At 38.2% G+C, this 144,179-nt stretch overlaps 3 protein-coding genes and 3 long non-coding RNA genes across 8 annotated transcripts; 3 read left to right on the forward strand and 3 right to left on the reverse strand.

The window, feature by feature from the left end:
* The first annotated feature begins 18,771 nt into the window (after positions 1-18,771).
* On the forward strand, positions 18,772-21,174 carry LOC147655396 (uncharacterized). Its single transcript, XR_015285077.1, has 2 exons — positions 18,772-18,920; positions 19,318-21,174. It is a non-coding gene; the product is annotated as an uncharacterized LOC147655396 (long non-coding RNA).
* On the reverse strand, positions 19,237-66,055 carry LOC147655397 (uncharacterized). Its single transcript, XR_015285067.1, has 3 exons — positions 65,951-66,055; positions 21,003-21,117; positions 19,237-20,376 (listed from the first exon to the last, which is right to left on the reverse strand). It is a non-coding gene; the product is annotated as an uncharacterized LOC147655397 (long non-coding RNA).
* On the reverse strand, positions 60,473-60,937 carry LOC147655398 (uncharacterized). Its single transcript, XR_015285073.1, has 2 exons — positions 60,809-60,937; positions 60,473-60,729 (listed from the first exon to the last, which is right to left on the reverse strand). It is a non-coding gene; the product is annotated as an uncharacterized LOC147655398 (long non-coding RNA).
* A 17,113-nt stretch (positions 66,056-83,168) lies between the features above and the next one.
* CALB1 (calbindin 1) lies at positions 83,169-101,504 on the forward strand. Its single transcript, XM_086883278.1, has 11 exons — positions 83,169-83,419; positions 83,720-83,796; positions 88,218-88,292; positions 92,918-93,001; positions 93,090-93,146; positions 96,014-96,091; positions 98,565-98,620; positions 98,717-98,756; positions 98,844-98,897; positions 99,030-99,101; positions 99,516-101,504. Exons 1-11 carry the CDS (start codon positions 83,338-83,340, stop codon positions 99,627-99,629), a joined length of 789 nt encoding a protein of 262 aa, XP_086739404.1. The 5' UTR covers positions 83,169-83,337; the 3' UTR covers positions 99,630-101,504.
* Positions 101,505-105,463: 3,959 nt separating this feature from the next.
* On the reverse strand, positions 105,464-122,296 carry DECR1 (2,4-dienoyl-CoA reductase 1). Of its 2 annotated transcripts, none has more exons than XM_023920794.2 (10): positions 122,021-122,296; positions 116,442-116,644; positions 115,462-115,519; positions 115,224-115,310; positions 112,778-112,925; positions 111,227-111,326; positions 109,896-109,968; positions 107,790-107,936; positions 107,411-107,473; positions 105,464-107,317 (listed from the first exon to the last, which is right to left on the reverse strand). In XM_023920794.2, exons 1-10 carry the CDS (start codon positions 122,033-122,035, stop codon positions 107,258-107,260), a joined length of 954 nt encoding a protein of 317 aa, XP_023776562.2. In that variant the 5' UTR covers positions 122,036-122,296; the 3' UTR covers positions 105,464-107,257. The 2 variants fall into 2 exon arrangements, with proteins under 2 accessions (XP_023776562.2, XP_086739411.1); XM_086883285.1 differs by lacking the exon at positions 122,021-122,296 and adding an exon at positions 119,745-119,947.
* NBN (nibrin) lies at positions 122,265-143,681 on the forward strand. 2 transcript variants are annotated; one of them, XM_086883231.1, is made up of 16 exons: positions 122,265-122,500; positions 124,068-124,201; positions 125,824-125,969; positions 127,230-127,389; positions 127,789-127,892; positions 131,965-132,082; positions 132,359-132,549; positions 133,583-133,683; positions 135,136-135,268; positions 135,706-135,969; positions 136,237-136,702; positions 138,675-138,746; positions 139,924-140,079; positions 140,688-140,801; positions 141,774-141,823; positions 143,488-143,681. In XM_086883231.1, exons 1-16 carry the CDS (start codon positions 122,470-122,472, stop codon positions 143,516-143,518), a joined length of 2,271 nt encoding a protein of 756 aa, XP_086739357.1. In that variant the 5' UTR covers positions 122,265-122,469; the 3' UTR covers positions 143,519-143,681. The 2 variants fall into 2 exon arrangements, with proteins under 2 accessions (XP_086739357.1, XP_023776559.2); XM_023920791.2 differs by lacking the exons at positions 122,265-122,500; positions 124,068-124,201 and adding an exon at positions 126,617-126,696 and having other exon boundaries at positions 125,895-125,969.
* The last annotated feature ends 498 nt before the right edge of the window (positions 143,682-144,179 follow it).

Raw genomic sequence — 144,179 nt, forward strand, 5'->3', positions numbered from 1 at the left:
ATATAAGTAAGTAGGTAAGTATTAAAGATGTGAATACTGGCAATAATTGTTAGTGACACAAATTGAGCTGTGGAACAGCTTTCTTGGGGAAATGTTTTTTTCCCTTCTTTATACTTTCATATTCCTGTAATACTGTTTCAGAGATTGGTGGATACATGGTCAACACATTTGGAAAAAGTGAGATATAGGCAAATAGAGAAATATCTAAAATGAAAATAATGATATGAATAATCAGTGATGTCACACTGGACTCATACCAAATAAGAGAGGTGCCACAATCAAAGGTACGACTGGAGCCTCAGCCCAACATACTGTTAAAGCTAAATTTAACAAAATGTGTGATTTTCAGAATGAAGTGTCAGTAGACCATGTTTATCTATGAAAAAAACCCAAAATAAATGAAATTCAACAAAATTCATAGGTATTTACTTTGTGTCTCATTCAAAGCATCTAAGTAGCACTTTTACTGCAAGATAATATTCTGTAATTCAGATGTGGCTATAAATATGTTCACATTTTTTTTTTCTTAATTCTTGTTAATCAAGTAGAAAAAAATTACCTTTTAAATTTATTTCTTACTGCAATAAATTCTTTTGTTCTCTTTTTAGTGGCATCTATATAAGGACATAAGTAATCCAGACAGTTGTTCCTGTTGGAGGCTGGACTTCAAATGGACAAACTAAAGTTTTCAGAGCCAGTCCAATATGCATGATGTAGTCTGCTGGAAAATACAGGTATAGTTACCATGTGGTGACTGGCACTGCTTAACATTCATTTGGATTCCAGGCTGCAATGGAGAAATGGTGCAAAATTTAGATACACAACACTCATCAACATAACGAATAGAATGTAAGCATCTTCTCTTTTTTCTGTGAATCCTGAAGGAAGAAAAAGTCCAACTCTTATTACAGAGGTAAAATCAAAGGCAATTTTCTCACAAATGGGTTGTTACTCACAAAGCATTTTCAAGAGTCATCTGAGAGATAGGAACAGAAGTTCTAATTTTGTTTCCCTATTGCAATGGGCAGGGCACTTCTGTGCTCTCTTTCCCTTGTTTATAAAATTAGGACAGAACAATAATGAGTTCTTAGGTTTTATGATTTGCTTAATGTTTGTATAGCACTTTAAAATATCAGGAGTAACATAAAAATAATAACTACCGGATATACTACAGCAAACACAAATACCTCTATTTCCAGCATGTTACCTTGTATTAGTTCTCTATTTTTATGAAATATAACATGATTTTTATGTAATAAGAAATAGATTACTAGCCAGCATACTAACTAAAAACTTGGCATGAAATACTTTAAAACAATAATTTCCATCCCAGGAGAAACAAAGGTATTTAAAAGATGCTTTTACAATAAAAAATAAACTATTAAAAAGTTGGCAGAAATTCTCTGGGCATAATTGCAGCTGTGCTTGTTTCAAAATGCCTATTAAATCTGATTCACCAGGACTGTACTACTAGCATGCCTCTGCTATGGGAAAAGTCTAGGCAATAATTTAAACTACTTTAAATTGAAATTTTAGAGCTGTTGTAATTAATTGTGAATCATTAGAAACAGCTCAATTATAAATAAAAAAAGAAGCACAACAAAACAAAACAAGATTGTTTATAACACAACAGATAATTAGAAAACTGCTGCAGAACCCAAAGATTTGCCAGAATACATGTAGTCCAAGAGAAGAAAAGAGAAAAAGGCATATCACAGACGTATTCATGCTTATTTATCAAACCTCAATTTTTCCATCATATCCTTCAGCGCTGAATTTTCCCTGGGGTTTAGTGGAGCCCATCATCACTGGTTTTTACAGCCCCCAGGTAAATCTTTGTGAGTGTTACCTGAATTTGGGCCAAAGAAAGTTTGACAAGACAGAACAGCCTGGCTGCCCTGTGATTTGGTTTGTGAGGAGGATAATGAGGATTCAGTTTGGGAGGTGGAGTGATGAGCATGTACAAACTGTAGATAGATACACCTACGTGTTAAAGCCTCTTTTTTTTTGTCACCAAGTAGTTTGTAAGTTTAAATGTGGGGTTTTCTGTGTGCCCTAGGATTGATAAGAAGGTTTAGCAAGTGCCTCATTGCCCTGATGCACTCATGAGCCTGCGCAGCTATCCTCAGAGAGGGTTCAAAGTCTGTCCCAGGCCCACAGGGAAGGCCATGTGCCAGCTGGAATGGGGCATACAGCAGAATTTTAAAAGGTCTCCTGCAAAGGAATTGCCATTATTTTTCTGTTTTCCAATGTATTACAACTGTATGCTCCTATCTTCTTGGGATTATCTTGATAACAAACAACTTTTACTGGGTTTTTTTTTGTATGATCTCCTAAAGCACATACAGACATCAAGGAAAAGTCTTCTGCTCAGATTTCCATCTGCTAAAGAAACATTAGAGAGGCCTCAGGTATCCTCCATCATGTCACTGGAAATTACAAAATCAAAAGGGGAAAATATGAAAGTATATGCTTGGAATTTTAGCAGAAAAATATTACCCTTTAAGTCTTGTATGGTCAGCATTGATAACGTGGAGAAACTACTTCAGATCAATCAAAAAGGTGTTTCAATCATACAGTCCACACACCTTGAAATCCCACAAGATCATAGAGCCTAATGAAGCTGAATCTGTATATTTAGTGGAAATCTAGTGACATATGGGCTTCTTGGCCAGTGTTACAGCTGTGTAGCCACTCAGCACAATTACATTATACTTGGATATTTTGAAAATATGGGAATCATTCTGTCAGAACAAACTAATGCCTTGCATTCTGCATTGTATTGGCAGAAGTGACTTGCAACAGAAGTTTTGCAGGGAAACACAAAGAACAGATAAGCCTTCTCTTTTCTCTGGGCTTGTAATTCTCTTCTGTTAGGTAAAAAGCAGCCCCAGCATTGGTTGGGAAAAGCCTCTGTGCTGGAACAACGGAGCTTATGGCTATTCTGTTCCTAACATGGTTTCTGCAATTTAAAAGAGAGCAATAGACCAAAGAAGAGAGTACAGTCAAACTGTGGCCAGATGAAGTGAAAAGACTCTGTCTGAATGGTAATTTAGAGACACCTTACCACTGACTGCAAATCTTTTCAGAAAGTACTTCTCATAAGGAGGAGATGCAATTAAATTAAATTCTTTTCCAACAATAGCTTACAGCTACCTATTAGAAGCTTGTGAAAAGTGTCAGTGGAGATACTGAACACATCTCTTGCCAATTTGAATGTCTCTTAAAATTAAAATTTCTGTACATTTGCACACTATTATTCTGTTTCTGTCTAGCAGCATTTTCTATTCTATTCTAGAGGAGCTGTGTTCTATTATTCAGGGCTAATTTTAATTACTGTATCTGTAATTTCAGCCACATCCTAATTTATCACATTGATTATCCATTAAGATCCTGTGAACTGTAAACTGTTATTTCCATCTCTTCCTCAGCAATCATGTCAGTTATTCACTCAGTCTTCCCACTGCAGAGTTTTCTATTCAGAGATGAAGTTGGTTGATTATTTATTTTTGCAGTAATAGTGTCCAAAACAGTTAACGTTCAATTGACTGCATATTTTCCTCACTGGAGCAGGGATGGTTTCAAGCTGCACTATGTAAGACTGAAAGTCTGTACAGTGAGAAGGAAACTCAGTCTCTATCCTCATTCTCCTGCTTGCAAAAATATGCTGGTTTTGATTGCATGGAAAGCCATGCTCAGAGTCATGTTCCTTTCACAGCCTTTTAAAGTCTGGGAAGAGGAGTCTGCGCACGGAAGTGTCAGTCCTCAGCAACCACAGTCACTCCTAAGGAAATTGTAGAAAAGCTGTCAAGTTTGGGGATTAAAACTGCTTGTTATTGATGGCTGGGAAGGAAGAGCATGCCTGGGAGAGACAGGAGCTGTTGTGGGTTTATTCTGCATTGCTACCTGCCCGAAGCTCGCTGCTCACCTCTCCTGCTCTCTGGCTCTCCCCTGCAGCTCCCAGCCTGCACACTTGGAGGAAGCAGATGATCCCAAGCAGAAGGGATATGAGGTTGTTGCAGCACCCCACAGGTTAAGCAGGCTCCCCAAAAGCAGGGCAGAAAGGGCTCTAGTGGCTTTCTTGGGAACAGACCATGCTTGATTGCTCGTTTTGCCAAAATCTTGGTTCTAGAAGTTATTTTCTCCCCTTGCACCCAGGCCCTTAAAAAATCTGACTCTTTCCCCACAGAACGTACACACATCTGTCAAGACATCATTGCACCCTCTTCACTCTTCCTTGGGAAACAGACTTGTCTTTCTTATACCTTCTGTTTTTTACCTTTCCTTTTCTGTAAAAAACAAGTTACAGCTGACAAAATTAAAGTGTTTCCTCACCCATTCCTCTAACCATGTAGTCCTTATATCCTGCTTCAATTTCTTCTAATAGCAGGGTATGTTCTTGACTTCTAAGACTCCTTTACTCCCTTTTTCTTAAGTTCAGCATTACTTTCTGACTTGATCTCCTTTCTCAGCTCTGGGATTATTTCATACAGCCCTAGCTATGGGAACATTTTTTCATTTACTCTCCACCTGGTGTCCTTCTTGCTTGTACTAATCCTCAGGAGCTTCCCACAGCTCACTGGATCCCCAGTGCCTTTAGGCTGGATAAATCAGTGTGAGTACCCAGTCTGGCTCTGGCACAGATTTTTCTTTCTTATTTTGATTGAATCATGTATTTTCAGGCCTTTCATTCATCGTTTGAAATATGAGGATAAAGTCTATTTTGATGGTATTGTTTGTTTGGTTTGTCAGGGGGTTTATTTCTTTTTTGGGGGGGGGGGGAGGTTGGTGTTTGTTTTGTATTGGTTTGGTTTTGGTTTTGATTTCCCTTGCCATCTATTTTTTATAATGGAGTCAGCCCAACAGGTTTCTGTGAAGGATCTTGCCAAGCTGAGTCCTGCTGGGTGCTGGTACTCTTCTGACACAGAAAATGAAAGTTATCTGTGTTTTTCTAATGGGACAAGTAATTGTGATTTTCTATAGTAAGTGCACTAATAAGTGAGTCAGTTTTGTCTATCTCTAATAGTCCTGCTTTTCCTTTTCCTTTTGATTTGACTTAGGAAATTTTAGCCAATATATATACAAATTCTTATCCTATACTCTTCTAGTGACAGCAAAATATAATGGCATTATATCTACTTTCTCAAGTAGAAATAATGACATTTACCTACCGAGATCTGACAAAAATCAGGCAAAGCAAATTATTGTGAAGCACAGAAAGGCCAACTAAAACATCTTGAATTTACCTGCTGTGAAAAGATTCCCCTTCTGGTATTGCTGGAACTACAGAATCAGGAATCAAGATTTCTTTGATTTTTTTAGCTGCCAATAACTCACTACCCCTTATTTATGAATGAATAACTACATCAGGCATTTACCAATGCCATTTGGGACAAGTATTGGAGGTTTGGATAGCAAAGCTTTCAAATGTTTTCAGATGCACCATCTGTGGCTATCAAAACCCTCTGCAATGCCATATGTGAGACCAACCCAGATACACTATAAAACCAAACTGGGAGAGAGGGCATAAATTGTTGTAAGCAAACATTTATCTGAAGATAAATGAAAGGCAATATGGCACTGAATGGAAAATATTATGATTAGATTTCTCTTGGAAAATGAAGGAGGAGTTATTCTTTTCTGGACTGCGTGATCACCAGTGTCTCCAGGTTTCTGCGTATCAACAGGAAGGCATTTGTTATGAAAAGTCTCAGATTTGTAATGCCAACCCCCATCATGCAATTACTTGATTATCAGATGGTTTTTGGTGTCATACCCATGAAGGTTCTCCATAAGCATGCCAAAAGCTTGAGCATGAGGGTGCCTCACTGAGAGGACTCCATGAGAGGAGTTTGACTGACTGACATGAGAGAAGTGACCTGGACCTCCTCTTTACCCTCTTGCAAGAAAACCTGAGTGGGGAAATGATGATTTTCTGTAGGTGAACAGGACTTTTTGTTGTCCAGCTGTAGGCACAGGTTTTTAGTAAATAACCAATATGATCATTCTCCTTCTAACTTGATCAGATGAAGTTTAAAGCTATTTTCATCCTGACACGATTCCCTCCCTCCTTCTCTACTAAGAAAGGACTGATGTCCCACTCTTATTTAGGAACCCACAGAGACACACACCTGGCTGGGACCTCTTGGCCCACTGGGTTATCTGGAAACTCTCTGTAGGGCTCTGCCAGGTAAAAATGTCTCTATTTGAGATTACTATATATAGTCTGCTAAACTGTGCAGAAATGTCAGATGCCAGCATGTGCACATGCTGCCTGATACAGCCTCATATGTAACTTATTGAAAAAGTCCTTTAGTTAAAATGTCAGCACATTCCTCTTATGCAGAGGAATAGGAGAGATAGATTTTTTTTTTTTTTTCTCTCAGTAAAGTTTGAAAAAAATAGATTTTGGAATAAATGGAAAGTAGTGTTGTGAGATAGTATAAATGAAAAACACATTTTAGAACATTTATAAAATGTTTGAGCCAATGGGAAGTGAGGCCTAATTTGGATTTGAAAAGGAAAAATGGAATAAAAGTTTTAAAATTAAGGGGTATTTTTTTTTTTCAGAAAATGGACTGCTTTGCAACATCCAAATAATCTGTGACATGTCTTCAGGCAGTGGGATGTCCTAACATGTCAGTTGAGAGTTACATGACAAACAATGTGTCAGTGGGTCAGAGCACTTAAAAGGATGAAATGAACTTGTTAACAGATAAATCAAAAGGGACCCTCTCGTTCAAAAATTAGTTTGATAATCACAAAGCATGTGCTCCTTAACTTAAAAGTTGGGAACTATTTAGAGCTCTTCAACAAGAATATGGTGTGGGGTAAGTAATGACTAGTAAGTAACAGATATTTTGCCCTGAAAATACTACCCTAGCATAAAATGAGGATCCATTTTTTGTTCTGGGAGGTGTGAAATATGTGAGCAGGAAGGCCAAGCAAGGGCTGCTAAGGTGATTACCCCTGTTGCCACATCCCTGAATCTACAAGGGAGTCCTGAGTTTTGTGCTTATTTGAAGAGAGAGACAGCATCTTTCTAACAGTGATAACAAGGGTAGGCTTGGGGTTAATGCTGATGTCATTGCCAGGAAAGCTGACCATGCTCCCCTGCAGCAGGAGTGGATGCCCACCAAGCCTTCCTTATCCCAGATAATACTCAAAATATTTGTGGGATGAAAAAGATTTGTTCCTTAGACCTTTCCTTTGTGGAATAGTTCTAATGTTTCTCAGAATAAAAGGGAGTGCACATAACAGGAAGCCCTGCATAAATTTTTTAGCTTCAGACACTATGAAAAATAACAATCCAATTCAATGAACTTATCTTTTTGAATTATAACTTATTCCCAGAAATTACTGATGATCTATAATTGTTTACAGGACATTTCTTTTTATAATATATTTTCTGGATTTTTGATTATAACATTAGGAAATTTTAGCCAATATATATACAAATTCTTATCCTATACTCTTCTAATGACAGTAAAATATAATGGCATTATATCTACTTTCTCAAGTAGAAATAATGACATTTACCTACAGAGATTTGACAAAAATCAGGCAAAGCAAATTATGGTGAAGCACAGAAAGGCCAACTGAAACATCTTCAATTTACCTGCTGTGAAAAGATTCTATTATTCTTGTCATCAGAATAATTTAAATGAAAGCAATGGTAGTTCTTAAAAATATGGTTCTAGAGTCCAACAAAAATATTCCTTGCCCTGATGCACTGCTTACTCACACTTGCATGGGAAGCTTAGCTAGAAATTAAAGAATGCAAGTGCTTCCTGAGTGGGATGTTGGCTAACAGTGCAAGAACCTCAGCCTTTTCAGGTCACTAACATACTCAGTTTAGGGGACTGTCATTATAAATTCCTTAATTGTCAGGTCCACCGAGTGAGTGAGGAGATGAGATTTTGCTATATTAACTCCTTTGGACAAGGACTTACATTACACCTACACCTTGCCTAAATTTGGCACAATTTAAGAAACTCTGAAAGGCTAAGGAGAAAGAAAGCTTTCTCTTTCATATCAGAACATGACTCACAAGAGTCCTGAAAGTCTCTAGGCACCTCTAAAGTCATCCAGACTCCTCTCAGTCCCTGGTGCTTAAAGTGCTCCCCACATGTTTTAGAAACTCCTTGGAAGCTTGAAGATCTATGAAATTTTCTTCTTCCGTGAAAGTCAAAGGTTATTCAGAGACACGATTATGTTTTGTCCAGTAAAAATTATTTAAACATACTCAAATTTTTCTGGTATGGTTATTAAAAAAGTTACAAGAGTAGGCCCAATATATCTTTCACCAGGCTTCCAAATGGCCAGAAGAAACAAAAGTTGTTGTTTTCTTTCCTGCTTCAGGCATTTGAATCCAAAGTGTGTACATGATCACAGTCACTGCAAAAAAAGGCACCTTCTGTAACATCCCTTGAAGCTGAACCACTGCACAGCTAAGAAAGTCAGAAAAACAAAGTGTAGCTCTATTACCTAGTGAGGAAGTATTCATCCAAGATGATACAGTCCAAAGATCTCTTCCTTCTGGATTTTCCCTGTATATATTGTACTTGATAATCACTGGATTCAATGGCAGTAGCAGTACATGAAACATTTTGCATCATTATCTGACACTGTTTTTCTGAAATCTCATTGTCTTTATCAGCAGTTTCCACCACAAGATGAGCCATATGAGATGAAATGGCATATTTTAAGAGGAGTTAATATTTTCTTCCATCATGTTATTTTGGTTCTTATCCTCTTCCGGTGTCCCAGCATCTCAAAGGGAGCCCATAGGGATATGCATGATGCTTGATAGCCCTGCTCAGGATATACAAGAAAACTTTGCAATCTGATGCAAAATTGAGGGAACTTAATTAATTTTTCATGTACAGTTAAATCTTACGCTAAATTGAGTGAATTCAAAAGAAGAATATGCAAGGTTTCTAGTTTGGGGGAAGGCAGAACAAATGGTCACTTTAATATTTAGAAATTCATAAAAAAAGGGGAAGATTTCAAAATGAAAACCACTGGTCTCTGTGACACGTGCATGAAGATTAAGAATCATACCTGGAAGCAGACAATAAAAATATAACAATAGTTCCAGTTCAAGTGTAGACATTTATGGACATCTGTCAAGCAGAATAAAGGTGGTTCTCATGAAATCCCCATCCTAGTTCCCCTTCCTAAATGAAGTTCTGAGGAGATCATTCTGTCTGTGTGGTATATTGTGAAGACATGACCCCTAATTAAGCAGCTGCAGTAATAAGACACACTGAATTACACAAGTGGTCAGATGTGGTCTTTTAATAGACACGCCATAGGAGGTAGAAGACTGAAAAGAAGGTCAGCCGTGAGCATCCCAGTCCAATTAGCAGGATGAGAACTGAAATGTTATTATTAATTCTGTTGTCATCTTAAGACTGAAAACAAATAATTGAGCAAGGCCCACTCACAGTGCTTACCTAGTCTGAGCACTGTCTCAAGACATGCCAAAAGCTTCTCAGCATTTTCTATTCAAACATGAGGATGACTCAGATACCAAAATACCACAAATAAGGACAGGGGATCTACTGGGGATCATGAGAGAGTTGGGCCAATGTCCAATATTAAGAAACCTGACTATGAAGTGTATCAATGAAAGCTAAGGGACACTTTCCTAACTGTATATGCACTTAGAAAAGATTTATAGGAACATGAAAAGTTAAAGATATATTGACATAATTAGAGAAAAAAGGTTGGGAGAAGTCAGAAAGGTTTTACAAGTAATACACTGAGACATTTTAAGCATGATAGAGGCTTACAGGTAAATAAGAAGATAAAATTGATGGCAATGTGGATGCTGATATTTAAAGACAGCAGTTTGATAAATTGTCAAGCATTAAAGGGCTTGGTCAAACCAGATATTGATAAAAGGAAGTCTAGGTGTCATCAGCAGAATAAACATTAAGAGAAAATTATCTGAATGTGTAGTGGATGATATTAAAGCAATAAACATCATAATCAGATATTGAACAGCTGGGGGCCTAAGGCTTTTATAAAATTAATATGCTATGCAAAGATAGGAGAAGAAACAGTTTTAATTACCCATCTGATATAGAATCCAATGAATACCTGAAAATATATTTAAAAACAATTGGATAAAACAATTGCGAAATAATCTGAGGGATGAAGGATGCTGTGATAAACAGCAACTGACTAGCAGGGGAAACACATTCTTTGTTTAAGACTACTATCAACAGCTTGACCCGTCCTTTTGAGAAGAGTTTGTGAGGAAAAGCCTCTATTTCAGCATTACTCCAAAATCAGATGACATAGAATAAAGAAAATTCTGTGCCACATGTAAGTAATCTGAAGTGTAAGTTGCAATATGAATGGAGCAGAGTTCAGTGGAGATTGATGAAAGCAAGTCTGTGCTCATTCATGAAGAGCAAAGGTGTTCATTCACCGTGTCAGTAGACAGCACATCACTCACTGACACAGCAGTCTGTGCAGACTAAGATCCAGATTATGCATAACAGAGAAGTGATGGTTAAGAAGATCAGCAGAGGCAGAGAATAATGAGCATAGCAGTCCTGGTGACTGGAAAACTTATTACACTGAAAGCAAGTCAAAGGTGCATGAAATGCGTTAAGAACAGACTCAGAGACCGATAAAAATGCTACTGTGCACAGGATTTAGGTGTGCTGCACAGTGTGATCACTTCTGCTTAAAGTTATATACAGTCTTCAACAAAGTTCCTAGAGGAACAAGCCTGAAGGTGTCCTTAAAAATTTACTGTCTGGTTTGGGTTCCTTCACTGTGGCTTTAGAGTGAAATATCACTACAGGGCTCCGTGCTTTGTTTTTCCTGATTTGCCACTCCATATTTTTATGAATTTATGCAAATTTAGCTGCTTTGTCCATTGACATAATTTATAGATCCAATATTTTAAGGTACCTCAGTTGAAAATTTCACATGTCTCTGGCATGTCTTTCATGATGCATGTTGTCTTGTCCTAGCTAACAATGCTGAAAGGGACCTTTGATTTTCCTTTTTCCATCTTTTTTCTTATTTTCTTGTAGGATCCCTACTGACATCACCACACACTTTTTTCTCACATCTACCAGTAAGAAATTTCAATGGCCCTGGCTTCACTCTCCTGTTTAGCCTGTACCCAAAGTTCTTTCTCCATAGATCTCAGTCTCTTATTTCAGTATATTTTTCTCTCTACCTACACAGGCAGAGGCAATCCCAGGCTACTCACAGCTGCTCCCCATGACCATCATCCTAGCCTGCTGCTTTGACCAAAACTTGCTTCTGCAGAACACTCTTGTGGCTCTGCAGATCCATTTACTGTACTTAAATTACATTTAATTTTGCATTACATCAGCAACAGACTTATAAAAAAAGGCAGAGTGTGCTCTTGTCACACTTGGTCTTCCTCTCAAGGTACCCATTAAGGTCAGATCAACTTAATTTTCTTCCTCATCTCTGCTGTAAGTCCTTCAAATTGATTATTTCAAAGAAAACAAAATTCTTGACAAGAGTGAAGATTTTTGCCTCTTTTTCTGCCAAATACTCTCACTATTCCCAAATACTATTTTATGTGTACCGTTCCTGTAAAAATTACCCATTGTGTAATTTTTGAGTTGCAGTCTCTTTTGGGGATGTGTATTTGGTAGCACTTCTCACAAGGAGTTCTCCCCACTGAACTTGTTTCTAAATTCCATGGGGAAAAACCCACCCAGTTGGAACTGAACCAGCAGGACAGCAGATAGCAGTCCCTATTTGTGGAGCAATCACACATACCACAACACAAAATAGCATGAAATTTGTCAGTCTGTCAGTCTAGGGTTTCATTCTCCCTCCTCACCATAAAAATGAAAGGTGTGCACCTCTTGCACATTGCTGGCAGCCCCTGAAGGCACACACTGTGTGGCAACCTCCAGTGAGATGCAGGACAGCAACAGTCCTAAAACATGACTTGAACATGTTCCTTTTTACTGTGTGAGAAATAACTTTGATGGCTGCTGCCAAAGTTGTACACATATCTTAATTTTTTCCTTTCAATAATTGACCACCAGGGTGCTCTCTAATTAAATTTCCCCTTCCTACAACTTTATGTAAAAGGTATACATTAACCACTTTCCCAGGAGTGTCTTCATTACACCAGGTTTACATTTGCTCTTTGTTTTCTTGCTCAGCAGAAAACAAATAGAAGTGCTTCAAAACCAGGATGGAACTCTTGACCATTTGTGTAACTAAAATTTGAAGTCCAGTTTTGAAAGGTATAATTGTAAATCTGAAGTGGTTATTCTCACTGATGCTACTGAGAATGTATTTTCCCTAGCACATAATTTTAAAAGGTTGCCCTAGTACATGTCTATTTTAAACACAGATATGCAAATAAATCATCTCTTTTCCCCCCTAATACCTGAACAACGAAAGCTGATTTTCTGACATGCAAACCTACAGCAGCTGTCTGATCTTTTAATCTGTTACATATGCTTCGTCTGGTGCTCTCCCTGCAGGAGAACACAAAACTGCTGTAGACATCGTTACACTTCTTGATCTGCAAATTCAAGACCTGTGCCCTTTTATACTACCAAAGTGCATGGGGGATCTTAGTCAAAACTGCTTAGCAACTAAGGGATTTAGAAAATATGCTGTGCACACTCCTCTGGCCACTGAGCTGTAGGATTTTGGAAGCAGCTCGCTCTTTCTCTGCTTATCATTTTAATCATTTAAAAGGGTTGTCCATCCTGTGCTGATCTCCCTCCAACTCTTACTAGACCAAAAGACTCCAGCTGATTATTGCTGCAGATTAACAGGATATCAGACAAATGTTAATTTAGATGTTACAAAGTCAGTGTCAGTATCCACTGAACATCTCTAAGGTCTGCTGAGCAGAGATGAATATGATTGAGAAAGGAAAAGGAAGAAAGTTTGAGGCATGGCTATTTTGTCTTCTCCAAATCCCAGACATACATGAAAGACTGTCCCCCAGATCTGCTCAAGGAACAGAGATGGGAAAGAAATCTTTGCATTTTATTTGTTCAGACCCTGACAACAGAAAAAACACAGTCCAAATCCTATTTTCTTTTTTCCTATTACACACAATCTAGGAGTCAAAAAATACCTCTGATACTGGTAGGTGAAAAGTTAGATTACAGGAAAGAGCAGTAACAAGTCTGGGTGGTCTTGTAGAGTCCCTCATAGCCTAGTTAGAGAAAATATTATTTGCATAAATTCAGAATCTTTATTTTAGGGAAAAAAGCCTCCAGCATTGTTCCACAGAGAGTGGGAATAAAAGATCAGCCTGTCATGCCAAACCACACAGTAGTTTGGGGGTACAGGTGCTCATCTGAGCAGTGGAAGATGACAGATACACCAGAAAACTTGAAGCCAAATGGCACAATCTAATCTTGATGATATTTTATGAGCAGTAATGTCAACTCACCCTTAGCCCTGTTCCCATGCCCACCTGTCCAGCTTTAGCTCTGCCTGATTATGGTGTTGGTGGACACCACTGAAACATGAGCTCCTCACGTGAGCCTTGAGCTCAGAAACACTTGACTTTACCAGCAGGCTGATCTCTATGGGGATGGTTTCACTTTTGTGCAATGCTAGTGACAGGACCAATACTGACATGGTGTCCACTTGTGTCAACCCTACATTGTCTAGACCACAGTGAAAACTGAAAGGGTTTAAAAAAGAGTTGCAAAATTATTTCCCATGTGGCACCCAGGCCTGAGAGAGAAATACAGTGTTTTTTCAGGAGAAATTAATTACTTGCTTTCTGCCTGAAGATATCTATCTGGGGAATAGATCTTTGATTGTAAACAGGTCTTCTGTTCAGAAGAATAAGGCACAGTGAGATTCAGTGATGAAAAGTAAAATATAAATGAAGTCTGGAAACAAAGCCTTTGTTCTTCTGCCTATGATTACAACTAACAGATGACGTGTTCTCCACCACTGAAAGGCTTAATTCAGGGTTAAGTATATTTCTAAAAGTTATGCCATAGTTCATTCAATAACTCATTATGAATTTGATGCTGAGATGTATACACTGTTATGGGATATGGATCTTTGGCAAGTATTAGGCATAGTATCAGGTTGTTTCACAGAAAAAAAATATGTCCTTGCTTTAAACCTGTTATTCAAATGTAAGATCTAGAGGGCATATGGCTGCTAGACACGTTTTTATCATAATCTACTTATGTTTGCATCGAGACTTCCTAGCCCATGACTTGTGTACAATATATAAATACCATTTGCTTTGATAACTAAATATAATCATATTTGTCTCTTGCTCTGTGGATGTTACACAGCTCAAAGCAAAATTCTGCTAGGACAGTATTTCATTGCTTCCAAAGCACTAAAGCAATGAAGGCTGCACAAGCACTCTTGTTCTGCTTGTTGATATCATGGCAGAAAGTAGTTCAGAGAACTTTATTACCAGAGACACTAATATATAAATTGTCTTGAGAACACTTCGAGTAAGTGCTTCTTTTTTGCAATATCCAAGGCATGTCCTTTTGGTTGAATTTAACATTTTAGCAGTACTTTTTGCACATCAGCAGAATATGCAAGATAGAGTAATCCTCAGCCAAAGAGGTCCAAAGAGACCAGATTTTTCTATCTGACAGCAGCCACTACAGTGGAGGTACTTTTCAACATTCAAGACATCAAAGTAGGTATGTATGAGGAAATCTGGATCCTTAGGTCACATCTTGTCTAACTCATGCCAGGCTTTGGTGTAATTTATAGATAAGCACATGTACATACATGTTTTGTAGTATATGTTATATATTCTATAGTATATACATATAATTCTATAAAGTTTATACATAATATGATTATTAATGATAATTTTTATCTCAGTATATTCCCAATATATTTTATATGTGTCCTTCCTTCAAATTTATGAAGTGTCTTTGAGACCTTCTTGTTATGAAACAGGAATGAAAGAATTTTCTACTCTTTTTAAGGTATTTGTAACACACACAAAGTTGTAACATTAAGGTGCAAGGTTTGAAATAGGAAAAAGCTCTGTGCAGTTCCACCATGATCAAATACTTTCAACAAATGTCACATCACTGCAAAAAGAGACAATCAATAAGTATATCAGCTGACATGTTTTTTATCTCTATTTATCTTGTATTTGTGCCATTTCCAAGCACACCTTTGTAACAATAAAGAATGTTTTTCTTGGAGCTGTATGCACATTCGAGTTCAGATTGCTTAGTGAAGTGCCTGATAGAAATCCTTAGTTCTTTTTGGGAACAGGGATCACAGTAGCAGAAGCAGTTCTGCGCTCCTCAGATGCTGTAACCCTGATAAACCTGTCTCAATTGCTGGGGCAGAGAGACTATTCCCTGGCCCTGATGTGCCAGAATGGCATTGGGTAGCTTAAAATGACACCAAACTCTCACTGATCAGGCTGTAAATGAAGAGGGATATATGAAGATGTAAGGCAGCTGTGCTGGCAGGAGGATGCTGCCTTGCCCATCAGTGGCAGATGTGAGGGGCAGTAAGTGCCCATGCAGTGCATTTCCTGCTCATCCTGCCTGTGGGACCACACACTGCCCTCCCTACCCTGCTTCCTCTGAATTTCCAGCCCATGGAAAGGATTGAGGAGGGTGATTTGGAGAGTTCAGTGCAGTTACTTCTACATGGTGCCAAGATGTATCTGGGGGGAAATAAGGTAGGATGAGATCTCCCTGGGTCCCCTGGGTTAAGCATAGCTCAAAATACAGGATATAAAAATTTAGGTCTCCTTTTCACTAGGACCGGGTGGTTCTAGGACTTTTTTGTCTGAAGTTGTCAATGTTTGCTCTAATCCCATTTTTGCTATTGTGCTAAGACTTTTAATACTTTAATTATCCAGCTATGATTTCCTCTTTCACAATCCCTGGGAGAGACTGACCTAAACTGAGAAGACTAACACTATGGTGAGAGAGATGAGCTTTAAGGCTTGTTAAGCTATGTCGAAGCTTCAGAGCATTTAAGTCTGTATTAATACCAAATCTCTTACCAAGTGAGCTGTCAAGCCCATTAAGAATGATTCAATTTCATTTTTCATTTATAGCACAACAGATTCTCCAATCTGAAATGCACACTGTTCCTACATACCTAGCTGCTAATAAGTGTTAACTTTTCTGCATAAGTCAAAATGTTAAAAATGACAAAATAAGCTAACAGAGCATCTGATTTAAATTCAATTATAAGGTGCTATTTGAAGTATATTCTTGAGAGATACTGATCTAAGCATAGTCTAACATATCACAAACATCTATTAATCAACAACTGTTGATAACCATACATCATCAGGTGAAACACTTACTGCCCTTCCTCTTTATTCCTTCCAAAAGAAACAGGTCTCAACAGACTACAGTCACAGCCTGCTCTGTACATTGAAGTCATTATTCTCTTTACAGTCCTGACAAATTTTCTTGGTTCAAATGATGAGTTGGAGTAGGCTTGGCACTGCCTCGTTTCTGAGACCACATATCCATATATCTCTGGAGACAGGTCCCTTGTAGCAGGACACTTGCAAATGTTTTCTTTTTCATTTTTCCTCTTCTTCATTTTATCTCTTTTCCCCCTCTACAGGAGTCTGGTTCCTTCAGTAAGCCCATAAGTGACTTGCAATGTAACCAGGAACAATGCCACCAAAATCTTTAACTGAAACAGAAGTTTTCCTTTCTTTGTGTTTCTTTTTTGCTATCTTTTGCTGTAGAATGTGTGTTACCCCTAGCAGAGGAGGCAGAGTCTCTTCAGATGCATTTCAGAAGAGCAGGCATTCACCTGGATGTGAAGTTTGCGTTGACTTAAGGTTAAAGATTTTCAGGTTGCTGCAATTCAACAGAAGCTTCAAAAGACACAACAGTAACTCAGCGTGATCTCCTTTGACTCAGATGAGGGGCTGCAAATTCTAGTTCCTTCTTTTGATTACTCCAGGGAAAGTTTTTTTAGTCTGACACCAAACAGAAAAATAATTCCAAAATCAACTTCTTTCAGAAGCCAAGATCCACAGACTGTCTGTCTCTGAATTCAAATATCCTCCTAATATTTTTCAATGATTTTTCCCTACACCTTTTATTACTTAAGTCAGCAGTTAAGTAGAAAGAGCAAGAAACAGCACACTACCTATAAATATATTCTACACTGGTCAGCATTTACTGTTCTTTGAAAAGTATAATAGAATTACAGTTAACACCTATAGTGAATCATTCAATGCACTTTCATATTGTGAAGAGTCTCCAAAACACACAAGCAGGCATTACAAATATTACTTAAACATGGTGGGATTTCCTCTTTTGGTAGGTGATGCAGGAGTTCAGGCTGGGGAACCTAGCCTGAAAAGGACCTAGGACAGAGGACCTAGTGGCCTATCATAATGTACTTTAATGCAGGGAGGAACAGCTGTGATAATCTCAGTGAGCTTCTGTATTGCAGGCCCAGATTTCTACACATTAATACCAAAGCAGTACTTCCTTCCAGCCAGCAAGGATTTGGAGGGAGAAAAGGTGGTGAGGTGCAGTAGGAGCAGCTGTGCTTCCCACAGCAGGAGCAGCAGGCACCACGATGTGTGCCTGGCATGCAAATGCCCTGCACAGACTAGCCCAAATACAGCTCACTTTATTTCAGAATATCAGCTTTTCCATTCCAAACTCCTCTGCACCCTCTGTAGTTATTCATAGCAGTACAAAGCAGGAATTCGCAAAAGTTGCCAGTCTGCTTTTTACCTGTAGAATCCTAGTCAATCCTCACGTCCACATGAGGTCAGAAATGGTTCTGGGGCACTGTATCACCAATTCCAAGGAGTGAAGTGAAGGGGTAGCTGTGGTCGCTTCTGTCTGCTGCAAGAACTGGTCAAGATTTTTAGCAGTAAGTACCTGATTCATCATTAGGCTGCTCAGTGACTGGCTGGTTTTCAGCATGTTTAATATTCTGGGAAGAGTCATCCAGAATTGTTATGACAGAGGACAGATTTGTGGTTCCTCAAGGCTAAGGTAGCAATCATGATAAACTGGCACAAACTCCTGTCCAGCACAGACCAGAGACCTTGTTGATGTGCAGAACAACAAGGGGTTGACACCTGTGTGCCTCTGCACCCAAGGAATGATGTTTACCCCTGGCTGTAGCTTCCTGGGGAGTCACAGCATCGGTGAAAGGCTTCCTATCCAAGAGTCATGCATCTGAACACGATCGTGAATCCAAGACCCACATACCTCAGTCAGCTCTTCCAGCGCTTAAATTAGTTGCCCCCTAGTTTCTGGTCTGAATTCTTCAATCCATCAAGTCTGTATTTTGTTCTGCTTTCTTATTTCAGTTTGTTTCCTGGCTCTGACATAGGCTTTTCTAAATAATCTTGGGTTACTCACTTAATTTCTTCTTACATTAATTCATTGTTGCAAGAGGGAGTTTACAGCATTTCTCTAACCTCTCTTTCATGTCAAGATCAAAGGCTCCCTAGGGCACTGATCTTTTCTGCATCTTGACACACTTTCTCAAGTGAAAGAACCATCATTTCAGCTGTGGCTTGTATAGTCGTGCTACTAGACCCTAACAAATGTTGCTTTTTGCATTAAACATGTCAGCATCTTTGCAGCTTTGTGTTATTTATGTTGCAAATTAAGAAACAGAGTAGGTAGCTGCATAAAGTCCTGATTATTGCAATAACTCTCCTCCTCCCAGCACACACTACAGCATTCACCCATCTGCCTAAAGAAGCTTCACATCGTGAAAAATTAATATTTTATTGTCTTACTCCACACCATGTCTGTGCAGGTGCTGGGATCTGGGTCTTGCAGAAAGCCATCCTTTCCAGGAGAGGCAATGGAAGGACTGCACTCTCCCAGTTAATCTCATCTGGGTGTTGGGCTCCTGCTTGCTGCTGTGATCTAAGGACCAGAAAGTCCATCATTTCACCTCACAAGGTAGCAGGATCTTATCCCAAATACTGACCTAATTTTTGAGGAAGTCAGGTACAAAAATACATTATAAGAGCATCTCTGTTGACTGCCTGTGACCTTTGCCATCACTTAATTCCTGAATGTCCCTAATATATCTCTTTTTTTATTGCTTTTCTACCTGTATGGCCAGTAACACCAACTTCAACCAAAATCCTCTCTGGCTTTGTTGATCTATCCCATGTGTTAATCAAAGCACAGTTTTATTACAGACACAGGATTAAAAAGAGTAAAAGCAAATAACTAGTAACAAACAACAGCATCATTAATTACGACACTAAAGTACTACAGAGTACTTTATTGGACTTCATGCAGGTGAGGTTGTGAGGTTGTAAGGACTGAGTGGTATTTTATGTCTTTTTAGGCCATCCTGCAGAGCTGGAAAATCAGACCAGGGGCACAAGATTTTTATCCTACAGCTGCAGGTCTGGCCACCTTAGGTTGAGTAAAGCAGAAGACATTGTCCCGGTGGCTTGCCCCTAGATGGCACTGCTTGGCAGCCTGGCTCCAGCTCCCATCCTTTTCCTCGGCTTCACTGCCAAGGTTTCGACTTGCCTCAAGGTTGGGTGGAGAATTGGACAATCAGATGAAGGAATTAAATTTCCGCCACTCTTGGCTGAAGTGGGAAATATTCCCTTGTCTGATACTTGCAAGTAAAAGAGGAAATAAGTTTTCAATCAATGTGTTATAAGGTATCTGGGCAATGTCTTTTTTTCTGCATGAAGCAGATATTTGTTCTGACAGGGCTTCCTGCTATTAAAACTAATATTCTAGAGGCATCAAGATGGGAAGGTGTATTGTTATAAACTTCCAATGTATTTGATTCTACTGCAATCGTAGGGAACAAGGATTGATGTGACACATTTTTCCAAGTCACCCACCTTTCCCTTATTAACATGGTATACCTTGCAACTTTTGTGTACTCTAAATTATTTATCAATATTTTAAAGCATTTTACACAGGATTAGAAATATCTCACGAAACGTGATAGTAAAGTGATATCTGAATATTTAGGGTGTTTAAATTTGATTTAACAAGATGGATTTCTTGTGAGATGATCACAGTTCTTCAAGCCCACATGAATAGGTGGATCAAGCTTTGAACAGTAATCCTAAGCAATTTTCCATTTTCTAATTTCTGTAATTATTTCAGGTTTATTTTTTTACTTGTGCATTTATAGTGAAAATACAGCAAAAGAGGAAAAGACCTTTTTTAGGGGCTAACATCATATATTTCCCAGCTACCAGTAATACTTGCTGTAATCCTTTCCCAACCTATCCCTAAGTTTCCTTTCTAGCCCACAGAATACTTTTGTGAGAGTACATGTAGGGACATGTAATTGCATCCTTTGCACCTTGCAGAGGATGGTCAGTCATTCCTCCTCATGGTTACAAACAGCAGCAGGTCCACCATGCTTGCACTCCTAAAAATAATTATAAAAAACACAGTGATTTTTCTCAGAAAATGCATTAGTCTGAGCTGACTGGCTGTTTTAGAGGTAATGCTGAGTCAACTTGCTCTGCCAGCAATTTACCCTTCTCTATTACCTCAGCCTGCCATAGTCCACTCTAAAATACTGAGCCCACACCATAATCCAGTTACAGGAATCGCCTTTGGGGGACTTCAAGGACTTCTACTGTCATTTTGTTTCTACCAAAAGGGCAGTAGATTACATGTAGATTGTGGGCTAGACTTCCACCTTTTTCCAGCTCTTCTCACACAAGTTTTGATCACTGAACACAGGCAAAAGGACACCCAGGCCTGAGCCCAGTCAATGAACTACTGAAGAGTCCACAGAGACCCAGGTGTCTATACCAACCAATGTAATTATTAATGAAGGAATAAAAATAGATTGTTCAAAGTGTCCTATCATCAAACTCTGAAAATCCAAATCTGCATTTAAACCATTTGAGCAGCACTCTCTGACTTCAGACAGCTCAGACATAGCATGATATGAAAGAGATTGGAAAAGGTTTGTGCTGATACTGATGAATGCAGAGATTCTGACATCTTCCAAAATGCATCTCTATTCCTTGTCTATCAACCTACTTGGTAATCTTCCACATTTGGCAATCTTTTTCAACCTTCATTATAGAAGACAAATATAGACTTGTAACACTTGGATATGGGCTGGAGTTCTTCCATAATCTTCTTTGGCAGTGAACTGCAAGTTAAAAGATTATAAGGCTTAGTAAATAAAGCAGCAGTCTTTCACCTGCCAGACAGATTTCTGTCTTAGTTTAACCTTGATTTATGTGATGACTTTGGTTTTAATATGTTTTTAAGCAGATATGAATTTGTGTAACCTGAAACTCTTATACTACATCCTGAATAAAGGGAGAAGCTTGGTTCTGGAGCCTGAAAATCCAGGCCAAGATTTCAAACTACACACACTCCTAAAGAATAGATCTACCCATGTAGGACAGGGTTCACATGGGCATTGAGGTGTACTTCAGATACACCTTCAAAGAAAGCTGTGCTATTTGTGCATATCAAAGATAAATTTTAAGTAATCAGGAAATGTTTTTAAGCAGAAACTTAAAAACTGTCAGAAATTCTTTGCCCAGTGTTCCACTGAGATACTTATTTTTTTTATTTTATTTATTTATTATTTATTATTATATATTATATTATATATATGTTATATATACATAATCCCTGTCATCCCCTGTCATACCTGAGGGAGGGCATCCCCTCCTCAGTCCCACAGGCACTGCCATCCCAGCCTTAGGATCACAAAACCTCTCAGTTACAGGGGTGTAAGCACCTGTGGATTTGTTTATGAATCATAGTGTCTTCTACTGCATCTGGATTGAATGATACAACTTTGAGGTCATGATGTTTGCCCACAGCACTCCTCATATGCTGAATTTCTCTTGAGTCTGTGACCTGGAAAAAAGGAGGCTGATGGCTGCTACCAGGTGGGTTTCTAACCTAAGGAATGAGCATCAACAACCAGCATCGTACCAGAGTGTACTCATCATTTTACTGTCTAGTTGATTTCATTCAGTATGCATTGAAAGGGCTTAAAAAGAGTGGACAATTTCTGAGGTCTGCAATTAAAGGTATAAAGATGTGCCTGTGATTGGAGTTCTCACATCTAGCAATGAGTTTAGTGTGTTACTGTAACTCTTCAGGTACTGTTCTTCGACTTGGCTGATAAATACCCCCACAGCAGTACATGAGAACAGCAACTTCACAGTCATTGTGGGGCAGGGAACTGCTTTCTGTGACAAGGACAGAGCTACAGTTCTCATGGTAAATGCCTATGGACTACCCTGCTCTTGTGAGGAACTTGTGAGCATTGCTTGGGGAAGACTCCCAGCTGTGGCAGTGGTACCCACCCTGCCTGGTGCTACTGGAGATGGACCTCACACTCAGAAATAACTGCCTCATTTTGTCTTCAGCACAACAATTGCAACCAATGCCATAGCATCCCTGAAGGAGAATTAACCTGAATATTATTTTGGTCAGCCTCTCCCATTTTACCCTCAAAATTGAATCTACTTGCTGAATGAGACAGAATGTAAAGTTGTTTAGTGCTGTTCATAATCAGTCAGCTTTATTTTTTACATGTGTGAATTTGGCAGACCTTTGAACACGTAATTTTGTAAGTTATGTACTGAATATTTTGGTGGCTTGAGGACATGATATATGAATTTCTGTCAGTGTATATTTTGCTAATTTGAATATTTTTAGAGTTTGTGCTTAATAGCACCTTTTTAGGCACAGGCCTACTGAGAGGAAAAAAAATAATTATTTTTTGAGTCCTTTCCCTGTTCCACAGGCATCTCCAGACCACCTGAAGTAATCCAAAGTGTGTCCAGAAGTGAAATACAATAGGTCAATAAGTGAGCAGTCAGGTGTGCTTTGGTGTACGGGGCAGAGGCGGTGCAGTCCCACAGCTGCTCTGTGCCAAGTTCCTCCTGCTGGCAGCCCACCCACACAGCTCACTGCCCACAGGTGCTGCAAAATCTCATCCAAGTCTGTCTGAGGCCTCCCCAAGCAGCTTGACCTCTGGTCTAAAGCCTTAAATAAAGCTGGAATACTTCTTTTTGAGAGGAAAAAGGGAACAGAGAAACAAATAGAACTCAATGACGTTTTTAAGAAATTGTGATAATGCAGTAAAAAGTAGATTCCAAAGTAAGATGCTGTTAAGAGGCATTGGTAGGATGGCACTTATGGATAACTTTGTGTCTAGTTATCCATCAGACTTGCAGAAGGTCCAGAATAAAGAATCTAACAGAACTATGCAGTAATGGCTGATATTTAACAGCTCATTTCTATCTGGCATCTGCAGAATGCTTATGGGGATAATAGCTATTTAATATAACTGATGACAGCAGTCAAAAATAACACAAAGACAGGCAGAGAATCAGAGGCAGAGAAAAGATTTCTGTAGTTTTGGGTTGTGTTTTGAAGAACAAAAAATTGCAGAAATATCTTCACGTTTTCTCTTAGGATTGGTCCTGGGCTAATGCCAAATCCAGGCTGGGGAGATGTTTCAGAAAGTGCTGGTTGTTGCAGAACAAAGGCATGCTGACAACCAGGGCAAACATCAATGGTCTGAGCGCACTTCTACTGCAGGTTAATTCGTTAATATAGCTACAGTCTTCATGCCAGTTCCCTTCTGGTCAAAACAACATAAGGGAAAGACCTGATGCTGGGTTTACCATAATGCGATTAAAGAAAGCTCCTCTCAGAGGCAGTGCAACAGAAAAAGCTCCGGTATGAGCTTTGACTTGTCTGAAATTACTACCTTGATTTGCAGCCCTCTTCTAATATTAGGAAATTTCTAGGTGTCATGAGGCTGCAATTTCTGTCAGGAGCACAGTCAGAGAGGCAGACCCCCTTCAGCTTCTCTTACAGCTTCATTTTGCTCCTCTGTGAGGAGTGCTAATTTGTGTGATCTTTCTATGAGACCCATGATGGGAGAAATGTCTTTACATCTTCTATAGCTTTCTTGGTCTCCAAAGACTCCTTCCATACCTGCACCACCTTCTCTTCCCCACATTTGCATCCCTATCTATCACAGAAAAAACTTGCTAATTTACTTACAGGACAGAGGCTGTACAAATGAACACCAGCACCAGACATATTCATTTTATCCTCCATCACAGAAACTTCCAGGACCAGCTTCACATTGGAACACCCAACAAGCTGTCACAATGGCTTTTTTAAATTTAGTTTTATTTATTTATTTATATTTAACCTTCTCAATAAATTAATTCAGAATCTTTCAGATCTTCCAGGTCATCCAGAATCATCCAGGTCTTCAAATTCAAAACTTTTGGTCCCAGAAATTAGAATTCTACAAAAATATTGTTCCTGTTTTTAAAACTGACACCTTGTGAGGTCAAGAACATTAAACAAATAAATGTATTTTCTTTTAAAAATTGTTTAAACTTTCACTGTTTAACTTTGAAATCCTTGAAATTCTTATTTAAGACTTGCAAGGTCTCTGGTAAGTCGACCTCTAACAAACAGTAAAAAATAAAGGAAGTTCATCAGTATTTCTCTGAATGGTTTTGTGGCAAATCTTTGTTGTTTATAACTCACAGCTCGAGCTGTGTGAGCTTCTGGGGACTGCTCCTTTCATGTCTCTTTTGAGTGGTCAGGGAATACTTGGGACAGGTGGAAGGGGCACGGCTCAAACCATTTATTCCTCAAGAAACTGTTGTGACTGTGCCTTCGAGTCTTGGAGTCTGTCGGGTGCCTGATACAGGCAGTACAGCGGCTGACCCCAGCCTTTGACGTGCTTGTCAGTGAGTATTTTCAGGCATTGATTCTTAAGACCTGTGGGATTAGAAGGATAGTTTTCACATTTTCCCTAAGGAAAATATAAGGGGATGGTGTTAGCAATATCCAGGGTTTCATTTGAGATTATTTTGCTTTCAAAGCGAAAGTAGAAACCTTTTTGAGAGAGGTACAGCTCAGTGCAGAATATTTTGCCTTCAATAAAATATTATCTGTCTATAAGCTCAACATAAGTGTTTTAGGTATCATGCATGTCAGATTTGAAATATCTTTCATACAACATGTTTGTATACATGTACAGAATGCCTATAAATACTCACATGCCAGATGTATCAATAAATATGCAAGAGTGCTGACCAATGCTTTAGAAAATTCCATTCATCTCTCGTGAAAGAGGGACTTTTTTTTTTCTGTGTATCTAAAAAACTTCTTAATGCTCTCATGGCAAGAGGCAGAGAATCATTAATTTGCTGGTGATAGTTTTATAAGTCTATTTGTTCATGGCAATTTATACACGTCTGCTAAACAGAGCTATAGGGAGCTAAGCAACCAAAAGTTACACCACTGTGCTACGCTGCGGTCTTTCAGACTGCCAGAGTCAAATTCTAGTTCACATCATAAAAATAGTGCCAGCAAGGATTGCATAACCTTGTAATCTGCAGCCACAATACCAACCTGTGCTGGCACCTGTGCAGTGGAGCTTTACCTGCTTCAGACATAATCCGGAAACACACACACTAGGTGGGGGATTTGCGGTGCCAGGTCACTGAGGGATCTCTTGCTTTTCCTGCCTTGGAAAGTCATCAGCCTAATGAGCAACTCCACCTGCTCTTCTCCTGCCTGGTCCCAAAGGAAGATGTGTGGCAGCGGCTGCAGCATTTGCAGCAAGTTGGTGGCTACCAAAATGCTCCCCCAGAAAAATGTAAACCCTGCAGAATCTTCTTTTTCAACTGATTTGTGTGTCCCAAGTAACTATAGATTAATAGGAATTTGGGTAAAACTTCGTGTTTCTGAGCAAAGGCAGAGGGGACAGAGTTCTCCAAAGAGTGGCTGGGGAAAGCTCCTCACCACACCTGCCAGGTGTGCCAGACTGCCCACAGCACAGCAAAGGGTACGAGGTTCGATTCCCTCCCACCATTTGTCACCTCGCAGTAGGTACCCTGGGTGGGAAGCATGACACCCTGGGAGCCAGAGAGTGATGCTCTCATTTGTCCCTTGTGCAACTGCTCTACAGAGCAGATAGTTACACATTCTGAAGAATAAGGGCCACCAAGTCAGTAAAGGGAGGTGCTGCACCTAGCAAGGGAATAAATGGCTCTCAGGCATTGCTTCAGCAGGAGGGAGGCATGAACATTGGGCAGTCACTGAAACCAGGCTAGAGCTCAGTATGGTTTTATTCCTGAATGTTTCTAGAAGACCAGCGTTATATACATATGGAGATGTTTTCTTATTGTAGTCATTTTAAAAATAAACGTGCTATTTTATGAAATAAAACAAAAGAAAATAATTTTTAATAGTTGAAAAAGAGCAGAAGATAATGTTCTTTGTGAAAGCATTTGGCATGACTGTACTGCTTACATTTGCAAAGCTGGCGTATTTATAGAAGCCTAAGACGAAATAGAAAGTTAAGTCCAGGACTTATTCCTTGATCTGAACTTTGAAACTGAGGTCAGAAAATTGCAGTGTCAATGGGGACTGTCTGAGCAGGTGATGAACAGCAGTGCTCACACAGCTCCCTTCTTCAGAGGTGAGCTGTTCTTAGCCCTCAAGATCTCAGAGGCAGCTGAGCCCTTTCATCAGCAAACTTTTAATTGAAAATGTGAAAAGCTACTCCGTCTCTGTAGGAAGCTACCAGCACTTAGGAGATCACCTGGGTAGAGCACCTGTCTCTGGGGATCAGTGTGCACTGTGTGAGGCTTTCCTTGAGTGAGAGCCACAGTTAAAGACATGGCCCCTCTTCCTGCAAACAGAAAATGCCTGCAGATGAGGAAAAAGGAATGAATGACCTGTGGCTTGGCAGGAATTAACTACTCAATCACAAGATAAAAACTGGGGCCAGTGTAATGAGGCGAATAAAAATAAATCTTGGCAATAACTTCCATGTTGCAGTCTGTGGCTGAGACTTTCAGATCCATCAAGAGTTTTAATCATCATACAGAATGTTGACATTTATGAATCTGAAAAAATTGTCCATGGCTGAGAAAAGAAGTAAACTGATTATGGTCCAGGATTGATTTTGGGCTGGGAATGTTTATGAATGTATAAAGTGGGTATTCAGAAGGCCTGAATGTTGGTTTTTTTCATTTAAAAATGAGCAAACTCAGAAGGAGTTTTAGAAATCTAACAGATTATAAGCCTTGATAAGCCTTCTACAGAAACATTTTCAAAAAAGGAAAGGAAGGTTTAGTGGCAGGTGTTTCTCAGCCTTCATATTTAATGAGGAGCAGGAATGTCAAGCAGCAAATATTAGCATAAAGGGATTAGAGCAGCAGCTATTTAAATACAATGGACTGAATATAGTCAAAATAGTGACTAACCAAATGCTGTTATGTTTCTAGGAGGAATAATCTACACAACTGTGTGCTACCACTTGTGTGCCTGAACATTTTTGTATAACTTTTCACTGGACACAGGGAATAACAGCATGTCCAGCCAGTGCTAGACCCACTGATAATCCTGCTCCCAGAAGTGTTGTGTGGATTTTTACCATTTTTCATTACAGAAACCTTGCCACAACCTTTTCTGCCACATCTAGAGATGTGTCCTCTACAATTTGATTCTCTGCACACACCTTAAATGTAAGAATAGATGATCTCAGTTCAGACAAGGAGTTCCAGGGTTCTACCTGGGTTCCAGGTACTGGCTATTTACTGGATATAAGAAGAAGACAAGCACCATTTCATTAGTTACCTTCTCTGCTCACAGACAGCAGCAGATGAGAGACCTCCTGAGCAAGACATGGCATGTATATCTTTGACACTTTTTGGACACTTTTTTTTATTTTCATTTAATCTGTTGACGAACTTATTTGTACTTTTGTATCTAAAACATTTTTTTGGCAATGAATTTGCTTGATGTGCAGTTGACAAAGCTTGACATGCTTGTTTTGAAGCTGTTGAAGACAAACTACATTTAGTGTGCTCTGGTTTAAGTTCATCTTGTTTGAAAGGCATGCCATACCTCTGATCATTCTCCTTGCTCATCTGTGACTATCTTAGAGGGCAGATAAACAAAACCCAGAATGCAGGAATGTGATCAAGTTTGTTTGTTGCAATAATGACATTTAAAAGCTAGATCTCTATGTATTGCCTGATAGTACTTAACCTTGTGTTTTCATTTTAAATTATAGGGAGTACTGAGATGACATTTTCATAAAACAACCCACAATAAATCTAAGATCCATCTTTTGACTGAGTAATAGTCAATGTCAGATATGTTTTGTTAAGTGCATTTCTTTGCAGCTGTCAACATTTGTTCAGTTCAATATAATCTGCAGCTCTCTCTGAACAGTTTTATTTTAAACCACTCAAAATAATTTTATAAAGTCAGAAAACTTACATATACTTATGTCTTGAGATCAATTTATGTAATTTCTTTTCTGGCTCAAGTGTGAAAGAATACTCATCAATAGAAGTCCCAAGAAAGTATTTTTGAAACCCATCATTTCTTCCTATCCTTTGCTTATCTTTTGTGTAGCTATTATTTTTGCAGAGGGCCTTCCCTTTTACCCCATACAAACCTACTTTCTCAAACCTTTTTGGAGAGGTATATAATCAAAAGCCTTTCTGAAATCCATGCTTGGTAAATAAACCACCTTAATATTGGTAAGCAATAGTTTAATGAGTTCTCCAGGTACTGAAGCAGGCTTGAGACTCATTGCATCTTCCTTCAAAAACAATGTTAATTCTGCCCTATTAAATCATATGAATGAATGTATACTGTTCATATTGTTATTTTTTACAGTTTGTATAATATTCCCAGTTCAAAAGTACAACCTCCTAGCCCATAATTTCTAAGATTCCCCAGGAGTTCTTATTAAAAACTAGCCTTGTATGTGCTATCTTCCTTACCTTTTGTACTGAGGCCAATTTAAGTGACATGTTATCTACCACAACTGAAAGCATGAACATTTCAAATCTGAATTATCTAAGACCCACTGGGAAAATTCTATCAGCTCTGGCAGTTCTCTATCGATTTTTTTAAAATTGTCCTGAAACATCTTTTGCTGACTGCTCTGACTGAGATTGTTCCCCTACACTTTCTCCTGTAGAGAAAGGATGTGAGAGTAAGACCAGACTCAGGCTTTGACAAACTGACTGCTGATGGAAATATTGCACTTAGTTTTTCTGCTGCTTCTTTATCTTCTTTGAGCAATCTTTTTACAAGTCAGCTATCTTTCAGTACCCACAAGTTTTCTAAAAGACATGCCATTTCTGATATGGCTGGAAAAGTTTTGTTACTAACATTCATATAGCAAATTGAACAATTGGCTGCTTGTTGAATATCTTCTGTCCTGTCTTGAAGTGTTTTTACATTCAGCATGCCAGATTCTTCTAGTTGGGAGATTTTTTCCACATTCCTTACACCCAGAAATGTATTTTTTCTGCTATATGACCACAGTCTCTCATGACTTTTAAAACTTTGTTTGGATAAAATTATATATGTGAGCTTCTAATCTAATGCTTTTATGTAATCTCCCTCACACCTATAGAATTGTTTTATTCTCTAGCCAGGATTTTTTCATTTCCTTTGATGAAACTATATCATCTTCATGCAGTTCCCAATTTTGAAGCTAAGTGATACTGGACTGTGGGGCTAGGAGCTTTTTTCCGGTCTTTAGGGAGCTTTCCTCTGTTCTACATGGCTTCTGGGTATAAGTATATTGAAGTCAGCATTACAAGATAGTTGTTTAATAATGCTCCAGACTAGGACGTGTGAGATGGTCCCATGAGGACTACATCAAATCATGCTTCTCTTTTTATGAGTTTTCTAGCTGGCCACTCCAAGAAACAGGAACTTTAAAACACCTACTATGTGCAAAAATGTGGCTTCAGTATAATGTTCCATGAGGAACAACGGTGCAAAAGGAAGTGGGGAAGAATGAGACCTGTGTTCATTAGCATGTTTTCTGCATTTTTTGGATTCTCTATTAACTCCCTGAGCAGTTACAATCCGGATGGTCTCTGCCCTGGGTGATTATAGGGCATTTTCACACTGTCGTCTGAAGTTGCAGTTGCTGGGGATCCTTTCCAATTACCATGAATATCTTGATAAAGAATGTTGTGCATTGATCAAAGTCACTCATTTCCTTCCATGATTTCCTTAATGTATAACATCCCACCCTTGCTCGAGCAATCCATTTTTAAATTCCTGTTCCCTCATGTAATTTATATACTGTTACTTCAATTTTTCTAGATTATCTTTCTTCTACTGGGTTTCTGCAGTGCCCATGTAAGAATAGCCATATATACTTGATATCTCTTTGAGTCGGTATATGGACCTGCCTTGTACCTAGACTTGTTTATGCACTTTAACAAGCTTGGGTCTGCTCAGTTCTGGATAGAGCTGGGATACACCAGCAGCAGGTCTTTAATTGTTTCTCCCTGAAGATAGCTCAGTGTCAGTGATATTCCCCACTGCATATGCAGAAATGCCTGCTCAAGTATACAGATAATAGCTTTCCTTTTAATGAAAAGAAAAAGCACACCCTAGTGTACTCAGCATGCACCCAGTTCCAAATGCTTACTGTCCTGTGAGACAAATGATAGTCTACTCCCTCAGCCTCTAATCTGTGTCATTCTTTACATCTGCACCACTGTGTCTTTTAAAACTGTGTTTCAAGAAAATCAAATTTAGTCAAAACATTCAGGGGAGAAGGTGGAAGTACTGTGTCCCAACAAAAACAAGCAACCAAACACAAAACACAGCAAAGGAAGCAGGAAGTGGGCTTTTGAATTCAAGGGAGAATGTTTTCTCAGTGGGTTAGATACAGAATTATTGTCATAAGAGATATTAATATTGTTTTGATAGGTGTGAGATGGAAGGACTAACAAAGATGGGAAAAGAAAGTGAGAGCTAATATACAGTTGTAGCTATTTGAGGTGTAGAAATATCATCCCAGCATGCTGAAGGATAGGGAACTGCAGAAGGTCTGAGAAGATACTAAAAGAACAAAGGACATCAAAAGCTTTCTTTTTAGAAAGGAAAAGGTAGATAACAAGGAAGCCACTTAAATATTTGCTTCTGTCTTCTATATTTTTATTAGCTTAATCCACTAGAGAGCATGGCATGAGAAACACAACTTTCACATTAGAAGATACTCAACTATCTCATGAAAACAGGAGTTACCAAAGCACATAGGAAAGATTGTTTCACAGAAATCATATGAAAGTTAGTGTTTGGTGGAGGGAAGAGCTTCCAGTAGGAGGTATAAAAGAGAAGGATCATGGAAAGACATGGAAGGTGCAGTCTCTGCTCTCTTAAAGATGGGAAGGAGATATGAGAAGAGTTGTATGCAGATGTAAAATTAAAGGATGGACTTTAAAGCGTGACAAGTCAGATTTGAACCTGATGTGGAATGAGAAGACTTTAGCAGAGATATCCCAGAAGGAAAATAGTTTAGTCTGAGTGGATCCAAGGTGGTGTTTTGTTGTGTTTGGAAGGAAGCTGTGCTCAGCTGCTTGCCAGAAAACAGAGCTGTGTTCATGATGATGCACAGCCATTTTGGGGAGTGTCTGCGACCACAGGCACGGGCATACTGAAGATTTGGAGGAAAAGAAGCACCTGTGTTTTCTGATGGAATACTGTATACATCTATAAATCCCTTTACACATATTTACATATTGCTACCTGCTTCTGTGTTGCAGCTCTGGTAGAAGCCTGGACCTCCAGGTCACCAGCAAAAGGCTTGGTGGTGATGGAGAGGGAGATCTTCTCACAGTCACCTTGTAGCATGCACAGCAAAGTGCCTCAAATGGAGGCTTCCACACCATTTCATTCATTACCACAGTTTTCCAGGGATCTCCTGATCAGCTGTTGGGCTGGCACAAACTCGGTGACATGCTGGGAGCCAGCAGTGCCTCCCCCCTCACTGAAGAGGTTGAGCAAGTGGGGGTGTCAGACCCTGCCTCTGCTACAAACAGCCAAGAAAGGAACAAGCTTACATCCTGATGAGTGAAGCTGAGAAATCAGTCAGGGGAAAAAAACAAAGTTAATGCACTAGTTTATCCTAGGATAAGGATTCAAAACCAAGAAAACAGTCCAAAACTGCACTCTGCAATGGATGCTGTCTATTATTTAGGAGATATATAAATCTCTGTTATGTGTCTCACAGAGGAAGACAGGGCATTTTTCCCCTCATTGGTAATTATATTCCAGCCTGTCATTTTGTTTAATCTACATAATACTAGTTCTGTGAATTTTATACAGGTAACAAAATCCTAAAGATATGCAAGTGTCTTACTGTATATTACTGGCACTCTGCTTTTGAGTGGATGAAACAAAGGCAATGCTTGGAAGTGTCTTAAGTAATGCATTATTATTTTAGGTATATGTTTATCTAAAGATAAGTTAGTTTTCAAGGCAGAAAATATTTGTTTTGTAAACATCTGCTTAAGAATGCCAACACAGTTTCTACAGGCTTGATAAAAATGATGAAACCTATAGGTGTAACTCAGATACACTTTCTAATATGCCAAAACTGTAGATCTTCTACAGATTTTATGCCAGAACTTAAGAAATATTTCATATCACAACATTCACTGGAGGGCACTGACCACTCCAGAATCCCACCACTATGACAGGGTGCATCTTCCAGGAGAACCTGTGTGCCAGCATACAGAAGGGAGACTGACCCTGGCAGAAAGGGACAAATGAAGGAAGAGCTCTGCATCTAGACAAAGGAAGACCGGAAAAGCAAAACACCAAATAATAGCAACCAAGAAATCCACCACTAACCAATCTACTGAAAATCAGCTAATCATAATCAGCAGACTAGCTTCTGGATTATGAAAGCCAAAGTTAGAGGAACAATTGACTTGTCTCATATTCCAGCAAAAATATTTTCTGACCTATTGGCACTGAGAAAAGAAAACACAATAAAAACACTGTTGTTTTACTCATTTCCACTGAGAGCTGTCTGGTTAGGAGTGACAAATAGGCAGTAGAGTTTGTCTAACATGGTTCTTAGGAATTAGAAGTAGGAAGGTGCCTGTTAATGCCATCATTTTATTTTTTAATATAAAGATGGAGACTGGAAGGAAGAATGTTCTTGTCAAAAAAACCCAGCTCACATAATGCTTGCCATAGTTATAGTTGTTGTCTGCTCTTGAGGCAGAGGGAGCCTGTTACATCCCTTTACACAGTTTCTGCTGCTGTGCAACCATTTCTAGAAGAAAAGCTGATATTGTAATATTTTATCTAGCAAAGGAAGTACAAGTTTAACATAACAAAAGTCTAGTTGTAATTTTCCACTGTACCCATACCTAGTACTCACTGGATTAGAATGTGCTTGTTCTCTTTCACTGAATACAGCTCAGAATATTTCATTTCAGTTTCTCCCGTCTGAAACTTATCTAGAGGGAAGGATTTATTTCTGGACCAATATTTTGTTTAGTCCCTTTTTACAAGCACATAATGCATGCAAATAAGAAAGGAAAAACTTTGAATGTTACTTCAAATAGTCTGGGTATAAAAAGTAAATATCACCAACATTCTGTTTTGACTTTAGAATTCAGAATGAAATATTATTTTGTTAAAAAAGACTTCTGTCTGCAAACCAGGCTCATGTGAGGTATGTCCTCAGTGAACCATAGTGACATACATCATCAATGACAGCAGAGGAGATAGGTAAGGGAAAGCTTTTGTCCAGCCAGCACTATATAAAATATTTTTCAGTAAAGAACATAATCACTGTCAGGTGAGGAGAAGAGCCATAACTTCTGTGTGAGCAAGGACTGCAGGGAAGTCTCTGGGAAGAGGGATCAGTGCCTTCCTCTACTGCAGCTACTAAAGGGCACCCTTTGACAAATTATTTACCTTCTCATATCTCTGGCTTCCTCCACTTAAAAATAAAGATAACAATGTTTCCATACTTCACAGAAATGTTTTGAAGTTTAGAAGAGTAAAGAGCTGAGATATCCTGGTCCCTTTACAGTAGGCCATGTGACTGCATAAGACAGATGCTACAGCAAACAATATTTTTGGCCCTGTGAGTTACAATCATTGTGCTAACAATAAAACAACTGACCTCCTCAGCAGCAGGAGAGACAGCACTATCATTTCCCTGGTGTAACAGCAATATAAATCTCTCAAATCAGACTGTGTTCAGGCTGGGTTTGAGACTGAAGCACTACATAGCAGCATCTAAGGTGAAACACAGGGGATTCTCTCTCGAGCATCAAGAAGCACTTCTTTACAGTCAGGGTGACTGAGCACTGGCACAGGTTGTTCAGAGAGCCTGTGGAGTCTCCATCCTTGCAGTTATTCAGTTATATGATATAGTTGCCTGGACATGCTCCTGCAAAAAAAATCTTTGGGTGGCCTTGCTTGAGCAGGAGTGCTGGGCCAGATTATTCCTGTCATCCCTGCCAATCTCATCCCTTTTGGAATTCTGTGAGATTCTGTAGCAGATGTCAGATCCAGAAAAGATAGCAGAGATTTTCAGCACTCTTCAGTTAATGCACATAACTGATGGAAAAACTGTGTGTAGTTTTTCTTCAGGCAAAAATCATTTTGGGAGGTGTGGTGTGGTATTGGCAGGAGAATCCTAGTTCTGATAGCAGAAGTGGGATTTTAAAAGATTGTTCTACATTTACTGAGAGACATGTGAACTTAACTGGGATATACAGATCTAGGAGGTTTTATGACTCTTCTGCAATCACTGTGCTCTAAAAGCAGGTGAACATTTCATACCCTTAGGAACTGTACTACTGGTCTCATTATCATTGCAAAGCTAATCATCATTCCCACCTATCTGAAGAGAAATCTTTTCTAGGAAAAAATATAACATTTTCTGTAATCTAAATTATTTAAAATACTGAGAAAAGGCTTTGCTCAGATTTTTTTTCTTTGAAAACTTTCTGTTATCTTTGCAAGAATGCATTTTCTCTTAAGTGTAAATAATTGAAGAGTTATGAAAAGAAAAAGAGAGCTCTTTCTGCTCCTTCATACATGTTGCACTTCAACACAAATGTGGCTGCTTTGAAGGTAAAGAATAAAATTTTGCAAAGCCTAAATTTAATATTTGCTTAGGGATGGTTAATAATATGACATTGACACTTAGCAATCAGTTAGACATTGGTATAGGACAATTAAAATATTGGTACTCTTGAGCAAATCCCACAGAAAAAAATAAATGAAAAATGACAACAATAAAACATCCATCTGACTAATTATTCAAGATATAAATTAATTTTAAAAAAAAATTGAAGAACCAAAAAATAAGTCTATGATTTACCAGCAGAAAGGTTATTCCCTCATTGTGTGAGAAGTCAGAAATGTTACAGCCTTTTCTGGGAAGTCACTCATCAGCTTGTCCTAGATTTTGGGGTAATTTTACAATATTTGGTTGAGGAAATAAAATTTTAAAAGGATAGTGCCCATGTGGAGGGGAATTCTGTTTATTTTTTTGTTTTAGTCTAAGATATGCCTATGAGGACACTTTTTTTGTTTTGTTTTGTTGGGTTTTTTTTTCAAAAAACCTATTTGGTGTGCAGCATGCATATTATGTTACTACAGTGTGACAGTCCAGAGCTGAGGCTGCCAGAGCCCCTGACTGATAAAACCCACTGTACCTTAGTTCCCTCCTTGGCTTTCTTTCAGAGAGAGTTAGGTATGAGGGCAGCTCAGGCATGGTGCACCCTGTAGATGTGCTCCACTCCACAATTTATGTCCATCTCACTTTAGAGAACACAAGATATCTAATGGAAGGAATAGCATGGTGCAAATCCCAGCTATTTATTTTAAAGACCTTTGAAATATCTGCATTGAACAGATTGTTTGGAACCCTTATGTCATGAAAAATGCTCAGGTGACCATAGGCAGTTTGGGAAGCCCTGGCAGGACACACAGTGCACTGTGACTCTCTCACATCTGCCGCTGGATGATGATGAACAAACGTGTCCTGTGCACTACATCGCAGGAAAGAGGAATGGGGACCTGCCCACATGCAGGTAATATTTCCAAATATGCCTCATGAAGGTGTGCTGAGCAGCTTAAAACAGAGGATTTTTTTTTTACTTCCAGCTGTGTAGGAAGAGATTTCTCCAGATTGTGGGGAAGGTGTTTTGTGTCCTGCATTATGAGAAAAGCTGTGGCGCCCTGTCCTGGCAGGGATAACCTCACCATGAGAACCCTTTGAGGAGAGGTCCAGTCTGAGAGACCAGGTTCACCAAAATTTTCTTGGTTTAGTGGCTTAGGGTACTGAGCTCTACTGTACTTAGTGTACTTGAGCTCTTAAATTGATTATGTACTACTGTCCTGCTCGGCAGAGAACAGATTGCTCAGTACAATCTTCTGATATTCGTTATGCTTACTAACATACATCGCAACCTCACATCAAAATTAGGGAGTCTATTTTTATTGTTAAAAGACACTTGAAAATAATCAGTGCTGGCTCAGATGCAAGGACTTCCTGGACTGTAAATGGACAGCAATACCCTACTTTGACTTTGTATTTTTTCATCTTAGCATTCGTAGAGAACAGGTTGCTCTTACATTTGGTGACAGTCCAGGGGCCAGGCTTTCTATAAATAAAACACACCCAATTCATAACCATGCAACTAATATGTACTTGCTATCTAGGGGATTGAATTTATGCACCTCTCTCTTTGCAACACTTATTGTTCTGTTGTAGGTTGCAAGGTAAATCCTCTGTGCATAGGGGAGAAAAAAGCTTTTTCACTACCTGCAAATCAGTAGAACAAAAGATTAAATTAATGCAGAGAAAAACTCTTTCTTGATCGCATAGGGCTAAAACACAACTTCAAGGCTCAGTCTGAAGAGAGGATAATGCAGAACAATACGTCCCAGAGGAAGCACTGTGAGACCTTCTGCTTCTTGGAAATGCTTGGAAACATTTCAATGCCTCTGAGCCTCTCTATATGAGAAGAGTATACCTGCATATAAAGGCTAGACAGCCCATGTGTTTGCACCCAGCGTTTTTGTTTGGTGACCTGGAAAACATGATTAAAGAGAGCCTGTGTCCCCTCAGGCAATACTGACATACTGGGGAATATCACCCATAGGGCATTATGGGACAGAACAGAAGTGGTGAGTATCTTTCTTTAACCCAAATTTCCTTGGTCAAAGGCTTGCTTTTGCAAGACCCCTCAGAAGCAGATAGAAAGTAGCCTCTCCCATTGCATCCTCCTCCTTTCCATCTTCTCTTCTCCTGCTCTGCATCCCCCTACAAGGATCAGGAAGACTTCAGCTTACAGGGACGGATTCTCATGTATTCACTGACTTCTTAAAGAGGAGTGATAACACAAGTGGCCCATCACACAGCAAAATCAGAATAATGGAGGTGACAGAAATTAGGAAATTACCCCCATTTCACTAGGACTCTTTTGGGACCCTTTGTCACCTTTGTTTCTTTCATATCACATCCACACACAGAGCTTTCCAGAGAGAGCAAAATGGACAGTAAATAAAAAATTCTTTCTTCCTCCCTTTCTTTTAATTTTGTACTCTGCTCCAGTGACTCAGAACTAAAGCAAAAATCCAGATTTTTAGTTTTGATTTTAGCATAGAAAAATTATAGCTATTCTTGACCAATACAGTTTTTTGCAGGAAGTTAGAGAAGAAGAATTTGAGATACTTCAACATCCACTGCTCCATGTAAGGAGTTACTGCAAGTCAATTAAAATAATCAGTTAAAAATAGCTTTCCCTTGATAAAGGAGATATTTCTCTCATTAGGACACATTGCTACGTTCTATAACCTTACAGGGAAACAGCATTATCAGCTAAACTGCCCCGGTTTACTTTCTTTTGTCTAATTCTGTAACACCCACGTGTCTTACAGGGGAACCAGTTATGGTAGGTGTGGTGGAGAGTTTTACCATTATTTGTCCTGGGACCAGATGTAGATGAAAATAAAGAAAATGTATCCAAACTCAGGGGAAATGAAAAAATTATCTGTTTGGGAAAAAAAAGCCTTATGCAGTTTTAGGACAATAATCAAACTGGTTTAATTTTGCAGAAGGAGAAAGAGAGACCATGCAAAGCAGCAGATTTGGAGAGAATTACTTGTATAAACCAATATAATTACATGGAAACTTGGACAGCTATGGCCCTCGAGAGTGCTCCTTGAGCTGTATCCCGAGAGAGGTGGCCTGAAGGCTTCTCAGAACAGGAGCCCTGCATTGAGAACATCTCCAGTGTGCAGAGATGAAACAGGGATATAGGCACACAGGCCCACAAGAGCCCTTGCATCATCAGATGCACTTACCTGTTCCTGCAGACTGCCAGGTGGTACCACTCTGTCCACCAGTTTTTAAAATCCATCTTACTGATCAGCTAATCAGGCTGCTGGATCCTGCTACTGGGTGTGGGATTTCTGACCAGGAGTGCTGCAGAGAGCAATGGCCAGATGTGGTACCTGCTGCTCTGCAGAGGATTTCCCCTGTGCCCTTGTACAACTGCTGAGGGCTCTCTCCCACTGGGCTGTGGACAGAGATGATGCCCCTGACCACAGAGTTATAGTTTGGGCTCAGCTATCAGGTTACCTGAAGCTGTAATGTATTTTCTGCAACAGTAAAATCTGCTAATGAACTGATTCCAGTAAAAATGCAGATAGTTTAGAGTGGGAGGTTTTCTCTGTGTTCAGATATTTCTTTCTAAAACTGAAATCAAATATTTCCTTCATAATGTTTCAGTTTAGCAGATAATGTAGAAGCTCTCTTCATAGTAGCTTTGCTGCTGCTTCTGCAGCAGAGAAAGACTTTTGAAAGGTGCAAACTGCAGGAGGACATGCAGCACTCATAGGCTTACTGATAGAGCTTTGAGTCCTGGGGTGGCTTTATGTCTTTTTCTTACAATCTCAGAGCAAGCAAGTACATTGAAATGAGCACACAAGAGAAGCCCAGAGCTCAGGGAAGCTGCTTTTGATGCTGTACTGCAATCACCTGTACCTGCTCCATCTGCAGGGCCTCAGTGGGCAATGCCTCTCTCCACCCAGCTCCTTGGCAAAATTTTTAGCCAGAGGGCTTCTCAGCCAAGCCCATCCTCCCTCTTACTGGTGCACGGCACACAGAGTGATCACTGCTGGTGGCAGAGAGTGTAGCAAATGCAGAACCTAGATTTAAGTTTGCCATTTACAGAGCATCTCAACCCTGTGCCAAATAAATCCCAAGACCATTCTGGTAACACTTAAGACCGAGTTTATTATTCCTCAGGCTACCCATGCAGAGCTTGCATGTGGACAGATGCTCCAAGATGGGCATGCAGGAGTTCTCACGTTCTCTTCTTCACTCTAAGGTCTTCCCTTGTCCAGACTCTGCAGACTATGGGATCAACTCCTGAACTACGCTCACCGGGGTTATCTTTCGGAAAGGCTGTGGGGAAGCATGATCATTACCAATGATGGGACTGGGCTAGGAGCAGACTGTGGAAACATGGAAACTGTGGAACCCTAAAGTCTGGCAGAACACTGCCATATTCTCAGGAATTCCTGTCAAAGTATCTGCACACATTCCCATGGCTGGCAGAGAGTTTTTAGATGTGTCATACAAACAAGATGCCTCTTTCACCCTCACAGGATTTCTGTCTTGGTCTGAGTGCATGGAGGTTTTGCTGCAGAGCACAAGAAAAAGCAGTTATGTTTCTGCCCATCAAACAACCAAGAGCAAGAGACTGCCTTTCCTCTTGTTACAGAATATTGCCATGGTTTCCTGGAAGAAAACAAATATATATTTCATCTTCTGAAAAATACAATGATTTTACATTTCCCTAGTTCCTCCTTATACAGTTCTTGTCAGACACAGAAGCACACTTATTTATTTCCCGTCTGTGTTTACAAAGTCTTGCAAATAGTCATATAAGATTTTTGACACCTAGAATTATGATTCCAGGGCCAGGATGTTTTTCCCTGCTCCAGAAACACACAGCACCTGTAAAACTGCCTTCATTACCCTGCTCTTGGGGATTTCTCTTATGCGAATCCACGGTTTATAAATGGCTCTGGATAGTTAAGCATACTGATCCCCAAAGAACCAGTGTTTTGCAGCCTCACTCAGAAGCTGTGCCATATCACTAATTATGTTTCTCATAGATTCCAGTGCTGAATATTGCATCAGCTTTGTGTCAGAATTTAGATTTTGGAGAATATCTGCAATTAACAGAATTCTCTTTCCAGCAGCAGAAGATGGCTGTGTGTCAGTTCACACAGTAGCTCACCAAGAAGCTTGTAACAAATTATTTCCAGGGCAATCCTTTTGGGTCAGCAGTTTACAAATTTTCAGACACAATTAAAATGTTTTATTTCCCTACAGGCATGTGGATAATAAACAAAAGAATCCTTGTGCTCAATATATCTCTCTTTCAGAAATTCTTCATTTTACTTGGTATCTGGTGTGAGATACCTTCTTTAAATTTCAGTATAGGCTTTTGCTTTTGAAATGTTTAAAAGAACCATTTAGTTCATGCATTCATTAAGTTAGATGAAATCTAGTCTCTGAAAGGTGGGGATTATGCCTGACAGAAAATCCTTGAGTAAATAAATTCTTGCAAAGAATACAAGTTCAAATGCTGTTTCTGTAAATAAGGGAGCAAGATCCAGTTTTTTGAGGTTATTTGAATTGTGAATTCAAGGAAATTAAGACCCCTGATGTTAAAAGCCATTTAAATAGAGGCTTTTTGAAGAAATAGCTAAAATGTCCATTGCCTGTTTCCCGCAATGTTCTGGTAACAGCAGAGTCACTAAAATGCCTTTAAATTTTAAAGCGTAAGGTATTAAAATGAATAAAACACTACCGAATCCCAGGTGTCCAGCTAAGATTTCCTGCAGTAGAAAAACACCCAAACAGAGTTGATTTTTTTTCATATCTTTGATGTGAGAGAAGGCATAATGAGCTCAAGAGTATTAGTTTCTAAGGAGACACATGTAGAAATTATCTCCATTTTGCTTAATAAACTGTTAAAAAAAAATGGTTTTGGTGTTTGTCTTGGTGAAGATGAGATTTCAAATATTTTTCTTCATCTGCTCTCTGGGATGTTCTTATTTGAGCAAAATGAAACTCATGCCTATAAATTAATGAGACTCTTCATTTCAGGATCTTAGTTTGTAAAGTGTGTATTGGGTCTAGTCAACATCTGTTAAATTAAAATGGCTATCCAATTACAATTAAAATTTTTCTATCATTTTTTCATTTTGGTCCATGTTATAGTCTCATGATGACAAGTAGATAAAGTGACTCAGATAAATTCATGCTATCTACATATAAAATGTCATTTTCTGGAGGTTGTTAAAATTTTGGGTTTGAGGAGTTTATTTGCAACGTTTTCACAGTGAACCTTACCCTTTTTAAAAAAATCTTTGTGAGTTTTGAAGTAATTTTACCATGTAGAATCAAAATCTTTGTAAATCTAAAGAAAGAAAGAAATCAAATGGCATTTAAGCAACTTGAATAGTTATTTCTCCAAAGCTGACAGGTGAAGGAGATACTTCCCACTTGCACTTGCTTTCAAGTGGGGAAAACTGGAGCCACTTCCACAGTGAAGACAACTGTGGAATCTTCCTGCACAGCAGATTCCCACTCTTTCCTGCAGGATCTGCAGGGCAGCAAGGCCAGTGGGGGTGATGGGTTTCCCTGTGGGACACAGGGTTGCCCATCATTCCCATTCCCAATGACTAGGAATGGCACATTGTCACTAGACCTGCCCTTAGCCACAGTGAGGGGTTTAAGAAGAAGAGGTTGGGTGTTTCAGCACCACACTGAGATGACAGTGTTGGCACACTCTGCATCCTTCTAAAAATTTCTGCAGCATTTTTAAGTACCTTGAGTTCAAGCAACTGAGGCAGCAATAGTAAAAGCTAGCTTTACCTTGGTTGTAGTGACTGCATATAGAGTTGAAAAGGTTAGTGTCCCTAGTCTGTTCCACTACTAATGTCTGTTTAGTCATCAGAATATGCTGATTTTTTTGTTAACATATTAAATATTCATTTCTGTGGGAAAATGGGTTTGTTTAGGATATATGCACACCTGCATACCTGTCCATAGATGCATGGTAACTATATGCTTCCTACTGAGCTAGGCCCTGAGGAGGTGCAGAGGAACTTGTATTCTGGTTCCAGCAGTAACTTCTGCATGGATCTGCCCAGAGAAGTTTGCCCTGAATCCCTGGGGATGTCAGCCTGTAGAAGATCTGTGACACTGCAAAGAGATTTCACAGACACCAAACCATATCTGGCACTGCAGCTGGTAACTTGCTGTTAGGGCCTGATGCTTTACTCAGCATTCACCCCTTTCCAAAGGTGGAGGGAATATTAAAAGCAAAGATCTTTAACACATCAGCCAAAGTTTCAAATAGCAGGTATCACTAGTGCTTGTTCAATTTCTTCTGAAATTTGTCATTCCAAGTCTAACGCCGCTGTAATTCTCATTTATTTAGTAAACAAATAAACAATCAAACAAATAAAACCAAATAATAAAAATAAACAAATAAACAAATAAGCAATAAACCTTTAGACACATGTACTAACAAGTGAGATCTTTTCTTTTAATGGCTACATTTTTCCAAGTCAGTGGAAGAAAATTTCCTGTGTTCTAGTCTCTCTGGCTCATTAACTTTGAAAATCTGATAATGGTTTTAATGTAAAAGAATAATGTTAGGTTTTAAATGGAGACAAAATAAAACATGCACAGGAATAAATTAACATGTTACATCCCCCAAATGATTACTTGCACTGACCTGAAATTTGCATAGACAGGTGCCTTACAAACAAGTGTACAAACTCGTGGTTCAGTTCAGAATATTGAATTGGAAATTCTGTCCCTATAGATAGACCCTATGTTAGGTGTCATCTGACCTTGTTCTTTCTCACAGTGTCTCCACATCTAGACCAGTGCACAGTAGCTGCAGCAGGTACAACAGGGCAGAGTAAGAATTAGCAAAGCACAGAAGCACATCTGTTTCTTAGAGCATCAAATGCAAAAGAAAACAGTATTAAGGCTTTTATTAAATCAGAACAGTCACAGCTGTTATTTCCATTCCAATTTCTAGTGACTGTTAGTCAAGAAATCTCATGTTCTAACATGTTTTGATCTTCATTTTCAGTGTAAATATGTGTCACAAGAACAATCTCTTGGTTGAAAGGTGGTAGTCCTTAAATGTTATGGAAGCTAAGAACTGCCAAACTTTTTATCTTCAGAGTTAGATAACTAACTTCAGCCCCAAGGAGAGTGGATTAAGGAGAGCTATGAAAGATTACAGGAAGTTTCTCAGAAAAGTAGAACAAAACTACTCTGGGCATATAAGAAGCTTGACAGTTTGAATTGCAGGAGTCAATGAGCACAAAGTGAATCACAAGAGGTTCCTTCTGAGTATCAGAAAATACTTTTTCACTGTTAGGGTGACTGAGCACTGGCACAGGTTTCCCAGAGACACTGTGGAGACTTCAAGCTTGAAAATATTCTAAGGTTGTATGTACATGGTCCTGGGCAAGTGGCTCTAGGTGGCCCTGCCTGAGCTGGGGGGTTGAACCAGGTGACCTCCAGGGGTCCCTTCCAACCTCAACCATTCAGCAGTTCTGAGAGATCAGAACAACTAGAAATGAACTAATGTAATGATTACTAGGTAACACTACCTAATAGGTATGCATTTGCAATGCACATGAGGAATTGTTCCTGCTGACCTTCAAGTGTAACCTCAGCCAGAGTATAACTATAGGTCAGCAGCACAGCCTCAGAATTGCAAAGTTATGTTATGTGGATAAAGGGGAATTTAAGAGAAACTTAATCAACTGGAAACAGATAGGTTGAATCCTCGGGAAAACCTCTGGGAAGTCACTTGACAATTTAAGGATTTTATCCAAAACACAATTCTTACTAAGGATTGCAGAAGCAAATTTATTTCCACTGTTTAAACTAGGTAAAACCATCAGCTCTGCATGGAGTGCATGGCTGCCCAAATACCCTCTGTTCAATTATAACCTGTCATAATGAGCAAGAAAAAGAAACTATGAATGAATATTTGTATTTGAGAGAAGAGCAATTCTCTGAAAGTCTGAGCAAGGCTCAACCAGATCAGGTAATCTGTTCATCTACTCGCCATCCTTGGCAAGGTCTAAGTGTATTTCACAGGGCAACATGTTCCTGCAGGATATATGGGCAGCAACAGAACATTTTCCATTCCTAGGGAAAGGAAAAAAGGCTACTGTATTTATATGTTTTCTTCAGGATAATGCTGAGAACTTCAGAAAACTTGTTTCCATAAATATTTCACAAGAATAAAAGAAGGAAGTTGGAGGGGTGTTTTTTCATTGGCTTTTTTTCCCGAGTGGAAGTATATGAAATACTTCATCAGACTGAAGGCACTGTTTGGCAGTGGAAGGAGGAATTATTCTGTAAATCTGGTTTCAAAAAGAGTTCATGTGTTGAAGAGATTTGTGTAGTGGAGTCTAGCTGTGGAGCTGGACCTCCAGAGGCACCAGGGAACCAGCTAAAATCACATGCTGGGTTTGTAAGAGCTCAAGGAACAGAGAGGAAGACAGCAGCTGTTGAGTTTTCCAGCTGGAGTCTTAAGGAGGTAGGTAGGGTACACATCTGTGCTTCTGAATGCTTATCATCATCAAATGCTTTGTCCTGAAAGATTTCCAGCTGCTCCAAAATGTACCAGGGAATGAGCGATCTCTGAGACATCCAAGTCCACAGGTCTGCACTGGGCATCTTTGTGCCTCTCCTTCATTAAAGGTAGCCAGCAGATCTAGCTTTGGAGACTGGATGCACCCCTTCCTCCTGGTGCAATTGGATCTTTAGCCTATATCTGAGGCACCCATCACTGCAATGTGATATGTAAATCTTTATATGGTGAAACAGGGCTCCTTTTAGGAGTACCCAGGCTCATTCTCTGCATTAATAGGGGTGGGAATTCCAGGTTCATCCTCAGATAAAACTGCTCTGAAGTAGGACTCTGATGTGATGACAAAGCATACGGTAATTGTGGATAGGCAACATGATGCCGTGACATGTGATGCCTCTATCCTCTATCTGCAAGAACAGGAAATCCATCACTTGCAGAAGTATCAGATTTTTCATTAGTTAGAAGTGCAAGGTCTGAAACATGCTGCTAGTTCTGTGTCCATACAGACCAGCTTTTGGAAGTGAGAAATGCACATCCCTGGTATGGGCTAAATCAGGTTTGCTGCTGGTCTAGCAGCTAAGCAGTGCCTCTCTCTGCTCCTTTCAGAAATGCATCACCCACTTTTGGGGAATCTGAATTTAAAAGAAACAAGCCTGTGTCCTGTCCATCATGCAACTGCCCAACACAGGCTGAGTTTGAAGGAATAGCACTTCTGGAGATAACACCTGTGGATGATTCAGAGGTCAGTATGTGCCAGTCACCATTCCCAATTAATAGTGTACCCCTTTCATCTTGGTTGATGCAGATGCTCCTGGAGCAACAGACAATCAAATTCCTCTGGCTCTCCAAACCACAGTGAATATCACAGCACCTCAGGAAAGCCCCACTGGCAACAAAAGTTGTTATATAGAATTTGTAAAAACACTGACTAAAAAACATGCCTTGATTTATTTTACTGATCAAGTGGTGATGTCTTCCACTCATAAAAAATGATCAAATATAAACCCAAGATAATTAGATGTGGCTACTGACACTCTGCATGTGTTTTTGAGCAATTAACCTAGGGTGACTAAAGGAACTTGATTTCTTTACAAAAAGAGGAACAACAAAATAATGGGGTTTTATTTTATTTAGTACATGAAAAATATAATTACCAAACTAAGCTTTAAAATTGTTGAAGACTCTCCATAAAGGCAAACAAAAGAACAAAGAACAAACAAACTTCTGATTGAGAATGTAAATTTTCTTAAGCATTTGGGTAAATAGAAAAAGGGAAGAGGTCCTTTCAGCCAGGTTGTTGAAAGGAGCTAACTCATACAAACGGAGATTGCCTCCTCCTACTGGATTATTTTTCTGCTAAAAGAAGCATACAGGGAAGGATAGGATGACAAAAACCTGCTTTATCACTTTACAAGCCACCCCTCCCCCCCCAACCAAAAAAACACCACTTGCCATGCTCTGGAAAGCAGGAGGGTGAGTGGTGAGGAAAGGACAAAGGGAACTTCTGAAAGCCTCATTTTCCCAGTCAGCATAAAGCAGACCTTCCTACAGGCTTCTCTTCTCAGTTTACCATGGCAAAGGAAAGAATTATTCAGCAGCTTCTGAATGTCCTGTCGAAGTAGGCAAGTGTAGTGACCAAAGGTGGAGGGAATTGAGATATTTGAGACAATTCTGTATGAACCTCTATTTTATTAGCACATGATATCCCAAATTAGATATATCCTAGAGGTAGCCAGGCACTAAATTAGAAAGAGGATCAATTTTGTACAATACACCTTGCTCAAGTTGCATGCCAGTAGGCAATCAGTAGCTCCCTGGAAAGATGCCTTCTTTCTTAGAGAATAGAGAATTGGTATGAGATACACCTTTTAAAAAATTGCTTCAGGTTTTCAGAAAATGGTGGCTTTATCAAGCAGAATTCTGAAGAATCAAAAATGTATTTCACATGGGATATAGCTCAAAAGTTGAACTCTGACACAGGGTGTTGGGGAGATCAAAATGTCAGTGCATTCAGCAACAGAACAGATAGCTGGAAAATTTCTATACTGTAATATAGATGCAGCTTTCTAATCCAGAGATCTCTAAAAAACTTTTCTTTTTTTTTTTTTTCACAATTGAGAAATTATGATAGTGAAAAAGAGTAAATTAAGGAGCAATATCCAGGAAGATATACAAAAAGAAGCATCAGCCAATCATGTCTGTTTTTTACACATAGTCTTCAAGATTTGCATTACTGGGTGGTGCTGGAGACACAGCTCTCTGCACAGTTTTTTCATTCATTCTTCACTTTGTATATTTTTATTGTGACAAATATTATAATGAGATACTGGTGTGAGTATAAAATACCACTTATCTTGATTGTTTCATAAGTGCTCAGCCACCAGTGGCTCAGCTCACTTCCAACCAAAGGTAAGAGCAAGGAGGAGCAAGTCATAGACATCACTATTTATGACAGCCAGATGTGAGGACGACATTTACACTATTAAAGGCCTCTATTTACAAAGTAAACAACTTTGTCCTTCGTTTGAGCAGTCTCTTGGGAGTTACATGGCTGCATAAAGTTTAGAATAGGTGGGGGGACATTTCAAGTACTTGCTCTCAGAGTCACAAGATTTTCTAACAAAATTCCAGGATTAAGCTTATCAAAGTTCCACAGCTACTAGCTTTTGATATGACTTGACTCAAGAACTGAGAAGATTCACTGAATCATTCAAGGCCTTCATTCCCAAAAAAAAAAACCCAAAAAAAAAAAACCAAAGAAGGTGAAATTGCATACAGGCCAGTCAGCAGGTTTGGTGTTTGTGTTTGTACTTTCTTAATTGAAGCTAACAGCTCTGCCTGCAAGAAGTCAGCTGACAGAGATCCAGTTCTGCACAATTTACAGTTTGTGGACGTACAGATTAGAGCTGACTGCAAAGTATGCACAAGCATTATTTTTTGTGAAACCATTTGCCTGACAGCTGCCTTCTTGAGAGGAACAAGATACAAGCTCGTTCCGGTTTACAATTGATGGAGGAAACAAGAAATCCTTTCTGGTGTTTGGGTGGGAGCCAGGCATGAATGAATGAAAATGTAGATCTACATTTTTCTTAACACTGACAAAGGATGTATGCCTCTTTCTCTACTTTAGTGAAGGGAACAGCCTGTCGTCAGCTCTTTGAAAATCAAAACAGATTTTTGAAGGAAGCTTACCATTTATTGACTCAAGAAGTGCACTAAAATCCTATCAGCTGTACAAGACTTGGGGAATCTTGCCTCAAAAATCTTCTGAAAATTTTAGAAAATGGGAAACATATGAACCATTCCCCTAATGAATGATTGTTCAAATAAGAGTGAAATAAAAGTTAGTGAGCAAATAAACAAAGCCATTCCCACCATTCCAGAACTCCCATTTTGCTAATTATGAATGTTTCAAATTCTGTACTAAATTTAGGAGCTCTGTATGAAATCTTGGCTCTATTGAAATTAATGGGAGTTTCTGTCATTTTGAGGAGGTTCTAAATTTAGCTAAATGAATTTTCTCCTCAGTAGTTCAGTGCCTTCTCATGGTTTTGCTGACACTAGCCAAATCTACATGTCCTTGCACTAAACACTAACAGCCAGTGGTGTTTTTTCCACATTAAATGCTTGTTTCAGGCACTATTTAATTATTGTTCCCCACACTCTACTTTGTTTTCATATATCTGAGAGAGGCCCTTACAGTTTTGCAGCTCTGAATATGTTCCTAAAAAACTGACTGAATATATTCAGAGTTGATTTCATAAAGTTCTCAGCCATAAAAGAGTTTAGAGCATCACAAGGCAGAGTGGTCAGTATAAAACTGTGTAGTTTTGACTGTCCTATGGTGAGATAATCTGTCTACTGGTAGTCTGAATATTCTTTCAAAATCTCCTAATCAATTTTTATGTATCTTAGACCCCTCTATTCTTGTGAAATGGGAAATCTTCAGAGATGGAAGAAGTTTGGTAATTGGCTTATATTGCATTTCCTTCTGAAATAGTCTTGATGAAAATTGTAAGTTATGTCACAAGCTGATATGTGTAAAAAAATCCTTCCCTGATACTTAGAATTTCCACTGGTGAAGTTAGGGCTAAATTGGGTAACAGAAAGCAAAGACTTGGGGATGTCCCCAAGTAACCTGCACAAAAATAGATGAGAGACAGTGGTAATGGCCAAACTGTAATATTTATTATGCAGAGGTAAAGAACCAGACACGGTGGGGACAACCTCAAGTGAATTGTGTTCATCCTTATAATATATTATTTTTCTAACAGGAAAAAGCAATACAAAGTGTCAACACATTAACACCAGGACAGCTAGCATTAATGAAGCACATGTCCAGGACAACCAGAGAGAAAAGAAAAATGGAAGAGGGATTTCCTGTGTTTGTTTTTTTTTAACTGCAGAGAATCATGAAGTTTCTCAGCATCCTACAAAGAATAATTGTGCAGGATATCTCAAGTAATTTTTAAATGAGATAGTAAAAGAGTTTAAGTCCTTTAGGAGGTAAATTAATTAGAGCCACAAATGCATCTGTAATGCTGCTGGGATTAAATCTGGTACCTTTTTAATTTGGCTTCAGATCTAGGATTTCCATTCTTTCCTGCCTGTCACTGAAACAGCTGTGTGTCTTTCCAATAGTATTCTTTCTCTCCAAAGCACTGCAGATTAAAAAGGAAATATCAACTTCTTTCCTTTACAGAGGGCAGATTTAGTGTGAGACATTCACAAACTCAGTATTTAGTGATATTTCTGAAATCGTATGTTAATGACTGCCCCAGGAAAACATGGAAAACCAGTTGAAATTTTACAAATCTTGTCTTCCTGGGCAGCCAGAAGACACCAATGGACTCCAGCATCCTGAGAGGTCCCATATTCCCATGCATTCAGGCAGGCTTCAAGGCAGCTCCAAGTGTGGGTGTGTAGCAGGCAGGTCACTGCTCTGGGTACCGTGGACAGAGCCATTTGCTTCAGTGGGACTTGTACGGGAAGAAGCTTTTGAATTCATCTCCTGTGGGAATGACCTGCAGGCTGCTCCTGATGCCTTGTGAGAAGACAGACACAGTCTCCAGACTTTAGGCTCTGTTTCCATACAAGAAATGCTTATGGATAATAAAAGAGGAACCCACTGTGAGTATTTAAACAACTAGGTTCAGGAAATCCTTGAGTCTCAAATGTCAGAAAGCTGAAGAGATCTAGGAGGACATGATACCCCTGTCCCTTCTTTTCTTCTGTATACTTTTCCCAGTGGTGGCTATCATCAAAGAATGATGATGGGCCACATAGATCTGCAGTGTGTCTCAAATTCTGGTGTTGTCTGCAGATTTCTTGTCCAAATGTGGATGAGGCATGCACAAGATGTGGACAAGACTCCAATGGTGGAGGAGCACAGAGCCTGGTGGTGATCAGACCTGGGTTTTGGTAGCATTATCCTAACTGGCATTTGGAGAGGAGTCAGTAATATTATAATCTGTATGTCTTTTACAGATGGGTAGCAAAGGTGAGGATGGTGCCTAGAGTAGCTACATATGAGAAGTTTTGTAAATACAAAATGCAGAGGTGGAGTTAAGAAATTAGAGTTGATCTAAGATTGATATCTATTGATCCAAGCTCATTGCTGTCCAGGGCTGCCGTCTCTGGATCTCCTGCACATTTCATTAAGAGATCAGTTGTCAAAACACACTGATCTAACCTGGGTGTCCCACCATCCTCTCTTGAAAGACTTCATAAGGGTCACAGTCTTTCAGGTTGGAGAATTAAATTAATTGTTCCTCCTCCATAACTTGAAGCTGTCTAAATGAGTAAGTTGAATAAAGCCCTCCCAGTTTCCTAGCTAGCATATTTACCCAAAAATATTTTATCTGTCTTTGTAGTCAAATTTCATCCTTCTCCTTCCCTACTCTCCTATCATACAAAGAGAAAATCTTGAGATCCTACCTTATCCTAAACATCTTTATCACATATGCATCATAGCAGAGCAAATGTAAGGGCTGTAGTGAAGGCTAAAGGCACTTAAGTACTACAAGTCTCTTGAGAAGAGAAGCTGTTAAGGACCCAAGGAGACATTGATGTTTCTATACATTGAGTCTCTTGAAAATTCAGTTTATTGACTTATCAACTGATGTAGTACGCAGTAGGGATTTTCCAGCTACGAGTTTTATTTAGAACTGGAAGATTCCAGCAAAGACAATTTTGGTTTAATTCTTAATTCATACAGATGTAACTTTGAAAATCTGTTGAGATGCTCAATTGAGATCTGTGTTCACTAACAGCTTCATTTCACAGTGGAGCTTGATGATAGTAACACCAAACCTCATCCAGATAAGAATCTTTAAAGATATGAGGTGTGGGTTTACATTCAAACCTTAGGTCTTGGCCTATCACTCATTAAAAAATACTGGTTATGATTCAAAAACTTGCTGTGGTGAATTTGTTAGACTAGATAATACAGAGTTAGCTGAACTTTTTAGATGAACAATTTACTCAAATATACAGCATATTTTTGGCTTAAATTCCTAAAGATTTTTTTTTAAATCATATATATTTTTTAAAAAACTAAATTTAGGAAATACATTTAAAGCCTGTTTGTCAATGAACCCTCTCAACAAGCAGATCCAGTATATCATTCTGAAGCCAACTTAAAACTCAACAATTAATTCAAAATTAACAAATTTTTAACTTTATTTCAATATGTCAGAAAATATGAAATGAACACTGAATACATAATTTAAATTTTTCTACTGTTTTGCCATGAAAACAAATGGGAATATTGTGTATCAAAAATAAAATTTGACTCTTTGTTGTAAACATTAAAAGTCCTTCTGAAATCATTGCTCTTTATAAAATTGAAATCAACTTTCCAAGCCTAGTCTAGGAAAGCTATAAAAACTCCTGTTGGGAAACAGCTTCACCAGAGCAGATATAATCTTAGCTGCTGGAGTGCACCATAAAATGCCCAAGATCCTGCACACACAGGAGCAGCCAAGAAGGCAGGTACTCACCTTCCCACAGCAGTGTCACACAGCCACAAACACCCTGAAAAAGACTTTTAAACTTGTGTTTGGCCTTTCCTGTATATTTTATCCTGTATTTTATTATGTATATATATATATTATATAAATATATATATATACATATATTTATGTGGACTTAGGGACTGCTATGAACATCACTGAAAGTTGTAAGAGCCTCTGGCCCAAAATGTGCTGAGAAATATTTATACTCTTGCAAGTCTGGGGTATAACCAGACCCACATTCTTTCTCACTGAAGCTTTAAGTGGACCTGGGAAACAGGATTTCAGCATAGTACTGAGGTGTGGTTGTTTATAGTCTGTCAGCACTACAGAACCCCAAACCAAACTTGGGTTTGGGGTTCAAAACACTCATCCATGACATGAAGTGCAGTTAAAGACTTGTATCAAGTGGGGATTAAAAAGCTTCAGCTGGAGCTTATGCAAAGAAAATAATTTTTCTGAATTCCTATTGAATTTCTTTAACAGGATCAAAGTTGAAGATGCACTGGATTTCCATAAATTGCACAGACTTTGTCAAAGTATTGTGAATGCTCAATATACTCCCTGATCAGCCTCAAGTTGTGCAGGTTGAAATAAAGCAAAAAACAGAGAGAAAAAACACTGAACAGAAAAATCAGTATTACTATTGTGTCTGTTTATTGTTTGGAGAAAGGATTTGAAACGTTAATCTTATTCCTTTTAGCTGTGAATGACTCACTTTTTTGTCAAAGAACAGCAGTTTTGAGCCATTTTAAACAGCTGATGTCATCTTTATCTTGATAAATCAGGAAGCATGAAAAGAGATAAAAATCAAGCTCTTCAGAGAGTGACATTAGGCAAAGAATGACACCCATACCCCCTAATCTGTCATACTCCACAATCATACACAAACGTGGGAAATAACATTGTTTGTGTATAGAGGGATGGATTTTAGGATGGATTTTAGGATGCTTTAAGGGAAATGTTTTCATTCCTGACTTCCATTAATGTTCTGTATATTGAGATTGCAAAGACAAAGCAACAGACTTGGACCCTGTGGAAATGAGATTAACAGTGAATTGGATTAATAACTTCCCAAGAAAAGAGACCTTTTCTCTGTGCAATTTAGCATGGTCCAACATTCAGTGTTGTATCACTTAGATGCAGTTTCCTGTCCTTGCAGAGTTATTCAGAACCCACAGCTGACCACCATTGTGGAGATGGCCAAAAGGCTAAAGTTATTAACTTAAATTTATACTGAAGGACAAGTTGACCTTCAGCAAATACCCTCTTCACTGAGGTGGATGCAGGGCACTACTTGTCCTCTGGCAAGAGGCACATGAAGCCAAACACAGCAGCAGCAAGGACCTGAAAAATAGTGTCTCAATTGCTGGCAAGAGGCAGACTCCCATTTCAGGGTGAGGTAGACTATGTGACATCCAGCTTGGTGCCAGTCTGGGCTGTGAGACACAGCACAGTTTCTTTATTTTGACCATCCTGATCACTGTCATGATTGCCTAGGAAGTCCCATGACTGCATAGGGAGCCCTGTTGCTGCATGGCCATGGTAAGCTCTCCAATTCATGCTCAACATTTATATTACATAGCTGTAGAGGGCAGCCTGAATCCAGCTCCCATTTCTCTTCATTGCTTAGAGAAACCAGGTCTGGCAGTGTGGGCTATCAGGTGTGCTGCCCTTGAATATAAAACACAGCATGAACACCTAAATCTTCAGTACATCAGAGCAAAGACCCTAATTTGCCTCGTCTGGAAAGTCCTGGGCTAACCATGAATCCAATAAATAAGCAGATCACTGTTGCTAAGAGTCTGGTCTCTAGCTCTTTCTGACCTAGGACTTTCTATTGAAGCTGGCAATAAAGTAAATAATTATAATGTCAGACATTTTTGTGCTGAGACCGTCTCTGTCAGGAAGGAAATAAGGAGCATTTAACACTGCTCTGTGGACAACTTCTAGAAGATAGAAGGGTGTTATTGCAGCTGATCTGCATCAGACTTGATTTACTTACTTTAAAAAAAGGCATTCAATGTCCTAATTACAAGACTCAGACTGCATGGCAACCAGGTCCATTTAACACAAGCATGTTTTTTCGGAGCCTTGCAAAAGTGCAAGGGAGGGTAAAAGGTTTTAAGGTCAAGGTAAAAGTAGAGGTTACAAAGAAATACAAAAGGGACATTGGATACAATAAAAATATACAATATCAAACCAGATTAATTTTAATTTCTCTTTAATTTAATAACCCTTATTTATTGATTAAAACTGAAAAGGACGTTGAAGAAAAATTAGAGGAAAAGAAAGGACTTTTCTTCCTAAATGAGAAATAGAGACAATACTGATTATCTCCTGTTCTCTTAACTTCCAGAAATAACTTCTTAATTATTGGACTTACCATAGTGTATATCTGCTCTTGTTTAAAAGAAGGTTTCATCCTGGGCATATCAACATAATGTCAGGGTCAACAAAGAGAGGAGCCAATTTGATTTGCAAACTCTCCTCCTGCTAAGCTAGGACTTAAAGCAAATGGGCTTTGTCCTCCTGGCGCAAGAGCAGAGCCTTTGTCTCCTATAAGCTTCAGCTTGCCTTAAATCTTACCAGTTCAACTGTGCAGCAGTTTTGTGAGATCCCATATGGACCTGGGAAACTATACATGTAATCTCAGCATTCAGGCTGGAAGGCTTGAAGTAATCCAAATGTGAATGGCAGAGGAAGTCCTTTCCTTTAATCATCACCCAAATGTTTTCACCATACTCTAAACAAATTTCTTCATCCTTTTTGCCAAATAAGTAGGTTAGAAAGTAAGACCCACAGATTTACTATCCAAAAAGGTTTCTTGAAGAAGTTTGCATTATCTTAGTAAAGAGTAAGAGCTCAAGATAATTGCCTCCTCTGTATTCCTGCTGTGGGGATAAAAATACTAGAAATTGCACATGGTGCTTGGAGATCAGAATCAAAGATTTTCATAATAAAAAAAATTAAAAAAAAAAAGAAGAAGAACCAGACTAATTTGCCAGGAAAAAAAACAATATGGCTTTGGCCACTGACTAAAATGTCACCTTCTGCTGAACTACCTTGCATATGTAATGCTTCTCCCCTACTCTTTTCATATCTCATGACTCTGATGATGGTGCTAACCTAAACTTTGGATATCATGCTATGCCTGCAATCTCTGTAACTACTCTTTTAATACTGCAGCTGTTTTTTACCCCTGAAAAGAGACATCGGGGCGGGGAGGGAAAATGCAAACACATCAGTTTCCTGTACATAAACCTTGAAAACTTTTTTAGCAGTGCAGCATGAAACTTTGTGTTAGAAGGTGAGATGGAAATCAGCCTTAGCTGTGAAGATTAAAAGCAATCAGGGAGTTATCTCTTCCAACAGCTGTTGGACTCCCAAAATCTTGCATCAAGAAGGGGCATAAACAGCTTGGTACTCAGCTTCCCTATCTCATTGTGCTGATTTACTTTCAGGATGTAACAATTATTTTACGCTGGGTGAATGTGTGCAGATTGTGGAAGTATTTCACTCACAAATCCCTTAATAAGACATTGCATTCCCCAGCGTATTGCCTTACCCTGCATCCCATCCTGATTGCACATGCTTCAGCTTGAAAAAAAAAGCTGAAGCCAAAGAAGGGATCTTAACTTGTATTTTTCTCATTGATACTGTATTTAAAACAGTTGTCCCTTTTAGTATGAAACTCCTGCTGAAAAGAAACTAATGAGTGGGTAAGGAACAAAGATCCATTTACTGGCTGCATGCATTAATTCATGTTCTCTGTTCTAGACACATTTCATTTTTTGATTCATTTCCTATTCTATTATTCCAAACTGATCTCAGTTACCTTATGATTTACTACTTAATAAGAATTTAGGGAGTCATATAATTTACAGTCTGTGTAAGATTCTACATAAGAATTTAAACATTCTAAGAAAGGGTCTAGCTGTGTCGTTTAATGCCTTTCACGTGTTGTGCTGCCCAGGATCAAGGTCTGCCTGTGCTAACCCCAGTGTGGAAAACTCCCGAGGCGGAGGGTAGCCTCCCATGCACTCCTGGGCCCCTGTGGGTCGTGCAGGTGACACAGGTGACAAGCTAATCACAAGTCATAGTTTGCTTGCTGTTTCAGCAAAGCCAGATGTCCCTGCACTTTCAACCCCCTTTTGGCCTCCCACTCATCCTCTCTGGTATCAGCTTCTGTCTTTTTCCTGAAGGAATTCTTCCAGCTTTCTTTTATGTCTGGGATCACAGTTCCCATTTCTCATCTGCATGTATTCCCTGGACAGCTGAGTTTTAACACCCAAAATGTGCTCCACATAACTGTTCCCAGTGACAAACTCAGCACTTCAACCACTCTTCCCAAAACAAACCCACTACTTCTTCAGAAGCAGAAACACAATTTATTACACCAGGAGAAGAGCACATCTTATTAAAGTTTTGCCACTCATCTTCTAATAGAGACTCAAAGATGTATTCCTCTATGGCCAGCTATGTTTACACCAGAGTTATGACATTTCCTTATCACCAGACAGCCTGTGACCATGGTGTTAAATAGCCTCCAAGACAAGCTGTGTATGGATAACAGTCCCCAGCTTGGGACCTCTGGTCCTCAGATTTCATGGAAATTGTGTGGAAGAGTGGCAGGTAGCCTGGGCTGCAATGGGGACAGTTTTAACAGTCTAGCATAGTACATAATAAGATTTTAATGTCCAGTGACATTTCCTGACACCATTTGACAGCACAGACACTGCAGGGAGCTCTGTTAGCTGCTGGCCAGTGGAGGAATCACTCTTTAGAAGTCAATCGAGAGCATATGTGGTTTCAGTGTGTCTGTGTCCCAGTGGTAAAACTGGGAATTGTTCTTTTCATGGTGAAATTCTTCCTGGTTTCTTTCCTGTTTCCTATCTCTTTCCTTCAAGAGACCTTGTTTGGAGAGACGATCTGGATTTAAATGCCTAGATTTTGAAATCATTCAACCATAAACATCCATTAGAACAAGAGGAATAATTGTCTTGTCCCCTCATCTCTGCTGCCGAGGAATCCTTCTCCATGGTCTAACAAGGTACTAATGAATGTATGAATGAAGAAAAAAGATGGTACTTGCAAGGAAGCCAGCTGCACATTTACTCAGTGAAGGTGTGTGTTTCCCTGCTAATGTTCCCATAGAATTGGGTCATGTCAGATTTACACAAAGGATGTGAAAATGTGTATTTGAGATCACGAGTTCTCTGCCTTGGAAGAAGTTTGATAAAAGGCCCCATGCACTGCTCCCTCCCACCACATATTTGTGGGGGTCTCATGCATGTAAAAATCTGTTTCTATTAACCTGTCACATATTACAGTTCCTCACACCATCCCACAGCCAGGCAGCAGAAAGTTCTTCAGAGCTGAAGATGCAAGACACTTCGCCCTCTAATACACTTTTTATAATTTCAAGGAAATTTAATACTCATAGGGAAGTGGTAGAGATGACCAGCATCTTGCACATAACCTCAGAATATTAACATCAGGGTCAGCTCCTACATAGACAGACCAACCAGTTCCCATCAAACCTGATGGAGCAAGACCCATCTCTAAGCTAAGAGGTTTGGTTACAGCTCTGGGCTCCAGCTGAGACTGTCAGATTTGGGGCCAGCTATGATCATGGAATTTGTAATGTCACTCTCCATCCACATGGAAAGGAACATCTCACAGAAGTTAAACCCAAGCATTATCTTGTGGCAGTTTTAAGTACTGCTAACAAGAACTGGGTGTGAACATGTTAAGGGACAAAGGGTTAGTTACATACATACCTATATGTTTGAAGGGGAAGAAAAACTTTGGTTGCTTCTGCTTATCTGATCTCCACCTGCCTTCCTAGAATTTTTCACATGGTGGTGTTGAAGCAGGAATTTGCTGTCAGTCCTCATTAGAAGGCTGCACCAGATAGTACATGGAAGGCATATGGTTTTCTGTAGGAGTACACTTTCTCCTGCTCCCTCTCTGCAAGCAGACTGCTAATGAACTTACTGCTTATTCAGTTACAGGGCTCCTCATGAAAAGCTGGGAGGTGTTTATGGCCCCAAAGGCTCATAAATGAGAATGGTAAAATTATTCCTGCTGAATTCGCAGCAGGGCCCTGAGAGTACAGCTAGCTCTAATATTACTGTTCAGACACCTCATGCTTCCAAGTTAAAGAGCAAACTACCTAACTGCAGCAATACACATGTCCAAGATAAAGCATAATATCCCTTAAAAAGGAGTTTCCAGTAACTTGTGTCCTCAACAAGAAGTAATTTATACGCACCCATAATTCTATTGTATTGTTTTTTTCTTAAGCAGATCACTGCTGTTTCAATAGCTCTTGTTCTGCTTGATGATGACATCTCTACTATCCCAATTCTACTTTTTGGGAGGGATGTGGAGACATCTTGTGCTCTTTAAATGACCAAATTTTCTGAAATGGGTTGCCTAATGAATCAAGATTCAGACATGAATTTCTGAATGTCACTTCCCTGACTGAGGGTTTTGCAGATCGACAGAGATTACTGTAATTTTGCTGTAAAATTTAAGAGCCCAATTTCCATGTTGAGCAGTGTTACAGACTTAGACTGTTCATGTTTTCTTAAAGGAAGACAAATACAGTAGTAGAGCACAAAATAAAACTACTCACACTGTACACTTGTAGAGACTGATGACCATTAATTAAAAATCACGCAGCACTGATTAATGTTTCACACCATCACAGCTGCTGCAATGTGAAAAATATCATATTTTTCAAACCTTTCTGGAACTGAACAAGATCAATAACATTATGAGGCAGCAAAATGTATTTAAAGCTCTGAAGTGCCTTACACTTACTTGTAACACCTCAAGGTTGTTACTAAACAGGATCCAATAGACTGCCCAGAAGCCTTGGAATCATAGATTCATAGAATACCATGGCCTGGACAGGGCTGGTTTTGACTGTTTCTAGGGTTTGGGCATCTACCACCTGTCTGGGCAATCTCTTTCAGTGGCTCACTACCCTCATTGTACAAGAAAAATAAATTCTTTTTCTTGTTTAAATAGACCCTCTTTTAGATTAAATCCATTGCCCTTTGTCCTATGTGAACAGGTTCTACAAAAATGCTTGTCCCCATTTTTCTTATAAGTGCCCTTTAAATATTTATCAGCCACAATAAAGTTTACCTAGAGCCTTCCCTTCTCCAGGCTGAACAGTCCTGACTCTTACAGGAAAGGTGCTTCATCCCTCTGATCATCCTCATGGGCCTCCTCTGGTCCCACTCCATCAGGTCTATGTCTTTTCTGTGCTCAGGACTCCCAAGCTGGACACAGTAACCCAAGTGGGCACAAGGGCAGAGTAGAGAATCATCTCCCTTAACCTACAGCCCATCCTTATTTTGATGCAGCCCAGGACACAACTGGTTTTCTGGGCTGTGAGTGCACATTGGTGACTCATTCCAAGCTTTTCCTCCACCAGTATCCCCAAGCCATTCTCCACAGGTCTTCTTGCAATCCCTTCATCCTCCAACCTGTATTATACCAAAGGCTGCCTTGACTCAGGTGCACCACCTTGCTATTGGCCTTGTTAGACCTCATGAGTTTCCCATAAGCTCTCTTCTCAAACTTGTCCATGATGGTACTCTGTCTTTCAGGTGTGTTGACCACAGCACTCAGCTTGGTGTCATCTGCATGCCTGCTGAGGGTGCACATGAACCCACTGTCTGTGTCATCGATGAAGGTATGAAACCATACTGTTCCAAATAAAAACCACTGAGGGATGTCCCTTGTCACCAGGGTCCATCTGGACATTGAGTCATTGACCACTACCAGCAGGTGACTATCTAACCAGTTCCTAATCCAACTGTCCAATTTACAACTCCATCTCTCTTCAATTTAAAAGAGAAGGGTGTTGTGGGGACAAATGCCTTTCAAAAGTCCAGATAGATGACATCTGTAGTTCTTCCCTTGTCCACTGATGTAATCTGTCCATCATTGAAGGCCACTAGGCTGCTCAGGCAAGATTTCTCCTTGGTGAAGCCATGCTTTGGCCAGCATTTTGTTCATAATCAGTTCTTTGTTATTAGGAACATCCTATTGTTATGAGGAAAGTAAAAAAAATTCTGTCCATCTTTTATTTGTTTTCAAACTGTAGTCCTTTAACTTCTTTCTCATGGAAGAGGTGACTGTACAGCATTTTACTTCTCTTTAGTCTACTATTTAACCAGAAGTTTGCTAGTAGCATAGAGTGAGTTTGTTGGGGAAGAAGTGAACAGACCTGGATTTTCATTAAATTCTTTCTGTTACGTATATGTATATAGATACAGTAGTTTGCAACTGGCATTGTGATCCTCCACCTTGACATTGCATTCATGTTGACAAGCTCATGCTGACACTAAGTTCAGTGGTTGGAGAGAATATATATGTGCATGACTACTTCCATTGAAGTAGAGGGACTTATGAGCAGTTTTCCCATCCTTGGAAGTGTTCAGGGCCAGATTGGGTGGGGCATTGAGCAGCCTAGTCTAGTGGAAGATGTCCCTGACCATAGCAGGGAGGTCAGAACTAGATGATCTTTAAGTCCCTTCCACACAAGATTTTTATAGTTCAATGTATATATCTGATCACATGGCACCTGGAATAGAGCTCAGGATCTTCATTTTCAGAATTCAGCAAACTGATGGAAGAGGTCTTCACTCAGAATAAGGAGGTTACAAGAATGAAAAAGGAGAAAGCAAGCATGAAAAGACACATTTATACAAAAACAAAGGAGGAAATTTGAAAAAAGGGATTTTGCATTTCTTTAAGGCTTTATAAGTGTTAGAAACTCTGGGCCCAGTTTTGCCAAACAACTAGGGCAAACCCTCCAAATCCCGCATTCATACAAGTCATACAACAGCAACTCAAGGCCTTCCCTCAGCATGGCTTTTTCTTGTATTAAAGTGTCCCATTCATCAACAATATGCCTCAAAATTAATGCTTTCAGACATTTCTTTTAAATAGCTTTAGGATGTGTAAAAGATTTGGGTTTTTTTCTGATGTCACAGGGGATGTTTGGATATGGTACATTAACTTCTGCTTCTAGTCCTCTGTTGCCTCTCTGCCAGGATTAAAATACAAGTTGCATGCTGCTGGTGCTTGACTGCTCTTGTTGATCATTCAGTTTCTTTCCTTCTTTACTTCAAGTTATTTGTGAAGGATGAACCAAACCCAGCTGTTACTGAGTACTTGCAACTAAAAGAGAACATTTGTGAGAGAGTGACTGACACAATGGATGACATACAGGATGTGGTATGTCCTGAAACCTTCTTACCTGTATTTTGGATGTCATCCTTTGAGGTGATCCTCTAAATCCAGCAAAGAACAATGCAAAAATAAGACAGAGCTGAAAAAGATCTCCAGGACGCTGAACCTTTCCCTTTTTTATTTCAGTCACGGTGCCATATGAACTCTTTACTGCCCCACTGTGACCTGCACCTGCTTTATTGCACCATAGTCAGCTGTCAGGCACCATCTCAGAGTCACCATTTCTCCCTTGCAATATAGTAAATTCCAAGTTTAAAGTTCACAGGGACAGGAAGATATTTTCCCAGCAAACTAAACAATTACAAAGGCATTGCGTTGCTTTTGCTACTCAAAGAGTCCACCAGGCTAACAAAGAAACCTAGTGCATTAATTTCTCCTCCATATAAAAGTAGATAACTGCAGGAAGAAATTAGTGTATTAATGAGGCCAGTAACAGCTCAATACCCAGAGCAGAAAAAATCCAAGAGAGACAGTAGCACTGTTGAAGAGGAGGATTGAATTTCCACCTGAATTAGATGGCGAATTCGGTGAGTGTCTGCTTGTTGGAGAACTGCACAGGACCTCTGTGCTGGATCTGCTGGGATCACTTGGGATAATCTTGGACAGTGAGGATCTAAATGAACTTTTCCACCTGACTTCTGCTAAGTGCTCTACAGCAGATGTGCCGTCAAAACACATGTGGGCTCCAAACAGTGCCACTAGACAATGAAAAATTTACTCTCCATTCAAATTTGTTTGAGGATCTGCTCAGCTAGATGTGTCAAAAGTCTTCTGAGGTTTTTGACAATTAACATTATGCATAGAAAAACACCTGGAAATAGTTGCAAACAAAGTGGGGTCTTCCACAGAGTTCCCAGTGAAACAGAGTCTGCTTAGGGCTGGGGACATCAGGGGCTGCCCACACAGTGGCCGGGCAGGACCAGGCAGCCCTCAGCCATCCCAGTGCCCCAGCCAGGGAGCAGGGCAGCTGGGGCAGCTCCAGACAGCAGGCACCTCCCTGGGCAGGGACACAGGCTAATATGTCCTCCAGCAACATTTAGGAGGTCACCACAAGAACAGAGGAGTTTGTGGGCTCTGCCTTCACCTTTCCTTTTCCTCCATTCCTTTCTAAATGGCAGAGCCAATCCCTGGCTGCTGCTCCTCAGGCTGGCAAACCCACTCTGTTGAAACACTGTGGAAAACCCTTTGAATGAGAGAAGGTGGGATGGAAAGCATCACCCAGTGGATTCTATCAAGTCCTGCTTTCTCAGCCTCTTCATGCAGCTGAATCACTACGGAGCAGCAGCTCACAGCTGGATTGAAAAAGCTCCCTGAGGACCTGAGATAGGCAAAGAGACCTTCACAGAGCTGTTCTTTGCAAAGCTAAGCTGAGGAGAGGGTGGGGTTGATATCTAAAGTGGAATGATAAGAGATACTCATTGGTGAAGAGGAAGGATGCTAAATGGCTTATTTACAACATCATTTCCTCTTGACTTGCAGATGCTATCAATATTTGTGCATGTGTGATATGTTTCTCTATTTCCCTACAATTATGTCCATTTTCTGCACCCTAATAAACAGATTTCCTACAATTAGAGAGAGCTAGCAGGAGGATGATCTACCAGCGCAAGGCACCGCTCTGTGATTTGGGACTGAACCTTGCTCAGTCACTTGTCAAGAGCAGTCCTAGACATACTGAACCTTTCTTTTCTGCTATTATTTTATCTTTCTATGCTATTAGTATTTTTCTTTTCTGCTATTAGTTACCTGGCAGAGAGTTCACAACTGCCCTGACAAAGTTTGGTTCTGGATGCCCCTGTGAACTCTGGTAATCGAATATTCAAAGGAGCATCAACCACACCTAATTAATTCTACTTTGAAAATGCCCCAATCTTTTTCCTCTGTTCTTAGACCAGCAGTAGTAAAACTAAGATTTGTTACAGAGATAATAGGAAATTTAGCAAGCGCCTTACTGAATCCTTTCAGGAAAGACAAAGTGGCAGAGCATGATTGAATGGCCCAATTAACCCCAGCATAATATCTTCAATTGGCAATATAAAAAGCAAATGCTAGAAGTTCCTCATCTGATATCATTCAATCCTCTGCCATGATTACTTATATTTTAGAAATGACCAGAGCTGAGATGCAGTTTAGCTACCAATTTATGGAGCTTTTCTTTCTGTCAAAATAACAGTGGCAGAAAAAAATGCGATTTGAAACTAGCCCTGGGTCTAGGAGAAATTCAACTTTTGGATATAAATAGCAGCAACACCTGCATAACCTAAATGCTCATTTTACTTTAAACTAGTTTAATTTAAGCAATAGAAGTTACACTTACTTTTAATGGGCAGCAGCTGTTCATTAAATTTATAATGACATTTGGGTACCCTGGTGATAGACATTCAGAAATATCATATACATAGAGACACAAATTCATTAGTAGCACTACCAAGATGGCTTGGAAGTGAAATTAACTTGTAAAGAGACACTTGTTTCACCTCCATCTGCAGTTTGAAAACCTAGACTGTTATCTAAGGCATATAAATGCATCATAGAGTGGTGTTAGCCAAAGCCCATCCTATAAAATATCGGAAGAATTTTCACTGTGAAGATAAAATCATGCTTAGGATTTTTCTAAAAAATTATCATGGTACTACTACCACTGAAATATACATTGGTTTCATATATACAGAGATAGACAAATCTAGTATAGAGATTCATATATTACCACCAAGGCAGCGATGAGTGCATTAGAGTTTACGCATGTGATGGTATTTGCCTGTCAGGGAACTGCTCATTTCCAGCAGACTCTGGCTCTGTACTTCTGGTGCCAGGTGGATTATTTTTAACAGCTGCAGTAGACAAAAGGGTTAACCCACACATTATGAACTAACACAGAAAGTAATTACAGAACTCTAGCAATCAAACAGCTTTAGTCTTTTAAAATCCATATCCAATCTCTGAGCTTTGGTCTATTCATGTCAAATGCATTTCTCCTCTTTGAAAGCAGTAGTGCTAGGATCTACCTGTACCATCTCACCTGTACATATAAGGTACAGGCTTTACTGCCCAGAGAACTCAGCAGGGGATCACTACTAAAAATGTTATTCCTACTCGCATTAACAAGGCAGCCAAGGTCAAATAAAGCTGCCTGTATGGACTCCATGGCATGTCAAATAGTCTGCAGTGAGACCTTTGCAACTTTTTTTACTTCAGTAGGACTGACAAATGTTATCCTTTGCATTTCATTAAGCAAGTCTGTTGATTATACATGGGAATGGACTAGAACATGACTGGATTGGAAGAGAACTTGTAAAGGGACACACAAAACCAAACAGCAGCTTTGTTAATTTGGTTTGTCAAGAACTAATGATACAACCCCCATCTGTATCATTTAATTGTGTGGATCAGTAGGAGCAGATTTATTGAGAGAAAGATTCTGAGAACCCAGCATGTACACAGTACTTCTCACAGGGTTTTGTTTTGCACTTTTCTTCAGAGCAGCTCTAGTCCAGTCCCACAGACTAAAGACCTGTTTGTGGTTGCAATGCATTAGCTACACTACTAGAGAGCATTTCCCCCTTTAGTTTCACGCAAAAGGAATCCAATTCATGTTTCAATAACTGTTTCATGACAGGAACCAAAGCATGGTAAGCATGAGCAGAGACGTTTGTTTCAAAATGCTCTTCTGATCAAAAATAGTGTATTAAAGTAACTAAAAAGCATATAAAGCAGTTTTGGTTTCTTATGTATAGAAGAGACAGCTCACACTGGAGCTGCTCTAAGGACTGCATTTGAATAGCTCTGATAATTTAGAAGCATTATACCCTCACATAGTTCTCTCTGTGCATCATTCATCTTTTTTTTTCTGTTAAGTCCTCTTGTGGCAGGAAACTCATTAGAAAATTCTTTGCTGAAAGTAACACTTATATAAGTTGAAGAAAAGCACATTATCAGAAGAATGTTTTGATTAATTTGCTGTTCATTAACAATACACCTCTGTCGCTGTAGAGTAAGTTCTCTTTTGAAGACAGCTATAACAATTTTACAGAGCTGCATTTTTTTAATTTTTTTTTTTTTATTTTTTTTTTTTTTGAGAATCTAGTGTTCTGGGAACATTTAATCACTTCTAAAAAATGTTTGGTATTTGTTTACTTCAGGTCCCCATTTAAACTCTGTAGCACACAGTTGCAGGATGACTGGCAATCTGAGGTCCCAGAGGGCTTCTTCCAAGAAAGCTACAATTGCAGAGCCATAAAAAGTCCTCCTGGTGTTGAAAGGTGCCGGGTTTGTGTGTCTTGTCAGCCATGAATCAGAGGTAGAGAGCATATATCAGCTTTAAACAGAAACTTACAGTAATTTCTTTTTCCAGCAGGTCAACTTGGATGCTTACTATGATGTACCTTAATCTGGGTCACTCTTGCTTTACTTCCAATGTCACTGAAAATCCAAAACTTCGACCATATTTCCTTAAATGACATACACATTTTCATGACCTTTGTCAAAATACCTAGCTTGTGTGACTGCTAAACTGGAGATACCTTTATTTTTATCATATAAACAATTAGTGTTTATTGTGAGGAAAAAATAAAAATTGAGTAGCTTTGCATTTTTCCCCTGGGGAAAAAGAGTTTAAATGAGGGCTTTATTTCTGTACTGCATCTGTGCACTTCTCCATTTTAAGGGGTATTGTGGTGATGAAAACATCACCGGTGTTTTGACAACATTTACTAGCTACAGGTGCTATATCACTCCCAGTAAAAATAGCTGCCCTAGTAACAACACTGTGCCAAGCTGGTACTAGGCAGTTATATTTGGCCAAGATAACCTGCTACTAGATAGGGTGATTTTCACTGCAGCGCTACCAGTGTGGCAATAGAAAGGCCTCTTTCATTCACTTATTGTTTCTAGAGGTAAAACAAAGCAGTCCTCACACACTGTGTATATCTCTAGTATTTTAAAGAGCTTTATGATACTTAGGAGGAGAACATTTCTATAAATACAAGTAGGCATACTCCCATTTTCTCCACAGTTTGTCACCAGCCTAGTCAGTAGGTTTGCCCAGAATATTATTTTTCTAGCACTTGGTTTCAGCTAAGCCTGGTCTGCTCAAAAACCTGCTCACAAGTTTCACTCAGCAGCTGAGCAAGGATTGACTGGAGTGACTTACCAGTTAATAATTGATTGAAAGAAAATGGCTCTTCCTCCCAGATATCTTCTCGCTTTTCCAGCCTCATCAGATGAGTGGGAGTTGCTGTCACTGCTTCCATTCCTGTTTTTGCTGGAGCAAAGAGGGCAGAGAGTACTGACCAACAAAATACATTAGAAACACAGCATGGTATTAACAGCTCTTGATCATTAAGGAGAACAAAGGGCCATATTTCAGGCTAACAGCACAACATCTGCCAAAAATCTGCACAGAGCAGTTGTAAACACAAATGGGTACTTTGTGAGCACACTTCAACCAAATAACTTGAGTGAGCAGGTAGTTTTCCAAATACCTTCCTAGCTTTAATCCCAAGGCAGAATGCTGTGCACAAATCAAGCAGCTCAATAGCATTACCCTATGGAAATGTGTCCCCAGAGTACAATGTTCCCTCTTCTTTCTCTAGTACCCTCAAAATGACTCCTGCTAAAACCAGAACTTGTTGCAGAGGTAAAAAGGGCTTAGGGAGTTTTGTCCTTACATTTTCACCAAATAAGATGGAAGAACTTCAAAAGCATGATGCACAGAGAAAGTCAATAGGAACATCTTGGAACTCTGTGGAACATTCCTTTCTGCCCTGCTGTTAAATCAAGTTAAATATTTGTTTCATTTCTTTCTCTATAGACAGAAAAGATTTGAATGCCTTCAGTTTTGAACTATTGTTATGAATACTAACAAAGGGTTAGAAACACAAGGGATCTTAGACAGCTGTCCTCTAGCCCCCCAGTGCACAGCCTTAGGAGGGAGCATGCCTGGATAACACGGGCTGGAAATAGAGCAGCATTTCTAAAGATACAGGCAAAACTGGTAACCTGGGGGAAAGCCACCTAAGTCAGCAAAGAAGAAAAGCCCTAAAGAGGTGTCTTGAAATCATCACTTTATGCAAATGTTAGCTAAAAATCTCATCTCATGCAGGTAAGCACTGAAGTCCTCAGGGAGTCAGAGGTGGCCTTTCAGGAATCGGCGTCACACTAAGAAATCTTCTCCTGACTTAGGAGCTGCACTGGGTCCTAGTTAATGCTGAACACACAATGCTTGTGAATCTTGCTGAAGTTTGTTTCTAAACCCATCATGACACAGCCCTTTCATTCAAACCTTTGATGGGGATCTGCTTCCCCAGTTGGTGTCTGCAGCTGAGATGCTGAGATCTTCATTTAGCTTCTGCTTTTGTCTTAACTGGGTTGAATTCCCAGCATGAGAGGGCCCTGTCTACACATCTATCCCCATGCTTCTTTGTGGCCTGTAAAAAAGGCATCTCCTCCCTGCCACAGAAGCCATTCCTTTTTGCATGGAAGAGGGGAACAATCATTTTCTCTATCTAGTGGTTGAGGAAATTTATATGAGAAATAAGACACCTAACAGTTACTATGGAGCTTATATCAGGTAATTTTCAATAAAAAATTACCACAGATAATCTGTGGTAATAGTTTTGTGGTTTTTTTTAACTATTCAGGAACTAAAACGAATTGCATAAAATATTACACCTTTAGTATTTACCTCAAAAGAAGCCATTTTGCCTCAACAGGGCCATGCTAATGCAGCACTTCACACTGGCTGCCACAGCTTACCCAACTTCTCTGGTCCCAGCTGGAGCCACAGGAAAGGTTCAGGTTTCTCTGCATGACACTGAATTGTGTCATTGAACTGTTATTTCTGCATAAAGGGGCCTGGCTGAGAAAAAGTTTTGTTTCCCACCCGATCCATCTTGCTAACTCTATTAAAGTCCTGCCAGCTGACATCCCCTGTCCTTGCAATGAAAAACAGGTAAGCTTCAGCAGAAGTGGGACCTAAATTCAGAGTATTTTTCTTCTGAGTAAATATTATAGGAATAGTCATAAGCCTTTTTGACTCCACAGCCTGCAGTCAGACAGGCAAGTTCATTACCTTAAATACATATAATAATTTCCAGAAGAATGCAGTGCAGCTTTCCAGATGTCTCAAAAATGATTAGGGACTGTAAAGTTCTGGAAACAAACCTTGTTCTTTCAAATAAGGTTTCTTATGGCCTTCCATATTTACAGAGCTAGATTAGCATGTCATGGAAAAACAAGAGGGACTTTAACAAAAAAGCATTGTCAGCCCTTCCAGTTTTCCCACTACATTTCTTTAATCCATTCAGAAGAGACTGACCTTTTTCTTTTGTATTGGTCTTCTATTCTTACCATATTGCACAACTGAAAATCTGACATCCTTAGCTTCTCAGGTATTCATTTTCACCATACTCGTCTAAGAAAGAAAATTCATGAATGGGAAATTGAAGCACCAGAGACCCAAAGAGCTCCCAGAGCCATTCAGGGAGTCGGTTCAGGGAGCACTGAGTCCAGACCTCCTGAGTCTAACAGCAGGACCTCAGCTATTCAATCATCCTTCCTTTCAATTGCACCATTTACCTGTCCAGAGATCACTTTCACATGATAAACCTTTTTAATTAAAAAAATACTTATATTTTCCGTGTATGTTCATAACAAGAGAACCAGAATCTTTTTACTGAATTATGTTCATTCTCTATCAGTTATTTATGAATACCAGACCTGTTTCTCCTTATTCAAGAAAACAGGTATGTATTAGTTTAAATTAATGCAAATAAGGACCATTGATTCCTCTGACCCCTTTAATTCATTAGCCAGGCTGATTAGTTTTTTAGATAAAGTTGAAGGGAAAAAATATACCCAAGGTGAATTTTGAAACAACTGTGTCAAACTGAAACTGATCCTTGAGTGATCCTTATCTGCAAACTACAGGATATTTGTTCCACTGAACGTCAGAAGGATAAAATCTGTCTAAAGTCTCATGTTAGCAATGGACAGCCCCTTAAAAGCCCTGCATCTGAGAACAGGCTTTACTTTATTGACCATGAAAGTAAAGAGTGTGTTTTATCATGCTCCTACTTAGGAAGCAAAATACTCTGAGATGGTAAATTTTTAAGTTTTCCATACTGTTAAGTATACAATTTTTAACGGGACAGTACTTTTTGAAAGACAGCCCTCAGCACAGACCTTGTAGCACCCAGCCATTGCACCAGTAAATGTTCTGGCTGTGCATTCTGACCTTTGCCTCCAGACTTGGGAGCTGGGAGCTGGACAAAGGCAGGGACGAAGATCCTTATAACCCAAGTGGAAATTTCCAAAGTGTTCAGTCTGGTAGGGCCGCCCAGGCCCGCAGGGCATCACTCACAGCCCCTATATTCACATTATAATGTGATAATGGGGCATTTTAAAGCATTTCTCCTCAGAATAGGTATGTCTCCTTTTACAGTGTAAAGGACACTTAAGAATGGGGCAGCCACTGAACTGAGCTTTTCATATAAGCCTGGAAAGGTTGTCAGGGATTGTTATAGCTCAAGGCAAGCCAGGTAGTGACTTCAGAAAAAGGGAAACTTCCACACCGAAGTCTTTAACCATGAACTTGAGCAAAGTGTTCGGTAGGGTCTGGGAGCTGGGATTACACCCTGCTACTCTGCTCTTAAGGATTTGAACTCATGGTGCCTTACACTTTTCAGGGGAGGAAAGCTCTCCCTTTTAGGTTATCACATATTCTTGTGGGTAAGGAAAAAAAATCCCACTTGCAATTTTTCCTGTTGGAGTCACACATTTTATATAGGATGATTAAATATTAATTGGCCAGAGGATAAGCATTACTCTCTAGATGTTCCTTTGGGCAAAGGGATGTCCCTGTTTCTATCCTGCCTCCTGTTAATGCCTGCACAGAGACAGAAAAGCAGGTGTCTCTCCTCCTGTAGCTCAGGAGAGTGCCTAGCAGCTGGGAAGGTACTCCTCTTTGGGCAAAGGAACAAGCAGCTACACAATTCAGTGTCAAACAGCTGCAAGGGCAGGATGGGAGAGAACCCCAGCCTGAGGTACCCCACCATGTGCTGACTCACTGGCAGAAAGGAGAGGGCAAAACTGCTCTTTACAGTTTTGGAGATGAAGGAAGAGAAAGGGGAGAGGTACAAATCCTGGAGCAAGGTAGATACCTCACCAGGATCCACAAGAATTGGAGTACAATGGAATCCAGAGCAACTGTAGTTCTGGGAATGATTCTCCTCTCCTGAGCTCAACATGAAAGAGGGATTTGAGGGAAACAGAAATAAAGGTAACATCTAGGACTGCACTAGCAGGTGTCACGAGCCTGGGACAAGCAGCACTAGGGCTTAAGATCTAGCATTCAATAGAAGATTTGACAACCTCTGAAGAGAGACTTGAGGCAGAAAACCCATGTGCCACAGCTTAATGGTTGCCTTATGGTCATCCACTCTACACATTAGTAAAAGCATGGCTTGCATTCCTTGGTTATTTTGCTCTGAATCAGCCATGAAAATGGGAAAATATTCCTTGAAAAATGTACCTGTGCTCTTTATATACTTATTTTCAAATGTGAGTCAGAATCAAGTGCCTTCTGGATTTTTAGGTCATGCAGAAGAAATAAAAGACATGAAATGAAAGATTCCTGTGGTTAAAGAGAATTTGTCCCATCTATGACATACCCAGCCATCTCCACACAAGCCCTGGTAACAGGGTTATGAGCAAGCAGAGCCAGCATGGAAAGAGTTCTGTGTCCTTCATCAGATGCAGGTCACCAGCAAAGAGTTCAATCATACAATACAAATTAAATTCAAACCTGTATTAAACAAATTGGAACTTTTATATCTACCATGTAAATAATGAACTCTATGTCATGTATCTTAGAAGACTGATTAATCCTTTCTTGAATTTTATATGACCCAAGTGAACTAGATGTGAAATAGTGTCTTGGATGGTTTTAAGAGATACCTTTAGAAACACTGGGACAAAACTGCACACCACTATTTTCCATACAAATTAATTTCAAATTCACTCAAATTCCTCTGGAGAAAACAGGATTCTTTTCTTCTGGGTCAGGCTCTTGGTCTGCAGGCAACATTTCTACTAATACCTTGTAAAACAAAGTATTAGTAAGCTTTGCCCACACAAAAATGAAGAAAAGTGGGATGCACCAATTTTGGAGGCGTATTTACCACAGGTGTAAAATTCTTTGATACTGACCTACAGGTCTTGAAGCTGTAAATGTCAAGAAAATACAATTAACATAGAAGCAATTCCCACTTATCTCTTTTTTCTAAATTCCCTTTTTTTATTAGATTATTTTCTCTATTCTTCAGGAGTTGGCTTTCCCTCACAGAACCAACTTTTTTTTTTAAGCACAAATATAAATTTAAGGGGGAAATATAATATAAATAATAATAATAAATAATAATAATAAATAATATAAATTTTAGGGGAAATATAAATTGCCCCTAACTTGTTCCCAAGTCAAGGGACCTCACTAATCCAGTGGCAAATGTGAAGTACCATGCAGTAAAAAAAAAAATCAGGTTTCAATGCATTAACACAAAGATATAGCTATAGAGACCTGTGGTGCTGCTCATCACTTTAATAAGGAGGCACTTAAGTGGCTTTTATGCCCTCTGACCTGGGTGTTCACACTCTTCCTAGTCTCCCTACATATCCTGCCCTGGTACTTAGAGATGCTGAAAGATTTCTCTAATTACTGAGACTAATTTACTCACCTACCAAGCCACCTTGGTCCACAGAGGTGCCACAGGAGTTATCAAACCAATTTTTTCAGTGACAAGGGTCTCCCCAAGCTGGGGATCATCTGGAGGCCAGTTAATCTGATGTTAGGGCTGCTTTGTGTGGATGATATGAAGCCGAGCTGGGAGAGTGTTTGGACAAGAGTATTTGGGACTCCTTCCAGTGGTGTGAGATTTCTTGGGCATGGTGACCTGGTACTGGTAGCAAGGTGCCTTACTGAGCCAAGACTGCAGAAGCTGGTAAAAGAAGAGTATTTCCTGCTAAAGCTTAAAGGACCTCTCTCCTTACCTTCTCCAAAATAAAACCCTGAGGTAAAAAAAAAAAATTAAAAATGAGCAACTAATTTTCTTGTTTTCTAACAACACAGAAATTGACACATTTGAAAGTTTTTGTTGTCTTTTTTTGTTGTCTTTTTTTCCTCCACAAACTAACAAAATAAAAAAGACTCCAGAATATTCTGAATTATACACAAATGTGTAAATGTTTGCTTAGAAAAGAATTCAAGTCCAAAGGGAGATAGAAAAAAAACCAACCAAAGAAAAAAAACCCAGAAAAGCTGATAGTGGAGACTGAAGCCAAAGTACATCTCCCAGACCAGCACTCCCTGACTGCTAACAGTATTTGCATGAGCAGTGATTTAAGTAATATTTTTATAAATGCCATATACTTAAAGGTATTAGAAAGACTTCAACATCATGAAGGAGAGCTACTAAAACAATTGCACCATATTCCATTTAATGGTTGCAGATACTTTTATTTTCCAGTACCAAATACTTGCCAGTATTGCACTCTACAGCTGCTTTGCCTCTGCCTTAAAGAATGTGACTGTACAAAAACTATATATGCTACTAAGAGAAGGAATGAGAAATTTTACCTGGTAAGGACAACACCTTCTAACAAAAATAGAAACCTATATTTAGGTTCTGTTACTTCATGCCTGGTTAATCTGGAGAGCATGTCCGGGAGAGCAACTGGTGTTAACCAGTCTGAGAGTGTGATGCCTGCAGCAATACAAACTTGTTAATCTTAAGTTTAAAATAGATCTTCACAAGCAATTCAAGTTAACTATATCTGATCCAACTAGTTTTATCTTAGACTAGTCACTTCATTTCATCTCCTTTATTTTGGTGCTGGGAAAATTTGATATAATGTTTTGACCATTATGTAGCCTGCACTGAATTGTAGATACAGGAAATTTGTGGACTTTCCAAACTTATAGCTTGAACTCAGTGGAGTTAAATGAAACATCAGATGCCTAAATATGAAGACCATTCAAGCACAGTTATACATGTTTCAGTGGCCCTTGCAGTTGTAATCATAAATCAGCTATGGTCCTGATTAAAAAAAAAAAAAAACCAACAATATTCCACTTAGGAAGTTTAGGAAGAAATTCAGCTTCTTCCATCTTGAGCTACAGTACATACCACGAAAGATCCTAAAACTTCACCACCTTCAGGAACAAGCCTTCAGGAAATTATGGTGAATATCTGCTACTTCCAGTGCTTTAATAGGATCTGTGTGCATTTGAATTTCGGAAAGTCATACACTGTTCACAGGTGCCTAGATATAGACCTTGGAGCCAGATTTAAATCTCTAAACTGTATTGTCTTTGTCAGGCAATCTGACTAAACAATATGTATTATTCTCTTGCCAAATTTTCCCCTTTTTAGGAGACAGAAAGATCCACTTGAAAAGCCAAGCTGTGAAGTGTTACATTTTTACTGGTTTTCTAGCATTTTTTAACAGCTATGGTTCAAAGAACAGCAAATCACACTGGGCATTCACCTAGCTCAGTGCAAGGGTACTGCGTGAACTCAGGCTGCTCCATGGGGGCCACCTCTGGAGGGATTTCTTGGGCTATGTCTTCAACACGCAAGTTCCAGGTACTTTCTGGTTGCCAACAGTTTAGAAGCACTGTATTGTTGTTTCCTGGTGCTCCACTGTGTTTTAATGATATGGAGAGAGAGGAGATCATGAATTGCAATTACCGGTGTTCTCCCCATGAAGAAGTGACCATGAAGAAAGCTTCCGCCGACTTTGTTGCCTAAAGAATCCAGCCTGCCCACTATGCCTCCTGTGAAATCAAAGCCTCCTCCCACTTTCTTGAATTGTATCTGCTTTGTACATTAGTTTTAAGAACAAACGACCTTGAAGCTGTATGTGTAGCAAAAGGGAGGAATATGAGCCCTGTGTAAGAAACTGGAGAAGTATTATGGCTTTTGTATCAACATGCAAAGCATCAACAACCCAGACATATACACGTGCATTGTGAACTAAAAAAAATCCTGCCCTGTCATCCAGGGAAGATGCAGCTTGAAGTACTTAAAAATACATCTTCACCTAACTAGAAACATTAATTATAAAGATTAAAGATTAATCCCACTCTAGGAACTTGTCTTGTCAATGGAAAATGCATGGTGAAAAAGATTGTTCCAAGTCTTTAGAAACAGTACTGGAAAGGCTCACTGAAGTTTGCAAACTTTTCTCAAGGATAAAGGCTCTATGTGTTTCAGAATCTGAAGAGCAGCCATGTGGAACACTCCTAATTCCTCTACTTATTTGCACACTAAAGAATATCACAGAGAAGAGGAAAAGCATTACCCCAAAAGGCATATAAGATATTCATTAAATAAATGGAACAATAAAATTTGCCAAATAAGAATGGCAAATCAGAATTAGCCTGCTCTGAAGTATGTGAGGTACCCACAGTTCAAGATTTTTGGTCAGTCAAGCATATGCTCCAGTACATAAACACAGGACTTGAATGGAGCTCACCACCAGAACAAATATTTACTTTCTGGTGTATCTGCCCTTTAGTCATTGGAATGTGGAATGACTTCAAAAGAAGCCACTGGAGCTGTCTGAATCAGAACAGTTCATCTTCTTATGTATAGCTGGATAGAGTCACTGCCCATAGAGGTGGAGGGAACAGAATAATCCTGTTTTGGGTCCTCCTTCAGGTCTAACTCATGCTCTGTCAGGCTACAGCAATACTGGTGTTAAAACTCACAAGTTCCACTATTTCTCAGTTGGTATATTCACTTTCTTGTGGCTTTCTGGGATATTTTCCTCTGTCCATTCTGGCCACAAATTCATATATTGTTTTAGGCTGTTTCACACTAATTTTGAGAGTAGAGATTTTATCTATAACTTTTGCCTTTTCCATGCTTTTCCATGGTACAGAGGCAAGTATTTCCTTACCTTCCTCCAGGCTGAAGAAAGAGTAGGGACATGGTGAGAAGCAGAGGGATAGATATTTCAAAATAGTCATTCTGAAACTGAGTGACTGATACAGCCACTGAGACATTGCTGAAAAGCTGTTGCAAAAAAGTTGTGGTTATTTTTCTCATTCCCAGGAAGTCTGGGATAGGTTCACTGAGGACAAATTGGGAGCCAGCCCCAGCTGAATATGTCGGATTCCCATGCTTCTTGTGAAAAGCCCTACTACAGATAATGGTGGAACACAAAGAAAACCTGTGTAAAAATCCTGCTGGTGGGACTGTGGAAGACAAGAGGCTTTCTGGAAGTGTCTCTATGCTTCTCACACAAACTGATGTGAGACTAGAAACCTGGGCCTGAGGTCAGTCTTGTGTTGAAATTGGTGAGACCAAGACAAAACCACCCGGGCAAGTAAATTTGCACACTGAAAGTACACAGACCAATTGAAGTATGAATGACATTTTTCCTCTATGATTGAGTACAAAACTTTGTACTCATTGTTTTGCTTAGTTCAGAGCTATTTAAATACAGGATGAACTTTTCCTTATTTATAGCACTTCTACCTGGTCAAACTGGCAACCCTGCTGGTGGCCACAGCTAGTCCTTAGTTGAGAAGAGAAAGCAAGCTCCTCAATATATTTTCCATAGAAGGTACTAAATACATTCACTGATGAGAAATAATGCAGCATGTTGGTCTGCACAGCCCTTACACTTCTGCTGGCTCCCACAGCAGCAGTGCTGCACCAGGCACGGTGGGAATGACTGTGCAATCCAGGTCGATCTCAATCAAAAAGTAACAAAGAACTTAGTCAGTTTGGAAAGAGGACTGTGAGGCTAAAGTTGTAAACTGATAACAGGTTGGACACACTGCACTGTTGTGTTGTCAAAGCCTAATGTTCAGCTTCTGTTTGCTTTAACTTGCTAACATTTTCCATTTTCTGGCTGTTGTAAATGTCATTTCTTTCCACAATCATGAGGCGAGGCCCTGCTCTTTGCTCAAAGAAGGGTCTAGCTTTTATATCAAACCTTCTAATCAAAATTTTACTGCAAACCTTGGACAATTTTGATAAGTGATTATGTTATGAATTGTTGGAAGGAAAGCTTCTAATCTTGAGCATGAGTGCAGGCATGTAGAATGGATCGAATTTGGAAATAAAACAAAATAAATGGTTTTTAATGTATCATTTACAAGGTTCCAAGAAGCCGCTGTGCTTATCAGATGCTGCAATCATTTCCAGGAGATACTTAGAAGAAGATGTCAGAAGTAATATGCCTAAGAGAATTAAGAAAGAGATTCCTTACTAAATTTCTCTTTTCTAATTTTGAACTCATCTAAAAAGTAAATTATTTAAGTTTCTAAAGAACTTTTTTTAATAGATCAGGGGGATGGAAAACAGTGTTCTAAAGTCTGCTTTTTTTTAAGTGAAATATTCTATATTTTTGATAAAATCACACACATATTTTAAACTGTGGAAAAGAAAGAAGATAAAATGGTGGAAATATGAAATGTAGGAAAACATTTAAAATGGAAGAATGCAAAAATCTATTTAAAAAGAGCTCATATAATTTGGGAGATAAACAGCATATAAAAGAGTTATTCTCCCTTTGATATATAGGATTACCAGGCACTGATCTTCAGTGAGAGCTCTGCATAAGAATGGGCTTTACAGCTGAATTATATTTATGGTATTTGTGTGTAAAAAGTAAATAGAATTTTATAGATAGAGAATAGAACATGCTTGCTTCTGTAGACATCTAGTTGCAGTAATCACACATATTACACATAATTATCACACATATTTTTGTCCACACCAAGAACTTACAATTCTGTGCAGCAGCATTCAGTGACTGAAATTTTTATTACAATGGAACTTACGTCATTTTTGCTGAGCTAGTTTTGCGTTCAGCACTGTTGGAAGATGAACCTGTTCACCTTATAATATTGTTTGCTTTATTTATTGTTTTTTCCATATTACCCTTTGAGACTCTCACCATGTAATTTTATGGCTTTGAAGTTGTGTGGGTTGACCTATAACTGTAATAAAAGAATTTGGAATGAGATAACACAAGTTTTTCCATTACTTACAAAAGGTTGAAGCTACTTATTAAACAACTTTGTATTCCGTAACTTTGCTAAAATGAGTACTTTTTCAAGCAACTGTTATGTTGTGGTAGACCCTTGCAGCACACAGATTGTATGGGATAGGCCTGTGCTGTGAATGCAAACAAGAAAAGTCTATGGTTTATGTTTTTAAATCAACCTTTATGAAAAACACTGCATTTCCTAGTTACAAATTAACACTGTGTGATCATCCTACATAACTACTCTGGGACACAGGTTGTGTTTCTCATGATTCACGCTCTTCTTAAAGAGCATTGAGTTCAGTTCAGATGATGCAAAGAAAACAGAGGAAAATTTGTCTCTCATTCTGTCCCCAGGGGATTGACCCACCAAACCATTCAACATCCCATCACATCTAATGTACCCCTCAGTTCCATGCCTTCAGTCACACAATCAGCTTTTGCCCCAAGTAGAATAGTGCCCTGTGGATGTGCCTGGACTGCAGGGCAGGTGTGGCCCAGGGTGCTCCCCACAGCCCTGCTACCCCCTCACAGGACGACAGGACCCGTGGGTGTAATATTTTTCCTTTCAGCTGTCAGCTCAAGTTTCTTTGCAAAAAAAAGAAGTCAGTGCTCAGGAAGTGAAGATTCTGGGAATAGGGACCACTGACACACACCCAGCTCTCCTCCCACTGCAGAGCTAATGCTTGGCCAAAGCATGCATACTGCCCTGTAAACTAGACAGTCTGAGTTCTTCAGGATGTAAAGTGAAAGTGTCCTAAATACTCAAAAGGAGCTCTAATATCCTCCAAAGAGGCAAGTAAACTTTCTAAATTAGGATCCTAAATTTCCAGCTGTCTTCCAGTAAAATGTCTCACAAGGCAAATCTCTGAAATCTTTAGTAACTACCACCATTATTAGTAGCACTAACATCCCAGATAAGTACTTGCTAGACAATTAAACTCTGCTGGATTTGCTTGGAATTGCATGTAAATATACATTATCCAAACAGTGGAACAGGAAGAAAAATTCAAACAAAAACAAAATAAAAATCCAGTCTGTCATGTAGCAACATAAGCCACTAAAAATCCCACCCAAACTCACTGAAAATCAAGGATGAACACTGATGTTAGTAAACACTGGATCAGGCTCTCACTGGGTCCAGTGATCTGCAGCCCATACCCAGTCAGTCTGTGCCATGGAGAAAACTCAAGGCTACAGCTGAAGGTCTCCTTGTGGCTGGAGTAGCTCTGGCTGTAGCAGTAACTGCACAACACCTCACAGGCCACCAGGGTAAAGGTACTATGGGATTGTGGCAGGTGGGCAAGAGAAGCTGCTTTTCCTGGCATGAGTTTGGTCACCCCCAAGCTGCTTTCTGCTGGTATGAGCTAGGTCATCCCTAAGGCTCTTTTAAATCTCAGAGTTAGCCAGGTACTCAGCAGCAAAATACAAGACAATACAAAGTTAGGCATTATCTTGGGAAAGCTGAGGCTAAATGCAAGAATGCTGCATGATTTTGCTTGTTTTCTGCCTGGCTATAGTTGGCCTAGAGTGCTGAACAGATCATCAAACAGCTCCATCAAACTGGCCCCATCCTCATCAGGTGCTATTTCTGTTGGTACTGATACACTTGACAACCCAATACAACCTTTCATGCATGAACATGTACTCCTTCACACACAAAAAATCCTGTTTCCCCATGTCTGGAGCCCCAGGTTATCATGCTCCCCGTTCTTGGGAATGGCTGGGTTGAGGTCAGGTCAGTGTCACTTGTGAGGTCTGTGCTAGGCACCCATTTAGTTTTTGAAGGAAGGGAGCTGCAAAGTAAAGAATGAAATGTTCTGATGTCTCTGAGGATCTTACAGGGTGGGAAGACATAGAAAAGCATGGTTGCATAGACTGTTGGCCTTCTAATGCTAACAAAACTGTTGTTGAGCATTGCCTTGTCATTATGCTTCTTCTTGGAAAGCTATGGATGAGACTGTAAAGATACAAAGTAGATTAGAAAGGGATGAATTAGGCCCTAGCTTCACCTGTCAGAAGGTTAAGGCTTGGATTATGCTGCAATCTGAATTCAAAAGTGACTCATCAATTTGCGGTTTCTATTAAAATATATTTTAAGTCCTTAAAATTTTGGACAATTCTGTCTTGTACATGAAAAATATATTTCTGTCTCTATATAATACTGTCTGCAAAAATCATCAAAGTCTTGTGTACTCCACAATTTACATAATATATTTCCTGTGCCAATAGTGGTTTACCATAATGACAGTATAATCCAAGGGCAGCTTAACACAGAGAGTGCATTTCAATGCTGCATTTTCTTTTTCAATTTTAAAGAATACAAATACTGATTGAAATGCAGATAAAGTAAAAGTAAGCAATAAACTATTCTGTAGTATTAGCTAAATATTCTGAAAAGACATATTCCCCCACACACAGGCAGCCATACTTTGTGGTAGTTGCAAATATTTCAAAGTGCATACTAGAGCTCAACACTACTTCTAAAAATTCTGCCACAGCCCAAACCAGGTACTGACACTGTTCCACCTTCTCTGCCTGGTTAATGCATCAGGCGTAAGCTTGGGGATCTTATTTGAGTACCTGGATCAAAGATTTAAAAGCAAACAGTCTCCCAAGGTTTGGGTTTCAAGGATCACTTTATAAAGCACTATCCTTACCTATCATCTGATTTGTACATCTGTCACCATTAAGACTGACAATAGCAGGATATATTATACTATAAATACCACACTGTACTATACTATGCTGTGCTATGCTCTGTATAGGTACAGGTGTTTTCCCTTTTTCAGAATTAACAGAATCTTCATATTTTTTATCTTATAAAAAGACTTACAGTTATATTTTTCAAATATGTATTTTAATGTAAGAGTGTAGAAGACCAAGAGAGACCTTTTCATTAACCTTAATGAAACCTGACTCTGATATAACTTTTGATGATGGACTGAGAATAGCTAAGTAAACAACTTCTGTGGTCCTTGTGGACCTTTTGTATCATTCATATTGGACATGTTCATTTTAAAGTTCTTACATTTGCATCTCTTTTGATCTCTGCTCAACAAAATCAAGTTTGTGATCCTTCACATGATGTTTAAATTTTTGTGTTTTCTGACTGAGAATTATTTGCCCCGTTATTTATTTGGGGGATATTCTAAGTTAAAATTGGCTTGTTGGATTTCCACACATCTCGAGAAACCCTTTCAAGCACCATCATCAGGTACTTTCCTGAGAGGGAAGAGAGAAGTGTGGTAGTCAGAATTAAGAAGTCTCAGAAAAGCCACATACAAAAAAAAAAATATTAATGAAAAGCATTTGAACAACAAATGTTTTCAAGGAAAATCATCACCACGCAGATACTGGGTTATATTCCCAACTGGCTTCAGAGTAGCTTTTCTGATTTCTGCCAGATATGGATCTGGCTCATGGAGCTCTTGTAAAAATGAACGACAAGGCTTGGGCTTCCCAGTAAAGTAATTCACTAATCAATGTGTATATCTGCTTATCACCATACATATAATTTCTGAAAATGAGAAGAATTTTTTCCTTGCATAAAGCCCTCTAGAATCACTGGGAAAATTTGCATGGACTTCATGGGGTTATGGATCACATTCTGTATACATCTACATTTTTAAATCTTTTCCAGTTCTTCTACTTTCAATGGAAATTAATAGCTTCTTGAATTGAAATGGCCAGTGTCCGATTTAGTTTTGCATAATCAGAGTCCAGTGGGATTAAATATGAATGCTGGCTTGGTTATTCATTAATCATAAAAATATGGTGTGCAGTTAGTTATGTAAGTGATTATTTTTGCACAGAAATGTCTGCTACTTTTATGCCTGTGCAGAAGGATCATGTCAAGTGCAGCAGAGAACTCAGAAACCCATTCACCTTGATATACTGTTTTATAAAGAACACACAAAGATGCATAAATGCTCTGAAGCCAATACTGATTTTGTAGATGTTAGCATAAAGAGAGGTCAACGTGTCCAAGCATCTGCATTCAATTGAAACAGCGAAAGTTCATGTGAGACTTCTTTTAAATCCTCCTGGCCACAGACGACCTATGTAAATTATTTTATTCTGAGAACTTTTGAAAATGTAAACATTGCAGCTCCTGTTCATTTTAAAGTCTGAACAACTTTAAAAATGAACAAGGTTGAGCTGGCCCCAAACAATGCTAAATTCTTTGCTCCCATTCAGCTACAGTCTTTTGGGTCAGGGAAAAGGGACAAGAACAAGATGTGATGTGCCATTGGAAAATGGTAAGCAGCAAGGAGCAAATCAACATCAGATGCAAGTCAGAGGTCTGTTGAAACAGGTTCAGTACTTGGTTTCTTTTCCTGCAGGCTTGCTGGAAGCTGAAATTCTGCACTGGACAGGGTAATTCAATATGCTTGGCGTATAAGAAGTTGCCTCACTGGCACAGACATCTTCTATCTAAAAATGAAGGAAATGCTAGTTCCACCTTTGTCTCCTTCCAGTGTCCTTGCGTCACTGGCACCCCATTGTCTTTTCCAGGTACAAAGAATAATCCTAGGCTTAATTCACTGCCTCTTCCATTTGTTGAGGCCAGAGCTCTGCCATGTCCTTTCTCCTTGTTAAAATAAGCCTCATGAATTCTCTCTTTTCTGGTCATTCTTGCTACTTTATGGAAATGTGCTAGGTTCAGATTTTTATTTTCAAGAAAAGATGTAGGTAGATTACAAAAGTTTCATTATATGACTCCCACTGAAGTCTTCTTGTTTGAGAAAGCCATGCCTGAAAAGTGGTTCCTAGATGGGAAATCAGCCCAGTCATGATATTTTATTTCTTTTTTACACGGTAAAACACAGAGCCTGATTGTAAGGAAATATTAAAATTTCTTCTGCCCTTTTGCAAGTATAATGTGTATCTGTGACAGGAAAACTAGTCTAAACATTTTTTATTAATACAAATATTGTGAATTGAAGAGATTAAAAATCAGTTTATTGTGTCTTTTCTCTTAGCTGCTGCTTTGTTCAGTAGCTAAAAACACAGGCAAACCTGGTGCATCTCTTGAAGAACTCACAGCCAAACAGCAGTGTCAGAAGGAAAGGGCTGCACATAACAGGTGTAGAAACAGGAGAATGGAAAGATGGAAGGAATCAAGTATAAGGTCTCATGATTTCTTAATCACTATGTCTACATCTTGTTCCATAATGCATACAAGATTTCAGCCACTGAAACTATTGAAATCCCTCTCATGACATGTCAGCCTTTAACTAAACATCCTCCTCTCATCCTGGTGGTTTATCCATCCCCATTGACATTTTGCTGTCTTCTGAATTATCCTGTTATTTTTTTGTGCGCATGCTGTGAGTCTTAGCATACTATTATCTTACTGTTAGTCATGCCAATCACTTAACACATGGAGATTTCTGGGTTTCCCAGCTGTTTGCATCTCTTATCTTTACTATACTACCTACTGAATTTGGCAATGTCCTGTCAGCCAGTCATCTTGACCATCAAACCATCGTAACTCAGCGTAGTATCTGAACGATACTGCTGGAAGGAGAAAGGCAGCTTCAGTGGTTCAGGGTACCCAGATAGCCCTAATGACCAAAACTAGTCATTCCAAAAGGGACTTAGTCAGCATTACCAGCACAGCACCGTGTTTCCCCACTGCAAGAGGATGATTGCCCTGTCCTTTTCCTCTAACTTACTGCTTATAAGAGAACAAGTCTCCAAAGCTGGTCTACAAAAAAAAAAGCTCTTGCTCAGTCAGAGCACACTGTGGTAGTGTCCCTCATGCCTCTGCACTGTTTCTATGCTATCTCAATATGGGTATCTCAATATCCCATTATATCTCAGAAGGAACATCAGGTAAAGAGTTGTGGCTTTTCAGAGATCAGCTCTGTGCAAAGCTGGTCTGCAGGTCTGGATTGGGGATGGAACAGTGAAAAACGGGCTCCTTGCACCCCGCATGGCACCTCAAGTGGTTTTTTTTCCCCTTGTACCGAGACATCCTGAGGTGCTGCAAGCCACGCTCTAAAATTCCTCATGGAGCCTCTCCCACATGGAAACCCCACGGCTCAGCTGGGAGGCTCTGTCCCACATCTCATGGGCATGCTCTCCACAGCAAGGGATACGCAGGACCTCCTCAGCGGGTCGTTCAGCGCTGCTCTCTCTGCTCGGGGCTCCCCGCCCGGCACCCACACACCCCTCCCACGTCGAGGGGTGTCAGTTCCCGAGGGCTCCGCCGCCGGGCTGGCCCCAGTCTCGGTGCGGCCGTCGGGAGACCCCGGCCCCCCCGCGCAGGGCGGGGAGGGCAGCGCCGGGGCCCGCGGAGAGGGAGGGCAGCGCCGGGGGGAGTGGCCCGGCCGGGACGGCCTCATAAATAGCCCTCGGCGGGGCGGCGGCGGGAGGAGCCGTCGGAGCCGCCGCTGCCGATCCGCGCCGGCCGCGGCCAGAGCCGAGTCAGGACCGCGGACAGCGCCCCCCCCGCGCCGCCCCGCGCCCACCATGACGGCGGAGACCCACCTGCAGGGCGTGGAGATCTCGGCCGCCCAGTTCTTCGAGATCTGGCACCACTACGACTCCGACGGTGACTCCTTTCCCTCCGGGGCGGCGGGGGCGCGGGGGGCGAGGGGGGCGAGCCCGCGGGAGGCTGGGGGGACAGCAGCGCTGCCCGCCCGAAAGCGGCCCGGTGCCCGCCCGAAAGCGGCCCGGTGCCCGCCCGCCGCCCGCAGCCTCGGGCGCAGCCCCGGAGCCCTCAGGGGCTGGGGCCGGTGCCGGGCGAGGTGCGCGGGGAGCCGCTCGCCGGGAGGGCCCTGCCGGCGCTGGAGAACGGAGTGAGAGAGTTTGGAGGGAGCGGTGACGGCGAGCGTAACTCTTTCTGTTGTAGGCAATGGGTTCATGGACGGGAAGGAGCTACAAAACTTCATCCAGGAGCTGCAGCAGGCACGGAAGAAGGCAGGCTTGGTAGGTTAATGTTTCGCCCCACTTTTCCATCTTCTTCGGGAAAGAAGAGTTTTCTTGAGCCAACTCCAGTGCCCCGGTTCCTTCTGTTCTCTCTTGCCATCACACGGTTCATGCGCCTGCCGCACCGGGCAAAGGGAAAGAGCTTGGTTAGAAAGGTTGCAAATCAGATAAATCGTCTGCTTTGGAAAGGTGAAACCAGGGTCCACCTCACTGACGAGCGGCTCCCGCTCGTACCTTGCCAGGCTACAAGCTGATACTTCTGACAGTGCTTAAAAAGAAAAGTCAAGAAATGTGTGGATGCTTTTTGTCTTGGATTGGATGAGACCTTATCCCATTTGCAATTAATCTTATCTGATCCAGATATGAACTCATTAAAAACTTGCTGGGAAAAGCGGGGGGAGAGGAAAAAAAAAAAATATGAGAAAGAAAAAAAGAGGAAGAGAGAAACCCAACACTTCAGGGTTCCTGGACTCTTAATTTCACAACTAATGGGCATCACGGGCTGAAATGCGTTTCTGCCCCTTGGTGGTCACTAAATAGATCTGCAGATGACTCCTGAACACTTACTGTTCTTCACCGGGAATATGAGTACCAAATCCTGGCTGTTTAAAGGGCTCAGAGAGACAGCGAAATTTTTGACAGTGTCGTCAAAACACTTCTGTGTATGAGTTATTGAAACATTAATTATTAATTTCCTCCAAACTATACTCATGCAGGAGGAAAAAGAAAAGGGAGAAAGAAAAAAATTAAAGATTCCTTGAAAAAAATACAGCCACCTTGAGCATCAAAGCCCAATATATAACTTATCTAAATGAATCTATGCTAGAAGACTTCTGAAGAAACAGAAAAAAAAATATAACTTAAGTGGATGATATGTGCATGGAGGAAATAGATTAATACTTCATAATAAGAATGCCTCCAAACTGAGAAATAGCTTTTCATTAGTTAACTTTGCTTTGAAAGTTCCTATATATTTTAGACCTAAATGCAGAAAAAAAAAATTTAATATGAATATTAATTTTTTTTGTGGAAAAATTGTGTCATATAAATTGTGTGAGTACAAACTTTGCACATATGAAAATCTGTCTTCCAGCAATGCCTCTAATGTTACTGCAGTCTAGGTAGTGGTTAATTCTTATTAGAGACATTAGTGTAGGCTCTCATTTTTCTAAGCATAACTTCAAACTAGAATTAAAAATAAAATACAGCAAAACTGAAATTAAAAAACTCAAAACAGAAAATTGGGAAAGGAATGTGGGTTTTTTAGGAGGGAAAAAAATCTATTTTTTTCACAGAAAAGATTAAACAACTTCAATACATTTTTAGTACTGCAACAGAACAAATCCCTCTTCTATGCTAAAGTGCAAGAAACTTAAGTTTGCTCAGTAGAAAGAAGATATTAAAGATATTAAAAATATATATTTATAATATAAAGATATTATATTTAATATGAATGACATTATTACTAGAAATGCTAGAAGCTCAAGGTAAAAAATATTTACAATTTTAAGGCCAGGATCTTTTCTCTCTTGAAGCAAGTGTGCATCTCTTAAAAACATAGCCTACTCAAAGCAACACAGAAACCCTTGCAGAATTATTCTTACCTGCTACAAATAGTATAATGTATGTGGGTTTTTAAAAATAACTCCTGCTGGTATCTGACACTGTATTCTAGAAGATTTTAAGTTCAGATGTTAAGATGTTAATTTTCAGATGTTTAAGTTTTTCTGTCCCATTTCTCTGACTCAAACCTAGCTTTGGAGTGCTCTGCTGAAAAGAGAAATCTACAGTAGCAAAACCAAATTCAGCACCCGGTCTGTGGGCTCTGGGGTACGGCTATATGTTATCTTAGGTTTCAATTCTAACCTGATTCTTGCATTTGAAGGCTCATTTGCTAAACAAGCATCTCATTAGCTCATTTCTTGTCTCACGGGATACTAATTCAGTATCTTTGAATATCTATTTTTTTGCCAGAAGGGACACATTGAAAAACTAGTGTAGGTTATATGTCATTTCCTTGTCCTTCTTTTAACACCCCAAAGCTTCTTTGTCATCATTAACTTCTGCATTTCAGGTCACTCTTCTGCTCACTATTTTTGAAATATTCAATTATGCATTCTTCATAGCTGGATTTTACATCAGTCTTGCCATATGCATTAAAGAATCACATTGATGCTGTCATTGAATAGGATGGTTTAATATTCCCCAGTATTCTTCCCAACTACAGAACTGTTCTAATTATGTTCTGATGCTAATCCTTGTATTAATCCACTCAGTAAGCCTGTACTTTCACAGCTGCTTTTTCTCAGAGAGGTAGCATGCAGATTGATTCCGGCTGGCCCCCCTGAAAGGGAGGAAATGTCTACTCAGAAGTTTTAGTCCTTGGCCTTTTTGCTTCATGCGTTATGGTAGATACTGAATTGATCTGGTATAATAACTTCAGACATGTTAGAAGAACTCTTTTTTAAAGATAAAAGCTACTAAAGTGTACAAACATAGCTTCCACTTATTGGGACCCTTGTTTATGCAATACATTCTCTGTTTGGGTGTGCCAATTGCCAAAAGAAACACTGGGGTGTAAGTGACCAAGGCAGAGGTTGATAAAATGTCAACGGGGGAATCTTGTCTGAGCTATTCCACATCCATTACTCACTTTCCCTGCCTATATAGATAATGGCAGTATTTCTCCACAGAAGAATGGGATTTATGATTACAATTATGTGAGTGTTTCTGTAGTGTCAACTATCCTTATATTTTCAAATCATATCCAGAAAAGTTTAGTTTTTCCACTTTTTGGGAAAGTATCTTTTCTGAGGTGTCCAGCTGAGGCATGAAGGGCTAATTTCTTCACACTGCATCTGTATCAGCTTTAAGACTAGACTTGGTTGAATTTAGGCAAGTTTTTTTTGCTAAAAATATTTATTTGAATAACATAACTCAAAAAACTCTTCAAGCAGCTCATGAACAGGTGAAGTGAACACCAAAAAACTCACCATAATGTCTGAATAATGAACTAGAGGATAAGTTTCCTATTTTATTTAACCTGTAATCAACTGTGCCTCCTTCAGTGCCTGGACACTGTCTGGCACTGCAGAGCTGCTATTAGAAAGATTAGTAAAATATTTAACCAGGACTAATTAAAATCCAAGTGTCTAATTCTTCATTCGGTCTGCTAAGCAAACTTGTCCCCACTTTGGGATCATTAGATGAAAGGTGACTTTGAAGTCCATTATATTAATAACCACATCTCTAATTAAAGCCACAGCAAATTACTAACCTGCTGTGGATGACTTTGACAGAAATAGGATACTAGGGCGTGACTGTATCATCTACAAAGAACTGACATTTTAGTTAGCTTTGGCAGGTGAAATTTGGGACAAGCTTCAATGGACTTTGTACAGCTGAGTGTCCCTGTGTCTCCAGTGAGAAATTACTTAGGTGCTATATAATCAGATCTATTAGATCTGATTAGAACAACTAAACCTTTAATTTCCAAAGTCTGACATAACTTCATCTATAACTGTAGAATTGCCCATTGTTTCAATATAGCTGTAACCCTGTTTTTGCTGAATGGTTTCACCAGCTTCCACCTCTAAGAAATAAAATTAAAGTCTAATCAGTATTGAAGTTTGATGCTATCTCGTATCAAAAAAAGGTAGGTCAAGTTGAAGTGTGAAATCAAATATTTAGACATTTACCCCAAGGCTGGTACTTTTTGCCGTAGCCTAGAATGAGAATAGTCTTTAGAGAACAGATGTATAGCAGGGACCATAATTTATGTGGACAACAATGATGGCTTTATTCTGCCAGATTTAAGGTACTGCTTAAAATTTTCTCCCACCTAAATCTCCCTTTCTACAGTGACATTTTGACTCTGTTTCCATGATAACCAAACACTAAACAGTGAAAAATATGATATTGTGATGAGATTTTTTAAGACTAAAATAGCATCCATTGTTCAGGAAAAATCCACTCAAAGACATGGAAAGACTATTTTGGTGTTCAGATGTATTATACTGAAATTTTTTCCTTATTTTGAAAGATTCTGCGCTGCCTTCAAGTTACTAATTTAAAAATGAAAAGTGAGAAAATCGAGTAATAATTGCTTATTAACTTCACTGTCACTGTCTTAAACAAAGGAACTGTTAGACACATCTTCTAACACATCTGTCTTAATATCATTCACACTGGCTATAATTCCCTAGGAAGTAAAATTTATCAGAATGATGTTATTTATGACAAAAAACCCCACCTTATTTTCATTTAAACTTGGTGAGTGTAGCTGCAATGTGTGAGCACTTCATTAAATGTGGTATATTATTTGTCAAATAATAGATTATTCAAGTTTAACATATGTTTACATATGTTTACATTTGTTTCTTGCATTTTAAAGTAATGATTCTATCATTGTAACTTTGTAGGATTTAACACCTGAAATGAAAGCTTTTGTGGACCAATACGGGAAGTCTACTGATGGAAAAATAGGTATAGTTGAGGTAAGACAGCTATTTTGTAACTTTACTTGATGAAAATGCATTTAGCACAGAACAATGTGAGCAAAATATGCCAATACTGTGGGCTTTTAGAAACACAGAATATTTCTTCCTCGCATTTAAGATCTCTTTTCACTAACAAATCTTTGCCATTAACAAGTAATGTATTCCTTACCACATTTTAGACATTTCACCACAAGTCATTTCTCTATTCAACTTTATCCATTACAAATAAGCATCAACAGCAATTTAAGTTTTCTACAAAGCAGATAAAAGTTCTAGTTTAGAAATTTAAATTATGAAGGTAATTTGATGAAAAGTAATGTCACGTAGTGCTACCTGTGATTTTGAACTCATGCTCTGTCACCATTCCTAACAGTGATGATAACATCTGAGTGAACTTCATTGAGCTATCATTATATATAGTCTATTGTAAAAAAACCCATATATGGTAAGTCAGCATGTCAATCATGACTAAGAAAGAATTTCTTGGGATTTCCTTTCTTGAACTTTAACAGAACTGCGGGCAGAAAATTCCCACGTTCCTTACTCCCATTTTCTGAAGAGGCTGAAGATAAGCAGTTTCTCCTCATACAGCTGCTCAACAATTGTATAACTTAGACAACTTGCTAGGAAGGGGAGAACCATTGTATTCTCTCTGAATTTCACTCTTCAGCATTGCAAGTCAAAAAGGAGAGTTTGTGGGGTTATAGGGTTACAGTTTGAGAAGTCACTTCTCTGAGCTTAAATCAATGACTCATTTATGTCACTCTGAGTGCAGTGAGACTGCGGTTTTATTATTAAATGATATTATATTTTTTTCTGGATAATAAGAAATCTGACCTAGAGAGCTAATTAAGAAACAGCTGGAAACAAGCCAGCCCTGCAAAATTTCTACAGTGACCAGCTTTGGGTCAGTATCTAATTTTAAAACAGAGGATTGAATAGAATCTGTAGAAGTCAATAGAAAGTATCACTGCTGATACAATAGATCATTTCAAGATACCTTTTCTCCTCTGCCATATGTCTGAATTTTATATACTTGTTTAAAGGCATATGTAATTATGACTAAACTGCCACAGAAATATAAGCAATTTGTCTCACTTGCAGCCACAATTAATTTTTAAAAGTGCGTCTTTTAACACTACTTAACATTGATCAAATAGCTTTGCATCTAGAAAGAAGTAGCGTCTGGTATAACAATTTTTTTTGTTTTGGACTAAAAATGCTAATTTATTTGTTATTGAAGAATTTTATTTAAATTTGTTTTTTGAATATCTGTATAGCAAAGCACTAATGCAAGAAGAATGTGTGAACTGTGCCTTAAAAAGGCTGTGCTTCTTCACTTAGGAAAGATAACTGGAAGTTTTACCTTTCAAATTCTATTTCTGATTCTGATATTGACTTAATGAGGGAAGATGAGCAAATCATCATGAGGGAATGAGGGAAGATATGGCTCACCACCCCCAGTGAAGTGCCAAGCATGCTCAGCATCCACGGAAGCAACTGAATAGAGATAGTATGGAGTTCAGTGACTGAAGGGACTTTCTCCCTTAATATAGCAGTTTCCAAACCCAATAGCTATATTTTGTTTCCCTTACATCAGCATGAAGCTTGATTTGGAAACTGCTGATGGGACTCATGAAATGTGTGGTACGTGCAGAGCAGTATGATATTGAAGTCGGTATTTGGACTTGATTCTCCTTCCTTATATGAAAAAAAAATTAAAATCCAGTAATTCCAGATTGTTTCCATTTACATAGTTCATCAAATAGTTTTTCTGAAAATTGTCTGAAAGCAGTTTAAGAAAAGTTATGTAAAGCCATTCAGACTCCCAGCCCTCAAAATGAGCACCCAGCATTTGACAAAGAATGTGCCAGCCAATAATGAGTTTTCAGGAAAGGTCTGTTGACTGAGATAAAGAAGAGTCCTGGGTGGCTTCACAGAGGAAGAAGTGGATTTTCAGCTCAGATTAAGTGTTGATTCTGTCTTTGCAAGCGCACTGCAGTTAGTTCGCTGGCTATTATCCAGTGTCCTCCAGCTAAAGGCAGAGCCTGACCTGCCCACTTTCTTGCCATTGTGTAAGAGACCTTTAATTCACCTTTTGTACTCATTGAGACCAATGCTTTTACTAAAATGTGGCTGTGAAACCCAAGGTTTCAAAATTCAGAACTGCAGCAATTTCACATTCAAATTATTTGAAGATTACTGCTGCTATAAAATTGACTACTTATTAACCTAAAATATTCTTTGTACTCCCATGCTCTGTTATGGAATTTTAAAAAGCAAATTCACTCTATCAGGTGAAAGGAATTTTAAATAGCATTAAATATCAATAGAATTTACTTAGAGAACAATGTGCGGAATATAGATCTGATATTGTTTTAGCTACTGAGAGTATTTTTTTCTGCTAGGTAGCCTATAAAGATACACTTCAGCCTGCAGCTGCCCAGAGAGGAGTCAAACCAGTCTCAAGCTTTGTAGCTGTCCTCTATTATTTGCGAGCCAGAGATAACTAACCTTCTCCATGAAAGCAGCAAAGCTCAAGGCTCACTAAATTACTATTGCTGCCATACACAGACTTACAGTGCTCTGCACTCTTACTCAAATGTGCTCACAAATTCCCCCTATGCTGATCCCCACAAAGAAGTCATCACTTAAAATAGCACCAGCTCTCCATCTTTCTTCTTGGTAGTGGTATAAAACTGGGACTGGGAAGTTGAACCAGTTTCCACACAATCTATTCATGCCTTTAATAATGCAGAATTTTCCACAAAAAGCAATTTAATGCTTTCCCCTGGGACTTACAAAAGGTGAGAGGTATAGCTTAAAATAAGGTAATTTTCTTCCAGAGGTAATATATTCTGTGCCTCAAATACAGTTTTATACTACTAATAAGCTGTTAATGATCCTTTGGACAGTTACTATTTTACAGTGCCCTTGCAAGATTCACAGGAGTTAGCTATGTCATTGAACGACATCTTATTTATATTTTCCACACAGGCAAATCCTTTCCCATTGTTATAATCAGTCACTTCTCACAAACTATCTTTTTTATTCTAAATCGTTCTTCCATTCAACATTTGCTGTTCAATTGGAGTGTACTCCAAAAATCAAAGCTTTTCTCTCATGAGTGAAACAAAGAGATTCTTTCATAAATCAGGACTAAGTTACACACATTTAGCTATTGCGTGCACATAAATATATACTTACCCATACGTGTATATGCTATTTATAATGGAGTAGGTTTTGAAAGCTGCTGACAAAAATGCATTTCTTAGGTTGATTTTGATTTCATGTTCAGCCTCGCAAAAGCACTCAGAAGGCTCTGATGGGCCTGACAGCCTGTCATCAGCTGCACCGTTTCTGTAAGGAGGGTGCTGTGATGTGTCTTTTCAGCTGTACCAACCCTAAAAGAATTTAACTGATTCCTTGCATATAGGATTTTAGAGAAACAAGAACTATGTCTCCACAACTTTGTTGTGTCTGCGGGGTGAGAGCTGAAGTCACTTACGGCTCTGCTGGTTCCCAATAAAAAAGCCTCAGCAATTAGGCAATATCACTGAAATAAGCAGAACAAAAGATTTGAGGGTGTGAAAGGAAGGCAGAAAAACAAAAATTTGAATTGAAATTTTAAGATGGGACTCCAGAAAGTCTGCAGATGTCATTTTACATAAAATAATGCAGCTAAGAAATATGTCGTTCTCCATTTTCTCCATAGTAATCACAGCTGGTCTATTCTTCGAGTAAAAAGTTTTTTTTTAATCAAAACATATTTCATACATTTTGAGGACAGAAAAAAAATTGAGCTTTTGTTAAAAACAAATCATGATTTTACATTAAATTATACAGCATACTTTCCATCTTCTACATTTGTCACTTGCCAAAATTGAGTTATAGTAAATGAACATTTTCAATAATCAGTACAATAATGTCTGATTTTAAAAAAGCTTTTTGTAGTGAAAAGGCATTGGAAGAACCATTCCTGGTTTTGCAGGGCTAAAAGCCCTCTTGATTTCTTTCTGGTATTTATAGCTCTTTTTGAACACATCTCTCTGACTGACAAATGAGAACTGCCATCCCTTACCCTCCCTATTTTCTTTTTTTTTTCTCCTGGCTTTTCCTTATATTTAACCATTTATATTACACACATGTTCTTCATGTCAGTGTTCCTTTCTTTCTTGGTTTTCCTTGGTATCTGAGTAGTCTATATTTCTTAGTTTCCTAATTCATGGTCCCTCACTCTTATCCTCTGTGAGTCCTTGTGTTATGTTTTCCCTCCATGCTGATTCAATGGATTTTAATACAGATCCTAATTCTGCATGGATGAATTATTTTCCCCTTTCCCCAGCTACCCTTTTGGTAATGTGCTACCTTGCCCCCTTCTCTCAGACCTCAAGTTCTGTTTGACCTTGGTGACTCTGACAAAGCAGCAAGCCAGAAGCCTCTCAGAGGCATCTTCCAAATACTTCAGCTAGTGGGATGAAGCTTCCAAGTGGGCCACAATACGGCACCAGCAGCATGAGCACAAAGAATTTCATACGCTTTTTAAAATCTTCATGCTCTGTTACAGGCTCAGCTGGATGAATGAAGAGCCAAAATTTAATCTTTCTTAAATTCTGTTACAGCTTGCTCAGGTATTGCCAACGGAAGAGAATTTCCTGTTGTTCTTCAGATGCCAGCAGCTAAAGTCAAGTGAAGATTTCATGCAGGTACAGTATGAAAAGTTGCCTATTGTAAAACCATCGAAGACCTGTTTGCCATAAACACATCATTAAAGCATTCACATTCTGATTGCAGACATGGAGGAAATATGACAGCGACCACAGTGGCTTCATTGATTCTGAGGAACTTAAGGTAAACCAATATCTATGAGCATGCACAACATGAGAACAGGTGTTGGATTACAACCTATGCTGCTATCTCTTTCTTCAGATACCCACTTGTGAATGTTTTTGCATTTCAAACATGACAAAAAAATGCAATACAATTAGCTGATTATTTAAAGTGAAACTCTAATCTGATCAATGATTTTTTAAGCCATGTTTTAATTCAGATCAGTGTTGGTATCAAATGACTTAGGCTACCAGGTAGCTCAGAAGTAAGAAAAATTAAGAAAGCAAGATGAGTCTCTGACAACTATGTTGGTTATTTTTTTTTGCCTCTTAGGGAAAAGAGCAACTTTGTTGTGTTTTTTCTTAATCACTATGCTGCTGGACAGTTGATGCTGTCTCAAGTACCACATAACCTTACAATTTCCTAACTGTAATACTGTTAGACTAACACAAATGGAATTGTGCTGCTTCTGCTTGGTTAACCTACTAGGATTTTGTTATCAGCTTTAATAAGCACAAATACGAGCAGAATCAAGGTTATCCCATTAGCCATCTCAGCCTTGTCCTCAGAATTAAGAAATCTTGAAACAAGAGTGATTGTATTTCCCTAGTCATACAACCAACATCAGTTTGTTGATGCTGAGTTAGTGTCATGGAATCACAGGGTGGTTGTTAGGAACCTCTGGAGGCCACCTGGTCCAACCCCTCTGCTCGACCACCCAGAGCCAGTTGCCCAGGACCTTGTTCAGATGGCCTTTGCATGTGTCCAAGAATGAAGACTCTACATTCTCCATGGGCAACCTGTGCCATCCTTGCAGTGAAAATGTGTTTCCTGATGCTCAGAGGGAACATTTTGTGTTTTGCTTTGTGACCATTGCCTCTGGTCCTGTCAGTAGCCTAGTTCCATCCTCTTTGCACCCTCCCTTGAAGTTTTTATATACTTTGATGATGTTCTCCTGAAGCTCCTCCAAGCTTAAGCATCCTAATTCTCTCTGCCTTTCTTCATAGCAGAGATGATCACATACAACAGTTTTCTGAGTAGAAAGGTGCCATCTTCCACAGTTCAACTGCATTTGATTCATTATTGTAGCTTTACCTTCAAAGGAATCAAAGTAATTCATAGCAAGAGAAAGATCTAGCAGTGTTTATCCATCTAATTTGGACTATTTTCTCTATATGTGGTATAAAGAAGAGGGATGTAAGTTTTAAATAAAGCACCAGATCAAACTGTTCAAAATCTTTACTGTTCTGCTCAGAAAAGGAACTCATGACAGAAAATCTTTTTCCCTTTCTCTTTTGAGTTTGATATCTGTGTGACATTTCCCAAGGATCTAAGCTTAGGGCAACCCTCAGGCAGACAGGTCCATTCTTCTGCTGACTGATTGCACGAGGTTGGTGTATTTAAACTTGGTAGGATCAGGAAAAGGTAGCACTTGAGAACTCTTCAGCTGTTAGATGATGGCTGCTGACTGCTATATTTTAAAATAGATTTTAAAAGGCAGGGCTGATTGAGGGCCAGCTGAAGAAAGAAGATGTTTTAACTGAATATCTAATGGTTCATCTTGCTTGTGCTGTGAGGTTTCATTTGCCTCAGAGAAAGAGGCCATTTTAACACTGAAAATAAGACATAAATGTTCAGTTTTATTTTTAGATCAGTATTTCTTGGCAAGCCCAAACATTTTAAAGTATTTGCTATGGGAGGAGTACACCCACTTACAACTTTGTAAGTGAAATTTAAGCTGGAAATCAGGAAAACTTTCTAACAATAGTAGTGGCAATAGAGTATGTTGTCTAAGGGGGAGGGAGACTTCATCACTGCCTGTGTTTAGGAAAGATTTGGCAATAGCTCAGGTCACAGAGTAATTCAAGAAGTTTAGATAGAATCCTTTCCTGAGATGTGGACTGAATAACCTTTTAATTTCCCTTCTATTTTCCATTGAAGCACACAAGATTAAACATGTTTCTGTAACATTCATTCACAATATTTCAGTTCTGTACTTCATTATACAGGCTACCAGGAAGGGCCTCTAGCATTGAGGGGCCAGGCTAAAAGAACTATAGTGGGTGTTAGACATAAGACTATTGATATGGTTGTATTCAGGTCCAGGAATACAAATATATTTTCTTATAAACTCTCCCATTTCCTATCTTGAAATGTGGCCAAAAATTGCACAAAAATAATAACACTCCAACTGATGACAGGATTTAGGTCCTTCATTATGTCTTGTAATGCCTTTACATTTTGGTATCTTTCTTTTTTTGATGTCACAGATCTAGTACAAAAATTTAAAACACTGAATGGGTGGAAGCCATCTTATTTATTAAAGTAAAAATGGCTGCTGTTTCAGTCATGTGACATCAAATTCTCATTCAAAAATGAAATTAAATTGGCTGCACACATTTAAAACACAAGGTAGGAAGATGCAATATTCACTTCTAGTATCAAGTACTGCCACATGCAAGGACAAAAATTGATTAATCATTGATCCTTTCTGTAAAATTGTTCTGATGTTGCAAGAAGTGATTAGGCATACAAGTTTTCAAGGAGAACCAAGGTTAATTAGTTTAGTTTACTGACAGAGCTGATTAAGTAGTAGCATACTTGAAAGCCAAACTTTTTTCCCAAATTCACAACACAACAAATGGCATACAATGAAAGAAGTTTTATTAGCTACTTTTTCCAAATAAAATGCAATATACTTGAACTTATCAAGAGAAACATATTCTTAGCTGTTAATAACTATTTTTTTCCTACTTATTTGGAGCTCCAGTAGTAAATACTATAGTGGAAGTAAAATAGTATTTCTCATTACTTTAATCTGAAGCTAGCGAGTCAAACATTTTATTCTGTAGATAAAAATTCACCTATTACTCTATTTATTTTAACAGAGCTTCTTGAAAGATTTATTACAGAAAGCAAATAAGCAGATTGAAGACTCAAAGCTAACAGAATACACAGAAATAATGGTAAGTTTATTTACAGGCATAATAGGCTAATCCAAACTCTGTTTATCTTTAGCCACTGGAAAGCTCCAAATGACTTGGAGACCCACCAGGTCCCAATCAGACTATGGCATTGCAAGAGAGAGACAGCTGTGGCACCTAGCCCTGCAAGTATTTCTGCAGCTACAGAGCTTTGATGGGCAGTTTTCAGTACTGCTTAAAAAGAAAAGTCCAGGAATTTTTAACCTTCTTGGTATTTATATAATGTCATGCCATGCCATAGTATTTACCCTGTTTTCCTTCCTTGTGCCTCTAGTTGTGAATCCAAAGTTTTCACATTTCATAGGAGCAAAATTGTTCTTCCCATGATTATATTTTTATGTTTAGCTCAAATTAATTTAGTGTTACTTTCTATGTTTTGCCTTCTTACAGTGCTGTGGTGTCTGTCTCTTGTCTTCAAAGCCATCACTGCATGGTGGTCTCCTTAGATTTACAAACATCTCAACCTTCCCTTTTTCCCTTGCTTCAAAAAAGAAAAATTGATGTTTTAGATAAACACTATAGCAAAACTGTTGCTTCCCTGCCTTAAATCAGCTCATTCTTGATACAATCCGTCCATCTCATTGCTATGGTACTCCATGGTAAGGACCAGTACTGGCTTCTGCATGGGCTTCTCAAGAAAAAAAAGACAGAATTCTGGTCTACAGGAAATGTGTAACTCTACATTTATAAATATATATATAAATAACAACTATATAGTTATAACTCTACATTGGTTTTACCAGCTTGTTTTCATCCTAAAATACTTTTAACAATCAAAAATATGCTAGGTAGATGTACTAGCCCTCAAACTTCCTTAAGGTTGCCTGAAAAAACCTTGTGTTTCTCCTGGAAAAATCTGCTGGTTCATTGTACCAGTATAAACCATTTACATGGAATTGCCACTGTATTCACTGCTGAAGACAACATTTTCATTCAGGGAGCTTTTTGACCTCCATCCTAAAGTGTTCTATAAGTTCTGACCTCTGCGAAGACACACATTGACAAAGAATCTAGTTAGAAGTAAAATAAGCCCAGCTCAATAATCATATCCTCAGAGAACAGAATTATAATAGAAACTGCACAGTCTTAAGCAGCTGCTGGCAGCCAGAGCCAGTCACTAATAACTCATCAAAAAACAAAATAAATTCACTTCACAGCTGCCACTGCTTACCTCCCCCAAATGCAAATCTGTTTTCCTGGGAAATGCAGGAAAGGCAGATGCTTTTATGCAAAGGAAGTAAGTGTTAAAAGGAACCACGGTGTTGTATATAATATATATATATATATATATATATATATATATATATATATATATACGAATAAAAATTTGTAGAATTTGCCACTTTTTTTTTCTGGTATCCTTTGTCATCTATTGTGTATTAACAAAGTGACATTAGGTCTTTCTCATTGCATTACATTAGTCTCCTCTTTAAAAGAATGTATGTTTATGTATATATGTCAGTACAGGATGTTGCTTTTCCTCTTAACCATAAATTACATCTAAAATTACTGTGATTGCAGTGATGGGATGGAGTGTGGGTGATGGTGCTTTCAATATTATGTTTTGTAGTCTGCTGCTTTTGTGACTCTTTTATATAGCAAGTGCAATATAATGTTTGAAAGTAGAAAAATGGAACTACAAAGATATAAATACTGGAAGAGAAAGTCCTATGCAGGAGCAATATCTTCATCTACTTCTAATAGCTATTATAAGCTGTTTCTGCCTCTCAGGTAGCAGGAGCTCATCCTTTCATGGACTCAAAGGAAAACACTTTAATATTAAAAATATTAAAAATTATTAGAAATAGTAATCACTTATTTTGTGAAATTCTATTAACATAGTTATTACTGTAATTTAATTATGCTTTTTTTGAGAGATTTATTTTCCCATTTTCATACCATCAAGAAAATATGATCATTTGCAACATCTGTTAACTTTTTCTTTAAAATATATTACAGTAACAAAATATTGTCTTTACTTAAATACTTAAACCTATTCAATTGAATGAAATGTCTACTGTTTTCTGTCTAGGGAATTGAATGCCTTAGATTCTATTGCACATAACCAAACAGTTTTTCATCTTTATGAATAAAGAACAATGATTCTATTACCCAATTATGACATGAAGCCGAAAGTAAAATGTTATCACAACAACACTTCTGTCATTTATAAATAATTACATGCACATTTCTCATACAGGACATTCATTAATCAGTGTAGGCAGATTAAGACCTAACTTGCCACAGGTTAATCAGAATTTCTTATCAAGATTTTGCAGAATTAATTACTATAAATTTCTTAGTTAGTACTTAAAATAAATGTATTACACAGCAAATGTAACCTGGGGACATCATTTCAGGACAAAGTTAATTGGACTTAAGTTCTCCAAATAAGTGTTTTCTTCATTAGATTGATTAATGTTGATTAGCAATGTAAATTTATATATTCTTTCAGCTCAGGATGTTTGATGCAAACAATGATGGAAAGCTGGAGCTTACTGAACTGGCCAGGTATGTCTTCTGTTTCTTTTCACAACAAATATCATATACCAAGTGCTGTAATGGGAACAGTTAAATATTTTGACCTTTGTTTTTTTCTCTCCAAAGACTACTCCCTGTACAGGAAAATTTTCTTATTAAATTTCAGGTATGAATATTCACATTCTTCAGGTAACCTGTTTCCATCACACATAACTGGTGTCATTAATGGGTTTGTTTTCCTTTTGGCATTTAGGGTGTCAAAATGTGTGCAAAAGAATTCAATAATGCCTTTGAGATGTATGATCAAGTAAGTCTTAAAAAAATGTTTTTATTAATGGTGTAGCTTATTGGCACTTATTTTCTGAATTTGTGGAAAACTAGCCATAATCTCTGGAATTAAAAATAAATGTTTAAACTTAACTTTAATGGTATTTTTCAGGATGGCAACGGCTATATAGATGAAAATGAACTTGATGCCCTACTGAAGGATCTCTGTGAAAAGAACAAAAAGGTAATCCTAGAGGGCTTCTTTCCCCTTAGAGATTAGATTTAATTTGGATTTTAAGGACACTTTAATCCACCCTAATAAGATAAATATAGAGCATCTAAGTCATAATTCCTGAAGTCAAAGTACAACTAAAAATTGTGGAGGTTTATAATAGCAGTATAAATCCTGAACCAGGGGAGTTGTGATTACACAGTTAGACTGTCAAGAGCTTGCTTGTTTCTGAGACAACAGCTAGAAGCAAGCTAACATGTGGCTATCATAGGGATAACATAAAAATATATAAAAACGTTTTAGTGTGTTACTGCTGGACAGGCTGAGAACATCTGGGATTTTTTTCTCATTTCCTGCCATTGGAAGTAAACTTGTTCATGCTTATAACTAAACAGGATTATAAAGCAGTATCTGTTCTTTAAATAGGAATTAGACATTACCAACCTTGCAACATACAAGAAAAGCATCATGGCCTTGTCTGATGGAGGAAAGCTTTACCGAGCAGAATTGGCTCTTATTCTCTGTGCTGAGGAAAACTAGAGCTCTTCTATCATGTCCACTTAACTAGTGATGTACTCTACGATAACAGTGCACTATAAGGGAGTAGGCTGTATTTTTAAACTGCATATAGAAAATTAGCCAGGATGTGTGGCACATTCCTTTCAGTTTGTTTCTATACTGTTTGTAATGTACAGTTTTTGTAACAATAAGATTGATAAAGAGAATGTCAGTGTTTGGGCCAGTCTGTATATTCAAAAAGAAACTAAATATGTCAGGGTTGGTTTTGGTTGGGTTTTTTGCTTTCATAAACACGGCTGGATAAAAATTAAACCTGCTGACATTGCTGTGGTCATCATATCCTTTGACACTTGCAACATTTCTTGTTAAACTACATAATGAAAAGATCTACACATTTCTTTCCCATGACAAATAAATGTGGGGTTTTAAAATATAAAACATGAATTCAGATTAAATATTATATAGATATGAAATAGGAAAGAGACATTGGCATGTCTGATTTCAAAAATTTTATAAAGCATTAAGAAATACTTTCAGTTGTCAAACCACCCACTTACAGGTCTGTACTCTCTGCAGTCTTACAATTACTCTTCTCATTATGAATTCATAGCATATAGACAAAGCATTTATCTGGAATAGACCTCCATGCAGTAGTTGATAAAAATATAGTGTTCTCAATCTAGCTGTTTTACTGAATTTAAACATAGGCACTTCAGAAATAAATGCCTTTAATCTGTCTTGAAATCCTGGCTAAATGACAGGTAGTATAGTTAATACACAGATTAACATATGATATTATAAGTGTACCTTTCATGACTATTGCTGTGTCAGAGAATATGACAATCCATTTTCTAAACTATTTTCACGTTTTGCAGGTTATAATTATTCTAGTAAATTGCTGTTTTTACATCATATTCTGTGTAATCTATAATTAAATTTAATATCCTAAGATTATTGGTGTCTAGTTTGTGTATCTCCTGGATTCTTGTACCTGTACCATGTAAAGAACAAACTGACTATTTTAAAAAAATGTGCCTCCTTGGATCTTACACTGAATTACTAGTCTATCTCACTAGCATTAAAATTTGACATTAAATGAAGAAAAAAATAGTACAGGTTTTATAACAATTTAGTAATTTAATTTACATGGTGGGCTCTGCTTTTTATTATACTAGAGATGTATTTTTTAAATGGGAACTATACTATGAAGCAGCCCTATCTTCTTGCATCCTTGGGTTTTTTTGGCCTGGCTCCCTTTTTACTTTACACCAGTTTTATGCCAGACAACTTCATGAATGTCCAGGCCACTGTTTCCAGTAAGTACTGGAGAAGGAAGGAAATTGGGCTGTGTCTTAAAGCAAATAAACCTATGCTGCCTCCATGTACAACTGTTTTGGAAGCAATTCCAGGTTATCAGATTAGCTACATAAAACTTCCCAGATGCATTTGTGTGTCTTTAACAAATGGAAGCAAATGCATTTTATTTGAAATGTGTCTCAAACAATGAGGCTCAATCCTTCAAGATTACAGTCAATGAATTCCTACTGAAATGTATCCTTGAATTCCTCAGGTGAACTCAAGCAAATAAATACCATTTCAGGAATGGCCTAATGGCCTTGGGCTCTCTCCAGGCTGAGCCTCGGAAAGTTAAGGGGTAGGTGGTGCTGGATGAGGTCTTGCTGGGAAAAAAAAACACACAAAACTAAAATAAGGTTAAGCCAGTTCATTCTCACTGTTTTATTCCCACTCCATGCACAGTGATTTAACGTCTTACCTGCTTGTCTCCTCTTTTCTCTATGCAATGTGAAATACAATTGTGTACATTAAGTGAAGGAACAGTGAATCTGCCTATCAGTACAATAAATGATTGATATTGTTCATATTGTGCACTTGAAACCCTGGATTTTGCCTTATTTTAACATTTTAAAAGTGTAAAGAAAAAAACCCCAAACCTTGTGTGTAAAAATATGTTTGCTATATGATTACAGTAAGAGATAAAGCTTTTATAGTGTTTTGACAGAGTTATCACAGAAAGTGAAATCTGTCTTCCTGAACATAAATAAAGGTAACTGTCACACATCTGTTCTGAAGCCACCCTTGTGCTACTGCTGCTGCCCACCAGCTGGCTCTCCTGCAGGGCACAACACAGAAAGCAGGTCTCAGTCACTCACAGGCGGGATGTTTCCTGCAGTTATCTCTCTTAAATGAAACTTGGATTCAAAGACAGCAGTTTAAAAGCCCAGTTGTAGCAAAGGTGCCTACTCTCAATGCAAAGCAAATTATGACAAGAATGGCTAAGTCAAAACTGCTGTTTAAAACCTCTAGGTTTTAAACTCTAAATCACTCCTGGGCAGACTGATATTTAAATGTCAGGGTTGAGGCAGAGGAAGGCATAATAATAAGAGAAGTGATGATAGGGAAGATTTATTCTGGTAAACATCTGGTGACCAAAGAAAAGTAAAATCGTAGCATGCACAAAGATTAATTCTGTGATATGGTGAAGGTATGCCATATTCCAGTTAAATACAGAAACTGAGACAGAGCTACTTGGGATCCCCTTTACTGAAGCTTTAACCATTTTGCTGCCTATAAATACATGATTTATTAAAATAAACATGCAAAGAAGCACTCAAGCTAAGAAATACCAAAATCCACTCTCCTACAAATTATAAGTATGCTGTAAAATATTTTAGCCCATTCTAGTTTAAATGTGTACAGATTAAAACTTAACATGGCACTAGGTATTCAAATCAAAGAAGGTGATCTAGAAATTTTAAAGCACAAACCAGCAAACTGAAAGAATAAAAACAATAGTAACTATGAGGCCCTTCGTAAACCCTTGGCATTATAAATGCAGTGTTTGCTGACAGAAGTAAACCTTAACAGTACCAGGTCAGGCAGAGTGAGTGCCTGCTTCCACCTGGCCCCACAGCACTGCCCAGCTAACCATTATAGAGAATATCATGCGAGTTTTCACCACCAACTTAATCAGGATTAACACAGGATTGAACACAGCCCTTGAAACAAGTACTTTGGCTTTCTTTCATTCACTACTGCACTCTTCTACCGACAGTTCATGCACAGTATCATAGCACTGATCTAATCCTCCCTTTTTAGAACTTAAGTTATCCACCTTTGAAAGGATTATCCACCCAAGCTGATGAAATTTCTAAACACTGTATTCCATGGGAAAATTACAAATACAGAATGCTGACACTTTTATGCAAAATTAACCCTGTCAATGAAAAAAATACATACACACTGCTGCCAAACTTCCCTTCAATCTCAAGGCTTTGTTGCTCTACATGAGATTTGCTTTTTCTGAGTTTTACTAAGCCCTCATCATAATCATGGTTATGAAGTTAATCACTGGCTATGGAGAGCAACTGAAATCCACTCTTACTTGCTGTGTATTTGGGGAGATACCGAATGCATACTTGGGCACTTGAATAGACATGGCCTAGTTTTCTGAAGTGTTGAGCACCTCCAATTCCCTCTGAAATCAACTGCAGTTGTTATACAGCAACTAAAAGCAGGTCAGTGTACTCAAATCCCAAAGACTATTTTATTTTATTGTATATTAAATGATCACATAAAAGACTGTGGGGTTACCTTTGTTCAACTGACATTACTTATTTAGCAGTTTAAAACACAAGATGCTCCATGGAGTTAGACAATGGTACAAACTTTCTTGCAATTCAGTGTCTTTAGTTACATGTTATCGGTATGGGAAAAAAGATAAATATAAATGAGCAGTTCACATGCTGTGAAGTTAGAAGCCAGTATGGACAACTAGGAACTCACAGTTCCCTCAAATAGTATCATCTCCTGTTTGTAAAGCAAATTCTCAACTTATAAAAATACAAGCAATATTCTCAACAGTAATTAAAATATTCAAGAGGTGAAGAGCTCCCAGAGCTAGGAGAACTAAAGACTGACAGCAGTTCTGGTATCATAGTGAAGAGGTAATACAACAGATTTCTCTCATTTGCTACCTTAAATGATTTTCATAACTTGTTGATAAGCCCCTACTATAGCAGAATACCACTTCTGAAGCACTGAATTAATCTAATAAATTGCAAAAGCTTCAAAGACAGTAAATCACCAGCTGAAATAAAAAGGGCAATTTCAAGATTTAATTAAGGAGACAAGACATACTTTTCAGCTAAAAACAGACAATTAATCCCCTTTGTGGGTGTCTCAAGTTGAGTTCGTGGAAGTGCTAACATCTTTCACTGATGGATCATGCAAAATTTTTAAAAAGGTATTTGGATTTCAGGGAAGCATCCTTGTGATTCATGAAAATTAAACTGCCTCTGCAACCCTACTGACTCCTGTTGCAATCTCCAGTGCATGCCATCACCTTTTCTGACTCATTCCTTCACTCTCCTGTCCCTCCAACTTCATATAATTATGCCACAAAACAATACTTTTTCATCCTTCCCTTTACACGAGGGCTCACTGTAAATCTCAGATAGGGTGAGAAATGTAATAACCTCGGGGTGAATATGCCAGCCTAGGACAGCATGCACACTAACTCTCCTGCCAGTTCAGCTGTATTTGGAATAAAGTAGCAGTGATGACTGTGCTTTATGTCAGTCTGTGAGTAATACAAAGATATGGATTATGGATGTGCTTATGGATTGGACACCTCTTGGATTTTAGCAATATTTTATGCTTTTTTCTGGACAGTGTAATCCTCATCAGCATTTACGAACAGCTTCTTTTGTAGTTTCCAAATCAGACATTGCCTGGGTTAGGTAGTAGCTATAAAGCTTCTTTCTCTTATTCTTCTCCTTAGTTCAGGTATCATGTGTTGCTACTTCAGTAACAATTACATTGTATTTAGGCAAAACAAACTTGAGATGTTTACGATTCATGTCTTCATAGTAATGTTCTTTTCTTGTACCTACCAAATCTAACAGCTCTTACTGAAGGAAACATGTCCCTGTCAGATTATTCCATTCTCCTGCTGCAGTGGATGACAAGATCAGTTGTTCTTTCACTTAACTAAGTCTATATATTAGCAAATATTTTGTAAGTAAAGAAACATATAACTTTTAAAACATGCCATTTCTAAAAGCTACATCAACATATTGTACATTATACATCTTGTCAAGACAAAATGCTCAGCATTTAAAAGCAATTAATTCTGTAGTTTGAGATGGATGTCACTGGCATAGGCAAGATAAATCCTATTCTTACTATAGATACTCATTAAATCTTCCATCCTTTAAAAATAGTTCCATCACTTTAAATTTTTTTTTTTTTCACTTTACAATTAATAATTCATTTAGCTATGAACAGTAAACAGGTAAAAGATGGTACCTCAGAAGCAGTACCCATTTCTGTACATGACAAACAATCTGTTAGTAAATAAATTCCCAGTATTTCTTTCCAAGACAGGCTTTAAGAGGCCTCCCTTCAATATTTTTACCATATCAGATGGAACAAAATCTGCTATTCTATGTTACTATTATTTTAAACACTGGGAAGAGAGCTATACAACAGGCAGAAGTGTTTCCTAGCCAAGCATTAACTGGATTCCAGCTTCATGTTGAGACTTGGAACACACCTCTTTTCTTGATCTTTTCCACCTGTGCCCCACACAGGACCTATGTTTTGTGAGCTAAAAGGAACTTGCCAGTATTCTTACATCAGATGACCAGCTCTGAGGGAACACAGCAAAGCACACCTGTCCTGCTGTCCACAGGCTACAGAAATGACTCCAGGTCACACGAAGTCTATGGCAATTTCAGAGATTGAGCATGGTAATGTCCAGATTCAGTCCAGTACTTTAATCACATGACACACTTAGCTATAGTAAGTCACAGAAACCCACAGATGCAAGAGACTGATAGGAACTTATTTTTATTGACAGCCTGTCACCAAAGGATAACCTACTAGACACTCCAGAGAAATATTTGATGTTACCATATCACACAAACATACATTTGAACTTTTTTCTGAAAAAGTTTATTCAAATGTAAAAGTCTTATATGCAACTGTGTCCCAGACAAGGAGACAATATAATCATATGCAAAGGATGACAAGCAAAAAACAGTATATATGGGCATAACTTCTCAATTAAACCACTTTTTGGGGAAAAGACATGGCTGTCATGTCAGAATTTGATCTTGACAACACACCCACCAAACCCAAGTTACCATAAATAAACTTTACATGATGTTCAAGAACACCTGAAGGCTGCTATGATATACACAGTTGATTTGTTTTACTATCAGTGGCTATTCAATCCCACACAGGACCATCACTCACAGGAGAAAGGCACATGGTGCACTAATACAGTCCATACTTTCAGCAGAACACAGCTTGCTTATTTACAATAAGGCAATCAAGTGACTTTAAAGTCAGATGTTGACATATGTTAAGAATGTCATGGATTATATAGAAAAATACATGACTGCCACCAGCACCTGAAGGAAGACATCCTTAACTTGATTCTATTTCCCTGACTCTTAAATCACTGTATCAGTCTCAAAGCACATAAAACTATGTACATACTTGCATGTGGCTTTTATTGGTGTTTAACCAGGCTGGAGCTCTGGTTAAACACAAAAAACAAACAACAACAACCAAAAACAGGCATTGCTTTCAGGCTGTAAAGGCCAGACGCTGCTGATTTCTTTGAAGAATTCCAGACATTGTCTGAAGCATGAGGGACAAAAACTACCAATTCTCTAAATCTGGATAAAAGAGGGAAAGCAATTTTTTAATCACCTGTTTATTTGGGATGGATAAACTGATTAGATTCAGATGCAATGCCATCTAAAGTTTCTTTAGTACCAGCCTGTGCATGCAAATGAAACCTAGGGAGTTCTTGTAAATCTTAACAGATGAGGTTTCAATACTTTCAGTCCCAATTTACCAATATCCCTTTAACAGTCTTAAATAAACCACTTTTTATGGAGAGCTCCCACAGTCACACATATGTAATAACAAATGATTTTCAGTTTCTCATTTTCAAGAACATTAATTTCATCAAGACAAAGAGCAAGCTCTTTAGAAAGGCACTGCAGGTCTGTAAATGCCATTTTAAAGTTCAGAATAAGATAATTAACAGACTGAAAATGTCACAAAAGATGAGACCAAGATGGTTATGCATTTCAAGATTTCCAAAGTAACAACAGGAGTTACATATTTTCTCAGTGTATGTAGTCCTGCTAATAACATAAAACTATATTTTCAAGTTTAGAACTTCTTATTGAAGTGTGAAGATTAGGACTTAATATTTTGTTTCTCTCTTCAGATTAATGATTACATTCACTTATGACAGCACTGAAATGCTATTGGTATTACAATATTAAGAGACACTTGCATATATCTGAGAAAAAAAAAGTCCTCAGAAAGATTAAAAAAAAGGCTGATTGTAGACCACAGCATGGCTATGTAAGACAACCTAGAGAACAACAAAATTTTAGTGACCAAATGTTGCTCACTATTGCAACAAAACCGATTTTAGATTGAAAAAATATACAAACTGTATTCAAAATACAACAATTTTAAAATATTTTATTGAAATTAGCATAAAAAAGATTTTGAAAGCTATTTCTCAATTGGTTATTTTTAAATATTAATGAAAAAGTAGTGGTTCATTTCCAAGAATCTCCACCATAAAGTTATGCACTTTAGGAGCCTTTTGTTTTTCTAATCATTGTTTCCATCATATCCCACTGCTCTTTGGTAACCTAACAAAAGAAAAGAGAATTTTATTGGAATTTCATATAATAATTACACATCAAAGTGTCTGAAAGTAAAATAGCAAACAAGGAAATTAGTACCATCCTCAAGTCATTGAATTCTCCTGCCATAGAAACATATTCTCCACCATCCATTCTGATAACCTAGAAAAAGCACAAACAGTGTATTTACTAATTGTACAATTTCTGTAGCATTCCCTTGTTATGAACTATGAAAATAAATTTTACTGATTTGGGTGAAAAAAGCCCATACTCAAAATAATGCAGTATTATTGCTTTAAAAAGTTCTCCTTAAAAGTGCTAACAACCATGCACTACACTTAAAAGATGGATTATAATTGTAAAGAACTTTAAAGTAAGATGTTTTGTTTCATTTCTGAAACCAGGGCTTAAAAAAAATATCAGCAATATTCACACCAACATCAGGTTAATTGTATAAACAAGATCAACCAAAACTCACTGCTCCATTAACCCAGCTTGCGTAGTCACTGCATAAATAGGCAGCAAGATTTGCAATTTCTTCTACAGTTCCCAGCCGACCACAGGGAATTCTCTGAATCATCTTCTTCTCAAATGCTCCTGTTGGGTCAAGACGGCTAAAAGCACCCTGAGAATTAAAATAAACATTAAAAAAAAAGAAGTTATAACTACATCAAAAGATTTGACTCCACATATAAAATATGGCAGTTAGTATTTGTAATTAAGCTGTCTACACCCTCATTGTCAGTAGCAGAAAAAAGGAGGAAGCAGAAAAGAAAAAGTAATTTATCCCTGTTGCACTGATACACATCTACTGATGATAAGTTGGAATTTAAAACATTTGGGATAGTCACCCACCATCTAGCAGTGAAAAACAAAAGGCTTTAATCATCTTTTCTTCCTCAAACACCCTTGATAAACATTTAAGTAAATAACCAGGACTCAAAATATGGACAGAGGAGAGGAACAAGGCAAGAGGAACAGGAAAGTGACTAAAAATAAATTATACATGACAGAGTAAATAAAATGGAAAATAAAAAGAACATCAAATTCAGTTAAATTTTAACAACTGCTAAAGCTAGTCACCAGAAGCTTTAATACTTGAATAGCTTAAAATGGCATGGGAAATAAAAGGGTTTTTTTCTTCCCTGCTCCTCCACAGGGAAATAGCCTCCTCACACAAAATCAGAAATGTATCAGTAACATTTATGTTAAATTATTTGAGTTATGATTTAACGCACGTTGTAATTCATGTGATCATGGCTGTAAGCAGGACATTTAAATCTTCTATTGCCATATTTTTAACTGCCAGTTTATAAGCCTAACAGTGTTGTGCTTGTATACATTGTTCTTTTCCCATCATGACTTAAAACAGTACGTTTTAAAGCCATGGATATTGCTCCTAAGGCAGAAAACCTTGATTTTGCAATATGCTATTTGCCTTTTTATGCTTACAGGGAAATTTCAAGTTGGAACCATAGAGCAAATGTAGCATTTTATTAAGAACAAACATTATCTCAAGCAGATTATACACTATTAGTTCAAAAAAGGAACATTAACTGGAGGTAGCACTATAGACATTTAAATCCCTTAACTTGCCAAATATTTTTCTTCTACTCTTACTTAAAAATACACAAGATACAAGGTCTGGAGAACTTTTGGTCTAATCCTCTAATGGTATTTCAACATTCTTATAATCCTGCTAATTCTGCCACTTATTTTTCTTTCTAGTGAAAAGAGTCAAAACTAAGTTTTCCAGTGCAGCATCTAAAACTGACAAGAGGGAAAAAGGAAAGAATAGTAAATAAACCAACAAAAAAGTAAAAAAGAACCAGCTCTGCACCCCTATTCCCAAAACAACAGCAAAATCAACTGTGAAATATTTTACAGGAAGAAGTAATACCATTATTAGTTGTTAGTGCTCATAATCATAATAATTTGATTCAATGGGAAATGGATCCTCCTTTCTCTTCTTGCAGGACTGCTTTCTTTCTTTATTCTTCCCATTCCAGCTGCTTTGGATTACTTCCTTCAAACCCTCCAGTTCTCCTTCTCACTCACTTCAAAGCTTCTCATTTCCTTGCCAACTTAGTTTTTCTCTTTCTAGTTTTGAGATTTTCAACAAAACTAGTGAGATTCTGTTCTCATATACCTAAAAGAGATTCTAAGATTTTGGAACTGATCACATGTTTTGTTTAAAAATTAGGGATTCAGGCAGAAACAGGAAATTTATTCCAACAAGTGTGAGAATTCACTCCACTTGACCAACTAACTACGCAGAAATAAGAATCAGCATTAAGTACTTTGATGTAACAATTCTTTGAAACACTAAAAAAAAAGTTCTGTTTATATCAAGTGTAGTAGAGGGGAAAGTGGAAGGTCTCAAAAGTTCTCCTGAACTTTCTCAGTCCAAGAAATCCTATTTTACAAAAAGACAAAGAGGGAAGTGTATTCACTATTCCAGCACAGTCTTGACTATAAAGGAAATCATGTTAGACGTTGCAGTTACAGAAATGTTAGACTGTTGTAAAGTTAAGTCTGTACTACAAAGCATATTCAAGGCTGTGTTTCACTTCATGCCATGTACCTTTGTTTTTATTGGACCTGGTTGAATCACATTGAATCTCATGCCATATCTACCCCATTCAGCCGCAAGAGACCTAAAAATTCATTAACAGAATGCATCAATATTTTAAACACAATATTGTAATCCTATTCAGAAAAAAATAAATAAAAATTTCATCAAATGTGCAAATACTAGAACATTCCTAAAACAATTTCTACTTAAAGGGGTTTCTGTGCTTAAGAAAATTTCAGAGAAGCAGAAAACATCTCATTCACCAACAAAAGACTATTGATTTAATAGAGGAATCACAGGTAAAGCAGCCTGAAGAAGCAGTTCTTTCTCCCCTGCTTCTCCCATCACCAATAAAGATGAAGTTGGCACCTGGATTCCTTAACAACTGTTAGGCCATCATCTTTCTGTGGCAATTTAGACCATCCCACAAGTATTCATTTCTCACATTTGCAACATAGCTCTCACATTATATGTTTTGAAATAACACAAAACAGAGGATACCTTCTAAAACAGGACCACTAGAATGGTTTTGCTTTATGACATTTTCTCTGCATGATGAGTACTTTGGATCTACTATGGTGAATGAATTAGCTGAGTCATAAAGTCTCTGAAAAGTACACATTTCCGCTACAGCTCTGTAGAACACAAATCAAGACCATTACTCAGTCCTTCATTTTTTCCAGATAAAGAATTCTAGTTACTAAAAGACTGCCAATCTATTCAATTCTTTCTGCTGAAGCACAGAGGAAGATCTATGTGCTATGAAGGACCAGCCTGAAATTAAAAATTAGATAAATCCTTTTGTTCACTGAGCACCATGGATACATCAACATGATACTGTTCTGATCTAAGCAAAACTGCAGACCTTAATTTTAAATACGACAGGAAACAAATTCGTTGATGAATCTGAACAGAGCTGAAGCCACAGTATGCTGCACCCAAATAATAGGCATGCATTTTCCTCAGACAAAAGAATGTGGAAGGCACTACAGATCTCCTACAGTTCCCCTAATAGTTGTCTTCAGGTGCTGGTTCACCTATGAGAATGCAAGAGAACCTGATTATCAAAACTCCCTGAAACAAACTCTGGAACTTGCAATTGCCAAAATAAGTATTTGTCCTTATCTTGGTTTAATGAAAAAAACAGCAGCAGTTAATACTTCCCTTTGTCAGAAGCTGTCAGCATACTTCAGCACTCTTGCTAGGATACTGGAGCCTGGACTGAACCCTTGTGGTACAGTGAAATAGGGGGACTACACTAACGAGCTCCATTTTTATACACCAATTACCCCATCCTAAGGATGTGGAAACCAAAGCACCCATTTTGCTGTATTACTCACTTGCTCATTGCTTCTACACCAGCTTTGGCAGAGGCACTCGGCAACACAAATCCTGAACCACTCTCTGCATAAATTGTTGTAATAGCCAGGAATGCTGCTCCTAGAAAGGTGCACAAACATTTAAAAAACAACCCACACCACACAAACCAAACTACCCTGAAGATCAAACTCTCAAGCCCAGGTAAAAGCAAGCTAAATGGTACAGAAGTTTTCAGCTCAAGTGTTAAGTATACCTTTGTGCAGTGAAAAGGCATTTTAAAAATACAGTATTTGAAACTTTCTTTTCAAGCCTTTTTATTTCAGTTCCCTCTTTTGCATGACTGTTAAGAGTTGTTCCAGGTAAGTGCCATTGATTAGGGTCTGAAGGTCTAAGCCCTCAGAGTCCTACTGATAATGAACTTAATGTATAAATTATTCTTAATGGAGTAAAGGCCTAAGACCTTAGTGTTTTTTCAGAAGCTGCCCTAGTCTAGTTATCACTAACCAGACATTTTGCCCTGAATTCATCAATTACTCAGTGGGGAAAAAAACCCAAGAAAACCCAAAAAAACAAACAAGGAAAAAATCAGCATCAACAGTTAGATTTGGTAAAATCTCAAATTAACAGAGGAGGGCTTGAGTTAAAGTTTATGCAGAAAAATGAAGGTTTGTAAGAATTTTTCAGAAGCTTTTTCTGAAGCAGAGCCAATTACAGAGTGAACCTGTGTAACTCTTCCCATTGCTATCACAACAAACTCATTACAAAAGAACCACTTTCTTTTATATGCTATATTTTGTAACAGATTTAGCAAAAAACATTCTGAAATATAATGGAAACTGCAACTGCTTATTTAATCTTCCTTTTATAGAATCCTGCAAATTAGGTCTGATCAATGACAGGTGTGAGCTTACTGTAGCTGGAAAATGAAGGATAAGGGATGAAAGTTCACTGCTTTCGTCACAGTAACTAAAATAACTGTTCTACTTACTAGATTTTAAAAATAATTTCATTACAACAGCTGCCCAGGTGATATTTCTAAAACAATATACACGACTGATAGATTGCATGTAAGTAGAGACTCAGGTAAAAAATTTCAGTATTATTACACAAGAGAAACTAAAGAGAACTAAAGAGTAAATTTTATTTTACTGTATGAGGAAAATTCAAAGGAATACCCTGACTTCTTGTTCATTTAAAGAAATATCCCATGCTCAGTTCAATGAAATTAACATACATAGAGAAAATTCAGAAGAAATAACAGCTTTTTTTGTTTTTTTAACACAAAACTTTGTTTTTTTAATTTAAAAAATGTTTTACAACTAGAACTCTGCAATTAGATTTTTATGTTCGGCCTTAGTTGGCCTCTGGGTCCAATGGTAAGACCTGATACTACAATGAAGCAATTGTTCGCCAGATCTACTGTGTGACACTTAAGAATAGCTTTCACTGAAAAAGTTCCTTTCTAGAACAATGTCAAAAATTGCATTTCTCTTCTCACATGAACTCTCAAAACTGTCTATAATAATAGTAAGGCAAGGAAAGCAAGTAATATGTCACAGTGCTTAAGATACCTTTCTGTACTTTAATAAGCTCCTTTCCAATTTCCAGAGTTACAAAAGCAGTACCATTAAGTACAATATCAGTTATTGTTTTCCAGGCATTAGCAGAAAGTCGTTCAGAAGGGGAAATAAAGTTTCCAGCTGCGTTGTTTATCACAACCTGAAACACATAAAGGAAAAGAGTTAAATAAAAATAACTCTCACTGAGACAAAAGTAAAGAAATTACAAGGAGCTTTTTAGCCTTTCCAGGGACAAAAGGAAAAATATCCAAATCAAATATCGAGGTACAGGAGGCAGGGGAAGAAGGAGAATAACCCATAAGAAATTTTAAGAACTGCAGCATAGATAAAGTATCAATAACTGAAAATGAGCTGTATTTCCAAACTCCTGTACCCAGGAACTGTAAAATGTAGAGACTAACTTACGTCACTATTTTCCATAGTGTCTCAAGTACATCCTAACTGAAAAGTTTGCCTCCCACCAAATTCCAGCATCCTGTCTATTTAATATAATAGATGCATGGGAATAGAAGCAAAAGGTGGCAACCTGATAACTAAAGTCTGGATGAAGTGACTGTTGCATAACAGGAATTCAAATCATCCGGATAAGAATATCATGATACAGTGTACTTCAAACAATTGCTACAAAACTTTTGTTGAATAGATGTACATCCATCACTTCCTATGAACAGTCATCAGGTAGAGGATACTTTCACTTCAGGGGACTAAGCATCACACTGGCAGTATTTAAACCAAAAATTATGTAGCCAGATCTAGCATATTTAATAATATAATATGCTGAAGCAATAAAACAATGTACTGCTAATGGAATGGCACTTTGATTCATATAGGTTTGCACATAAGACAAACTATTTGACCTGAAGAACTTCTGGGCTAAATTCTAATGCAGATACTAAAATTTTCAATAATGAAACAGAGATATTACATGAATGTAAAACTAATAATATACAAAAGCCATAAATCACACATATGGACAGCAAATTAAATTTAAAGGCCTCCCTGAAATTTGAAGGAAAAAAAATCCAAACACTTTGAGATACTGAGGAGGCTACTTGAATCACTAAATAAATTCAGGAAAGACACAATAAAATTACTGAAGTAAGAATTGTACAATTGATCTTTTAGGTATGTAGGTCTGCCAAAATAAGCCATGATAAAAGAATGACTGCTTTCTAATTAGGAGTAACACTCTTGGGAATGGAATGAAAACAACAAAGTTGGAAGGACTTTCAAATTACTGCCATTAACTTTGGTGAGTGAGTGAGATACCCAGGATTCATAAACCAACATCTCATGTTGCAACTACGAGAAAAACTAGACAAAAAGAACTGAATATTCAAATTACTCCGTGGTCTATCTTAAACACACAAAATATATGGAATTAAAGAGAAGGTAAATGTTTATAAAGAACAAGTAATGGGAAACATTTATTCAGAAAATCTTTGGTGCTCTAAAAATGCACTATACAGCAAGAAGTCTCCTGCCTCTCTGCACGCACGTAAAACCAATCATGATTTTGACTTCGGCCAAAAACTGTGTTAACTAATAGTCAAAATAATATCCAATGAATCTTGTCTACAATTCAGGACGACTTGCTTTGTTTCTACCACTGTTATAGCATACAATTTCTCTACTTCTTATGATATTTAAAATTCAGCAGGTTGTCTACCACATATATAGGAAGCTCCTTGTGAGTGTAAATTGCCTACAACACACATACAACAGTTTTAAATTTACAGTAAACAGTTTTAGATATGACTGTCCCTTCCAATGATGCTACATCATCACACCTTCTACCAGCTAGGAGAATCCAAGTTGTTATGTCACAATCAAATCATAATTTGGTGATTATCATCCTGCAGACTCCACCAGATTACCCTCCTCACAATCTGATGTAAAGAGCTCTGTCGCTTTGTGCCAAACTATTAAAAAACATATGCTTGGCTTGATTGAAGACTTTTTTTCTTCATTTTATGAGAATTTCATCTTCAAATCTAAACCTTCTTTGTGTATCTTAGTAAGCTAAGCAAGGACCAAAGAAGACATTTATGGTTACTTCCACTCCTAATTTGTGATGCATTGTATTCAGTAAACACAGGTAAATCACCTTTTCAGAAGGATTTAAAGGCAATATTCTTATTTCCTTAATTCAAAGAATGTCTCCAGAATTGTCACATTATTTGAAACAAGATGTTAGCCCTCAGAGTAAGGGTAAAAATGTTTTGTCTACTTGGCCACTAAATATTTTAAGAACCTCAGGAATAGAGTAACTGGCCTAACTATGAATGTTAGCAGTATCTTGAAGTATTACCGCTGTTTTGTCTAGTGTCTTTTTAGACTCCATTAACTTTCTATTTTAGTAACCCTCTTCATACCTATTATGCAAAGTATTTTCAGTAATGAAGAATGAATTCTCTCCTTTCCCTGAAAGACTTACATCAGGATGTCCTGCCACTTGGATTGTTTCAGCAACAGCATTCTGAACCGAAGGTGGATCTCTCACATCACACTGGATGGCATGAACCTAAAGAATAATAGAAAGGCAGCTGTAAGACCTTAAAATATAACATTCATAAATTAAACAAATCCACAGAAGCATATAAATGCAGGAAAAAAAAATCCAATAAAATCTAGAGTATAATATGTAACATATTCATAATCCTGCAAAAATTTACCTTATTCCCTGTTTTAGAAGAAATTTCAGCTGCTGTTCCTTTCAAAACATCCAGCTTCCTAGAAATAAGTATTAACATCCCTTTGTCAGATAAATGCAATTACAATTCGTATTACTAAAATCAAATTACTAAAATTTTTCTGAGCAAATATGAACTACAACTTAAAATATGTGTGCATATGAATGTTGCTGATTTTCATTAATTAAAACTATGATTAAAACTATGCTTAACAACTAACTTTTTTTAAAGAAAACTTCAAGTAATTTATGGTTAGTGCCACTTTAAAGCAACTCAGAAGTGACAATGGTGAAAGACTCTAAAGCTAAACAACATATGATAAGCCAGAAAAAAAAAAACCCACATGATAATAACAAACTTAGTTTTAGCTACTACTCTACTAGTATTAATAAGAGTCTTACATATTCACATTTAAAACTAAAAAAATTACTGTTAGGATGAATGTCACAACACTTCTGTTTATTTTGATTTAAAATGAGATTGTTTTCCTAGACTTCACTGAAGTACTGCAGTACTTAAGAGCAGTAGAAAATCATCATTAAAGGAAAATCAGGGCTCTTGTTGAAAGTCAGATGAGGAATTAATTTAATTCTTTATTGTAATTTAAATATGTATCAAGAACACCTGTAATAACAATTATTACTGTTCAACACTGCCCACTGCAAATTTTTCTTGTCTTTAAGGTTTTAGTTGAATTTATGCCTAATATTTGAGGTTGTTTGTTTTGCAGCCACATTTCATGAAAATGTGCTTAGCTTATTTCTTCCTACTGACTTTTATACTATTAAACATTTGCAGATAAATCTGCAAGTTTCTAGAATCCACAATATGACACTGTAATTTAAAAGTGTACAGCAAAAGAATAAATAAAACATTTTTTCTGGTTTTCTGGTAAAGAAGAAAACATCTATTCAGCAGTCAGTACTAAATTAAAGTTCTAAAACATCTTCATTAATATTTACCGGCTTGCTATAACACACTTGGCACCTAAACTGGACAAAACTGTTGTCATCCCTTTTCCAAGCCCAGTACCTCCACCAGTTATAAAGGCCACTTTCCCTTGGAAACTATTTGGTGGCAACATCACTTTTTGAAGAGGTGAGAAGAATGCAGCTTGTGGTGCACTGCTGTCTTGATGCAGTACATTTGGCCCACGGCTGAAAAACTGAAAGAAAAAAAAAACAGAAAAGTTAGTTTTTTCTCCTTTCTGTATGCAGGACTGTTATGCAAGATCAGCTTTTCCTATGGCAGTGGAGGTAACAGACATAACTCTCTCATTTTAAGTAAATATATATGAATATAAGAATTACTAAATTGCATTATAGCAACATACATGAGCCTTTACTTAAATGCTAGGAAAGCACTTGAGCTATTTTTATATATTCTTTAAAGATTTTTATCTATTCTACTGCAACTAGAGAACTATTGAAAAAATACTTTAGTCATGCTTCTTCCTACTTCATGCATTTTTTGTAGCTGACACTTTTCAGATTGACAGATGGACTGTAATTTATGCATAAACAAATCTATGTGATTTTAGGTTACATATGTATGTATTTAAAATTTTAAAATCTTCAGTAATAGATTCCTGATTTTGATCTTTTACTACTGCATCCAACCAAACCTTCTTCTTTACAGCAGAACAGGACAAAATCAAACTTCACAAGACCTGCCCTAATGGCCACTGGAGCTGCTAAGGAAACCAATGCCATCTGTCAGACAAAACTGGGCAGGGTTAGGTTTTCAGCATCACACTATGTCCCAGTAGAAATACCATCTACAGTAAATTAGCCTTGGAAGGATTTGTCCCTGCAAAAAGACACATGGTCAGAACATGTTTAAAAACAGACATGAAAAAAGAAGAAAATTCAGTATTACATCTAAAAAACAATGCCAGTAAGAAAATACCGCACTAATGTAATGAGAAGTTTGTGATGTCACCAAGAAAGTTGCAGCAAATAGCTAACAAGATATTTCTAACATCATAATATGCTAAACTAACTCAAGCCCTAATCTAAGTATTGAATTAAATGCTTTAGGACAGCAGCATTACAGTAATAATTCAGAAATACCCTTATTATTTAAAATACAACTTACCTTAATCTGGAGCTGCAAATGCTTCCAAGTATGACAAAACTAGATTTACTTTACTTTTGATGTGCAAAACAATTAGAAGAATGTAAGTTGTACTTATTTTCTTTGGTTTTACCTTGTAGTTGAGCCTTTAATATGTTTATTTTAATAAAAAAAATACAGTACAATTTCGTGAAAGAAGGCTAAATGGTTACTCTTGTATGATCCTGTTAATAAAACCATGGAATTTTTCAACAGACTGACAAGAAGAAGAAAGGTAGTTTTAAAATAGTAAAAATATTACAACTTATTGTTCTGTTTACAAATTCACATTTTGAATACTAAAATTAAGAGACAATATATTTATTGCTGGATTATTACTTTGTACTTCCCACAGTAGAATATGGGAATGTGCATATACACAAGTAACTTGTGAAAACAGAACAATCATGGAATTACACAGACAATTTAATGCAACTGAAAGCATGGTGCTAATAACACCAGGGTCATGAGCTCAATCCCTGTATGGGACATTCACTTAGGTGCTGGACTCGATCCTTGTGGGTCCCTTCCTGCATTCTGTGAAAAACTGAGTTGAAGAGCTGGAGCCGCCACACAGGACAAAATTCAGAAAGCAAAACTTGAACTAAAGCTAGAACTATCACATTTGTAAAACACTACTGTTTTAAATTCTCCCAGCAAAAATAAAATTTGCATGCTTTCAGAGAGTACCAGAGTACTATTAATTTAAGCCTCTAGGAGAGTGTTCTCTTTTGGGACTTGCTTAGTAGTCCCCTGCTCATCACTCTTCAGGAAAAAAGTTCCCTCTGGAGAATTTCAACTCACAGCAGAGACTGCAAATCTCTTGATTTGATGGCATTTGGACTCCCCCTTCCTTCAGGATATGGAGATAAACCCTATGAACACTGAGACTCCCTGATTAGGTGCTCTGTTAGTGATAGATACAGCCCAGTCTTGCTCTCCACAAAAGAAACACTGCAAGCAGCTTTTCTTCTGCTCGAGGGGGGAAGATTAAGACATGCTATAGCACAGGAGCAGAAGGCTGCACCAAGACTAATAAAATATGGTAATGACAACCAGACAGTGAAGTTGGTATAATTGAGCAATCTTTTAGTCAGGCTGCTATCATCTCCATACTGGCTTGCACAAAATGCTTCTATGACAGCATACATGCAATTTAATCATTCTACTACTTAAGCATGAGGTTTTAAATTAAATCTCAGGTGTAAACAGAGATATAAATAAGCCAGTAAACAGCTTAAAAAAAACCAAACGTCAGACAACATACACACAAATCACTGACAAACCAAAAAACAACCCTCACCCAGGGGCCGGAAGTAAGCTGTAAAATTACTGCAGAAAGCCATCTCAGAAACACATGAGTAGTCACTGGCAAGGAGCACCGTACTCACGGAGAACTCGCTAGAAATGGCCTCCAGCATCATCCACACAGTCAAAGAATCATGGAATGGTTTGGATTGGAAAAGACCTTAAAGATCATCTTGTTCCAACCCCTCTGCCATGGGCAGAGACACCTTCCACTGTAACATATTGTCCAGAGATCCATCCAAAGCAGTCCTGAACACCTCCACAGATGGGACACCCTCAGCTTTTTTTGGGCAAAATGTCCGTACCTAAGGCACCCTCTTTGAACCTGAATCCACTGCCCCTTGTCCTGTCACTAAATGCCATTGCAAAAGCTTCCCCTCCAGATTTCTCGTAGGCTCCCTTTAGGTACTAGAAGGCTGCCAGAAGGTCAATGCGGTCACAAGTCAAGCCGGGCCGCTGCTTGGACAGCAGCATTCCAGCCATTTACCTAAATGGCCGTGCACAGCTGTGCTATCGGGGCCAAAGGGCGACAGCACTCAACTGGGAGACACGGCAGCGCCGGGCGGTGGGGCACGAGGCCGCATGCCGGGGAGCTCAGCCCGCACCTCTGCGGGGGCTCGGCGGCGGACAGGGCCGGGAGCTGGGGCGAACCGAGGGGTGCCCCCTTCCCGGCTGTTTCCCCAGCGCCGGCAGCCGGAACCGCAGAGCCCCGCCGTGCCCTCCCTCTGACGGGACAACGGCACCCGGGCAGTCCCGAGGCGGCGAGGCAGGAAGTGGCGGAACAGCTCGGCGGCTCCGTCCGTCCGTCCGCCCTCACCCCGGCAGCCCAGGGAGCGCCTTACCCGGCCGGCACCGGACACCCAGGGGCCGCGGACCCCACACCGCCACAGCCGCGCCGCCATCTTCCGCCGCCGCGAACTGCGCCTGCTCCGCGGGGGAGGAGCGGCGGCGGCGGGCAGCGGGGAACCGGAGAGACCGCCCCTGCCCCAGGTGCTGCAAAGCACGGAGTAGGTAAGGACGTTCTTTGATGTTTGATCTTTGTATGCTTTCAAGCCTAATCAAGAAGAAAGGAGCAAACAAGGTCTAAGCGATGTCCAGGTCGGTGAAATTGTCTTGTTAAGGCTTAGGGCTTGACATGTTTCCATGATCTGACCTAGAGGGTGATTAACAAAACTTGTGAAGAAGGATATATCATTGACAGTGGACACAAAGAATGCGGAATTTATGGGATACAAGGGCATTTGGCAGAATCCCCAAGATAAGGAAAAAAAAAGAAAATAAAGCAACTCAGCAACTTTGCTCGTCAGCTCTGACTGGGTCAAAGGTATTTCTGATGGGGGAGATTGCCCACTGACCCAAAAGAAGAAAAATGCTGAGCATATGGACTAAACAGCTTGAGAAGCAAGAGGATCATTAGCCAACAGAAGATAGAATACTAATTAATAAGAGAACTAGGTAACTGGTAGCCAATGAATATGAATGCCTTTGTTTGCTAAAATGTTTAAACAGTGAAAAGTTTTAGTAGTCCTTGTACCGGCCTTGTGGATTTGTCACCCAACACCCCTTTCTGCATTTTAAATCAAATGTGGATTGGCCTCTTGCACACCAGGTAAAACAACCTATTTTGGAACAACACAGGGGCATCTTCTCAGCCACTACCACCCTGGTGCCTCCAGTTCCAGCTGTGAGAGCTGGAGAATGCTTGGTTCAGTCTATCCACTTCACTGGGTTGGAATTTTAGTATTGCAAGTGATTTTCTAAATGCTATTTAAAGGATACTAAATAACTAGCTTGTTTGGTGGGGGTTTTGGTGTTTTTGTTTGTTTGCTTTCCTTGGGGGTATCTAAACCCAAGAATTGCTGTGCCCTTTACCCATAGTATGGTGGCCTGTTGTTGGCATGTGTTTTGAGGGAAGAGGAGTTGTTTTGTTAAAGAAATATGAGAAAAGAGGTGGCTGCAAATATTAGCTGTCTGCTAGCTAGAAATTCAAATGGAGTGGGTAACACAGGGCCTGATTTGAGGTGAAATTGTGCATTCCAAGATCACTCCTGGGCAGCAGAAAGAGGCTCTGTTCTCTGCACACATCAGCATTGGCTGACTGCTGTGAAACAAGGTTTACCAGAAAGATCAAGAGTCCTCATTTCAAATTCAGTGCTGTTAATAGAGTTCAGAAACAGCTAAGCAGTCTGTGAACATCATTTAACTACAGGGGATTATGTTGCAATAACAAGACACTTGATTTATCTGTGTTGAACACAGGGACTGGCTGATGGAAAAAGTAAGGATTGACTGATACCTAACCATTTCCACACCCCTGGTAATCAGACCAAGAAACCTGCAGAATTGTATCTACTCATAAGGAAGGGTAAGGGGTTGGGGGAGTAGCATGTAAGAATTTAATAAAAGCTTCAGGTTTTGAGGGGAGGACACCTCACTTGATGATCTACGCAGTTACAAATCTTGGCATGAAAGACAACAATTCTATCAGTGGATCAGTACTCTCAGCTTTTGAATTAGGAATTCCATGTGAACTGATTACACACCTCTGTGGGAGCTCAGAGGAAGCAGAATTTAAATCCTAAGGCTTATTCCTCATTGCCCTGTACAAAGATGGCGAAACAGCAATTTTCCCTAAATGTTCAGCATTTAGGAAAAAAAATAAATAAATAGTTGATGCTCTGTGGCTCAGTAAGCTCTAGAGTAGGTAACATCTTCATGAGTTCTGCACGCCATCTGGCAGGCATTGAAGCAATAGTGCCACACTGCTGGGCAGTAGTTGCCACATTTATAATTAAAGCAGCATGTGGAATATATCTAGTAAGAGTTAGAGAGTTGCTCTAAAACTGACATAGTAGTATTCCATTACAATCAGTTCATTCAACCACACTGAGTCTCAAGGTATCTGCAGTCACTGAACAGAAAAACAAAACAATAACAACTTCAAGAAACAAACCAGAAAAAAAAAAAAAAGTTGGAGAAACAGAATGTATATAGCTCAAGAGAAGCTTTTAAATCGCCAAGTACTACAGAATGTAGGAAGCTTCACCAGAACAATGCTAACAAGAGGAAACAAACTACAAACTATGCACAGGAAAAAAACAATGTGCCAAACAGCTACCTGTGACATAATCATTGTATTTCTGTGAACAAGATGATATGACTGAATGTAGTGGTTTTGCACGGCCTGGTTTTTGGTAGCGGTGGGGGCACAGAGGTGGTTCCTGTGAGAAGCTGCCCCCGGGGCCGGAGAGGCTAGCCCCGATCCTCGCCGACACGGGACGGAGGGGACAGGCTGTCACACGGGCACAGGCGTGAGTTCCGGGAGAACGCCTCCCTCAGCTCCGACCCGGGCCCGCCCCGGGCCCGCCTCGCTCCCCTCCCGGCCCCGCCCTCCGCGCACGCGCGCCGGGCCAGCGCTGCCGAGGTTGCGCGAGGGGCGTAGGCGGTGCCCTCGGCCGCGTCCCTCCCCTTGCCCAGCCCTGAGCGCGGTTCCGCGGCGGCGGCGGGTCCCGGGTCCCGGGATTTTCTCGCCCTGGCTCGCCGGGGGCTGCCGGGCAGAGCTCCGGGATGTGGAAGCTGGTGCCCGCCTCGGGAAAAGGTGAGGGAGCGGCACACGGCGCCGCCGCTCCGGCGGGCTGGGCCCAGGCACCGCGGGCCCCCTCCCCGCCCCGAGCGGTGCCTGCGCGGGTCCCCGGGCCTGCCGCTGTGTTGGCTTCCGTAGGGCTGGCTCCGGCCGGGCTTGGTGTCCGCGCTGCCTCGGGCCCACGGTGATCCAAGGCCTCGTCGCTCTCGCCGTTCGTCCACGGTGAAGCCTCCGTAATTCTCAGGAGCACTGCCGACCAGAGCGCCTGTTAAATTTAGCAGGGATTCTTTTTGAGCCTGTGTGGGATGTCATAGGGTGCTGCAGGTTACAGAGACCTGCTTTGAAATACCTGGAGAGTTGAATTCGGAGGCAGCAACCTCAGAAACCATCTTTAAATATTGTGTTGATGTTTCAAGGACTAAGTGTTGAACTACATGGTGTTTCTTGCATGCAGAGTTTTGAAACTAAATCGCCTCTGTACTATTCTTTGTTTTCTTGTCCATAGGAGCTTTAGTAATAGGTGTCACATAATGCATGCATTTCTTCCTAAGTGCTTATGAGGAACAGACCTAACACAACTGCATCTGTTCTCTATTCCCTGGTGCACTGGGAAGAAATTTTGGATGTTTGTTTTATTTCCTAGATACAGCACCTAATCCTGTTGAAATGAACTGATTTATCTCTTACTGCTGGGAGAGCTCTTGAGTGAATCAAAACACTGTTCATTCTATTCAGGATGATCCTTTCTGCACAATTCATATGTGAAAAGTTATTTGCCGGGCTTGATAATGACAATTTATCTGCACTTATTATTTATCAAGAAACATTTTTTCTTCTGTTGACCAATGGTAGTACACCTTTGGGAGAGAGTCAAGCCATTCACTGGGAAGCCACCATGGAGTCCAGGTGACAAGTACAAAGCATAAGCTAAAACATAAACATTGGTCAGAGGCTGAGCTTACTATCAATTTGATTTACATGAAGATCTCCTTACATTCATTAGGAGGACATTTTCCTCTGAACCTCTTAATCAGTTAAGTGAATAAATAATAGAACCTCAAAAAATTATGTGCCCTTACAAAGGTGTTTTAGAAAACCTCTTATATTGTGTTGTTTGTTTTTATTTTCTTCTTAATGTTGCGCTTAATCTTCAAAAAAGTATTGGTAAAATTATATTGTCCTTGAAAAAAGTGTGTCACCACTTTTGAAACTGCTTTTTTTATAGTAAAATGTATCCTTTTACAGACAAAAGGGAGCAAGAAAGAAGGAAAGAGGTTTTGTCTGTAAGCTAAATGCATAATTTTAATCATCCTAATCAGAATCACAGAATTCAGAGTCACAGAATATTCTGAGTTGGAAGAGACCCTTAAGGATCATTGAGTCCAGTTCTTAAGTGAATGGCACACAAGGGGATAAAACCCACAACCTTAGCATTACTAGCGCCATTCTCTGACCATAAGTGATGCATGGCAAAGCTGAGACTTAGATGTACTACAAATTTCTCAGTAAGTCTCCTATGTGCTTCAGGTTTTCTGATGTTTTTTTCTAAATTGTTATTTTTCTGTCTCTTGTTTATTTCCAGGAGAGCCATATAGGCTTTTAAGTGGTATAGAATATGTTGTTGGACGCAAAAACTGCTCCATTTTAATTCAGGATGATCAATCTATCAGTCGAAGTCATGCAGTTCTGACCGTAAGTCGGCCTGAAACAAGCCCTGTAAGTAGCCACCATTTTACTACATTATCAATGCACTATGGGAATAATTCAAGCTGCTATGACTGTGCATACTCATATTTTGCTCTCACATGTTCTATGCTTGGAGTAGAACCATTGATCACTTGTTCTTTTTTGGGTTTTTATGTTGAATTTTTTTTTCCCCTTCGGTTTGTTTGCTTCTATTAAGGAATTTAGTGGCATAATTTAATAGTCCAAGCTTCCTTTTATCTCAAAAGAAAGATTCACTAGGAATTTGTATTAAAATAAACATAGCAGGAAAATTATGCAATTAAGTTTCATTACACAGGCAAATTTTAGGTTCAGGGAAGTGGTTCAGTTGTTTTACTTCAGACTTAGTTTCTGTTTCATTTCACATCATTAATTCTGTATTTGCTTAGGGCACAGAAAAATTTACCAAGGAGAATTAGCAATCTGCAATATGCTGTCACTAAGTGTTGTGACATATATGGATGTTTTGAAGCCAGTCAGCAGAAATTTCATTTATGTAACCTTAAGCAGTTTTAAAATAAAACATGTAAAATATATAAAATAAATTTGTCCCTTTAATTCTGCAAATACCGATTGAGTCCAGCAGAGGGCTATGAAGATAATGAGGGGACTGGAGCTCCTCAGCTGTGAGGAAAGGCTGAGGGATCTGGGCCTGTTCAGCCTTGAGAAGAGACAACTGAGAAGGGACCTCATCAATGTCTATAAGTAGCTGAGAAGGTGTCAACAGGATGGAGCTAGGCTCTTCTTGGTGGTGCCAAACAATAGGACAAAGACAATGACAGATACTGGAACACAGAAAGTTCCACTGAACATGAGTAAGAACTTTACTGTGAGAGTGACTCAGCACTGGAACAGACTGCCCAGAGGTTGTGGAGTCTCTGTCTCTGGAGATACTCCAGAGAAGCCTGGAGACAATCCTGAGTAGCCTGCTATAAGGAAACCTGCTTCAACAGGCAGGTTTGATTAGGTAATCTCCACTGGTCCCTTCCAACCTTATCTCTTCTGTGAAATACCATATAAATGCATGGCAGAATTTCATAAAAACAAGCTGTCAGTGTTCTCATTGGCTTGTGAACCACTTTGGAAATCTGACAATATCTAACCTCTTCTCAAGAGATGCTGGAGTCTCCAGGTCCTGCAGTTTGGGGAAGAGTAGCATTCTTCCTGGAAGGAAGTGCAAGAAAGTGCCCCCAGGTGACCTCAGGCTTTCTTACTATTCAGCCCAATGCCCAGAATAGAATTGAGTGGTAGGTAAAAACATAATAAATCTCAGAGCTTTGCCGAATTGCACTAGCTCAGGCTTTGGGCCAATGAATGACTGCCATACACAGTTTCCAGAAAGACAAAGTGTAATCTCCAGAAAGACTAAGTGTAAGAAGCACAAAAGTTCTAAAGCTAAAAACAGGTGGATTTTCTCATTCCTCTACAGTGAAAAACAGAAGATAAATAATTACATATAGCAAGCCTCATTTTCCAGAGTCTTTATTTAAGATGGTATTTTGTGGGCTGCTTCTTATTTATCCATTGCTTTGATCCACAGTGATAGTAACTTGTTTCTGATAAAGCTGTCTCATTCTGATAATCTGTAATGGCTTGTTTATATTTATTTTCAGAGTCAGTCTCTCTCAGTACCTATATTAACAGTAAGAGATACATCCAAGTATGGTACCTTTGTTAATGGATCAAAACTCAATGGTACTTCAGTGTCTTTGCAGTCTGGTGACAGAATCAACTTTGGAGTCTTTGAGAGCAAGTTTAGGTAAGTGTTTTGATTATAAAACATCAAGTAAAAAATTAATTTTTAGAAGAGTATTTTAGCACATCATACAACTTTGCAAGTGATACAGCAATGATGAATTTTTAGGAAGCGAAGGAGGTGAATAGTGTTTTGCCTGTATTCCACACCTGCTTCTGAAATAGTTTTCCATTATATTCTTATGTAATTTATTTTGACACTGGGAGATTAAAATTTTAGATAAGAAAGCATTGGCATTTTAGGAGGTGTGTCATGTACAGTGAGTATTTTCAGGCTCTCTTAGGCAAATAACAAAATCCTACACCAAATAAGAAGAAGGAGAAAGGTTTAGAGTTTGTTGGAGCCCTTGTGAGCTGTTCATAATGTAATGAGAAAAGAGCTGATGTTGCAGGAGGATGTGAACTGAACTTGATATTTTTTTCCAAATTTAACATGGTAGCCAGTGCTGTCTGTTTATTTATAGGAAGCACTTCTGGAAATGAAGTAGCAGATAAATAGAAAAAGTCTAATAGTCATTAAACTCCCAAGTAATCAGAAGGTGGCTTTGTGCCTTAAATTTTATTCAGTTTTATCAATGCTGCTGGTATTGTTTAGTGTTAGAAAAAACTCTCCTCCAATTACTACAATGAATTATTTTTTTTGTATTTTAGGTAAACATATCTGAAACATGATACAGGAATCATACCATGAGACCGGATACATCATGGCTGTTTACTAGAAAGTCTACAAAGTAGAAAGAAATTTAAATAATTTAAAAATAAAATAATGCAATTTGACATGGAAGATCTAAAATATGTATAAAGGTTTATGGTCAAGGATAATGGAAATATTAGGAAACTGTTACTTGAAATTGCATTTTATGACACTTATATTTTAAAGTATTGATCCGTTTGTGACCTGTTCCGTTTACCATGCTTTTGCTTTTGGAGGCACACACTCAAATTTATTTTGATATTCCCAGACCTTGCACTATTCTTGCAGCACTAATTCTGTGTGATGTCTAAAAGAGCCACAAGTCCATAGAAATATTTCAGACATCAGGTCAAGTTGTCGTTAATTTTTCTGAATAAAAATTAGTATTTTGTTTCTTCAGTAAATTTTAAAGCAGGAAGATTTTACTTTGATCTAGATTAGAGTGTGGATCTTTTATTTTTTTTCCTTCAGAATTCCATGAGATACAGATGTGATAGTTAAGTCAGCTCTGTTCATCATAATGATTGGCCAAATTCACTTAAGCAATTCTCTTTTACTTGTTCTTTGCAGAGTGGAATATGAACCTTTGGTTGTCTGCTCCTCATGTTTAGATGTAGCTCAGAAAAAGGCTTTAAATCAAGCCATTCAGCAGCTTGGAGGCCTTGTAGCAAATGAATGGACAATAGAATGTACCCACCTTGTAATGGTATCAGTAAAAGTTACTGTTAAGGTATGTAGAGCTTTTGCGTGTTGCTTTGCAGTTTTCCCACAAATGCTAATTAAATTCTAGACCTGTTGAAGATCTTTCTCTACAAAACTGTAGTCAGCTCTTCTTTTTCCAAGTTTGAGGATGTGTATGTCAACAGGAGGTTGTAGGGAAAGAAAACAAAAAAAGCCAGTTTTGAAGACTTAGTGATTTTCATCAGTTGCCCTCTTCATTTTCATAACTTTAATCAAGACACCAATTAAAAGTTAGGCTGTTTGAAGCAAAACAATCCTAGAAGCACAAATGAGTATTGTTTTATTTGTTTGATATTTTCCAAATCTTGGCTCTTAAAAAACTAATGTCAGTCAAACCATACTCTCTTTGAACTTCTATGCAGTAAATTTGTATTTCCTGTTTTTTCAGACTATATGTGCTTTAATTTGTGCTCGACCAATTATAAAACCAGAATTTTTTTCTGAATTAATCAGAGCTATTCAGTCCAGGCAACAGCTGCCAAATCATGAAAGGTAAGTTGCCAAATCATGTTTACTGTGTTGCAGAATGAAATTTATGGGAATTAGATTATCAGATAACTACGCATTTATCTGTTGATTTTTGACATAATATGCAATTCACAGTAATTTTATTTGTGGAAGAATGCTTAATATGATTAACGTTTTAATATTGCAGTTTTATTGTTCTCATTCCTAGAGTTATAAAATGAGCTCTGGAATTGACTCTATTCTTAGAGATGTTACTGTCTCTAAAAAGGAATTTGTTTTATTGGAATTGAAGTGTTGCTTCAAACACTTCTGGGAATTGATACATAAAAATAAAGCAATTGTGTCAAGTTTCTTTCATTATGTAGAGTTATTTTCCCAGTGTGCTGTTAGTTACTGAGTTTACTGTAAACTTTGGTCAGAATAGAGTTAGCCTGATCGTTGAATTCTCTGAAATGGAAGTGGTTTTTAATTATCTGTCAAGAGATGAAGTGAGACTGCTATGCATTGGCCTTCACTAAATGACAATAAAATACTCACTGATTTCATGGTTAAATTAACTTCAAAAGGGAGTTCTTAATTTGGAACCAGTAAATTCTGCAGAATAGCTCTTCTTATTTTCTTGATTTGAGAAAATGTAAAACAGTCCAAATATTGTATGTGACAATTTAATCTGAGCCCATATTGCTGCTCATTTTACCTTGAAAAGGGAGATGTGTGTTTTGTTTGGGGGTTATGGTTGTTGGTTTTTTTCTTGTATGAACACATGGTTTGTACAGGTGAGAAATTTCCGCTATGTCTATACATTCATATGTGCATAAATATGCATATATGTTAGGAAATGGCAGTTAATTTTCTTTAGTAGATGTGGAAGTAGCTATTGGTAGAACAGTTTGAAGGCTGAGGCTCAGTAGATACTAAGCAAACTTCTGGTGCATACATGGAAACAAACAAAATGAGAGGATTCACAATAAGCTGTGCTTGATATGTGGTAAAATACATTTCATAGAACATGACACTTCTTGTTAGAAAAACACAGATGCCAATCTGGAGCAATTGGTAGGAAATACTCCCTGTTTTCTAGATGCTGCTTTACGTTAGTGGGTTTTATATAACATGTCAGATCAGTCATCTGTGAGTGGTTTAAAACTCATTTGTTCTTCACTTTCAAAAGAAAGGGAGAATCTGAATGAATTATAACTTTCCCTTCTAGTTAAACTTCTGCATTGTTTTCAGAGGATGTAGGAAAATTAAACAAACTATTTAATACTCTCTGAAATACTTTCCTGCAAGATTTTTTTAATCTATTGTAGTATAGGTCATACAAGCCATCAAAAGCTAGTGATTGAAATTTGTTTGGTCAAGTATTATCTGGTGGTAATGCTGCTGTTCCTGTCTGTTACAAGAACAAGTCAGCAGTGTCTTTGTCTTGTAACCAGGATGTGTGTCCATTTAATACAGAAGTGACAGTGTAGTTGGCTTTTAAGTGCTCCCTAAAACAGAAGCAGAAGGATATATTTACCTTTCTGAAATATTTTTGCTAACTTTTAAGATGCTGAGGGGGCCTGAACTGAGTAAAAGGTAGTGACACTAGCAGTACACACATGTAGCTTTCACAGAGAGTTCTGCATCAAGGTAAATGAAACAGTTAATGTAATACACAGATCTATGTTTAAAATAATTGCTGTATTTTAAATAGGTCATATTTTTGAGATGTGACTTGTGTGAAGATGCTGAAAATTTACTTAGCAGCTATTTTAATTAAATTTTCAAAAATACTTCTAATTTTGACTGGGAATCTCTACACTGTGCATTGTAGCTAGAGCTGACCTGAGCTGGTATAGCCACAGGATTACCAGACAGCTTGGGGCAGTACTGGTTTGGGTGTGAAACAGGAAAATTATATGGAGACAGCAATACTTGATGGCACTGTTAATTAAATCAATACTAACATTGCAGAGCTGATCCCTCAAAAAAATTCTAGGGAAACATCTGAAAGTGAAAAAGAAAAAAACAAAGAATCTTTTTTGTTTATAGTAAAACTTCATATAATGGCAAACCTACAATTCCCATATGAATGTGGGACTTGAGTTTTTTATGGTGTTACCCCTGTCTTGTGTACTTTCTGATAACCTTCGCAAGGAAGAACAAAAACTGAAGATTCCACAAATGACTGCGTAAACACAGTCCTGTATGAAATAATGTGTTTTATTACTGCAGTCCAGTGTCAATAGAGCAGGGTAATAGAGTTTTTAACAGAAACTCACCAAGAATCAAAATCTATTTATTGGGAGATTCGAGGTTCCACAGGAACTTTTCTGGATAATGGTGTTACTATTAAAAGCTTCTGAGACTAAATATGAGGAGCACTTCAGAATCCTGATGGCAAAAGACTGTTGCCTTTTAAGCTTAACTCACCATTGGATAAGAGCTTATAAGGAAAATCAAAGGTTGTTTCTTTGGGTCTTTTTGGAGACAATCGTCAGTTAAAGTTGTTTGTTGACATTAAAAAATGTCAACAAACATTGTTGACATTAAAAAATGGAGATTTTAAAATATATTTATAAAGAAACTATGGTCCAGTTTCAAAGTCATGAAAACTGTTGTTTTTCCATTTTTACTCGTGCTTTCATCTTTAAAGATTATTTTGTCCCTTGTATTATCTTAGGTTAAATCTGTTTCTATGAGGCCTGTTATCAGAAGTTGTCTGGCATAATAACTAAAGTCTGAATTGCCCTATTTCTATTTTAAATTAGTAGGCTTTATCACATCTGTTCAATTTCAATGTAACAATATTTTTGTAAACAGATTTGAACAGGCTGCTGAAATAGATCAAATACTTACCTTTCAAAATCTGGTAGATTCAGGTTGCTTAATTTTCATTGTGTACATAAAGTTTGAAGAACGATTGTGAAGACTGAGATTGTGAAGAACACATAAGAATGAAGATTATTTAAAAACACCTGTGACTATATAGCACATTTTAGCATGTCACAATTGAATTGTGTATTTGGATGAAGTAGGAAATTTATGTGCTTATTTTTGTCTTCAGCTTGAAATACATGAATGTTCTCAATGTTTGAGGGATGTTTTTCTGTTTAAAGATGCTCAATTTTTTTCTGAATCATCAATATTTCAGCACTTCATATGTGTCTTCCTTAGAGTCTGCCAATCATTGCCGTTAAACCAAATTTGATGGTGTGTTTCAGCATCTTTTTTTTTTTCCTGCATAGTAGTATGAAAAGAATATATAATTAGCAGTCAGAATTAAGATAAGTAGTTCAGTCATCAGCTAAACTGTGTACATAAACAGCTGTTTGGGTACAGATGTAGTATAGTTTGGTTAAAATTGATCTGTAGTTTACCTTCTTTCTGATGTATGCCTTCACCTTGCTCTGTCAGAGCTGCTGTATGTGAAAATTGCTGTATGAATATGTGGCTCAAAGATGTTGTAAGTATCCTGAAATTACTGATTAGATTAATGTCCTAACTCTAGAGGCTTTTTGTGCCCTGGGCAGGCCATCATTAACTGGAGCTGAGGTCACAGGCTCTGACAAAATTTAGGGCTTCAGGGTAGAATTTCTTTTTGCCTAATATGTTTCTCAGCTAAACTCCTGCTCCCTTTGCCTGTATTGGAAAAAACTGTAGAGAATCTGCAGAGTGAATCCTTCAGTTCTCTATCCCACCAGCAAGAGAAGTATACTTGTCTGCTGTCATATTATGGCTGTTTTGAGTGTAGTGATACACAATTTCTTGACACAGTAGAAGAGAATAAGGGGTGGCTATCCCCACGTGGAGGGTAGAGGAAGCAAGGTGACCAATTTTGTGTGGAGTTTTACTATTATCTAGAGTAAGTGCAGAATGAAGTTGCATTCTTGTTTGTCTGTATTGTTAGTAGGAATGTGGATATGTCTTGGTCTTTGATGCTGAGAAATTAGGGGCTCTGTTCTTAACAATCTCTTGAAAATTATTTATGTAAGTAGTTTTAACAGAGAAATGCAGGATTTTCAGAAATTCAGAACTTTAAAACAGAAAGGACTATGAGTCAGTACTGATAAGAAAATCTGAATTTTATAACTTTAATTTTCTGTACTTGCAGCTTTTATCCTCCAGTTGATGAGCCTTCCATTAGCAGTGAAAACCTGGATTTATCTGAGCATCATGAAAGGAAAAAAATATTCAGTGGAAAAACCTTTGTATTTCTAACTGCCAAGCAGGTAATCAGGCTTTACATTGCAAAAATATTGCAGGGGTAGCTCAGTACGGATTTGCTCACTCTGAAATCACACTCATTCTGGGTTCATCAGGAAAAAAGGATTTCTGTGTATTTATCCTGCAGTACAGTGGCCTAAGCAAGATAGAATGTAGAAGAGGAGCAGAACATATTACATCTGCAGTAGTGCATCCAGTGAGAAGCACTATGCTGATAGTTCTCTATTCTGATACCTCTAAACTCATTCTAAGATTTCTTTTTATTTGCATTCTCTTTTTAGCACAAGAAACTGGGTCCAGCAGTTGTTCTTGGAGGAGGGGAAGTAAAGTTGATGACAGAAGGAAGAAAAGAAATGCCTTTACTACTTTCTCCTGAAGTCTGTGTTGTTGATGTGGGTTTGGCAAACTCTCAGATCTCAGGATCTGGCTCTGTGACAGACTGGACAGATTCCATTCTGACTGCCTTGGAAAGGTGCAGCACTGTTCTCTTGTACAGTGGTAGGGTAATTTCAGAACTTCTACAGAGACTTGGTCATGGTGTTTGCATACATATTTAAGCAGGAAGTTGCTTATAGAGAGGGCATTTTTTCATTGTTCTAAGTATTTAGTGGAGTAACTAAAACTTCTTGAAGCAGTAAAGAAAGAACTTGGCAGTTCTGTGAGGATTTGATGGAATTTGTTTTCTTCTCTTTTCATTAATTTTTTTGGAGAACTCACTTCTACAAAAATTCATTGTGATGAAGCTGCTTTAAAATTACAGACAGCAAGTAATTTCTCTTCTACTATTTAAAAGAATTTTAAATTAATATATTCTAAGAATGCAAAATAGATAATGATATTTTATTAATTATATGTATTTCATCAGTAAGAGATGAGATGGCACCTTGAGGTCATGTGATTCATTGTTGTGTAATTATTGTATACAGTGTTTTTGAAGAACAGCTTCTTTTTAATGATAATTAGGTTTTGTTTTGGTGGTAGGTTTTGTTTGAGAGGGCAGACTGCATTGTAACATCATAGATGCTAGGATTATCATTATGCCATTTTATTAAAACAATAAAACAAAATCTCAGTCCTTAGGTAGAGAAAACAGTATTCAATCTCTCCTTATGACTGTAGTACAGAAGACTGAGGGGGAAGGGTGCCTGACTTGTAAGAAGCGGTCAGATCTTTCAAATCTCTTTTCACACATTTTTGAATTATAGGTAGGGTATAATTGGTTAAATACCCAAAAATCACTAAAGGAGAGATGTATTGGCCAGATTACTGGAATTAGACAGTGGCTACAGCAGCAGGAAACACGGGAGTTAATACATATGGGACATGGCTATAATGAAGGATAATTGTGCTGACTTACTCTGTTGGGAAGAACTGTAGTGTAGGCTGATTTTTTTTGGAGGAGGAATGGAATATTTTGTACTTTGCTATACCTGTGCTCATTTGCCTATTTGTCTTTGAATCTGTACTGAAAAATAATTATTTTTTTTTTATTTGTATATTAACAGTAAGAATCTAAGGGCTATTCCAGAGGCAGAAATTGGACTGGCAGTTATCTTCATGTCTACGGAAAAATACTGCAACCCTCAAAAGCAGCCTGCTTCCAAAGGTAATTGGAAGAAGGGTAGTAATAAGTTAACAGCCTCAAAGAGGCAATACTTCTTTTTGTGTAGAAGCATCAGTTATGATGTTCAAGTTGTTCTGTTTTGCAAGACCACTAAAAAAGAGTGACATTCTATGAAAAATGTATATGACTCCAAAGAGGTAATTGGTTTTTAATGGTCTTGCAGTAAATTGCAGTGAAAATTAGATGACTCTTAGATGTAAATAAAAAAGTAGATCTAAAACTAGCCTAAAAGACACACACACAGCAGTAACCTTGAAAGGAAAGATACTTTAAAAACATCTGCAATTCATATTTTTAGTGACCACTGAATTCATATATGTGGGGTAGTTTGAATTCCATGCTATGCTGTGTTTTCGTAAAAAACTGGAATAATCAGGAAGTAAAAGATGAATGTCAGAAATCAAGAGAATAGGAATGGAAATAATTAGTTAAGGCTTGCTTTTTTTTCTTTTTTTGCCCTTTGCACAAAACAGAATTTGCTTTAGGAAAATACAGTCACCTCCTGCATAGTTAAAAACTAATCTTTCCATAAATTAAGACAATGAGACATGATTGCCACATTTGCCAAAGTAGTAGTTTGAGACTGGACATTCCAAGTCTTGAAGCTTGTATTTGCTAATAAAAGTCTTTGAGAGAGAGAGAGGTTTGTTTGTCTAATTCTCTTTTTGTGCCTCTTCGTATTATTCTGTATTTCGCTACTATAAAATTTTCAGAAGTATGTTTTATAGATTGTTTTGTTCTGCAAAATGTTGTATGAGGTAGAAAAATCTACCATTATTTAAAAAAATTAAAGCAAAAACCCCAGAATTTGTCTGTACATGTAGGAACATTACTTACTTGAAAATGTATTTTGAATAGAGAAAGGCTTATATGCAGTACTGGCAGAGATGCTGATTCTTGTTTCCAGTCTCAGTGATTCAACTAGATAAAAATTAAGTTGTCTGAAATTGTGTAAACAGACTGGATATCAGAGTTTAAAGGGAGCTGTGTTTACAGTTGAATAAACTTGTATCCCAGATACAATAATCAAATTAGAGATCATTATAAAGGAGTAAATATAAGGAATTTTGTGCTCTGACAGTTTTGTATGATCTATATATTGCATGATATATATTTTGTATAAAATATATTTTAAGTACATTATGTATATAGTGGTATATGATTTCCCATTATACTTCATTTTTATTTAAGTAGAATTCCATTACTTAATCAGTGGAATATTTAACTGAATCTGAATTCCAGAATAAGGTCCTTTAGAACTCTTTCTGTCAGTTTTTTTTTTAAATTAATACATCTGCTTATTTTTTAATTAAAACTCTTTGAAGATCATTTTAAAAAGATCTCGTTATCAGTTAGTAATGTGTGATAGCATGTGCAAAGAAACACAAAAAGATTTGATATTAACCTTCCTGTTCTCTCATGTTGGTCTTGCAGCTGTACCTGAAAGTTCTGCATCAGCTGTTGTAGGCCGAGCTGTTTCCCAGAGTCTGGCTGTGGATGAAACCATAATGCCAACTGCTGCAGATAGCAGCACCTTCTACATAGCTGATACAGAAGAGCAGACCTGGTAAAGTATTCATGGAAATTTCTAAGCTAATATTGGCAAATAAAACAGTCTTTTGTGGCAGAGGAACTGTATCATTGCCATGGGGAAAGAATATGGGGTAAGGAGTGCCATTCACTAAATTGATGTCATTTGTCTACAGTGAGATAATTTCTGCTTTTGAGTACTAAATTACAAAAAGCATCCCATAGGATTTAGATGACTTCCAAATGCACATGTAGATACTGCATATCTGTCTTGACTGTCTGAACTATTAAAAAATTTCAAGCCATTTCACAATTATAAAAATGTATTGATCAGAGCAGATTTTATAGTTTGTTTTTAGCACATTGTTTATAAGTTTGTTCCAAGTACAGGTATAGCTTTTTAAAAAAGTTTATCTCTGATTTGGTGTATCTCTGGTAACATCCTGTGTGCCATTTCTTTCCTTTCCAATCTAGTATGGAGATAGAGGATACTTCCCAGGTGCATAGACAAAGGAAAACAGCTTTCCAGGATACAGCTGCCGTAAAGAAAAACAGTGGCACAAGTGGCAGTGTAAATGCAGGAACATCTATACCTAGAGGGAACAGAACATCTGGGTTCAGTCAAAGAAGTCAGCCTGTCTCCCCATCTAAATTTTCAGAAGCTGGGAAACCTCATGAGACTGCTTCACGTCACCAGTCAAACTCAATTACAAATTACTTCCAGGTTTCTAGAAAAAGGTACACGGAAATTTTCTTGACATTACTTCCCTTATTGGTATATTCATGCTGTTTATGGAAAATTGTAACTTAAGCAATTTAAATTTGACACATACTTCATTTTAGATCAAATTCCTAGAATGAAAAGGTTTTCCTAGGGGTACTTTAAATTTCACAATGCAGTCACTAAAACCCCAGAAGCTGTTATGTTGTGGGTACAGCTAATTATACTCAAAAATGCTTTTGTAATTTCTTTGTTTTGTAATTTCTGTAATATTTCTGGCTAAGGGAAAGAGCTGAAGGAGAAGAAACATCTGTATCCAAACTAGCAAAATTGGAGGAAAGGTCATCGTCTCTTCCCAAGTGCACTGAATCCATAACTTCGTCAGTCTGCAACAGTGAAGCAAAACAGCATCAAAAGAAAAATAACGTCCTGGACCCAAACCCAGATTTTGCAGAAGACATGGGTATAAAGCTTATGAGGGAAAGTGTCAAACTAACAAGTGATAGAACAGACACTAAAACCACTTCCAGTGAAAATCATGCACCAAAAAAGAGAAAGGAATTAAATTATTTATCTGAAGATACAGAAGCACTGGAAATTGTGTTTGGAAGTGGAGAAGTAGACTGGGAAGATCAAATTACAGATGACCAGGAAGCTCGAGGAAATGCACGAAAAAAACAATGTTTGGAAGCCAAAGGAAGCAGGATTCAAGAAGTAAATGTAAATCAGAGAGAGGAGAATAAAGTGTTGGTAAGTTTTATATTCATCTCATGTGCCAAATCTTGAAATTTGTAACTTCATTAGAAGGATGTAGTTAGCTCCTTTAAGGAGGAGACTGCCTGCATAGAGAAAGTGGCTTTATGAAATCTGTTTGCTTAAATCTCATACACCAATTTTTAGTTTGAAATTGTTCATCTTTTACACATGAACATTGCAGTTTTATACCTACCTAAATGTTTTTTCATTCTTCTGGGCATTTTTTTCTTTGCAAATTGAAAGCTGCTTGTATTCTGAACTTTTCCTTTTTTTTTAACTTTATATACTGTAAGTAGAATAGGAGAATTTATCCCTGGTCCAAGAAAAACTTCTCATGTTGGTTGTTGCTGTGTTTATTATATGGTTATTTATTCTAAGATAGTACTCAATTATCTTTATGTAATGAATTTTTCTGAAGCAACGTATAGTTGACCTCTTCTGTTGAATACCACAGTATGTCCAACATATTTTGAGTGTTTTGATGTCATGTGAAAGATTATTAAAATTCCTGTATGAGAAATTTTAAACCAAAAACTACAAAAACAACAGCAAAACCAAGACACAGCTTGTGTTTTCATGATTATTTTTCTGTTTTTGTTTTTGACACTAAGGAAATTTTCTAAGAGATACGAAGAAAACAATATACCTTGAGTTAACAATTTTCTGTATTGAAAAAAACAGAAAAGTGGGTTTATAAAGGAAAACAGAGTTAAGAGGTCTAGACTATTAACAATACAATAGGAAAGGAGAGAACAAGTTTATTTTTTATTTATTTAAAATACATATTTTAACGCTTACGGTCTAGTCCATTTACAGTGTAGGCAGTGTTTAAGTGTTTAAAAGTTTGAATGCATGATTAATTGGAATTTGCAAGATTCCTTGGACCACATAAGAATTAGTAGTTGCCTGTGCATCCTTAGGTCAGACCAGCTTGACACCTTGTTAATGCTTTACTGGAGCTTGCTTCTGAAGAAGTGTGAACTTCATTATAACACTTTTTTTGTGTGTGTGTTACTAACAGGCTAACTTTAAAAGACAAGTTCTATAATTTAGAGAATTCTGTTGCGTGCTTTTTATACTGTCAGTGAGTAGCTACTTTTTATTAGGTCTGACCATACTGACAGACTAAAATTGGCACTTGGAATAGTCTACTGAATTTTGTTGCTTGCAGCTTGGAAAGTTTTTCTAGTCTAACTCCTTGTCAGGATTCTGAAGGAGAAAAAAATCCTTTGTGCAACTAAACTGGTATTTTAGCAGATATGCACTTAAAGATTTTTGCAGAAAAGAAATCTTCTCATAGTTTAATAATGACCTACTTAATGTAAAATATATTTCCAGTGGATGGAATAGGAAGGAGATTTCATGATAAAGCTCCCCAGGCAAATATGATAACCATTTTCTGTAAGTATAGATGCAACCTGTGTATCTGGCAAGACGAAGAATATGAGTAATTGACTCAAAACTTAAAGGTTGCATAAAGCTGATTTGGTATTTTATCAACCAATAAAAATAATTTATGTTATGCAAATCTGGTTTTAAAATATAGGACATAATCAATCTGTAGAATACTTTCTTGTCCTGGTAATGAAGTGTCCTTTCTGCACACATGTACACTTCAAATATGAAACTGAAAATGCTACTTTTTATATTCAAAAGCTTTTACAGTTTTCCAGAACCTGTCAGGACTTGGAAGATTGTAGAGATGGACAAAACTTCCTAGTCTATAAAAAGAAAGAAAAAAAAGAAGGTGAATAAATAAGTGATTTTTTTTAATAGTGAAGACCTTCAACAATTTTTACAGTGTGCATAAAATCCTAGAAAATCTGAAGTACAGGGCAGTTTCTTTTCTGTCTAAAATTTATATTTGAATATGTTTATTCTACCATAAAGTGCAGAAAACAATTTTATGTAATTAAATTCCCATTTCATTTCAGTTTTATATTTAAAATAATTCTTAATCAAATAGAAAGAAGAGGAACATGGATCAGTTCTAACTTCAGAAAAGAAAAGTAACATCAAGCAAGAGTCACCAGTCTTGGTAAGGAGCCAGCTGATTGTAAGTTTCAACAGTGAGCTTTAAGAAGCATTACAAAAACACATCAAAATTTTACTCTTAAGGACATAGTATTTTTTGATCCTATTTCAGTGTAAAGGAGGTTTGGAAGATTGTACTCTTAACATAAACATATGTAAATATGAATGGTACAGTCCAGCTTGTAGACTGTGGAAAAAAAAGAGCACTTGCAGTTCATCTGTGTGGTTCTGTAATGACATTTGGGTGGATACTTAAAGGTGACTGAAGCTACATGTAATTGTATTAATTCTTCAATGTGGTTGATACTTGTACTGATGATTTTCTTCCATTACTACTTGAAGACCTGCCAGGGATGCAATCTTGTCTGCTGTAAGATCACAACTGGAATGGAAGAGATGGAGCACTGGGAAAATAGATGTAATATATAGTGATTAACAGTAGATAGCGTGCTAATTTTTTGTAGGTGAGATGAAGGAAGGAAGGAGAAGAGAATTGCTTGGAGTGGCAGTGAGGCAGAGGAAAAGGAGACTAGACTGAATGAGACTGAAATTAAAAAATTCTGGAGGGATAGAGTGTAGCCAGTCAGCAAGGGCCAGAATAACACCTTTTCACCTACATAGAAAAATCAGCCCAAGAGGAGGGATTGCTGAGCAGGTACACCAAAGTGCAGGGTCAGCTCAGATTAAATGACTTTTAGTTACATTTTACTATAAAACAACTGGACTGCATCTGGACTGCAGCTGTCCTTGAACAGAGTTTAATATTACTTGTGAACTTATCCTGTGCCGAGATATCCTGTGGAATCCACATAGATGTAACCTCAAGCAGCAAAGTGTGCATGCAAGCTTGCTGCCATATGAGCATTCTCATGGACTAGAAAAATTTGATGCATTGATCAAATTCAGCTTACAGCCCTAGAGCTGGGTAGATATCTGTAGGCTAGAACTGAGCTGAAGATGTTCGAATTCATCTGCTGTGGAGTATTTAAATACATATTTTAACACAAGCAAAACAAATTTACTCTATTCATGGTCTAAAGAGGCTGCTTCCCCTCACTATTTTGTGATCCTAACATCTGCTTATTTCTGCTCATGATACTTCTCTACAGTTTGTACTGTTAGATATGCTGCATTTCCTGTTCATACACTTTAATGTTTCTTCCCTTTTCTTCCCACATAAGAACCACAGCAAACTCCAAGATGATTCCAGCAATCTTCCTAGCAGGCTTCTGTTGACAGAGTTTAGATCGTTGGTTGTCAGCCATCCAAGACAGAGCAGTCATCTTCCTGGAAATACCAGCTATGGGGGAAAGAAAAATTTCAAAATGTTCAGAAAGGTTAGTGTGTTTTTTAAATGGTCACAAGATGGCACTATTTAAAAATACTAAAAAGTGTTGTGTTCAGATAGTAGAAATATGTTACTAAAGATTTTGTATAAATTGATAGTTACCAAAGAAAGAAACAATTTAAGTATCATATTATACTGTAAACAGATATTTTGTTAGTTGACTGAAGAAGTACCAGGTTGACAAAGGCTTACCTTGTGCTAGGTTATTTAGATACTTGTACTCCCTACTCCAAGCTGTTACTTGGAATAAGTTAAGTGATAGCTACCATAACTTCTGGTTGTACCTCCAAAAGACAGCGGTTCTACTTCTCCAACAACATATATATATACAGCATAGGCTGATTCAGAATCTTCCATTTTAACTAATAAATCTTGGATTTTTTGCTTGTTTCTTTTGGTAAAAGGAGGGAGTTAATAGATTTCTGTAAATGCTTTTTTCAATTTCAGTCACTTTTAAATATGAACTTCGAATATTATTCAGAGAAAGACTTCCTGACTTTCTTCTGTGATATCTGAATAGACTTTCTGAATTTGTTAAACAGATCTTTTACTTGCACTATGCTTGCCTTGTAGTTGTAAAAGTTTACTGTCCAACAGGTAGCTTACCCTGGGGCAGGACAACTTCCACACATTATTGGAGGATCAGATTTGATTGCTCACCATGCTAAAAAGAATTCAGAGCTAGAAGACTGGTTAAGGCAAGAAATGGAGGTAAGAAACTATTTACATGATCAAATAAAAACTTGACTAATATGAGTGGTCATATCAAACTGTGATCATTACTGGAATACTTTGGGATTTTATTTTTTAAATAAAACCTCAGCCAGTTATTTGTCCACACATGCTCATGGAAGCATATACAGTAATAAAATTACTGAATGCCAGAGGTCAGTGGTAACACTCTTCTTTTTCTGGTTATTTAAATTCATTTTGCTTGCAACACTCATACAGTCAGAAATATTTATAGAAAGCAAAGTCAGTAACCTAAATGAGAACAATCTTTTGATGAGTAAAATAAGCGCTATGTCAAAATGTGACAGGGAGTAGAAGGAAATTCTATATGGCTAACTGTTCAAATCGTTATCAACAGTACAGTTGATATTCTACTCTTGAATAGAATATAAAGTGCATGACTAAAACTCTGTTGGAGTATACTGAAGAGATGTGGTAAGAATAAGTTCAATATTTTCTTTTGTGCACATCTTTAGATATAAAAGCCCTAAAAAAATCCTTACCATGGCAGTTCTCTAGGACTTTCATTTTCTGATAGTTTCCTTAAAAATACTTGCTGATGAGTCATATTGTTTCCACAGCCTGATTAAAATTCAGTTGCATTAACACTTCTGATCTCATTTTTTTAATTCCTGCGTGTAATGCTAATTAAAATTCCCTTTATACACAAATAATCAAATTTTTTTTTTTATTTATATAATGGTGCTCAAAGCCCAGAAAACATTTCTGACCAAAATTGACACCTTTCACAAACTGTTCCATTTCATTAGTTGTTAGCAGTAGCCAAATTTGGGTCATGAAATAACTTGTCTAATGTAAATATGTACTAAATGGAATACTTAGAGAAAATTTACTTCTTTAGGAAAAATTTTGTTAGTTCAGGAATAGTGTTTTTCTAGATGATTCATTAGAACTCTCCTGAGCAATCAAATATTAAATTAACTTTCACAGGAACAGGATCGGCATGCAAGAGAAGAATCACTTGCTGATGATCTCTTTAGGTAAGGGTTTTATGTTTGAACTTCAAAAAATGTGGGGTTTTTGCATCATGTCTGTTTGGACAAATTTTGATTTTGGAAAAGACAATTTTGACTATTCTTTTCAAAATTTCATGTATTCCCATGGATAGAATATAGTCAAAGTGATTTAGCAATTTATCTGGAAAAAAACCCAACACTATTCAGGCTTCATTTAACATGGGAAATGGGAGGAGGTGAGGTAGAGGAGATAACATGAAAAGATGTTCATGACTGTCAGCATCTCTGTAGCCAGTCACAGACAGGGTTGAAGGTGCTGTTGTTCTGATGTGAGATTTACATCATGTATCATCTCCTACTCCTATCTGCTTTATCTCCCCACTCCTCCCCTGCCCATAGAATCCATATCCAATCTGTAGAATCTTCTGTAGAATTTGCTGTCCAGAAGACATGTAAACATTTGAACAAACATGTTACAATGCTACAACAACAAAGTCAAATAAAGAGAATTAATATAGGGACCTCATTTTCTTTAGCAATGACTTCATTACTTTCTATGTTTTTTCTGTGAAGAAACAAGTGACCAGTGTTTGACTTCTCACCTGTCATGAATTGGATTAACACCAAAAGTTGTGCGTTTAGGTAGAAAAATGCCTATGGTGAAGAAGGATTTTTTTTCTGAATCACTATCAAACAAACATAATACTACATATCAATAGAGGTTAGAGCCATTCAGGAAATCCTACTGCATTAACAACTTGCTCTGTTCCCAGTTAATGATGGAGCATTTCTTTCAAAAGGTAGACATTTCATTTTTGAAGCCTGAGTTGTACAGTAGCAACAGTGCTGGAAGTCTGAGTTGTATAGCAACAACAGTGACTTCTAATACCTTTCTAGCTATGTGGTAATGTAATTTGGCTCACAAGTTGTCACATTTTCCTGTCTAAGCAAAAAGTCTTGATGAGTGAAAGCAGAATTAGTGGAAGTAAAACTGCCTGATCATTCAGTTGTGTCTAAATTATTCATGCATGAATACAAAACACATCAGAATTTCAAAGAAATGACAGAATTTTGGGAGACAAAGTACAAATGGAGAAGGCCAAGGGATAGCAGTGTCAAATAGAGCCAAACTATAAGCATATTGCAGTAAACTAGCTAACTATATAGTATGTCCAGAAAGTAGCTCTAAATTTCAAACAGTCAATCAGAAGCTGTATAAAGGGCAAGGCAGGGCAAGGATCTACTTTATGTAGGAGTAGGAGGCAGCAGAAAGGTTTTGTCTGAATGAGTTGTGGGCAGATGTACATCAATGTAAAGGTACAGGACCCCTTTTCCCTCCCTCCACCTATGTTTTTTTTTGGTGTCCTTGTCCAGTAAATGGCTTAGTGTTGGGACATAAAAGCCTTGGAGAAGCTTGTTCATACATCAGATTTAAAGGTTGTAAGTAGTTAGGAAATTGAAAATTTCATTAAGAGTTGTCTTAAGTTCATTAACAGGTTCTACCTTACGCATTCTTCAGTCAAATGGTAGTAACTGTAGTTAATTATAGGAGTGTAGTCAGGGAAAGGACTGGTCATTCCCTTGTTATGAATATATAATAAAATTGTTTGCATCACATTGTATATGTATATAAACTTTGAATATAATTGTTTTACTTATTTGTGACAAACTTTTTTTTTTTGTTGCAGATATGATCCTAATGTGAAAAGAAGAAGATAAATTGTGAGCTGGATTTACAGTGTTTCTCTGGAAAAACCTGCAGAAAGCAGGTCCTTAGGTTTCCTGGTTACAGTGTGTATGATATCCTATATATGAGCATTTGAATATCTCTTACTGTAAGACATGTTTTCTAAGTCTTGTTTTTATTAAAGAAAAAACAAAAGTTCCTTTCACTGCTTGGTACTTGCAGACTGCACCATTGTCAAGACCTTTCCATTATTCACTTCAGAGTAATGCTCAGTAAAATACTCTAGATAGGATTTCATTTTAGGCTATTTCTAATGTTTGATTATCATTACTATTTTGGGGGGGAAAAAAGAAAATTAGCACCTGGCTATTTTTTCTTTTTTCAGAAAGGCTTTGTAAATTAGGTATTTTCAAGGGTATTATCTTGAGAATCTATTGAGGCTGAGATGCAACTGGTATTTGATCATGATATGATTCATAATAAACCACATCTCTGTGGCTCATTAATAGAGCCTATACTATTGTTATTGGTACAGAATATCTTGGAAATGAAAAAATCCAGCTTCTTTTTCTCTTGCTTAAACATATTTTCATTTACACCTTTAAATCAGTGTAGTTGAATGTTTATTTGTTAAAACCTACTTCCAAGCCAAAGTCTTAAAGAGCTGTTGTGTTCCAGTTTGGAATTTTAAAT

Source organism: Cyanistes caeruleus, chromosome 1, assembly GCF_971803275.1.
Source record: "Cyanistes caeruleus chromosome 1, bCyaCae1.hap1.1, whole genome shotgun sequence".
NCBI lineage: Eukaryota > Metazoa > Chordata > Aves > Passeriformes > Paridae > Cyanistes > Cyanistes caeruleus.

Bases quoted from the DNA above. Each gene is read 5' to 3' on its own strand.
- DECR1 (XM_086883285.1), bottom strand. From the start codon at position 119,804: ATGGCGGCGCGGCTGTGGCGGTGTGGGGTCCGCGGCCCCTGGGTGTCC. The intron at 116,645-119,744 runs GTAAGGCGCTCC...TTTTTCTTTCAG, and splicing joins GGGTGTCCGGTGCCGGCCGG to TTTTTCAGCCGTGGGCCAAA. The intron at 115,520-116,441 runs GTAAATATTAAT...ACTTATTTCTAG, and splicing joins AAGTGTGTTATAGCAAGCCG to GAAGCTGGATGTTTTGAAAG.
- CALB1 (XM_086883278.1), top strand. From the start codon at position 83,338: ATGACGGCGGAGACCCACCTGCAGGGCGTGGAGATCTCGGCCGCCCAG. The intron at 93,147-96,013 runs GTAAACCAATAT...TTATTTTAACAG, and splicing joins TTGATTCTGAGGAACTTAAG to AGCTTCTTGAAAGATTTATT. The intron at 98,621-98,716 runs GTATGTCTTCTG...TTCTCTCCAAAG, and splicing joins GAGCTTACTGAACTGGCCAG to ACTACTCCCTGTACAGGAAA.
- NBN (XM_086883231.1), top strand. From the start codon at position 122,470: ATGTGGAAGCTGGTGCCCGCCTCGGGAAAAG. The intron at 122,501-124,067 runs GTGAGGGAGCGG...GTTTATTTCCAG, and splicing joins GGTGCCCGCCTCGGGAAAAG to GAGAGCCATATAGGCTTTTA. The intron at 133,684-135,135 runs GTAATTGGAAGA...TTGGTCTTGCAG, and splicing joins AAAGCAGCCTGCTTCCAAAG to CTGTACCTGAAAGTTCTGCA.